The sequence below is a fragment of the Thalia democratica genome, chromosome 3 (genome assembly GCF_965202585.1).
Source record: "Thalia democratica chromosome 3, ktThaDemo2.hap1.1, whole genome shotgun sequence".
Classification (NCBI taxonomy): domain Eukaryota; kingdom Metazoa; phylum Chordata; class Thaliacea; order Salpida; family Salpidae; genus Thalia; species Thalia democratica.
Genome location: NC_139167.1, coordinates 58,671,671 through 58,815,849, shown reverse-complemented (window position 1 = coordinate 58,815,849; position 144,179 = coordinate 58,671,671). Strand labels below are relative to the sequence as shown.

The 144,179-nt window shown below is 24.7% G+C and overlaps 5 protein-coding genes across 5 annotated transcripts; 1 reads left to right on the top strand and 4 right to left on the bottom strand.

The window, feature by feature from the left end:
• Positions 1-7,426: 7,426 nt before the first annotated feature.
• Positions 7,427-20,354, bottom strand: LOC145831200 (cell division control protein 42 homolog). Its single transcript, XM_082938336.1, has 4 exons — positions 20,210-20,354; positions 15,450-15,661; positions 11,789-11,942; positions 7,427-7,654 (listed from the first exon to the last, which is right to left on the bottom strand). Exons 1-4 carry the CDS (start codon positions 20,337-20,339, stop codon positions 7,563-7,565), a joined length of 588 nt encoding a protein of 195 aa, XP_082794462.1. The 5' UTR covers positions 20,340-20,354; the 3' UTR covers positions 7,427-7,562.
• Positions 20,355-32,495: 12,141 nt separating this feature from the next.
• On the bottom strand, positions 32,496-43,993 carry LOC145832458 (zinc transporter ZIP1-like). Its single transcript, XM_082939774.1, has 10 exons — positions 43,777-43,993; positions 43,386-43,521; positions 42,993-43,081; positions 42,609-42,699; positions 39,371-39,474; positions 34,681-34,799; positions 34,063-34,230; positions 33,474-33,637; positions 33,052-33,063; positions 32,496-32,700 (listed from the first exon to the last, which is right to left on the bottom strand). Exons 1-10 carry the CDS (start codon positions 43,991-43,993, stop codon positions 32,496-32,498), a joined length of 1,305 nt encoding a protein of 434 aa, XP_082795900.1.
• A 7,465-nt stretch (positions 43,994-51,458) lies between these two features.
• Positions 51,459-74,802, bottom strand: LOC145832457 (uncharacterized). The gene is made up of 24 exons (XM_082939772.1): positions 74,759-74,802; positions 72,909-72,995; positions 72,473-72,588; positions 71,803-71,875; positions 71,674-71,743; positions 70,713-70,829; positions 66,905-67,073; positions 63,795-63,871; positions 63,309-63,453; positions 62,469-62,613; positions 61,614-61,698; positions 61,320-61,451; positions 60,691-60,873; positions 60,008-60,140; positions 59,250-59,545; positions 58,780-58,980; positions 57,406-57,479; positions 56,943-57,032; positions 56,501-56,631; positions 55,679-55,785; positions 52,909-55,448; positions 52,658-52,765; positions 52,252-52,394; positions 51,459-51,913 (listed from the first exon to the last, which is right to left on the bottom strand). Exons 1-24 carry the CDS (start codon positions 74,800-74,802, stop codon positions 51,459-51,461), a joined length of 5,721 nt encoding a protein of 1,906 aa, XP_082795898.1.
• Positions 74,803-85,859: 11,057 nt separating this feature from the next.
• Positions 85,860-89,347, top strand: LOC145832456 (lactadherin-like). Its single transcript, XM_082939771.1, has 4 exons — positions 85,860-85,989; positions 86,579-86,740; positions 88,497-88,681; positions 89,210-89,347. Exons 1-4 carry the CDS (start codon positions 85,860-85,862, stop codon positions 89,345-89,347), a joined length of 615 nt encoding a protein of 204 aa, XP_082795897.1.
• Positions 89,348-90,985: 1,638 nt separating this feature from the next.
• Positions 90,986-92,874, bottom strand: LOC145832455 (ras-related protein Rab-10-like). Its single transcript, XM_082939770.1, has 5 exons — positions 92,754-92,874; positions 92,063-92,123; positions 91,608-91,746; positions 91,266-91,355; positions 90,986-91,114 (listed from the first exon to the last, which is right to left on the bottom strand). Exons 1-5 carry the CDS (start codon positions 92,872-92,874, stop codon positions 90,986-90,988), a joined length of 540 nt encoding a protein of 179 aa, XP_082795896.1.
• Positions 92,875-144,179: the final 51,305 nt, after the last annotated feature.

Below are 144,179 nucleotides of genomic sequence, written 5' to 3'. Positions count from 1 at the left end.
GTGATGTAATTGAAGTAAGATGATTGAGTTCAGCAAAAAAAAAAGTTGTTTTAACCTGTAAAAAAATAAAATCGAAAGCTTTACATAGATCCAAATTTCATGTGTTTAATTATATATTTTAGAATAAGTTAAAATTAAGATTTTCATTTACAAATATCAGGAAAATTTTAGTTAAAAGTCAGGAAATTTGTCTCAGCTTGATCTGTGGCAACCCAACAGGCTAATGTTTTAATATTTATTAATCTTTAAAATTTACTTTTGCACACTTGCTGTAAGTAAAAATAGGAACAAGTTTCTTTTGATGTTTATATTAAAAATCAAAGTCACCCTGATTTTTTTTTGCAAAGAGTGGCAATCTTGTATCAGTCTAATTTTTATCTTAGCGCTAATTAGTTTTAGACATTAAAAACTTTTTTAAACAATTATAAGAAATATTCATCCAGTTTTACATTAACTTTGAGGAATAGTTTACTTGAAATTATATTTTTCTACAAGTCCGTTCAAAATAGAAAATAACTGTGAAAACTGAACATTAAATAACTAAAATGAGTCATAAAGTCATTTTATCAATTATGAAATGTTTTTGTACATTTTTTGACAATAATGTTGCGATCTTGTAATGTTTAGCTCAGAGGGTTGACAAACTTGTCTTCAGGACCCCTACGTCATCCAGCCATACAACTATTGTAATGCCAAAATGGTTTATGTTTATTATAAAATAAATGCTATTAGTTAATGTATATTTATTTTTACATAAAAACTTGTTCAAATGAAAAAAAAAGAAATTAATCTTACCTTATGACTATGTATATAAATATAATAGTTTTCATTAATGTTAATAAAATACTTTAAAACTTCTGTGTATTTATTTCATTATCATGTTAAATTATATTGCAATCATCAACTTTTGTTTTGTTCTTACTAGGATTACCACATACTTTAAAATAACCCTGGCTAGTTTGATTTTTTTGTATTGAGAATCTATCTAGTTTCTGAATGTCTTACAAACAATACATGTTTTTTTTTACACTTGTTAAGTTAAACATGAAAATTGTAAACTAGATTTTTTGACCCATCGAACTTGCATATTTGATAACCCATTATAGTAAAATTAATTTTAAAAGTATTTCATAACTTTTCTCCTTGTATTTTATAGGTGTAAAAAAGAAGTTTACATTGTTTGCATTAATTTACTTGTTGTAGTTGTCATTAAAGTTTTTTGCAAATTACAATTTTTAAACCTAAATATGTTTTAATTGAACTATTTTATATTTGGTACAGATTTACTCTGAAGCATAAGTTCAATTGTTAGTTGGATATAAAATTTTGCTTTTCACTTTATTCTAAATTCACTTAAGCGCTGTCGTATAAGTTTATAATTTGTATGAATACATCACTGGTCAAGACAGACATTAAGAAAATATACCAAGGTTAATAGTGTTTTATTTTTTGATTAGAGTTTTCAAATTAAGGAATAAATGAAAAGCCAATAGATAATAACTTAACTATTCACAACATAACTTGACTACTTAAATCATTAAGCATTTGAAACACAGGACTCGTATGTTATAAACAAAAATTTTCAAAGTTGTTTTTAAACAGGCTTAATGAGTTTAAAACACAACTTATTTTCAAAGATTTTACAACAATTTTTTTGTTTATGAGATGGTTATTTTAATTGCAGAAGAACAAAACATAAGTAGATGTTACATAACAAAAAATCCTTAAGCTTTATACTGTTAATATTTTAAACAGTATGGATTTAAAATAGAATTACTAACTATGATTTTGTTTATTTTATATGTTTTTCAACTAAAAACTGTTATATTGGTTTCATTACTTAATAGTGCCTTGTTGACAAATAACTGCTGCTGTATAAAATTTTGGTTACTTTTTATACACCAGTAACCAGACCCTTACACCTTACACCAAATGTTCATATTACTATTGTTAGTTTAAATACTGCAGTTTGTGCAAAGATCTGTTAAAAACGTCTAACAAAAGAATACATTTTATAGCCATGAAAACTTTGATTCTTATCAGTTTCCACACTGTCTATAATTAAAAGCTGTACAAACTATATATATAGAGTTTGTTCTACAAAACTTTAGCGAATTATCAACAAGTATTCTTATTTCTTGAGTCTAGAGTGTTTAATAAAATGTAAATATACAGAGCACTAACTGTTTTTTTGAACGAAGTGCAAGTAAACCTTTTTAAACTTGCCTAAAATAAAACAGCTGCACAAGTGTTTTTTAAATGAATTAAGTAAAAAAATAATCATAAACAGTATTTCTTGTATCAGCTGTGTTTGAGTAGGTGAAAATAGTAGGTGAAAATCTTATCAAAAATAAAGTTATAGTCTTAGTAATATAAAATTAAAATCTTCTTAACTAATCAAAGTAGATAAGCTCAGATAATAGTGTTATCTTATCGTAGCTTAGCTAATAGTGTTATCTGTATATATATCGTAAACAAATTTGTTAGGAAGTTTAATAGTAACGAACTTATATTTAAGTACAAAAATAAGTCTACTAATATAAAAGTATATGGCCACAGAATTTATATTCAAAACTATGAAATAGTGAATAAACAAAGTACAAATACATTATTTTAAAGTTGTTGCATTGAGTAAGATACCTTTACAAAAGTTTTGTATGATGTATGATCTCTTAATTTAACTTGTACGATATAATGTATATTATTTACTTTTAAACTACATAAAAATAGAAATAGTATTGTATCTTATTATAAATGTATTCGTTTATCTGATAACATATAAAACATACTTTTTTTTATGTTTTAAAATCCTTTCAGTAAACTTAGTTTGTTTAAATTCCTCGACAAGACATCAAACTTTATCCGTGGACTATGACTCGATAACCGGAAGATTTATTCGTGCACCAGATCTTTGAACCAAACTCTTTTAGCGCTTTATTGTGGTTCTACATACAGTTAAAACGAGAAACGTTTTTTTTTGGTGAACATAATTTAAAATAATCTAGCATTCAAACTTATAATTCGAGTTATATTTTAAAAACAATTTAGTATTTACAAGAACTTACAGCATTATTGTATATAACTACTAAAAAAAATTTAAAGCTAGATTTTTTAGATTTTGAGTTTATCATTAGTGTGCAGTATTTCTCAAAACTTACTGTGCGTGTTTTAAGAAGAAACATTTTATTAAACATTAACAAAAACTTGAAACAATTATACAACGAATGTAAGTTCTTAAATTCAGTTTTAGGAAAATTTATGCTGCTAAAATTTTTTTATAAATCAAACTCTACAATTATAAAAAAAGACCTTTTTCAAAAAGGATAAATAGCTAACTATCCATATAACAGTAGAGTACGTAAAAAATGTAATTCTTGTCCTAGCTTTATATAAAATTCATTAAGTAAATTGTAAAAAATTACGATATGAATAAGTATCATTAAAACCACAAAAAATTTAATGACGTACTAATTGAATTTTGTACTGAAGTCTTCTGGATTAAAGTTTTTGTATCTCTCGAATTGCTGATAACAGCTAGTTATATAGTTTTCTACAAACTGTTGTTTGGTCAAAGTCGATATTTTGTAGCTATATCTAGTAACTTAAATTTTAACTTAAACTGTTTATCATTACTTTTTAGGCAAAGTTTATTTAAGGTATGTAACTTTGTGGCTAGCTTTAACTTCGGAACTAAAAAACTGTAAAATCTCTCTAAAAAAAGTTAACTAGTTTAAGTTATACATTTCATGAGATTCTTAGACAAAAAATGTTTTCTTAGAAAAGTAAAAATTGACTATTTAGATAAACATTAGTTTTGACAACTTGTTTTTTAAAGAAAGTTAATCTATACCGTACAAAACTTCTATCTTTAGTAAGTTTTTTTACATTTAAACAACTGACTGGTTTACGAACAAATATTAACATAAAAAAAAAGATGCTTTGAAAAGATTGTGATGCTTTGCCTTAGTCTGTTATTTTAGTTTTATCAATCTGAAAACTTTATATATACAAGATTGATTTTCTTTCAATCTAGTATATATTGCAGTTACAGAAAAAAAAAAAAGCTTTGTGTAAAGCTATTGTTTTGTATCCAGAAAAGTTGTAAATACGAAGTTTCTTTGTATACCTGTTAGTAATTTGTGAAGTATTTAAATTAAAAAATTTCAAAAAAAATTTAAAGCCCATACTTGATAAACCAAAATTATACTAAAGCAAGTGAAAAAATTGTGAAGATATCAATTATGTTTTCTAATTTTTTAAGTTTTTTTTGCTCAAAAGTAATTGAAGTATAAAACCAAAAAAAAACAATATAAGTTATTATATTACTTATTGCTGAAGCTGTTTTTTGAAACTGTGCAGTGTTGAATTTATTTACCTTAGCAATATGAGTTACAAGTTAAAAGAAATATCTAGCAATACAGTTTTCTCAATAAAACAAAGAAAGTTGACAAGACTAGGTTTTTTGGGCTTAGATATTTATTTTAGAACATACAATTTAAAATGCAAAGGAAAGCGAAAAATTTTTTAATATTTTTGTATGCGACTTATTTTATAAGTACAGACTTTTAAAAACAAGTTTAATTTATTAATTCAACTGTTAAATTTTAGTTGTGATTGCTTTGTATTTTATTATTATTGATTTTATTTATCCTCTAGTTTACACATGTCTCAATATTTTATTACTAAGTCATTACTTGAAGATTAGCTTAACAAAACTACTAATTTAGTTTTTGTTAGACCCTAAGACTATGCTATACTCTTTATTTATAAAAGTAAAATGCTTTAAAATAAATTAAACCTACTAAAATTATGACATTGTTCTTGAATTTATGCTTGTTTTCAGTAATAATTAAAACATTTAGAATTTAAACATAAAGCTATAGTAAATGGTAGCAATAAAATACTACAAAACTTCTAAAGACCAAGCTATTTTCGTTGATGTTAGCTTAATCTTATTTTTTAGTTTCAAGCATTGCAGAATTTAATTGTGAGATCTTTACTAAAAAAATGTTAAGTTAAGTCACTTTGCAACTTTCTAAGCAGATCTCAACTACTAGACATTTCAAGACTACTTGATTTTATGTTTTGTTTGTTTAAATTAAAAAAGAAAAACAAGTTAGCTGTTAAGTAGAAGTAAAGAAAAAGCAAAATATTTTTAAATACTTAGTAATATTTATAAATTACAAAAAAAAAGCTTCTTCATATAACACGTTCTTGTATCATTTAAGTTTGAATGATATACAATTAAACAAAAAAAGTTATAAAGATACCTAATTTTTAAGCATTAAAAGTTTAACCATTTTTGTAATCATAAACAAAAAGAGGCTAATAATGTTTTAGTTTTGAAGTATCTATAGTTTGAAATGAAATTATAACCTGTCTAAGTCGGAATGAGTTGTTTTAAAAACAAAAGAAGGACAGAAAAAACTTTTTAAGATTAGCATTTAAGCACGTAGTATATAAGGAGAGTATACATACAAATGTAATAAAAAACTGTCACTTAAAGCTGTATTTCTATTGTATTACTGTGTATTGAACAACAAAAAAAAAAAAAACGATCAAAATAATTGGTCCTGGGACCTGGTGCACGAAGAACCACGGATACCTTTTAACGCCTTGTCCAGGACTTTATCTAACTTTTAAACAAATTATTCGAGTGTTAAACTAAAATAATATTTGTTTAAAATAATTCAGTTATAAAAGGGCATACGTTTTAAATTAAACTTTATAAATATTCATTAAAATCTAACTTAAGTTAATTTTTTTATTGACTATGACTTTATATAATTGTTACTACACACAAAAGAAACTCAGAATAGTTAAAAGTATAATTGTAAACTAGAAAATAGTATTTATTTTGTTTGTAAGTAAATAGACTACCTTTGTATATATTTACCAAACAAAAAATAAATGTTTTGTTAAGCTTGTAAGTTATCAACTAAATTATGAACATAATAACATTTGGCTTAAATCATTACTTTACAAAGTCATTTTTTTGGTTTGGATTTGTTTGTAGAGTTGAAAATTTAGGATTTTTCAATCATTAAAGTATAAATAAACAAAAAATTAAACAAAAGTTTGTGTAAGGGTTAATTTATATCAAAACTATATTTTTGCTGACACAGTTAACCATTTAAGTTTTTTTTTTTTAAATCAGCTCTTTAGCCTTTCGGGTAAAAACTTACATACTAAGCTTAAAAGGTGTTAGAATAAAAACTATTTTATTTCAAAATTGGACTTTTAATGAGATTTTCAAGTAATTATTGATTTATACATAAACTAGCTTATACAATTTAAGTTACTTCACTAAAAACAGTTTAGTTAAATATGCAAAAAGCTGTATAGAAAGTTTATATTCGATAATATGGGAATATTTGGATAATCTTTAAACGAGGTTTTAAATTCAAAATGTAAATTAAATTGTCAACTACTAATAATAAATGAATTTCTATATATTAAGATAAACATTAAAAAGCAATAAAAGCAAATAAAATTTTATGCACCTAAAAAAAAAACAATAAAAAAACGATTAAAAATTGCAACGAAAAAAGAAAAAGCAGCAAAAAAAAACAATAGCAATTGAATAGAATTAATTATTGAAAACATTCAATTTTCTTTGTTGTAAAGTAAATGTCGTGAAAAAACGTAATGTTTTCAAAGTTTACTCATTTAAACGTAACTTACAAGTTTAAATATAATTATAGATACATAATTTTAGATAAAACAGAAAAAGGCAGTTTTTTTTATTCAAGAAATTGCCTTTAAAACTAAAATGGCTTGAGAATAGTTTGTAGAATCAAGTCAGGAAAAAAACTAATCAAAAATAAGTGTATTAATAAAAGTTTATTTAGTTTTAAGAAACCATTAAACCAATGGTTAAAAATAATGTATTAAAAGACAAGTAATTTTAATTTTTAGTCAAAAAGTAATTAACAACTTAAGAAAATTTAAAAATATTCACTTATATTTAAAACTATATAATTACTGTAGTCAAAACTAAACCTAAAACAACTTTAAACTTACGGTTTTTTTAAGTTTTAAATATTTATGATGCAATAGCGTTTTAAAAGCTCATTAGAAATATTGTTTAGTTTTAGTAATTTTCTAATTATGTGTTTTAGTTTTGAGTTTGTTTTGATATACATGTATTAAAAAAGTAGCTGAAACTAAATTTATGAATTACTTTCTATAAATAAGAAATTACACAGATAATTTAGTTGTACTATAGAAAAGTTTTAAAAAATTGAAGAAGTTAAACTTTTAAACTGGTTACACCTTTTATATAGCTTATGAAACTTATTTATTTTCAGTGAAACCTATTTTTAAAAGCTTTGAATATTTTTCTTTTAGACACAACTATTTATTCGAAAATAAATAGAACAAAATAAACTGTTAAGCAAAAAGTCTTCAAAAAAACTTTCGGGTAATTAAAAAAAAATATCAAAAAAATTGCAATTTTTATTGCCAGCAAATTCCCTAATAAATAATTTGTACCTCTGAAACATTCCGATCTCGTAGTTATTACGTCACAATACACTTATGTCATACTAATTGTTGTGACGTCACATTATGCAGCATTTCTTTCCGCTCGACTGATTACTGGAGTCAGGATCAAGGATTTGCTGGATGGCTTCGTCAAATACCTCTTTAACTCCTGAAAAATATTATACATTGTAAAAAGAGTTGAATATAAATAATTGAAATTAAACTTTACAGTTTTCATAAAGTCTAAAGACATCTTTACTTCTTCAATTTACAGAATTTTAAGTAAAATTTATTAACCCCTAAAGTTTATTAGATTCTAATTTTAAAATATCAAGCTTAAAAATGAATATAGCTTTATTAAGTTAAGACAGGAACTTTATATGGTTATCAAATAAGTTATCTTTTTATTAAAAAAACCTTTATTTAGTCTACACTTAGGATTTTACAATAATCTCTAAAAAAATTAAATAAACTAAATTAATTTCACTGTTTTTATGAAACCGCACATTACAAGAATAAATTAAACTAGTAATAACAAACGAATTGGAAACAATGTACAGATGGAAATTTTGAGACTAACAAAACAAGACCAGACTATAGCACTCACTTTATGATCAATACTAGAGACTTCTGTATCGTTTTAAAACAAGTTATTCTTTATTGTATTACACTGAGAAAATATGGATAAAGGAAACATAAGATAAAGGGGAATAATGATTTGATTAGATAAAACTGCTACAAAAAATTTGGAAGCTAAAACTGCTTTCAAATTTTTCTTTTAAATTTATAATAGTTATGATTTACTAGCTGCTAAATCTTAATATATTTGTTTTATTAATTTGGAAGAAAATATGAATTTAACAGTTAAATTATAGATTAGAAATATATCTGTCATAAAATAATAAATATTTAGATATCCTTTTTTTAATACTTTCATACAACTTGTTAACACTTTAAAACACAAAATGCTATTATAAGGTTAATTGTTTATAAGTGGAATAAAAAGAACTTTATTAATGTTTTCACATTTACTAACTTAGCAATAAAAATTATATTACTTAAATAATTTATTATATTTAACGTGTTAAAAATTCAAGATATTAAATATAATTCAATAAAAATAAAATAAAAAAGTTTGTAAGTTTTTTCAAAGTCATTTTAATTAAAGTAAAAACGGAAAAAGGAAGAAATTGCTAATAAAAATAAATTGCAGAAACTTTTATTTATCGTTTTTTGTTTGAGAAAATAAATCACCTTAAAAGTAGAGCCAGAGTTGTATAAATTTGTTAACAACTAGTGGTAATTTCTTAAACAAAAGACAAAACTGTATAATGAGAAACAAACAATTTATTTGTAAATTCAAAATTCCCAGAACTTAAAATAGTATTATTTATCAAATAAGTCGCTAAATCGATTTTTCATTTAACTCCATTATATTACTAGGAAATCAATAAGACAAATTGTGTGAAAGCTAGTATTACTGTAAGTTTCAAATACTAGCATTTTTACCAGTGCTTTTTGAATACTGTGATATTTTCAAAAAAATTTTACAAAGTTTTATGAGTGCTAATTATATTATAAACTAAGAAAATATTTAATTTTAAATTTAAGAAAGCCACATTTTATAAGTAAAATAAAATATATATTATGCACTTAAATTATAATAGTTGTAGGTTTATTGAAAAAACTTTTAACAGAATTTTCTCTTAAGTGATAAAATGTTTTTTGAACAAAAAATAGTTTGATGAAAAATACTTCTAAAATGAAAAGAGTGAAATTTCGTGCAACTTGTTTACACATGTGAGAAAATACACCTTTTTTATTTGTTTATCATCATTTAAAAAATCATGTTTATGTCTTGTTCCTTACAGGTCTTGTGATGTCTTTCATGTGAGTCAAAATAATTCTATAAATAGTTTGATCCAAACTGCATAAACTTGCAATAAATTTGTATAACTTTGTTGTATAACTTTGATTTAATCTTTACAAGCATTTAATATATAATATACATGTTACATCGAGTTTCTGTAACTTTTATTGCCTTCGCCGTTGTTAAGTTTATTAAATTTTATTGATTCACTAACTAATGGTTGATGTTTTATTTTGTTAAAAATAGATTACAAACATAAAAACTAAATTAACAAACTTTGCAATACGAATTAAACAGTTGAAATAACTTCATTTATATTGTGACGTAATTATTAGATGTAATGAATGTATTTAGTTCATTGATTAACAACAGTAAATTTGAATCAGTTATCTTTTCCATTAACGTGAGTGCTTTGTTTATATTATGATTTGTTGTTTTGTTGTGTATTTTAGTTTACTTTACTTGTTTTAGACATAATATTTACAAATATTATATAGTTTTATAACAGTCGGATTTAATATTAAGTATTTTACCTATTATTAACTATTATCTGTAGAAATTATTTTATCTTAATGAAAAACATTTATACACGTACTTTATTCTATGCTTCAATTTTTTCATTACAGTAGTTATTTTTTACAGAACCCAGTTGAAGTGTGTTGATTCGTTAACACACAGAAACATATGTTGGTACAATAAAAGAAGATTACTGTACAATTTGTTTTTATTCTATAAAATTGCAATATAAATAAAGAAAATAGGAAACCTATATGGTTTAAATTTAATAGATTAAAAACAGTTTTTACAAAGCTTAGAAACAACGCTTTGAGCTTTAAAATAAATTATATAAGTAAAATTAGAAGACAAAAATGGTTTGTATCAAAAAAAAAAGTTTAAACTAATTAAATTCATATGTTTTTTAAACGTATTTTAAAAACATTGTATATGTTTATAAAAAGAAATTCTAGTTGATTTTAGTAACAATTATTGAAATATCAATATTGTTTTATAATGTATATAAACATAAAACAACTTTATACAACTTATAAGTTTCAAACTTTTGAAGTTTCTCAAATCATTTTAAACATAGTTGATGGGCATAAAGTAAAAAACTGTTTTATCTCAGAATATCTAATAAAATTTTCTCAGCTGTTAAGAATTCTAAGCTTTTTACTTAATATAGTAGTAATCGAATATTACAAAGTTGCAAACAATTTCAAATCAGTTGAAAAAGTCAAAACATATGAAAAATGCTTTTGTTATAAAAAAGTTTTTCGTGAAAGCTTCATAAATTTTAACTTGAGTTTTATAATTGCTTTTTTTTATAACTTGTTGTATAAGTTGCCATTAGTTTAAATTAGTAAAGTTAGTGTTTTTTAAAGTACAGTGTTAGTTTTTGTAAACTGATTTACATTATAAAAAATGTTTGTTGTTTTTAAAGCTTCATAAAAATCACCAATAAAACAATGTTTCAAATGATACTACAATTTTTACAATATTTTATACAAAAACAGATTTTTTCTGTAGTGCAAGTACTATATAGTTTGTATACTTTAGGGAATTTAAAACTTGGCTTAATATAGAAAAATATAGAATTTTTCGTACTGTATGTCAGATAATGGACATTGATAAAGGTCATTTTTAAAATGAGTCGAATTTTCACATAACATTATAGTAAAAGGAAACTGCAAAGAATAAAGAAATGTTTTGACTGAAAAACATCCTCTTGAAGTTTTTTCGTTTATCTAATGTACTATTCTTAGCACTTTTAGATTCATAGTGAAAGTTAATTTTAATCAAGTTTTATACAGCTTCTCATAGAAGTTACCAATATAAACTAAAATTCTTTCGGATTAACTGTATAAGATTTAGTAGTATATTGTTTATTGAACAATAAAAAAACGCTCAAAAAGTTTGGTCTAAAGACCTGGTGTACAAAGAAACCTTTCGGTTATCGAGTCGTACACCACTTACATGTAATACATAAAAAATTTCTATATTATTATACACAGTATGGTACGCAGCTGTAAATAATTAAAGTCAAACATTGATTCTAAAAAATCTACTTTTATTTTAGTTGTAAATAGTGTATTAACTTATACAACAATACACTCAAACAACAATAAATAGCAAATATAACTTCCATACACTCAATATGTCTTATTGCAACCAGTTTAGTATAAATTATATAATAATAAAAAAAAAAAGTAATACCTTCCATGGTAACAGAACTACACTCCGTATGCCTAATAGCACCCAGTTTATTATAAATGATATAATAATTAAAAAAACAATATAATCAAAATAATACCTTATTAACATAATATAATATCCCATATTAACAGCACTGCACTCTTTATGCCTAATAGCACCCAATTAATAGTAAGTTATATAATAATAAATAATAATAAACTAATATAAAAAAACTAATACCTTCCATAGTAACAGCACTGCACTCCATATGCCTTATAGCACCAAGTTTATTCGCTCGTTTTTCTCCCTGTTTACTGCTTATGCAGTTGAGTTTGTTGCTCGCTAGTTCCTGCAGTTTCCTTGCATCTTGCTTCAAATCTATCTGCGTCGCCACCTGTTACGTAATGATATTGTTTTGTGACGTCATAATGTTACTATTATTTACATAACTTATAAAAAAGTAACTGTAATTTTGAACCATATAAATTAACTTTCTTATCTTTTTAAAGAAAGTATTAGATTGCTTTGGACAGTTAAAACTTTCAAAGGTTATAAATTAGTAAACAACAGTAAAAGATGTTAACAAGAAACTTTAATGAGAAACATAAACACTTAAGCTGTCGTTGCCAGAAGGTAGTCGTTATTTTTTCTAAACAAATAGGAAAAAGCTAAAAGTTTTTCATAATAAATATTTCTCATTCTAAAATTTTTTTCAACATTTAGACTATTTCGAACTACTTATATTACTTTTAAAATAAAAAAATAATAATATAAAAATTTTCGTTGTAAAAAACAATTAAGGTTTGTCTTAGCTTATGTTGAGTATACCGAAAACTAAAACTTTAGCAGCATGTATAACATTCTTTTCAAACATTAGAATAAATCAAAATATGTTTGAAATCAGAAGCGTAAACAGTAATCTTGTTGAAGAAGTGACGCACTAAAAAAGATTAAAATACGAACAAAAAATAATAAAAGACCACTAAAGTATACGACATGTGTGGATAGTAATTAGAGGATCAATACCATTTTCTTAAAACTGAAAATATTTTAATTCTATTACATTTGTATAAGTACGGAGAAAAGTTAAAAGAAAATATTTGAGTTATTTATGGTTTAAAAAGTTATACAATAAGTTATATAATAAGTCGTTGAACTAATGAAAATTTTTTTAAATTCTGTAAGTTACACTAAAAAAGGAAATGATTTAATTAAAAAGCTAAAGGTTTTAAGTTACAACTCTTAGAGAAATATTTAAAGTGTAAAAATGTTTTAGTAATCATTAATATGTAAAAAAACATTGTACAAAAAACAAACCAAGGGTTTAAAATTTAAGTTTAAAAAAACATTTGTTCTAATTAAAAAAAAATTAAATGTAGAAAAATAGTGTTAAAATAATAACTTAAATGTTTTTTTTTTCTACATATAAAACTTAAGTTAAAAAAAAATAAATTGGCTAATAAAATAAATTATTTATAGAAATAGATTACTTGTCTAGTTTATATCATATAAAGTAATACACGTAGACTAATTAGTTTCCTAGTAAACAAAAATAGTAACTTAGAACCATTTTTTTTAATAATATTTTTAATTATATTAGTATAAGCTATATATAAATATAATCGTAAGCGGAAAAAGTAAACAAAATCTAAATGATATTTTCGTAAATCATGATATTTTAATTTTCATTAACTTTTTGGCACGTATACGTTTTTGTTTATCTACCAGCTAAAGTTTAAAAAGTTTAAACTTTAAAAATAAATAGTCAATTAATGGAAAAGGTTATACTATATAAAAAGCTAAACAAAACTAAACAACTACTTTAATAATTCTATGAAATGAAGATTATAGAAACTGTTCTTAAACTAGCTCTATACAAAATTTCAAACTAATTCAATAATGTTTTAAGATTGTATACTTACTATTTATTAAGAGTATATTAGATTTTTTTTTCAAAACGAAAGCTTAGTGTTAACTACAACAACAGAACAAAAAAGGCATAAAATAAATTCAACAAAAATTAAAAATAGTGAATCAGTAAACTAATTTATGCAACCAATAAATTAAAGGTTTCTTTTTTTTGTGGTTTACTAATGACTATTAAACTTAGACTCCAACAAAACTTGTAAAAAAAAAGCTATAAAAAACATTAGTCTTAGGTCAAATTTACTACAGACTAATTAATATGGTTTCTACAAAACTTGACTAATCTTTTATAAAAACTTAAAAGCAAAAACAAACATAGACTTATTGATTTATAGAATAAAACCAGACGTTTTTATAAAGTTAACTTTTCACATTTGCATTTATTAGGTTATAAAAAAGTTAAACTTATTAAAGTTTTTACTTGTTTAAGAAAAAATGTTCTAAAGGTTTTTAAAGTAGCTTAGCTTCAGTTTAATTAAAAAATTAACAATCACATATTTTTAAGGACTAATATTCACAATGGTATAGAAGACTAAGTAAATATGATAAATACAGTTTAGACAAATTTATATACAAATACAAAATGATTACAAATAGTTTTTATTTTTAACATTTTACTGTAAATACTTTCATAGAAAGTTATTAATAGTATTTATAACATCTAAAAACATCTACTAATTTTGTTAAGCATTTAAAACTTTACTGTTTAATTTTTTGATATTTACAACATACAACTATAAACAATTAGGTTATTTTAAGATAAATTGACGCTAAATTTAATTATTAAATTCATGTGAATATTTAGCTAATTTTGTATAGAAAAACTAAAAAGTTTTAAAACTATCTAAACTTTTTGATTAATAATTTTTTTACTTTAAAAAATAGTAGTATTAAAAATGTTATTACAAAATATTACTTTACTGAAAATTAATCTATTATCAGAGTATAATTATATTTATAAAACATGTCAAAGTAGTGTTATTCTCAAGAATTTATCCAAAAAAAAAGTTAAAGAAACTTAAATTCTAACTTATTTTTTATTATATATCAGTGAGTCATAAACTTTAAAAAATATGTAAACATATGTAAAAATATTGTAGTTAATAAGAAATTTTATATTATTAGAATTAAGGTTAAACAAGCAATAATACTACTTAAGATGTTTTTTACAAGTTATTAGATAACAAAAGTTAAATAAAATTCAAATTTTGAAGTCATATAAAGAACAACAAAAAAAAGTGCATGTAAGGTTATTTGTGTGCATATTCTACATAAGAAAGCTAAAAAGTATTAAGAAAAGTGTACTGAAAATTTTATTATCATTTTCAGTTTTAATACACAGCAAATTGTAATAAACTTTTTTAAATCACAAAATTGAAACTTAGCTTATGATAAATAAAAAAAAAAAATCATGCATAAATATCTACAATTAAACGTTACACGTTTAAAAAAAAATATAGCAAAATTATTTTATCCTAAAACTCTTAAAATCAAAAGTCTAATAAAAGTTACAACTTTAGTTTTTAATAATGTTTTAGTTAAAAGGCAATAATTTCTGGTTGTTTACTTCAAAAACAAAGTATTATGAAGTAACTCTTGTTTTTTAAGTGTAAAAAGTATTTTAAAATTTTTTTACCAAAAATTAAAACAGAAATAATCAAACCGTTTTAACATAAAATATAATTTTGGAATCTATTATTTATGTTCCTTATGTGTAACTATAAGTATTTAAGTATTTAAGTAAGAAACACATCAAAAAACAACTAACAAGAATAGTTATCCTTCCAAAAATAAAAAGGAAATATTGTTTTTAAACTTAAGCATTTTATTTTTGATTTAAAACGATTCAAAACTTACTAAAATAAATAGAAGCTTTCAATTAACTAAACTTTATTTGTATTTTTTGTTTTAATTCTCAGTTTAATTTTCTGTTTTAACTACTTAAACAAACTACTTATAGAAAATACAAACTAACAAGAATGAAGGGAACGTTGGGAGCCTTCTCCTTCAGCTCGGGTATCCAGTTCTCCTTGACGTTGGTGAACGACGAGGGTATGACCGGGGAGTAGCACACTATGAACATGTCGGCCTTGTTGTACGATAGGGGGCGCAGTTTGTCGTAATCCTCCTGGCCCGCCGTGTCCACCAGTTCCAACAGGTACGGTTTGCCGTCCACTGTTACTGTGGCTGTTTGGAAATTAAAATTGTAAATTTAAATAAATATAAGTAGTACAAAAAGTGATTGTTTAAATTTTATTCAGTTATAAGAGGTACAATTTACCATCCACTATTAAGTATATAATAATATATAAAGTAAATGTGTTTTAAGAAATAGAAGTCTTACTTGCTTGCATGCTATCATAATTGGTTTGCTGTAAAAGATAAAAATTGCCAACATAAAAGGCTTTAAAGCAAGTATGCGGAAAAAGAACTAACTAAATTTTTATATAAATTTCTAACGATGTTTAAAGATTACAAGGTTGAGTATAAATAAAAGTGGAGTCTGAGTGTAATGGTACTTAAAGATAAAAAATACTATTCAAAAAAAAATATATATTTGATAAACTTATTCTTGCCTATTAAAACCGGCAATTATACGATTTTTGCTGTAAAACCTACATAAAACCAATTTTGCATAAATATTAGTATAAAAAACAAGTTTAATAAGGAAAATTTTGTTTACTTATTAGGTTTAGTATTACCAAAAACGTAAAAATACGCTACTGAACTATAAATTTAAACATTACATCAGTTTTATGTTCTAAAATTTACTAGCTAACAGACATAACTGAAAGCTGTAATAATCTATCTCGAAAGTGCTACAAAAGAATAAATATTTCATACTTTCCAAAACATAACAAGCTTATAACTGTCAAAAACTTACTTTACAAAAAAACAAAAACTGTTCTTTGTCACAAAGTATAACGAGATTAAAAAGCTTTCATAATTCATACAAAGTCTATACAAGTTGAGTATAAGAGAAAATGCTAGTTTGAATAGAAAAAAAATATGCAGATTTGTAAGTAAGAAGTAAAAAAGAAAACAGTATAGAAACTAGACGATTTAAAAAACAACTTGTTAATGAAGTTATTTCTAAACAAAATAAAGAAACATGAAAATATTTTACTAAACATATAAATTTAGATTGTAAATTAGAAACTTTCTTTTTCCTATACATATAGTTAAGTTTTATTTAACAACCTTATGGCTAGTTAACTTGACAAATAATGATTTTATATTTGGGTGATTAAAATTAAAGTGCTCTAAATTTAAGTTTTTATATAAACCAAAACTTAATTTTTTATTTTTTAAATATTATTTCAATAAAGTAACTTAAATTTTCTCTTTTAATTAAACATATAGTTAGGTTTTTATAACATATTAATGGCTAATTAATTTCATAAAATTATTTTAAACTTGAGTAATTTAAACTAAAAACCTTGAAATCTAAACTTAATATAAACCATTTTTTTAATTTTCAGTCTGTTTAAACATGTTTTTACACAAAGTACTTTTAAAGTTTTCAAACTTATTATGAGAGTAATTTATTTCGAAGCTTATTAGTTTCTTCTTGGAACATAAGTTTTAATAAGCGAATACTTCCTAAATTCAAATCAAATTAACCAAACCAAAAACATCTGTTATAAAAAAAGTTTCTAAACACCTGTTCAGTCTGTTTAAAATAAATTTCATAAACATTATTAACAGTAAAAGTGAACTAAAAACAAGTTAACAAAAAAATCTTTCTTAAGATACACTTCCAATTAAGGTAAACAAAATGTTTATCTATAAATAATAGTTTTAAGTTAAAATTAAAAGTTTATTATAAATAAAAAGTAAGTTAATTGCTACTCCGAAAAATTAGGTTTGACCTTTTCATAAACTATTTACTTTGTAATTGATTATACTAAACAAAAACTACATAAATTAAAAAGATTTAACAAACAATAAAAATTATAAAAATGTATTTTTTTACCAAATATCAATTATGGGAAACATTGCTTAAGGTCAATACTTTTTAAATATATTTTTTTTAAAGCAAATATCTTAATACAATTAGCTGTTCACAAAATACGTTGCAAAAGCACATCAGAAAATAATACTGCAAAAAGTGCGATTAATAATTCATACGTGCCGTTATTTTTCCTGGACAAAATTTGGTTTTATTTACTTTCAAATGCCTGTCTTGTTTCCTTGTAAACTTCATTTAAAAAAATTTTCTATTTTTTCAACGTTTATAAAGAACTAACTTAACAACTATATACAATATTTATGTTTCCAACTTAAAACAAGCTTCATTAATTTTCAGTTTTTGATAAAGTAACTTTGAATTGTCAAAGTTATAAAACAAAACACAGCATTTTAAAAATTACTTAACTTTATTAATTAAAAAAGTATATTTACATAAATATAGTTTTTTTTTCAAAAGTAATAAATACCTTATCAATAGACAAGTTCATTTATACTTTGTTGGATTTACTTGTGACTAGCAAGATTTAAAAGCAAAACTAATCAATCAAAGAAAATATTTGTTTTAAAAACAGAAAAACTCATTGGATTTTTAAACAGTTTATATAATCTATTTATGCCTAATTTTTCAATTATTATAAAATAAATTAGTGCTATATAACTTAATAAAACTTTAGGTAAACAATTTTTGTATAACTAAATTAAATGCCCGTTAACCTAACTTTTTTAATTGACTTTATTTGTTTTAAATGTTTAAATTATTAAACTGATAGAGTTTAAATTTATTTACTTTACAACAAATGAAATCATCAGGCAATAAAACTGTTTAAATTAAAGTAAAATAATAATTTTATAAAAACAAAGTTAAAAAAATCAATAATAAATATTCATGAGAAAACAAAATAAACTATTAAAAAATTCTAGTACTTAATAACAAATTTATCAGAAAAATATGCTCGAGCTAAAAGCTTTTAGTAAATTCAACATTTTAAAACCAGTCATTAGTTCAATTTATCATTTAATTTAGTTTTGCTATGCATTAAATTTTCATGTAAGTAGCAGATGCGAATCGCAATGTTTGATTGATTGTTTTAAGTGCAAAAGTTTACAGTTGTGTTGCTATTTTTAACCGAAACGCATTTAAGACCTCCGACAAGCTAGTTAAAAGTATATTAGATAATTAAAAAAGAATTTTGTTAAACCCAATTGATTTTTTATGTCGTAAAACTTTTTTAACAATATTTGTAAGTAGTTGTATTTGCAATTTTTAGAAATGTTTTTCTACTTAATCACAATTTAATCAAAATTTTGTGTTTAAAGTGGTTTTGTTTAATTTAGTTGCTTTTTTTAATGTCTTTTTTTTAGAAATCTCAACAAAAGAACATTAAAATTTGTTTTATCTTAAAGCCCATGTAAAGTCTTAAAAACTAATAATCTGGAATTTTGGTAAAATATTTTGTAACGTGTTTCACAATTCTTTGTTTAAAAAATTCTAATTGAAAAATACAAATTCACATCAAATAATGTAATTCTTTTATATTTAGAAACTAATAACTTCACATGTTTTCAATCACCCTAAATAAAAAGGCCTTTATACTCTGAACACGAAGCTTATTGACAGTCAATTTAAATGACACTTAAAAATCACGAACAATCAAATCACGCACCTAAAGTCACAGCTAATCGTGCAGCAGGGTCACACACCTGGATTAGCATGAATATTTTAAACAGGAACACGAAAACTGAAAATGCTGTCTGGTGAAAAAAGTTGATATAATTTTGCATATTAGCTCATGCCAAAAAGTTTAATTTTAAAAGGCTTGGTTTTGCTACTGAAATATTTGTGTTTAAAACTTCAAAAGCCTTCGTACTAATATCACTTAACCTAGAATTATATAATTTCTAGTCACTCCTTTTTTAGGAAGTCTCTAATATGGTAAAAGTAGTTTTACAAACAAACAAAAAATAAGCCAAAGTTGTGTTTGGCACGAAATTTTTGAATATTAAAGGCAAAAGTTTTACAACATTCAGTTGTGTAATCGGATTGTAAAGTTTTGAATTTTTTAAAATTAATAGCCGACAGTCAGTTAGATTTTTTACCATCGGCAAAACAAAGTTCTTTCTAAAAAAATTGTTCAAGGACTTCAATTTTCTATGAATGTATGCTTACATACTTAAACTAAAAACTCGAATGTTAACTTTAATTGTCATTAAAAATTTTTAAATGCTAAGCTTTTTTTAGAAGTTGTGAAGAATATTTTGTATGTTTTACTTAATATTTGATTAATGTTTCTTACTACTTTTATTGTTGCTTAAATTTAGTTATCTGTACAAACATTAGCTACTTTAATTCTTATTGTAAAACATTATAAATAGGTTTATTATAAGAAAACATTAAAAAATTTTAATTTTAAAGTATTAGTACAAAACAAAAACCGGTTTAAGTATATTTAAACAATTTTTTTAGTTATTTTCAACCTGTAAGTAGCACTAATTTTAAGAATTAGAATTTAAGTTAATTCAATTATGTTTTTTTCTTTCAAAACTGTTAAAAATATACATAAAATGTACATCCTAAAGCGGTAGTTGTTGTTTGTTTTTAATTTTAAAAACAAAAGTGGGCATAATCATCTGTTTGAAGCATATAAAAAAAATCTTGACACATCAAAAGACTTTATACGAAAATACACAAAGCAATTGAAATATTATAAAACATAAATAAAGAAAAAAAAAACTAAACTTAATACATAAAATAGTTTTACATACCTGCATACTGATCGAGTATTGTGGGTACATATTCGTCGGGAAAATCCCCTTTACTGTAACTGATTAGCATGGAAGTTTTACCAACAGCCCCATCTCCTACTACCACACATCTTATTAATTGTTGTGACATTTTATTAAATATATGTGTTCTAAAATAAATACAAAGAAAATAGTACAATACAACTTAAAAGTTGCTGTAATTTTTTATTATGTATATATTTACTAAAAATAGATACCAATTAATAGATACAAAATATTTTATTAATTATGTATATTCTAAAAGTAAAATAAAAATAAATTTTATCAACTATAATATATCTTTTCAATTGATGTAACACTGATATTTGTTTAAATATTATTCTGTAAAACAAATAAAAAGGTATCAATTACCACACGTCTTACTAGTTGTTGATAGATTACTAATTTTTGTTTGTTATATAAGTAAACCAAGTCAAGTACCAACAGTTTTATAACTTGCTAATGCGCTTAAGTTGCATAAAATAAAAATAATAAAAAACAAATTTAAAATTTGAGGCATTAACAAGTTAAAAACTAAAAATTTGTTACTTAAAGTAGTATGATTTAACAACTATTTTGCCATACACGATAACTTAAATTATTTGTTAAGCTATTTTAGGAGTAAAATACATTAACAAACAGTTTCTAACGTGATTTAAAAAAAAACTTTAACATTTTGTTCAGTTAACAAAATCATTAAAAAAAGGCTTCAACAAAAGTTGCAAAAGCAACATTATACTAGCTACACCCTTTAACTAAAAACCTAGCATAAAGTTACTGTAACATCAAACTTCTTCAGTTACACTACTTTCGATGCTCTTTAAATAAAAATTTACTTATGTAAACTTTTAGTTTTGCTTCTTGACCTATTAACTGAATGTAATATAAAACTTTTTACCAAAAAAAAACACTATTAATAATAAAAATTGTTGGTAAAAATGACAAGCAAAAATTGTTATGACAGCCACTAACTTTGACCTGATAGATAAGAAAAAGTAATACAAAACCATTTTTAAAACCAATATAGTATTTTTTGACAAGTACACGCTATGCTCTAATTTTTATAATTCATGAACTTTCCAAAAAAGCTAAAATTAGATAAAGTACATGGTATATAGTTTGTATGGTTTAAGAATTATGACAACTTTTGAACTTAAATAGACGTCTAATAAAAAAAAAAAGCTAAGTATTTAGAAACCAACTCTAATTAATAAATTTAAGATAAGAAACAGTAGACTATTTTTAAACTTGGACAAACAAGACAACTAAAAAAAATTGGAAATAGAAAATTAACTATATTAAATTAAAAAGTAAAATTTCAATATAAACCAAATCTATTAAACTAACATCACTTATTAAGTCAATGTGCTAATTAAAAATATAATTATCAGACAAAAAAAATGTTGATTTATAATGATTTGTTTTCCACTTTTATGTCAAACAGGATTAAGCAGAATATTTGAAAAATGTTAATCCCGAGCACAAAATCAAAAGGCCTTGAATGCAGCAAACTTCTGCAAATAGATAAAAGCCACAAGATTTTAATTACTGAAGTTTAAGATGCTAATATAATGTTATACTTCCTAAATATTTATTTTGAAAACAAGTAGTTTGGTCAGATTTTTGAAAATTTATATTGAAAAAAAATTAACAAAAATAAAATTAAAACCATAAAACCATCTTAAAAGTTTTTTTAAGACAATGATTGATGCATAGCAATTAAGGTGAAACAAAAAAGATTAATTTGATCTATTTTCAGTCAATATAGATACTTAAATACGAAAATAACCTTTAACGCTTTGTTTAAAAACAAATTAAAACAAGTTTTTCTTGAAAACACAACACAAAAGTAGTATTTCACAACTTAAACTGTAAAGAGAAATAACAACTTAAAAGCAATAATAAATGTTGAAATGTTTTGCAACATAACAAGTATCAATTTTAGTTTAACAAAAACATTCAAACAAACAATAACAATAAAAAATAATAAAAACCTTCTTAAAGTAAAAACTGTTAACAAAAAAAAACATTAAATGTTTGTTTTTAAAACAGTGAAACAAGTTTTTAATCATTTAAAACTTAAAGTAACGTGCACGAGTTATAACATGTGTGAATACAAAAGCAATAAAAAAGCTGACAAAAAGCTGCAATGCTTTGTGTTTAGCATAAAAACAATAGCACACCATATATGGAAAGCGTTTTTGCACCTAATTGCTTCAAATTTAATTAAGCACAAATGGTAAATTAGATGGGAAATGCTAACTTATTATATTTGCTACTTACAATGAAAATTAACACATTATGTTAAACACAAGTTAAACTTTTATTTCTATTTTTTTAGCACAAAACTTGTAAGTAAAATTAGCACATAAAAAACTTATTTAAAACTACTACAAGTAAGCTTTTGCTACTAGTAAACCAGTTTAGAACAAAATGCAGATTATTAACTTTACTGTCTAGTGATTTTAAAGTCTATTAGTTATTGTTAAAAAGATTATAATACTAGTATTATTAAAACAACAACTTTTTAAAACATATTATGAAGAAAATATTTGATCAAAAATGACTTTTAAAACTTCATACTGTTTTAAAACTAAAAAAAAACCTGCAGATTAAAGTATATAATCATGATATGAGTAACTTATAAACTTTTTAATTTTAGCTTTATTATACTGCACATTTATAACACACACTTGTATAAGTAAAAATAAAAGCACACATATTTTTTAATCTAAACTTCTTTTTAAATAACATAACACAGAAAATCAGAAATATAATAATTTACATTTAACTCAAATTCAACTTACCAAATATAAGCTTGTATATTTTTAATAACTTTAAAAGAATAGCTTAGTTTAAAAACTTTTTTATAACTAGAAATCTTCTAGCAAAAACAACATTTAAACATAAAAAAGAGCATGTTGTAAACCAATTGTAGTAAACTTATAGCACAATTTGCTTTAAACTTCAAAAGAATAAAACAAAAAAATTGAACAAAAGTTTTATTAAGCATGTTAAAAAGCTAAATAAAAACTTATATAAACACACTTAATGCTATGTAAAACTAATTTTTAATTAAGTAAGTGATAATGCAACGGAAATTACGTTCGATACGGTTGATTGCACACATGCAAAAGTTATGAGAAACAATTTGTTGCTTACATTGACAAAATTTGTTATAGGTTGCTTGACTCAAGGTTTAACTCTTATTAAAATTTTTAATTCCTTAAACATTTATTTCACTTATTAATAAAAGTAAAAGTTTGCTAACAAATTTGGAATAGATTAAAATCTTAGCTTTATTAAAAGTAGTACAGCCTAATATAAACTTACAAATATTAAAAAGCAATTAAGTTATCTTACTAGTAAAAACACATTTCATAGATGTTTTTGCTGTTTTTATGTTAAGGGTAATTATTCATACAAAACTTAACAGTCTGTATGAATAAATAATAATACTTCCAGTTGCTTAAAATATCAAAAATAAAATGGTAAAAGTACAGCTTTTGTGGTAGTTAAACAATCAAATAAAAATTAGTTTACATTTATTGTACTAAACAACTAAACTAGCTTCTTGTAACTTTCAAATTAGTTTTAAAAAAGAAAACAGTCTTCATTATAATCAAAGAAGCTTTTTTGTCCCAAAACAATCTCTTAATGCTTTAAACAGTTGGAAAAGAAGCATACAAACAAACTTAATAGGCTTATAAATTTGTTTTCTCATTTTGTTGAAATGTCATCTGGTATTGAACATACGAAAGGTAGCATCTTGTTTTGAATAATTCATTTTGCAGAAAACTGTTGTGTGCAAGCAAGAAGGCAACTGTGTAATTTGATATCTGCTTGGGTTTTGTTCAATTATTTCTCAGCCAACAATTACAGACCATTTGAAAGTACATGAAAGAAATATAGCTGAAATTTTTAAAAATCATTAAATTTTTTGATGTAGAAAAAAAAATTACTTTACTACACATTGAGGTGTAGTTTATAAGTATTAAAACACATTATTTGTTACTCTGAATAAAACACATAAAATGTTCAAAAGCATACTAAACAGTCTATGACTTATCCATTTTAAAACAACTATTACTCTAATCAAAAAATACCGAAATACCCTACAAACATTTAACTTGATGCTAATAAATTAACTTTTTCCTAAATATTATAGTTTAAAGATTTAACAAACAGAAACAAAACTTGTTTAGTATTAAACACATGACTTGAAAAATAAACAAATAAATCCATACAACTTTGCTATCGACTTATAAAGAAACATGCAAAATAAAAACCAGACATTATTTGTTTGTTGCTTTGCATCAGTTTATAATATGACTGTCTGCAAAAAGCTTCAGTAGTAAAGCGAGAGAATTGTAAAAAAAAGTTTAAATTCTCTCACTTCAAAAGATGCTAACCAAGAAAAATTTTATGGCACACCAAACTTAATTACTATTTTGTGTTTCGATTTTAATGGCTTTTTAAGTGAACCTTGAGTAAACTTTAAACAAAAACATACAAGTTGATGTGGACGAAATCAAACTATGGGAAATGTTATGTTAGTAAAACTTTTATAGTACTAAAAATAGTTCAATGTTTATAACACCAAGGTTTTTTTTTGGTCATAGCTGTTAAACTTTTTTGATTAATAAAAGCTTTATTAGTTTTACATGCAAAATTTAAACCATAAAAAAAATTTAACTGTTGTTTTATTGAGTGTATACACTTTACTAATAAATATAAACAATTGACAAAAATAAATTAAAAAAAGGAACAATAACAAAGTATTGACAAAAACACTGTCTATACATTTTTATTTGACTGTTTTAAAACTTTGTAAATACTTAAAAATAAGACAACAAAAATATATACACTAATAAAAAAATTAAACATAAGATCTACCTTTAACTATTACAACACACAATGTAATAAAAACTTAAAGTTTAAAATTATTTCTAACAATAGTCAACACAAATGCTTCAAGGTAATATTCGCACAGTCAATTTACTAGTTAAGCAGTCTTAATTACTTAACAAATACTATACATGGCCTCAATAACAGTATAATTAGCAATTTGTATTGTAGTATTAGTAATCATGTTGTTTACTGGTATGCAAAGTTTTTGTAATATAAAACTAAACTTGTACAATAAAACATTAAGTTTAACTTAATCTAAACCATTAAAAAAATAGTTTATACTAAATAATAGCCACTTTTGTTTTGTTTAAAGCACATTTGTGTTTACTATTTGTATAAAAACTATATATGAGTTCATACATAAATGTAAAAACAAAGTTTTTCTAACTACAAAATGCAAATAAGAAACGACTATTTTAGTGTTAATTTTTTACCAGCAAAGTTTAAAGCCAATAAGCTTTTTATAAACAACAAATTGTGATACCAAATATAGTTTACAACTCAGCAGAATAAACTATATTTCCATTAAAGTTTTATTTATACAAATATAAAAAAGATGCATCATGCTTAACTTATTAGAAATTAGTTTAAGACGATAAAGGTTGTAGCTTGCTAAATAATAAATACTTTTAAGGGCATAGGGAGATTAAAACACTTTTTTTTACAATTTGATCTTATTTTATATAGTTTTTACTAAGCTACAAGATGCTTTTTACAGATTTAAAAAATTCAAAATAAACTTTGAGATATAGCCGGTCAAAGTTGGAGGCAATAATAGGTTTCTTTTGGGAGGCGTAAACTAGGGCAAAAATAGACTATTTAATTAAAAGTCTATCTTCTCCTATATTTTTTGAGATTACTACCTAAAATTTTCAGGAAGTGTTCCTTGATAAATTTTAAAAATTCTGTCGGAAAGAATTTAAAAAAAAACTCAAAAATTTAAACTTTATCTCAAAAATTAACAAAAAAAACATTTTTTTTTGTTTGAACTTATTAACTTATTGCACATATTAATAGAGGTTCTGCAATGACATCTGTCTAACTCTTCCCTCTGTAACAAAGAAATTTTTTAACTAAATAAAAATTTTGTGAGCTATTTTAGTTTTAGTAAATTTAGGCACCAACTTGCATGGTAAACTTGAGCAATTTTCACATTTTTGGGTTTATAAAGTAGGAATTTTAATTTTTTCCAAATTTTTAGAGTTTGTCAAATGATTTTGCAGTAGGGTTTTTTTTACTTGAAAGGACAAACTTTAGTTTTATTAATGAATATTTTGTAATCAAACATTTTTTGAAATATTTGTAAACTACCAGGTTTTGATCTTGAAACTTTAACTCAGAAAGGTATCAAATTTGCCGATAGGACCAGTACACCCCTACGTCACACAATATTTTACATAAAAAGGGAAGTTGAAATCAAAAAAGTAATTTTTTGCTAAGTAGAAAACATTTACTGTTGTAAAAAGAAGAATGATTGAGGTAGTTATCATTAATTTGATTAATGGATAATTTTTCACTTAATTTTCAATTAATTAAAACACCTACATAAATACTAACAAGTACCATAATAAATGAATTTATTGATAAAGTGCTAAAATATCTGGTTTGCACTTATTTGTTCTTAAGTTATCTACTTTTCAAGAAATTTTAAAAGTTGAGAGCTAATGCTCTTACCACCTCACTCTAAATATATTGTAGTTTAACACCATGCTACAGACTAATGGTCAACATATATTCAATTTATGATGTTTAGTTTATTTAAAATAGGGCTCAACTACACAAATTTGCATTCAATAGTTTAAATTTAAGTTCAAATAGATGTGAACAAAAAACTTTTCTCCATTCATTTAAGTTTGTGAAACCATGTGTTTTGAACTGTAACCACTAGGGCATGTAGAAGTCAAAAGTTCAACATGTGAACCTGTTTGATTCATTAGTACTAATATAATAATTAGTAGTAATGTGCTTTTTTAAGCAGCAAAAACAATCTCACTTTTTCTTGTGCAAATATAAACCTTTTTTTAAGTTTAACAATTAGGTTAAATCAATTCTGCTAATCAAAATAATTTAAGTAGTTATACCTGCTTAAAGTTAACTTCGATTAATTTTAATGTTTAGTTTGTTGAAAGTTCGTTGACGAAATTTGTAACTTACATTATTATAGTTTATTGACGGACAAAAAAAACGCTCAAAATATTTAGTCTTTGGACCTGGTGCACAAAGAACCTTTCGATTATCGAGTTGCACACCACGGATACCTTTTAACGTCTTATCCAGGACATGTAAGTGTTCAGTTCACTTTTTTGTTTTACATTTTTATTTGATTATGAACTTAAACTTAAATTGTGTGTAAACTTTATTTACGAAAAAGTATTTATGTTTTAACTTCCTTAATCAATAAAATTTGACATTTATTTTTTACTTTATGAGGATTAAAAATGTTTCTTAACTTAAAAAAAGATGAATTGATTTGTAAGGTTTGTAAAATTGTAAGATGATTTCATTTTGTATGTTATTTTTAACTCAGTTGTTAGTATTTAAAATTGACCCTCGAAACTGTTTAACAAACATAATATTCATGATAGTATAGATATTTTAGTTACCTTATTTAATTCAATATTATCTAGCATTGTTAGATTTTTTAATCTAATTTACCTTTTTGATTTTAAGCAAAACATAAAATTTTATTACTAACAAAAAAAAAAAATTTAACGAAGTTAAATATTGAAAATTAATTTAAGACTTTGAAAAGACATATTCTTACTTAAGATGTAACGTTAAAAGGCGTTAAATCCTGGAGATCCTGATAAGCTAAGCTTATCGGAATATATACCACAGATGTTCTTGTGCTAAAACTTTATTTCAACTAACGGCGTTTCACTGCTCTCAATTAAATTTAAGAACAGATCTACGGAGGCTCAGAATTCTTAGAGCTTTTTGAAACTCCGTAGATCTTTTCTTAAATTTATTTGAGAGCAGTGAAACGCCGTTAGTTGAAGTAAAGTTTTAGCACAAGAACATCTGTGGTATTCTTACTTAACATAAGTTTTACAATTTAATCTATTAACAACTTGTTTATTCTTTGTATTTTATTTTAATTATAATTGCTCCTCTGAACCTTAATAAATAAACCCAAAAAGTTTTATTAAAAAAACTTCAGTAAATATTGTGCGTGGTTAGTTGGACTAACAATTCGACAAAAGCATCCTAAACCGAACACACGTACAAATATACAAACTTTTAAAGTTAAAAATCTGTTAATACTTATTTTGAATTGACTTTTGTTTTAGTTAAGCACTTTTAAAATTAATCTAAAAAAAGAAAATTTAAGATGCTTAAAAAGTTCTTAACAGAACGATTCTAAAGTCTTATAATACAAAGATCAAAATGCTTACATTTGTTGTTTGTGATAATAGAAAAAGTGAATAGAACATTTATTCTTGTCAAAGTACTCTGCATGTACATAAAACTTCTTAAATATTTATATTATTTATTTTAGTAGGTAAAGTAAGATTTCAGAGACAGACGTTTTTTTACAATTAAATTAAGCACATAACGATTTAGTCTGATGGGTTGTTTTTGCTGTAAAAAGCATGAAGGCTATTTAGATTATATTCTTAAAACTTGTTATTTTGAATACAGCACAAAATTTTATGTGTAGATACAATGTATTGTAGCACATGGTGTTAAGTTAAGTTCGAGCATTACAAACTCCTCTCTTTATAATTAAAACAAATAATCTAATTTTATTCTTTTAAGACTTTATTATGCAAATTAAGTTTCGGTCAAAGACTTCGTCAGTGCTTAAGTAAAAAATATTTAAGCACTGACGAGGTCTTTTGACCGAAACTTAGTTTGCATAATAAAGTCTTGAAAGAATCAATATGTTATTTTTTTCTCTAGTAGTTGTGATCTCTTTTTTTTCTAAAAATTAAAAAGTATAAGAAATAATATATAATAAGACTGTTTTTATAGTTACATTGTCTTCCAAGTAAAGTGTTCGTAAAATTTTTTAATAGAAATGGTTTTGCAAAAAAAATCAATAGAAACCAAATAAGAGTTTGGAAATTTTCTGAAACTTACAAATATGCATTCTTCACGAATTCGCCAGTCAAAGTTTTGTTTTTTACTTGAAGATAAAGTGTTGAATTCTACACTGTGTTTGCTTTTTAAAATTCTTAGCATTTTATCGCAGCACTAAAAAACTAAAGTACAACTGAGGTACAATACTTTTGTAGAACAGTTTGCTCTTCAGTTTTAGTTCTAAAGAAGATAATTTGGATGTACTGGTGTAATTATAAGCTATTTTAGTTACCTGCTTTTTAAAAAACTTTTAACCTTTATTTTTTAAGTACTATCAAATTACAAGTTTTTCACTTAAAACGTCGACTTAAAAGGTGTTTAAGTTAGTACACTATAACATTTATTCATGTAAAAACTTTAGTTTTAATAAAAATTTTACATTTTCAACCATAATAATTTAAATCTTTTTTAAATGATCGAAATATAAAACACATTTTTAAGCACAAATCGACAAAGTTTAAAAAAAAAGTAAATATAGTGATAGATTAAGTAGTACTACAACTTAGGTAGTTAAACAACTTATATTTAAAAAAAAAACTGCGATCTCAATAATTTATATGTGACTGTTCATTATTGTATAAGTTAAACTAAAGAAACTCTTATTTTTGCCCAAAAGGTTTTTACGTAAAAGATAATTAGAAATATAACCATAGGGTATATACAATCTAAAATATTATTTTTGAAAAGCTACTTAATACATTAATAGCTATAATAAATTAAATATGACTAAGTTTAAAAATACCTAAGTAAAAACTGTTTATACATTTAACTTTTTTTTAAACCACTAACACTGCACAATATATGTTTAAGGTGAGTTATTTATTTTGTAATATGTAAGTAATATGTACTTAATTAAGTTTAGCGACTACGAATGTTTAGCGAATTACTAATTATTAAATTGTTTAAAACACTATTTCTTCACTAGTTGTTCAAACGACCTTTGTGTTTTACTATATTTGGAAATTGTTTAACATGTGATATGTTAAACTTGGTTAAATGACTTAAAGTCTTATGCTAGTATTATTTTTTAGTTAAAATAAACATTTTATACTTTTTTGTCCACGTACTAATAAGATTGAACAATTCTATTAGTTTTCTGTTTAAGTTTTGATTAATTTAGTTTTCTAAAAAGATAAGTTTAAATAATCAACTCTTATGTTTTTTTTTTGAAGTTTGATTATGATATAAGTATAACGTGTCATTAATAAAAATTTTAGAGTGTGAATTAAAATATATGTACTAATTTACTAACAAATACTTGCTTGCAAAATAAATAGAAAATATGTTATAAAGCGTTATATTATACTTTATACGATGCTGTAAATATTTTGTTTGCGGCTGTGAGTTATAAATATAGTGAAATAGGCTGTAGTTTTGTTAACTAACAAATTTACATGTCAAAACTATCTTAAAAATATTTGTTTGAAGTATTTCTAACGTTAAATAAACTCATTGAAAATATATACTATGATTTTCTTAATAACACCAAATAATATAACTGTGTTTTAATTACATGTCAATGAAAGTTTATAAAAAAAACAAAAACAGTGTTTTTATTGTTTGTGTTAAAATCTACTGACCAAAACAAGTTTGAGCAAAAATAAAAATTAAGCAGAAATAAAAAATTACGTTTTAGACTAAGAAAGTTAATCAATGATCTATCAAAACTGTTAAAAACATTTAAAAATCTAAAATTTAACGAAAAAAAGAAACAAAATGCGAAAGTATATACAACATTTAATAAACCAACATAACGATAATTATTTATATTTTTCTGAAGTAAAAACTTTTCTACTACAATTACAAACTGTACGCTGTACAACTTAAACTTAATTGAAATACTTACTATAAAACTATTAAATTAACATTTAAATCTTAATTCAGAGTAAAATAAAAAAAAAGAAAATTTAGCGTTAGAGCAAGAATAAGTATGTATAAAATAAAACAATTAAATTGAAAATGTGAATTTGTTCCTAACCATTAACACAAGTTTTAGTTTACGTTAAAACATCAAAATTTACGTGTATCATTAAAATGTTTTTAACAGTACACAGCAAAAATTTGTGAAAAAAGTAAAATTTAAAAAAAACATAGTCGGCTAGTAAATACCTTTGAAAGACTACATTTAAGTTCTAAAATATTATACAACAAGCTTTTTAACTTGAGAAAAAATTCAGGTCGAAGAAAATTAAATTTCACTTAAAAAATGAACCAAAACGATTAATCTACATTCATGTGATTTGTGCGAAAATCAGTACTGAAACTAGTTATACACGTAAATATTTGGTCCTGGACAAGACGTTAAAAGGTATCCAAGTAGTGTGCGACTCGATAACCGAAATGTTTTCCGTGCATCAGGTCCTAGGACCAAATATTTGGAGCGCCTTTTATTTCTCTCAGTCAACAAAAACATACTTAAAGTATTTTATATTTACATTGACTTATATTTAGACCATGTGAATATAAAAAAATGTTGAGGTTCTGACCTTAAAAACGTTTTAAAACGAATTAAACTGGAATTTTAATAAAATCAATCATGAGATAAATGATTAGCTTTACATACTTTTTAAAACATCATGAATCAAAAGCATGAAAACAGTTGATGTATACAGTTGTCTTATATTTGAAAAATATACAAAAAAAAATATTTGAAAAAGTTATAAATTTGTAGTTTGCCCAATAAACTTTATGGCTACAACTGAAGAGCTTTGTTTATGTAAGTTATAAAAATAATTAAAATATTTTGCGAAACTTGTTAAGTTTTTCAGTAAAGATTATTGAAATCAAGTAGTGATTAGAATTAGAAAAAAATCTTGAACCAGTTAAAAGGGTACAAACTGTGTATATTTATTCACATTAATTTAAAAACTTTTAAAAGATCTGAGTTAAATCGGTTAACTTTTTATGACAGACTTAACATAGAATATTAAACAAGTACAGGCGGAAGCAAGGTTTAAGATTTATATTTTTATTTGATTTTGTAAGTTCGTTTAAACTATCAAGGACCGACGAAGCCTTGTCCATAAAAAAAACTTATAAAATTATAAACTTTCAAGTTTTTCAATAAAGATGTGTTTTTATTCAAATCGTATAAACATAAATGAAAAGCAATTAATATTTTTATAAAGATTGAAAAATAATAATTTGATAATAATTGATCAATCTTTTAATGTTGATTTATTCAAGCATAACTGGTGAAAACCTTATACAGCTAAAAACGTCGATAGTTTTTTCCTTGAAACGTTCAGTTGTTTTTTCAATTAAAACATTACATTCAAACGTGATGTGCGTATATGGTCAACGATACGCACGTGAACCCGAACACCAAGCTGAAAAGTTTCAGCAACCTGTCCGACCTTCCCTCGAATTCCCTGACTAAAACCTCGAAGAAGGTGATGTACAGGAACGTTCCAGTTGCTATGGCAGTGGCCACCGCGTTGCCAACGGATTCCGAGGGGTCGGGTGATTCCCCATGGGAGGTCGAGTTGTTTGTTGATGAGAGGAGCTCGTCGTCTTGCTGTGCTTCTATAATCAACCCTGTTTGAAATGTTTTAGGTATTTTATTTAATTGCTTTATGGTGTTAAATGATAATAAAATAAAAAGTTATAAGAATATGTTTAATACTTTACTTTGTAACACTTTTCATAAAATACGTTTAATAAACTTTATGGTTAATTTTCTTTAACTGTTTAAAATAGTGTTGTCACAGTATGGATATAAGTAAGGTATGCACTTTAAGTGGTACACACCCGCATATCTGTAAATCAGTGGAATCAAAAGTTTTGTCACAAAAAAGTACTTCATGATAAAAGTACTTCTCAACTATTATTTTTTTAATGTACTTTTTATTTAAATTTGTTAAAGGTAAAATTTCTACTATATTAAATGTTTTTGTTTTAGCAGTTTTGTTTTACAAGCAACTTCAAGTCAGCTAAGTATAGTTCAACTATAATTTAAACATTTAAAACATACTTTTATAGTTTATGACGTAACAATTTTTAGCTATGTATTTCAAAATTACTGTTTATAACTAAATTTAGGTTATATTATTATCAGTTTTTAGCAAGTTTACTCTGATAAGAGCTAAACGAAGTTAATTAATAAACCTTCTTTAAAATGAGTGACTTATGTTCAAGCTTTTTGGTTAAAAACAGTACCAAAACCAAACTATTCAAAAATTTCAAGTTAAAAAAACAGAATATTAAATCATTAGGATTAAATTAGCTTTGTGACACGCAAATATGACGTCACATACCGGTCATCATTCCGCATGGTGACATCATAGCGAATATGCACGCGGCAAGTATGACCCTCTTGTGGGGTTGCTTGCTTCTCACCAGGTTAGTTCCCAGGCTGAACCCCATCAGTGACTTGTGGAACAACACTGCTACGAAGATCGCCGTCAGTGATGCCACCTGGCGGATATAATGTTTGATAGAAGAGTTGAAATGTATATTAAAAATGTTTTTTTATTAGATTAGTAGGAAAGTAAAAAGTAAAAAAAAATGTTTTATCAAAATGTAAACATCTAAGTTAAATGGCATACAGGCGATTTGCAAGGAGATGAGAACTTTTTTTCTAAAATTTGTTATGCTTGAATACAAAGAAAACTTAAGTTATAGTTTAATAAACATTTGCTTTAAAAAGTTGACAAGTATTTAATAAAAACTATTACAAAATACTTTTGATTTTTTTGTACTAGCTGAATTAGTTAAAGCTGATATCACTAAAAGTAAAAGAACTTTTTAAGTTATCAATTTTTTTATATATTTTATAATTATTTTTATAAAGGATTCGTAGGTGTAAAAAAAAATACAGTAGCAAATGAACAAAATAAAACCTGCTTAGCGAGCCCCATGGCGATTCCCTCAAGGAACCCGTGGATGCTCAGAGATGCCACCAACATCAATGATCTTATCTCGTGATGGTCGTGCAATTGGTCGTCCTTGTGGTGTTCTGTTGGCGCCATACTAGTTTCATCACTCATTAAACGTTCGTGCTTACCTTGCTGTGATAGATTTAGTGGGAAGTGAAAAAAAATATCAAAAAGTTTTGAAAAACAAAAGAGTGCACTTGTTTGCCTTGCTGTTCGACTAGTTGTTCTAGTGTTAATAGAAGTTTTGACAGTTTTATAAGATGTTGTTTTAACCTTATTAATAGAATTTTTAGCAACAATTTAATTTGTTGTGAAAAAATCAGAAAAAAAGTAATTGGTATAAAGATTTCAATTTTTTTTTTTACTTAAAAAGTCTGTATGCTAATATCTAAAATTTTCATAATTCTAAAATACAACTAATAAGTAATAATCATATAATAAGTAAAACAAAACTAGAGTTCTCTATTTAATCTCAAGGAGAAAAATTTTTTTTGAACTATATTAAATATATCTAAACTCGTATCAACCTATAAAAGTTCAAGTTTTATGTCTATAATATCAATCAGATAAAATATTTTTTACCTGCGACCCTGCAGCGTCATCGTGTGGTGAGAAATTTACCATGAGCGAGCTTCCGTTCGAAGCATTGTGACGTAACAGGCTCTTCATGCGCCAGTGATTCACCACGTGTGCCATTTGCTCTGTGACGTCATAAAGATCACGTGATTTAAACTACGTAAATGAATGTATTTTGTAAAAAGTTTAGTTTGAAGACAAATGCTTGATAGAATTTTAAATTTTTATGTCATGGTAGATAATTTGCTTTAGTTGATTAAAATGCTCATGTCACAAAATTTAGTTTTGTTTTTAGTTCAAGGTACTCAAAGCATCTTCGCTTTTTTATCAATATAAGATCAATAAAAGTTTGTAAGCTGACAGATTTGTTTTTACTTAAAACTTCAGTCAAATTCAATGAAAAAGTTACATTAAATTATAAAAAAGACCAAAGTTTTGTGCTGTTGTCTACGTAGTAAAAAGTCAATCTTAAAAATTTCGTTGCATGCTTTCAAATTTCATTGATTTAAGTGCAGACAAATGTTGCTAGCACATGAAGTTAATGAAACACTTTTTTTATTTTGTCGGCAGCCATTCATAAAGAACCGGCCAGATTTACTGAAAAAGTGTTGTTCGCGGGCTTCAGAGCTTTCAAAACAAGTTACTTAAAAAAGTAAAGGAGCAAATCTGCAATAAAAAACACAACAAAGGATAGCAGTATACGCAAAAGCAAAAAACGAGCGTATTTGTAAACTTTTAATATACAAAAGCTTGAACTTTCTTGTAGGATCATTACGTAAAAAGAACGTCGCTGGCCAAATATATTTTCATTGCTAGCCAAATTTGACTTGCGGGCCGCAGTTTGCTGACCCTTACATTAATGCATAAGTGATTTTCGTACTTTATTTAGCTACAAATAGTCTGTTCTCTGTTTTATTAAGAATACAACTATGTATAGTTATAGCGTTAAGTGTTTAAAATACTAAACTACAAGCAAGAGTCGCATTTATAAAACTAAACGTTTTTCGGTTAATTCTTATAAAAAAAATTAAACTAAATATGTGTAAACTATTTCAAAAAAAACATTTATATTGACTTACTCGACTTTACAAAGTTTGCTTATTTGCCTTCCAAACGTTAAATTAGGCTTAAACTACAATAAATAGCATAAACTTCAAATAGAGAAACTGGTATATTTATAATAAAATAAAACATTTGAAATGTTTCGTGGACAGACTAAAGATTGTAAACTTAGAATTAAAATAAAAAATACACTTGTAAGCACTACAGAAATCAAAAGTTTACAATGAAAAAGACTTTGACATTTGTTTAAATTTGGAAATCCAATTAATTACCATGCCAGGTACGAAACCTAAACAAAATTCGCTACGTTCTCATTGCGGAAAAATTTTCCCACCTAAAGCTTTTTGTTAGTAAACACATACCGCCTTTGAAGCGCGGAAGATATCAGATGTTTGTAATTATTACGTCACTCGCAATATACACGCGCGCATTTTTTTTGTACGATTTTCAGTCTTCATGTGATTTATTTAAGATCAGACTCTGTTTCTTGCCCGCCACTGGAATCAAACATGATGCTTTGTCGCTAATAAGGAAGTTTTTGGAAAGCTTAATACGAAACTGAAAAAATAGTTTTTATTTTGCGCTCTGATTTCAACTTTGACTTTTATGCGCTGAAGTAACATGGAAGCTGTTTTAAAACTAAAAACAGTTTCTAAAAAAACTTGTAAGTTTTAACTTTAATGTTTAAGAACATTTATATTGATAAATAAAAAGCTATTGAGTTTAAGTAAAATTTCAATTTTATAAGTCTTAATTTTTTTGATTCCAAATGTTAATTTATTAATGCTTTTTTTTTGGAGCATAAAACGAGTTAAAAACTTTACAAAACAATTCAATTGCAAATTCTTAAGTGTTTGTTATTTACTTTATTTGGACTTTTTTATTCGACTTAAAAAAAAAAGTAAAAATGAAAAACTAAACCGTTGATTACAAAGTAACTAGTAAGGTACAACTAAAAAAAAAACAAGATATAAACTTCACTACATTTCATGCTTAACTAATTCTAAACCACAAACTTGAATACATTTTAAATATCTATATGATTATATTACGTGAAATTCAATGAAATGAAGGAGAATAGCTAGCTGAAAACCATTCTTACAAAACCTTCTTATGAAATATTAATAATTTTTATATAAGAGCGTACCCCTTGATCATGTAAACAAAAATGTTCCTATTGCGAGTTATCAGTTATCAAAACAGCGTAAAACACACCACTGTGGATGAATGTATCGATTTTAAACTTGTACTTTCTTACATACGAGACCTCAGTTGGGATTCATTTGAAAAGGTCGACTTGTGTTCAAGCGTAGAAAAGTGTTGAAAATTTGAGAAAAACTTGTGAAGAAAATCAGTTGCAAAGTTCAAAGTGAATTTTTAAGGCAAAATGTTACGCATAATCATGACAACTGTATATATATATATCTATATATAGTTTGAAGTAAAAAAGGTTTCCTGTTATTGCACAAAGTTCAGTAACTTAACTTTAAAAATAATTTTAAAATAGAATCAAAACTTCTATTAAATTTTAAATAGTAATTTCAAATTGAACTTATTAAGTCATTTATTTACAAAAAGAATTCATTTGACATGCTTAACAAATTAAATGTTTTTACTTGTAATCAATGTTCAATTCAATTTTTAAGTTCTTGTCCCGGACGAGACGTTAAAAAGTATCGATAACCGAAAGGTTTTTTCGTGCAACAGGTCCTAGGACCAAATATTTTGAGCACATTTTTGTCGTTCATTAAACAATATAATGAACTATAAAACTTTAAAGCACCTTAATCAGTTAAATTATTCGATCGAATGTATTAACGTTCAGATAATTAGTTTTGTGTTTAAACCATAGAATTTACTTGAATAACTAAATTAAACTTGCTACAAAGAGAAATGATAAGTAAAATATTAAAATTTATATTCAGATTAAATACATTTCGCACATTATACTTCTATCTTAAAATGTGGTTGCTTTGTTTTAACATAGCTTCTGTTTAAAAAAAATGTTTTACTGAAAACTCATATTAATTAGTAGATATTTGAATAAATGATGTTGCTTACAACCTATTCAAAAACAGTCTTAAAACCAAGTATTTTTTCCATACAAAGTTCAAGGCTAATTCAATAAGAAAGGTTTCCAAAGTAAATTCTATTAGTAGATGGCAATTAGAACAATTAATACAAAAGTGTAAGGATCATCTTTCATCGGGAGTTTTCAATTTAATTTAAAGAGATTTGCTCTCAGCTACACAAATACAGCATATGTCTGTGAGCAGAAAAAAAAATCAATAACTGATCTTTTGATCAGTTTCCGCTGAATTTCGTAGTTTTTTGATACAACAATGCTTTGATTTAAGCAAAAAAAAGTGTTTTGTCTAAAATTTAAAACTTTTTATTTTTTCCTTGTATAACCCTCAAAACCTTTGTTTTTAGATATAATATTGGAATAAAACTTCAGCTTAGCACAATATTTTAATTTTAATTGTTCAAAAACATTAAATTCTGACTAAAACAAAAATCTCTTGAACTGATCTAACTGTTTAAAAACGCTTTGTTTTGAGTCCCTAGGCATGTCAGTTTAGTTATTGTAAAAGAGTCAAGTTACACCCTAATGATGCAACACTGTTTTTAAATTAAGTTACTAAAATTTGAGCTGTTTTTATATAGAAAAAATAAATATATATAAACAAAACTATCGTTTTTTGCAAAAGTTTTATAACTTTAAGTCTGATTAAAATAACTTCAAAATAGAACATGTTTTATGGTTCACCTTTAAAAAGTTTTGGTAGTAACTGTATTAAAGAACTAGCCTATTTGTAATTTAAATTTCTAAAATAACGTGAATTATTTCGTAGTCACTTACCTAATATGTTTCTATATAAGTATTACAAAACATGCTTATAAATTTAAAATTATAATTTAAAATTCTAACTCGGAACATACAAAAGGTCAAGAGTAAAATAAATGAGCTTATTTTATAAAGCACTAAATTTTTCTGAACTTAACGTATGTCGTTTTAAAGCAGAAAATTTTGGTTATTTAAAGAAAAATCTTTTATCACATTCAATTAAGGAAGGAACTTTAGGAGGTTTATTAATATTTACAAAATGTTAAATAATTACTTCAACTTTTAATTACCATATCTAATGTCTACCATCGTTAGCATTTTAAAACCTTTTTACCATGAAAATAAGTTTAAAACTTAAAGTAATTTGTAAAATAACTTATATAACTTTGTTTTTTTTTACAAATCAAATCAACATGTCAAAATTCAAACTTTTTGTCTGACAAACACAACATTTTAGCTATTATTATGTTTTATTATCTTTACACTCTAAACTACGTAAAATAATACACATTGACTCAAGTTTTTAAATTTATAACTCAAAACAAACAAATATGAAAAATTCTTAGTTTTTATTGCTTTAATGATAGATGCTTAAAATACTTAACCGATGGAAAGTATAAAAAAAAATATTCAACTTTTAAAAAAGCTTACAAATAGATATACATATATGTTTACTATATAATACAATATATTTATTTATATATTAATTTGTTCTACTTAAATTTTTAATTCTTAGATAGTTAAATTGAACAAAGCTTGAATAATAATTATAGTAACATAACAAACCGATTGAAAGTATGAAGAAAAGGCCTCCCGCGGTGACAAGTTCCGCTAGTGGCAGCATATTTCCTCCGTGACCTCCCTCCTCCCCTTCTGATGACGTCACGTTTCTGTGACGTCATAACAAAACTTGATTATACTAAATTAATTCCATGTATGCTACATTAAAATATGCAATTTTTAGACTTAATACATTTAGATAGTTTCAATAAAGAAAAAAAAAAACTAATGCTATTTCATTTCAATGCTATTAAAAAGCTATTTCAAAAAACTACGGTCCTTTTTCATGGTAGTTTTTTCTGCATAGATATACATTTTTTTAGTTTATAGGTGTTTCTATTTTAGCATTAAGTATTTTTCAGTTTCGAAGAATCGATAAAATCAACTTAAAAGTAATCTTTTGCATACTATATGTAACGTAAACAAATTTGAATGTAGCTTCTATCTAACACAATCTTTAAGTTTATAAAATTAAAACGGTTATATAAAAACAGCATATGTCATTTAAAAAGACACAAAGTATACGTTTTAAAATAGTATTTTTATCTTTTTTTGCATCGAACTTGATAACAAAATAAAAAAAGTGAACTTTAAAAAATTTTAAACTTGGTAAATTGTAATAAATTTTATAGTAAAATAAACTTAATTTATAAGTTCGTACTATACTTTTGAGAGTTTTTCCAAAATATATTTATTTAAATCATTGAAAAACTCAAGTTTTAAATGGTACAGCATGATTTAAAAGAAAAAAAATGTTAAAAATTTAAAGAGAAGGAAAAAAAAACTAATTGCATATAGTTTTGTTAATTAAATCACATTGTGTGGCTATAAAAAATAACTACTTTTACATCTGTATTAATAAAAAGTAGTTAAGTTGCCTTAAAGTGTGTTTAAAAAACAACTATTTTTTTCAAAAATACCAAGTAAAACTATCAGTTTGTCTTTGTAAATGTTTTTTTTTTGGGAAGTTACATGAGGTGAAAAAAAAAAACAAACAATCAAAAAATAAACAAAACTTGACTTCAATTATCTATGAGTTAAGTAAAAAATTAATCAATTTGTAAAAAGGTATTTAAATTTAAAAAATGTCGAAAACAGTGTTTTTTAAAACTAGCTTTAATTAATTTATTACCTTAGTAATTAATCTTTGTTCAATACTCACTTAAAGTATGCTTACACTTTAAAACTTCTTTTTTAACTTTAATTGATATATCACATGGTAATATCATAATGTTCATGAAATTTTACTTTTAAAGTGGACAGCACTTTGATTCATTCTATCAAATAGTAGTTTTTCTTTGTATGTAAACGAAACGGTTTGTCAACAACTTAGCCGGCTTTTCAACAACTTAAAAGTTTACTTATGATTTACAAAAGTTTCCATTCAAATTTAAACTGAATTTAATCTATCACGCTTATATGACTAAAATAGTATAAACAATAGAAACTTATAAAAAACTTTTTAATTTTGATTTCCTTTGTTGCCAGTAAACAATGAAAAACTCAATGGAATTCTGCGGCGATATGTTTTGTGATTTTCATTGATTTTAACTTTTCCGAAGCGTTAAAATTTACTGCAATATTGCCGCAAAGCTTTTGTTCGCTTTTGTATGAGAAAGTGATGTTTTTATATAAAAAAATATGAAAACTTGAGTAAAAAAATGGAGTTTTGCAAGAATTTTTTATATAAAGAAATATATTCTTAATTAAATTTAAATAAATAAAATAACTTTTTGACTTTAAAGTTAAATAGTAGTAGGTATAGTACGTTTTAGTTTAAAAACCAAATGTCTATCCGTTTTTTATACAAAAACAATACTAAAAGTTTTAGAAACACCATAAACTTAAACAACCTTCAAAAATTTTTTCTGTTAATTTCAAAGAAGTCAAAAAGACTTAGTGCAATTTAAACGCTTTGTGTATAAACTTTAAACTTATCTATTTCTATGAATTTTACTTTCAATCAACTAAGAGGTAATTACTTCCGTAAAACTAAACAAATTACAAAAGTAAATGTTATAAATAATTAAACAAGTCAAGTCTACCTGCACCTCCCTCAATAAATGATACTAATGAAATTAGCTGTAACTTTATAAAATATTCAGATGCTTTTATATAAAGGTTTTTGTAATCCTATTAGAACGTATTTGCTATTAAAAGTTGAACTTGAAAACCTTTATTAAGCAAAAATTAACTTTAACTGCTTTTTTACTTAAAGCATATCATTTTCATACGAAAAGAACTAATTAAAAACTATTTAGATAAATCATTATTTTAATACAGCATATCCTAAAGTATAGAAAGTTTGTACTTTGTAGTTAAGATTTAAGAATCGAGCTGTCTACATTTAATAATCTTACAATGATCAAAAACTTGTAAATAATCAAAAAGGCAGATATGAAAAAAGAATTTGGATCATTTTAAATTGTCTTTTTTATAAGTTATTAACTATTATGACAGATATTATTCTTGTTAAAAAAAGTAAAACAGTTTTTTATCAATAAAAAACAAAGTTTAAACTCAATAAAGGAAAAAATAGTTTAAAAATTGGTATCCTGGAAAAGTTAACTCTTGCTAATAATATTTACTATTTTTATATTGATCAGATCATAAATCAAGTTTTTTGACAGTTTAATACATCTTAATTAAAAAAGTGTTCTATTAAAGTTCAAAACTGTTCAAGGTGATTTATTTTTATGACTAGATAAGAATTTATAACTTATTAAATTTAATATTTAAATAAGTTATCAATCATAATTTTGACAGGCAAGCTAGAAAGTCTTAGAGACTAAAATTCTTTACCGAACTTAGCATAAATAAACAAATATGTAAACTTTTAATTGTTTAAAAACATACCTAAAAGTAAAAGATAATTTTAGTTATTTAAAAAATAATAAAAAGAGGAATATCATATAAAACTAACTATTTAAACATATTTAGCAAATGTATTTAATAAAAACATATTGTAACTTTAAACCAGTAAAACAAAACAAGCTTACTGTGTTTTAAATTTAAGTTAAATAGAAGCCTAAGACTATGACTGTAAATAGTTCATCAAACAAACGTAGTCATGTAAATAACGTTTGAATCATTATTGTTTAAATATCTATAAGCGCTTATTTGAAGTAAGTTATATGGTGTACATAAATTAAATACTTTTTATATATAGTATTAAAGCTTTTAAATATTCATAATTAAGTTTTTCTTGTAGTTACTTGTTGAATAAAAAGTATTTTTAACTAACATATAACCATTCCATCCGATATTTTGTTGGTTGAATATTTCCCTTACTTCTGGTAACATACCTACCAAAGATGCACCCAAAAATATTCCACCTAAAAGTATTATAACACTATTTAATAAATAATATAACCTTATGTCTCATTATGTAATGTAAAAGTATTTAGGATTTGTTAGTTTAGGAAACTTAAATACTCGTATAATTTTTTCAAATTTAAAAGACAGTACAACAAATGAACATGATATTTTTTATTTTGTTATTGTTTTTAAATTTTTAGAAACTCATATGTGCTTTATTTGTCAAGTTAAATCTATAAAAGTTTTTGAGAAAAAAGTTCAGTTATAAAATGTGTTGTAATTGTTCATTTTAGTAACTAAATGTTTGTACCTGAGAAACAGTTCAGAGATGAGATAAGTTTTTTTGATTGTCTCTTGTTTATTCTTATAGAAGACATTCGTTTTTTGAAACTTCTTGTTCTAGAATGATTTTGTTAACAATAAAACTATTTATAGACTTGATCGCTTGATTGCATATTTAATAATTGAAATAGTTTTTTTGTTTGGGTCAAGTATTGTAGTGCTTGTTTAAAATATGTATTTGTTAAAAAAATCTATGTTTTTAACATATTAATGCTGAACATTAGTTAAAAATTAATACCGTTTTTACAAGAAATTTTCAAGATCTAAAGTATCAGATAATTCGTTTATTTTTACATACTATTAGGCACAACTTATCTTTGATAAAATTGCAATAAAATAAAATTTATAAAGAACTTACAACCTGGATTCAGTCCTTACAATTTTGTTGTTATTAGAATTGTCGTTACAGTAAGTCCTTGAGCAGGTCGACACTTCACAGTCATTGCCTGAAGACTTTGATGACATTTCAACTGCGAACGATTTTGGTGACATACCTCCTGGTGAACAAATTACTTATCAATAGATACAAAACTAGTTTTAGTCTTTCAAGTTACCTGTCAAGTGATGTAGACTACTGGTTTGGCATTTTTAGATTCAAAATACGCTCATAATTAGCAAAAAAAAAAAGTTTTAAATGCCAAACTAAATTCTAGTATGAAAAAGTCAGTTCCATGCAAAGTTTTCGAATGCTTAAACTACAACTAGATTTTTGAAACTTGTTTTATTAAAAAATTTAAATTAATAACACCAACCGTTGAAAGGTTTCGACGACAGGTACTCCTGTCTACCATCCTGCATACCACCTGATTCCAGGTACTCCTCGGGATTTTTCAGGTAGTTCATGCTCAAAGATTTCTTCTTCCTCTTGCTGTTCTGCCACACGCAAAACAGTGGCAGCAGAGCGGCCAGCAAGGTCAGCACGAGCAGGCCGAACAAAATGCCAATCTTCGCTTGCAACACTCCGTCCATTGTGTTTGGTATTATAATGCTGTGTTGGTGGAAAGAATTTATTGACTGAGCGAGTAAGTTGAAAAAAATTAAAGTTTAAATGCAGATAAAAATGTTTTGGTTGTATTAAATAAATGTTAATTATTGAAAGCTAGTATTTAGTAATATGATGCTGAGTTGGTTGTAAGTGTTATTAAAACGAGTGAAACATTGTTTGTTAATAAAACTAAAAAGTTTAAATTGATCATTTTCTTGTCATTAAGTTGAGAACTTTTTTTGTGATCTACAAAGTAAAAAGTACACAAAAGTATTTATTGACTAAAAAGAACAAGTTTAAACACATGAACGTTTAAAAGTAGATAAAAAATATGTTGGTTATATAAAATTAATGTTAAGTATTTAAAATTGTAGTTTCTGGTTTCATTACAATTGCAGGATAAGAACCGTTAGTAAGTTATACTAACTATTTTTAGTTTAAATAAGGTGTGAAATAGTGTTTAATGACCTAGTATAATTAAAAATACAAAAACAAGCTTTTTATTTATTTTTTTCCATTTAAATAATTTCATGATATTTGTATAAGCATTATATCATATTCATACTAAGATTTTTTTTATTCTGTTGACAAATTATGCAGTTTTGTTTATAACAAATAGTGACAGTTTTATTTTGGTTGCACATTAAGTAATAAAGAAGTTTAAGTAACACTAAAGTGTATATACAAATCGTGAAATTTTTGCAAGTTAGTTTCATCTGTTTTGTTATAACTTTATTTGTTTAATTATTTATAAAACCATCTTGATAAAATACGTTCTTATGATCATTTTGTTTCTTGTAAAACAAGTTGTAATAAATTATTAAAACTTTTAGCAATAAAGTTGCATGAAATACAAAACAATACCTTACTTTCGCTTTTTATTAACCTTTGCGTATATTTGTATTCCAAACTATACCACTGAAAATTTTATATTATATACTTTAATAATTAAGTGGTAACTCTAGTATGTTTTCAACTAATTAGTCCTTAAAAAATAACAATAATCTAATAGACAATGAATTATTGAAAACTTTTAAATATCTAATAAACTTGTACATCAAAAGTTTTATTTAATATCTGAACAACCTGCAAGTAGTATTTGTACAATAGATAAAACTTGAAAAAGTTTAATTAAGTGTAAAATAATTCTTTCGCTGAATGTTATGTAATATAGCTCGACGTAGTAAACTTCAAATTTGTAAAAAAACTATATAAAAATAATTATTTCAGACAACTGGCCAAATCTTTTTGAAAAATACGGCAAATTTTGGCGTAAATTTCCTCATGCTAAAATTAAACTGTCGAAAACAACACTTATTTTTAGGCATAGAAAACTTATCAAATATATTCTCGCACTATGCTACTGATTTACACTATTGAAAACCGAAAAAAAATCATCCATAAAAATACTTTAAAATAACTTTGCAAGTTAACTTTTGTTTATGTATTTTGTAAAATGTTCTCTTCATTTATATTAATCTGTTTGAAGAATATGGTTTTACTTTTTGTTTAATTGTCCTTAAACTAATTTTGAAAACTAAAAGAACACCAAGGTTTTAAAAGATTTATAATTTCTAAAGAAAAATACAAAAGTAACTCTTTTTTACATAACAAAAATAAAAACTTGTTTCTGAAAACTGCTGTTTCCACACCAAATAATCAAGAAGGTGGCTGTGACTAGCTAAATCAATTACTTGAAACAGAATAATTGATTTAAACGGAACTGCTAGTTTCCAATTCCAACAAGCAACAGTATTTTCCTCTAACGAACTTAGATGGTTTTTAGCATTGATTCTTAAACTTATTTAAACCTGTTTCTATAGAAAACAAAAAATGGTTAGTAAAAGATAAAATCTGTTAGAAATTAAAAATGTGTTAGAAGCTTCATGTTTATAACACTATTACTAGTATTTAGACTTTTTCAACTTGCTATAAAAAATTAAGGAAAAAAAAAGTTATATACTTTAATACTTTAACTAGTTTCATTTTAATTACAAGATTTTTTAAATTTTAGAAGTAAATATTTCAGAGCAGTTATCAAGATTTTTTTTAAATAACAAATTTAGTATGGCCAGAATCATTCATAATTTGGAGTTTCTACATTGGAAATATAAAAGTAAAAAAAGTACTTCAAAGGATTTATGAATCGATTTATTGAGTACATAGGTAAACACAAAGTTTTTCTCATGTGTCAACTATGAATAAAATAAATAAATAAGATTTACTTGCAAATAAGCTGTTTATCAGCTTTGTAGTTACTTTTAAAAAGAAAATATTTTTTTTTGTAAAATGTCTTTGTAAATTTATGTTTATTTACTTGTTGTAAAACTTAAGTTTTTGGTGGCGTATTTTGTCATTTAGTAAACATTAAAAAAATGGGTGGTAGAAGTATTTTATTACACCTTCATTTTAATTATACTAAATGAAAATAACATAAAATCTGCAACAAAGAAGTTAAACTAACTTCTTAGATTGTGCTAAGACTAAAATTTGTTTTGAAAGAATTGTGCGCTTTTTATAGAAAAAATAGTTATAGCTTGTAATGTAATAAATTTCATTTTTAATCGAAAGCTAAAAGTTTCTTCATTTTACTTTTTTAAACATATATAACAAAAAAATGTAAACTTTATTTAAAATTAAAAAATTTAAAATACCTATTATACATAATAAATACTGTCAAGTCTGATAAATTCTTTAATAATTGATAAGATATTATCGAAGCTCACTATCAAAGTTGTAAAATGTCACAACTTATTAGAGTTAAGAAATCGTAAAAAATGCTTCATTTCTTATCCAAGCGGTAAAGTTTTCAAGTAAGGGACTTTTTATTAAAGGATCTAATCTCTGTACTGCTATTCAACGGATAACTTTTGCTAGTTTTGATACAAATAAGTTTAGCTTATAGTTTTTTTGTATTCGAAGTTAAGTTGGTTATTACTCTTCGATTTGAAAATCTAAAAACTTTGCCAAAGTTTAGTTTAATATGCCGTTGAGTAGAGGTTTAATTTAATATGCTTTAAATATAAAAAATTTTTTTTTTAACAGTTTGCTAAAAATCTGTGAAAAGTTTTGCTTAAATTTATACAAAAACTAATTAAAAACATATTTATAATTTTTTTTTAAATAACATTTTGCTCTTAATACAACAATGAAAACAGATAGTTTTTGAATAAAACTACTTTATTTGTTAAATAATAACAATAAGGCTTTATAGCTTTAGTTGCGTGTTTTATTAATAACTTTAATTCCATTTAATAATTAGAATTGAAACTGGTTTAGAAGATATTTTTAAATAAAAAAAAACAAATAAAACAACTCTCATAGCGGTTAAGGTATATAAAAAATGTTCTATAACTTATTCAGTTAACTATAGATCTCTTATATAAATATTTTCACTGTTAAAATCAGCTCAATTAAAGAAAAAACATCAAAATTTTACTACAATTTTACTCAACTAAATCATTCAATACAAACGGTTGTTTAAAATATAATGATACTACTACTTTTCTCTCAATATGCTATATACGATTTTTTTCCTGTATCGTGCGCACATTTAAGCCTTAATTTAATTTAACTGTCTTTACTAGACGGCACTATATTTTTGTTAAAACGTTAAATAGATTTAACTTAAATTTTTCTTTCTTTGTTCAAATAAGATATGTTTTAAAATTTAATGGTTTTTATAAGATTTAAGTCTGAGTGATAGTTTTTTTTCTTAAAACATCCTAAAGTTTTTATATTTTATATTGAGTTCTAACAAAAATAATAAAATCCTTTTTATAATAGCAATTCTTTAGGTTGTTTGTAATTTTACGTAGTTCGAAAGATTAAGATATCGTTTTTCATATTATTAAGTAGCTAATAATATTTTATTATAGTTATAAACTTTAGAAAAAACTTGTAAACGACTTTAAGTAATTGAATTAGACAAAAACATAAAAAGTTTTACAATATACCTGGGGCGTGCCTATAACTTTTTCAGTATAATTGATTAATTTTTTATTCTATAATTTAGTATTTTCTGTAGAAGCTTTTATTTATACACGTTAAAACATTACATAGCTGTCTAAATTATCTTAGGTACAAAATACGTTTAATCTTTAAACAATTTGAAAGTACCTGTAAAACAGAATGCTAAATTTTGATAACTATACCAGTTTTTTCAACTTTTAGTAAAAATTATTTAAGTATAAACCTAAGTCCTGTTATGAAGTATGAAAATTTTTCCATACATTGTGAAGCTAAGATGTATAGCGAGTTTATTTATACATAATAAACTAAAAATGAAGTTCTAATCAGAGTTTGTGATAAATGTTATTATTAAATTAATCACAATAAATAATTAATGTTAATAAATTAAATTATTAAACTTTTTCTAGTTATTAAAAAAACATATTTAATAATGTGTAAATATTATATGTTTTGGTTTTAAGAAAACAAATAAAGAGATCTTAACTACTGGAGGAGAAATAATGAATTTGTTCTTTCAAGAATTTATTTTACAAACTAAGTTTCGGTCAAAGACCTCGTCAGTGCTTAAATAAGTTTTATTCAAACAGAATGTGTAAATATAATATTTAGTCAAACAGTTCCAGTTAAATAAATTTAGCTAAAAATGAAATTTAAGTCAAAAACTAACTATATTTTTGAAAATAAACTGAAAGCAGACGTAAAAAGATATTTTATAACTTGATGAAAATAATATATTGTAGAATTGTAGTTTTCCTATTGTGGTAAATATTAAAACAATACGTTATTTGGTCAAAAGTACCCCAGTCGAAATTGAAACCTTTGGAGTTGTATAATCTTTCAAAAATATTTCCTTAAAACACTTTTGACTGGCTAACTTTAAATGAAAAGTTTGCTTTTTCAAGTGTGCTCATTTCTTAATCACAAAACTTTTATGTAGTTGTAAAATCTTTCAAAAATACTTCCTTAAAACACTTTTTACTGGCTAACTTTAAATGAAAAGTTTGCTTTTTCAAATTTGCTCGTTTCTTAATCACAAAACTTTTATGTAGTATTTTTCTTTCAACAAAAAACAAAAAAACTAATTAATTAATTTTTTGGATAAGACTAAACTAAATTTTACTTAATGTTGAAAAAATCAATAAATTTATGTATGAACTTTTATGAAACAATTCTAAAAGAAAACTATATTCAACTTCATATTTTACGCTTATTCCAGTTTTTTTCAGGGTAGCACAGGAAAGAGGAAACGAGACAAAATAATAAACAGATACAACAACCAGACAAAATAATATACAGATACAACAACCAGACAAAATAATAAACAGATACCACAACCAGACAAAATAATATACAGATACAACAACCAGACAAAATAATAAACATATACCACAACCAGACAAAATAATATACAGATACAACAACCAGACAAAATAATATACAGATACAACAACCAGACAAAATAATATACAGATACAACAACCAGACAAAATAATAAACAGATACAACAACCAGACAAAATAATAAACAGATACAACAACCAGAGAAAATAATAAACAGATACAACAACCAGACAAAATAATATACAGATACAACAACCAGACAAAATAATAAACAGATACAACAACCAGACAAAATAACAAACATATACAACAACCAGACAAAACACGCAACATAAAGTGTTGGTAATCTATCGAGTGTTTTTTTTAAATTCTACTTAGAGTCAAAAATGCAAAAAAAAAAACTTACATATAAGCTATTATAATGTTTAACTTTGTTTAATTTAGCACTTGTTTATTAAATGTTTTTTGTTTAACAAGTTAAATTAAGATTAGTTGCTACTTACGTATACATATTTTATTGATATTTAATTGTTACTGTGATAATCATGACATGTTACAGTTTACTTTTGTACTATATTTTTTATTCATTTTAGTTGCTAATGCGTCGTATTAAAAATTATTAGCTGAAATATTATACAATGATTTTACATAAAATTTTTTTTAATGCTCTGTGCCACAAGTCTATGTAAAAAAACTACAATCTAAGTTGTTTTCTATGTTCTAACTAAAAATTAAGGTGATAAAAATTAATTGCATCTACCAACATAAAACGTGTAAAAATAAACACTTAATTAGAAATGTTTTTACTTCTTGAATAAAACTTTTTTAACACTCAAAAACTTGCAAAAAACTAATGTGTATATCTTAAACTTATTTTAGATTATTTTATTAGATTAAAAAAAGGTACTTTCTTACAACTCCTATCTTAACAAGTTATTGTTTATACCTTGTTAATATTTTCATTTGTATACTTTTAACTGTCCTAAAAAATTTTTTTCAAACTTTGTTAACTTAAAGTTCTAGTAATTTGAACTAAATATATACCGTCTTATTAGAATTAAGCACTAAGGTTCTTAAAAACTTAGGCATATGCCGTTGAATACTATAAATTGGAAGTAATGAAATTCACATATGCCTATATTTAATTTAAAGTCTACGTCAAGTATTTACGTTTTATAGAAAAATTTGATTCCTGTTGATTGGGCAACTGTCATACTAATCTCTTAATAACCTTTTAGTTTAGGTATAAAAATAAACTGCTTTACATGGAAATATGTATCTAAAATTGTTTATAATATCAACAAACAAAAATTGTTACAAATTACGTTTGAAAAAAGGTAAAAGACAATTATGATTGTTTTTCAAATTCTGTAAAGGCAAATTCTATCGGAAAAAGTTTATGTTTATTCTTTATATAAAACTTATTTTGAAGTTTTGAAAAGTCCATTGAATAAAAGTAAAGCACGTCTGTATAAATTTTTTATTAAATAAATTTACAAACTCAAAAATAACAATATGAAAATTTTGGGTGAAAAAGTAGCTTAAATAATGTCAAATGCAATATTCAAAAACATAAATTACAAAAAAATGTTTATTACTTGTTTGAGTTTTACTCTAGACAAAATATTTAACTTAATTTTAACAAAGCTTAAAAACAGTAAAAAATAATATATTGTTTGAAATTTTCAAAAACATTATAGAGTATTAGTTTATAAAATAATAAAACAGTGAATGCACAATAAATAATTTCTTTTTACATCGTTGCTAAATCAATTTAAAATTAATGTTGTTACAAGTGTTAATTTTTTAACCAAAATTTAAGTTTAAGGTAAAATATTTTAAAATAATTTGATGAAAACGTAAGCAACTTTTAACAGCATATTTCGACTCACCAAAATAATGTTTCAAATATTCTAAATAAAAAGTAAACAAATGAAAGAAAAAAACTATTAATCCAAAGTATTTTTAGAATTATACTTAAACAAGCTAGAAATAAAGAACAATATCACAACATCAAAATCATGTTTTTTCTTCTGTTGATTTAAACTCATATATTTTGATACAATATATTTAGTGTTAAACAAAATCCAAAAAAAATCTCAAGTAAAATCAAAACTTAAAGTAAAAGTTATTCTAATTACCACTTTGGCGGGGTAATTTTGGAGAAAGTTTTCGATTTGCTCTGTTGCTGTCCGAACAGCCTGGGAGTTACAAAGTTGCTGTAGTATTTCCCCTCCTTGGGCTGAGGAGAAACCACCCTCGGCAGGGTGCTGGAGTACTCTTTAGGAGGAGAAAGGAACTTTGAAGAGGAACTTTCCTGAGGAGTTTCGGAGTTGTTTGAACTGCTTGAAGAGGAGGAAACGCTTCTGACTGATTCCGTTTTGCTTACGGGAACATCTGAACTTTTGTTTTCTGTTTTATTCTCTGAAGTTTTGTATTTTTTGTTTTCGGTTAAGATATTTTTATCGCTAGTTGGCGTGCTGGGTGATATGAGGTGACCTGCTGCGATTCTCCTCAGTTCTTCTTCGCTCAGCTCCTCCGAAGACGTAGACTCTTGTTTGGGCAGATTCGTTTTCTTTGTTTCCAAGTTGCCTATTTGAATGAGTATGTTGATATTATTAAAAAGATTAAAAAGACAGTTATAATGTAACACCCAATTTACATTTTAAAAACTGAACTATTTTTTGTCTGATTAATATCCATTTTTTGTACTACATAACGTTGATATACTTATCTAATAGATAATAAAAATAAACAACAAGATTTATATATATTAAAATCATTTGATAAGGTCTACAAACTTCTAGATAACATAATTGTTTTGAAGTTTTTCTCTTAATTCATTTTAAACATAATCCATCAACACTGAATAATCTGGTATAAAAAGTTTTGTCCTGTTCAAATAAAGAAAAACTGTTTAGAAAACTAACTCGGTCTAGGTAACGTAGCAGCTCTCATGTAATCAATATTTTTCTTTGTAGCTTCACCTTTACTAATACTAGTAGAAAGCTGAGTGGCGTGGAAACCTGAACTTTCTATACTTTTCTGCAACTCAGATAACCTTGATCCGTATCTGTAGATAATACTTAGTATTAGTTCAAGTTTAGATGTGAACAACATGAACTAAGAATTTATGAGACGTCAAGCTTACATATCTTGTGATCGTTCCATAACTTAAGTTGAGTAAAACCATACAAATGTTTTAAATACCTCAAAGACTTAATGATTTTTTCTCAGAACGAAGTAAAATAACTAAAATAGATTGAATATTGCTAATATAGTACTGCATCTAAAAGAGTTCGTAAGCAAGTTCAAAACGAAGGAAATATTATTTACCTTGGTGAGTTTTCTTCTCTTATTGATTCAGTTGATTTCTTCATCTCAACACTGCTAATCTGATCCATCTGCAAACTCCTGTTGAGCTTGTGTAGTAAACTTCCGTACCTAATTGTATATAAATACATACTCAACAGCTTTAGATAGTTTTCAAACTGTTTTGGGATATATAAAAAAAGAACTATTATAAAAGCCAAAGCTTTATCTACTATATGAAAAAAATTAAATAATTTTTCGATAAATTCCCCTACCTCTTGCCACTTGTAGCGCCCTTCACTTCCTTCTTCTCTTGATAATCCTGATAATTTCTCGTTGTTGTCGGCTCCCTGCTCACAATTATCTCATCCCTCTTCTTCACGCTCTTCAAGTTGGCTGTGATCTCTTGCAAATTGATTTGCTCCTCAGAGTACTTCTTTTCAATTGAATTTGTTGTCTGTTCTACCTTTAACGTCTCTTCGACTTCTTTTGTTTCTTTTTTGCTTTCAATTTCTACTTTTACGTCATCTAGAACTTTTGCGGGGACTTCCGGCGAAGATACGTTCAAGCTGCTCATCGAGCTGATTTCCGGAGATTCAGCAGATTTAAACTTAAATTTGTCGTCATTAAAAGTTATTTTCTCATTTGTCACACTTATTTCTTCAACTCCCTCCGGTAATTCAGGCATAGGCTGGGGAATACTGAGATCAATAGAATCCTGATCGCTCAAAACGCTTTGGGGCGGAGTGGGGAAATTTTTATCCGCTTGGGTGAGCTGCTGCTTTACAGGGTACTCCACAGAATCCCTCAAATCGTTCCTGGCGAACATCTCCACCAACGATTGCGTGTTCCTCGTTGGGAACTCATCTGCTGAACTTGAAGATGAGGACGATGACGAAGTATCTGCTAGTTCGCTTATTTTGAGCGGTAAAGCGAGCTTCTTTTTTATTGAATCCGTTTCTGTTTGTGTTGCAGTATCAGCGTCTTTTTCTGTATTAGATGTTTCAGTTGTTTTTTCCATGGCTTCCGAACGAGATTTTTCCGGCACAGACAAGTTGGAGTTGTTTCTCGATTCGTTTTTGACTTTAGTTACTCGGCTTTTAATTTCCTCAACTTTTTTTGAAGTTGTATCTTCATCATAACTCAGAGACACCATGGTTTTTACTTTCACTTCAACAGCATCTTGATGATGTAGTTTAGGTTTTTCACTACTGTCTGTTTCTGCTACTTTGTTATTACTCACATATGTATTTTCATCAATCTTTTTACTTTTATCGGAAAAGTTGTCAAGTAGGCTTTCCGTATCACTCACTACTTCATCGCTAACATTTTCGAGAGAGTCTTGGAGTATTTCTTCAGGTATTTCAATCTTCTTCAAAGGTTTCAAAAGGTCATCTTCCACTGGAAGCACTTTCTTTAAAACCTTATTTTGATCCTCTGCTGATACTTCTGGTGAACTTTCTCGAAACTCTTCTTTAGTTTTTGGTTGTTCATTTTGTACTTCTTCTGTCAAAATTGTCTCTTCTAAAGCAGGGGGTTCCGGCATATCTTCTACAACTGCATCATCCACAGATGAATGGCTCACAAGATCAGCCGGAGGTGGTGGAAGATCTTCGTCTTCACTGCTTGAAGAATCATCTTCTTTTACACCTTTTTTAGGTTCTTCTACGGGAGCTGGGGTAGAAGGTTCATCGTATATGACGTCATCATTTGGAACAGACTTAACTTGATCTTCTGCTTTGCTTTTTTCTTCCTCTTTTTGCGAATTTTTCATGTAAGCAGGAGTAGAAGGTGTATCGTAAACAACGTCTTCAACGAAAGATGAAGAGTTTGACAAGTTTTTGGAATTATTGTTGTTGGCGGATGATTCAGCTGCGGAACTGGAGTTTTCCATGCTTGATCTGCTTGCGCTCTTCTTTATCGTGTACATGTCCTTTTCGATTTCCTTCAACAGGTTGTACACTTGGTTCTTTTCCGCAATCAGCTCTTTTTCTTCTGTTTTTATTTCAACTGCTGTCTCTTTGACTTCTTCGACTTGCCTAGTTGAATCACTGACTTTATCTGCTTCAACCTCTTTATCATTAGTTGTTTTCTCTTCTAATTTTTCATCAACAGAAAAATCACTACTGCTGTCTTTTATAGTTTCATCATTGTTACCAGCAGTAGTATCGGAAATGTTTTTGTCAACTTCTTTTGATTTGTCTACTTGTATAGTTTCTTCTTCATTAGAGTCACCTGCCGCTGGTGGTGGCAGCAAATTTTTACTTACTTCATCAGCTGTTTCCTCTTTCAAATCTTCACCTGCAACCACTTCATTATCTTTTTCCACTACATCTTCTGTTACCGTTTGTTCGATGGATTTTAATACTGCTTCCTGCTCTCCACTTTCTACTTTTTTACTATCTTCTTCATCTTTCGCCGATTCCTTTTCACCTTTGCTCACTTCTTCTGCCACCACAACTTCTTCCTCGCCTTCAGAAGCTGAGTGCCCTTCCACGTGCCTGACGTAACTCGGCTCGATTGTGACGTCATCATGTTCAGCTTCTGTGACGTCATCAGATTTTTCAACTTTCTCTGAAGCTTCAACTGCATCCTCAGATTCCTTACTTTCTTTTACTTTTACACTCTCTTTTTTCTCAGCAACTTCTTCTACGTCATCACCGCTTTCTTCACTCCCACTCTCTGAAGAAGTTTCTCCGTCGATTTGTATTTTGGTGACAACCTTTACCACCACTTCTCCGTTTTCGTCTTCTTCTTCGGCGACCACTTTGGTTTCAACCTGGATTCCTTCCTCTGGTAGTGTGACAGTTGACACCTGCAGGATTGAAAATTAACAGAAATAAATTTGAAGAAAAATTAGTTTATATAAATTATGTTATTTTTATAAATTAAATTTTTTAATTTGCTTTACAAACCTTGCTAATAGTTTAATTTTTTGAGCTCTACCGATATAAACCAAAATTTTAAAGTTGTAATATAAGTATGAACTTTCTTAGTAAATGTTGAAAATTTAGTTTTTTAAGTAGTAGCAAAATAGTTTCTTACTTTAGGGTCAACTTTCACATTGGGGACTTTTGGAGGAACCGGTGCTTTCCCTTTTTTACGGCTTCCATCGCTCGACGCTGAAATCTTTGCTTTATCTCGAGAACCTCCTGAATAATAATACTTGTTTTTTTTTTTAATATTTTAATTTTTTGGTAAATGTTATAACATGTATAGTCCGAGCTTAATTAATAAAATAGTTTGTACAACAGATGGAAAACAATTGTTTTAAAATTAAAGCTTTTTAGTTTTTTGTACTATTAACTTTTCATATAAAAACTATTTATTGTAATACTAGTGTTTATAAGTCGTGCAGCATAAACAACAGTTGACCTATAAAAAATTTCACCTTATTGCTCTAAGTCAGGGTTTCCCAAAGTGGGCAATAAGCTGCAAAGATGCTACAGGTAGCCATGAGCAAACAGTTTAATATTTATACTAGATATTTTAACGTCTACGGTGAAAAGCAAAAAAAAGACTTTAAGCGTACTTTAGGGTAGTAGTAAAACTTGTACTAGATTTTCTAGAGTTGGTGGTAAAGAGCAAAAAATATAAAGGTCTTAGGCTTTTTTAACTTTAGCTGCTTTTTGAGAGAGTGGCCGATAGCTTTTTAAATTTCTTCAAAGGGGCCTTTATAAACAAAAGTTTAAAAAGCACTAGGTTGAAGAAATAATACTCGAAATTGAAAAATAAATATAATAGTTTAAGTAAGCAATGTGCAATCGGCAGTCTTTATAAGCAGTGAAAAATTTATTCACAGTTAAACTTTAGAAGTTTAAGCATTAAAGAATAAACGAAGTAATAAACAAGTTTTATTACACCTACCAGCAGTTTTTCTTGGTAAAGTATCTCCGTCGGCAAGATCAAGATCGCCATCTAGCGAATAAAATTTCGGCTGATTTCCGAAATCGTAACTCTTCTGTTCCTTTGGCTTTCTTTTCATCTTTCCGAAGAACCTGAATGGTGATATCAAATCGTAACAGCTTATTGATTTTCAATATATATTAACAATTTTTATATCAATTTTGTCTTTTAATAAATCTTGGCGAGAAAGTTAGGGTATATGATGATAAATTTTGAGAATTTTGTTTCTTATGTTTATAATAGTGTTGAAGAAGGTTCTATAATGACTAACAAAATACTTGACATTAGTTAAAACGAGTAATTTACTCAAGATTAGAAAAGCATTGTGATATTCTTTTTATGATTGAATTATACTTGAAACTACAACACGGGGATATAAAAAAAACACTGTTAAAAATCATACCTGGATATCTTTTTCATAGGTCGGAACTTTTTCTTCTTTTTATTCGATGTTTCTTTGTTGCCATCAATATCATTAATACTATAGCTTCTCCTAGTGATCAAAAAAATTAAAATATTTATTGGAACAGTTTAAATGTTATTGAAACAAACTTTAGGTACATATGAATTTTTATTTTTTTTATTTTAAGTTTAAATTCTAGATCAAAAAATTAGTTTTAATCCATAAATACTTAAAAGTTTTGTTAAATGATATAAATTCCACCATATAAATTTTGTTAATACAAATTATTTGAGTTACTTTATTTTTTTTAGATACGACTAAAAATAGACTGTTTGTATTGTATAAAATTTTTTACGAAAAGATTAAGCACCTAAATTTACTAGACTTTGTTAATCAGTTTTCCTAATTAAGAAATATAAGTATTCACTAAGGTATTCTGTAAAACAATTTAATCATGAAGTACCTTGTAGATGTTCTCTTTAGTGAGAAGAACTTTGAAGAGGATCTTTTTATGGATCCACCTTCGTCTGAAGAATCCTGAAAATTCGCAAAAAAAAAAAATTTTTTACAAAAATTAAAAAATGTTAAAAAATCTGATTAAATTTAAGTATAGATTTTTATGTAAATTAATATAAATAAAAACTACACATTTACTGAATTAAAAAAAAGGCTTGCGACAGTTAAACTACGATTTAAATAAAGATAAAGTGCTTCTAAAATTTTTTCAAAAGTTTAACAACTGTAACTGATCACATAAAATTTGTAGTTCAGAAGTATATTTAAGTATAAATGCTTTCAAGTATAAGGTGTAACCAACTTTAAGTATAAAAGTATCTTTATAAAAAGTTTATTTTTAGAGTGTTCATGCCAAACTAAAACTTCTATAAACTACAAAATAAAATTGACTGAGTAGAAGTTGTTACTTTGGTGAAAAACATAAAACTAATATTTCAAATCAAACCAACTTAAATATTTTCGTGCATATCAAATAAGCAATGTGAATATGATAAAATAAAGATTTTGGAAACAAAAAATTAAAGTAAAAGGGGTACTGAACTTACTTTTGTTCTTGCTAAACTCATCTAAATATAAAAAATTAATTTAGGGTTTTGTTTTATTACACGTTAAATATGTTAGTATACTAAAGATTTTAATACAAAAAACTATATTTGAGTTTCAATAACATCAAATATATAAGTTGCCTAGACAAAGTTGAAACTACGGATTGTTAGTGCTAAACATTTAAAAGTACTAGACAATATAAAAATGAACGTATAGCAAAAAAATGAAGTAACTTACAAAATAAAACTTTTCGAACTGTAAATATAAAAGAAAAAGTTTAAATTGTCTACATATATAATTAAGGCAAATACGTATAAGTAAAAGTAGAAGAGTTTTAGTTGTTGTTTTCGTCAGATACAAGATTTTCCGTCGATAAAACCTACACAACGCTTCGTTTGCTCGTAAACTCGTTGTATTTAAAAAATTTTGTTAAATAAGTTTTGTATAAAAATTCAATTAGTTGCGCCTACTTGGTTGTGCAAAAAAAAAATTAAAGAGAAAAAAACTTCAAAACATAACTACAACCTGTACGTACTAAATAAAGCAGTAAAAAACAAGTTTATCCAAAAAACTAAAAAAATTTACAACAACTTAAAAATACATAAAACACTATTTACTTTAAACACAATAAAAATACTAGCTTAAAACTATTTATAAGCAAAAATTAAACAGTTAATTACAACCCAAACGAATTTCATAATGCTTAATACTTAGTAAATGAGTAGTAATTTAAAAATTTAATTAAGTACACCAAATAGAACTTAATATGTCAAACCTCATAATCATTGTCCCACGTCATCACGGTGTTCCTCTGCATCGTGTTCGGATTGCTGACGTCATAATCAAGGGGGGTTTTCCCAGGTTTGAAAGTCGATGTCCTGTCCTCAATGGCTGATATATTTCTCTCCTTGGAACGCATCTTAACTGGTTTCAATTCGGCAGCCTTTCCTGATTTGTTTTTGTTTTCTTCTTGAGTCTGTTAGATTGATATATTGCGCTAAATTTCTTTTACTTAAAGTAAGGTTAAAACTTATAAAAAAAACTTATAATGAAGCTTGTTTGTTTTTGTTTACTAGTTTTATAACCAAAAAAAAAATTGCTTGTAGATGACAAAGTAATTACTATTAATTTTTTTTAAACCCTAAATAACAAAAAAAAAACTTGGTCTACCATTAAGATAAAAACGTTAAAAAATATTAAAAATTCCTTTTAAAAAATTTTCATATTGTCACACAAAATATATACCTCGTTAACATCTTCATAATTTTTATCTTTTCTGTTGTCTTCCTCTACAACCCCAACGTCATCTGAACCGCTATTACTATTTGATTCGCTGTCAACAGATTTAGATCTGCCCACCTTCAATTCATTTTCTTTCAAGCTCTCTTGCGCCGCACTGACCACGATCTCAGGTAGTTTCCCAGAAGGAAGAAGATCGAGATCAGATGAGAATTTGTAGAAGGATATTGGAGGTTCATCCACCGAAGGGTTGTTCCAAGATGTGGAGAAGACCTGGTGAACGTCGTTAAAACGAGGTAATCCTGCAAAAAATAAAATTACTAACAATAAAATAAGTAAGTCTATAAATGTAATGAAATTATCAATACAACATTCATTGTAACGAGGTAATCCTGTGAAAACAAAAGACTATCAACAAAGTTGGTCAGTTAATGTAATGATATTATCAATACAATAATCATTGTAACGATATAATCCTGTGAACAATGTAAGATTAAATTAATGTAGTTTATCTTATTTATTAGATTGTTTGATGAATAATAAAGCACTTATTAGACTACAAATAAAAGTTTAAGATCCATACAAAATTTTAAATTAAACATAGAATAGCAGCTATACAAAGCAAAGTTTATTGTTATAAACTTTGAAAAAATCAAGATTGAAAACATTTTTTTACCTTTTTAAAATTTCGATAATCAACAATTTGCTTGTACTTTAAAAATACTTGAAACCTGTTTTTTAAACACTAGTTTAATGAAACAAACCAGGCACTAAGTTTTGGAAATGTCCCACAGGCATGACGAGCATCATCTTTTTATCAGACAGCAACCTGCAGTATCCGAATATAAATTGGGAAAACTTCCAAGCTTGCTCTCTGTCCATTTCAAGTATCAGCGGCTGCGAGAAAAAAAAATATTTAGGGTTTTTTATAGTTTTATAACAATGATATACTCTGTTAGATAAAATAAGAAATATTTTACGATCATAAAACAAACTCGTAAGAGAAAAAAAAAAACAGTCCAGTAAAAGTAACAAATTAACAAAATTTTCTTTAAAAAATTATGAATATTGATTAAGTTCAAATGTAGGTCAATATTTATTTTAATTAAAAGTTTCAGAAAATAGTTTTGGAAAGTATAGTTGTTGTTAAGTATATAAATTTGTTAAACTTGTCCACAATTTTTAACAATTGAGATACTTCATTAAATTATACTTAGAAATAATTGACTTAACTTTCCTTTTAAAATATGTTGTGCTTTGAAGATAATAGGGTATTATAGAACGACGTAATTAATTTTAAGATAAGTATAAAACGTTAAGAAAAATTTTATTTGAAATATAATTATCACAAATAGATTTTAAAAAATAAAGCTGAATGTTTAAATATTTGTACGTTATGTTTTTACAAAATTTTCATAAAATAGAATTTTTTAAACAGTAAACTCACTGCAATTCCCTCCATCTCGACTTTTATGTTCATTTTATTTTCACTGTTAGGTGGCGCCACATCCACGGTGATAATTTTGTCAAATTTTGAAAACTTTTTGATCACCTGAGTCTTGGGGCTTATCAGCTGACTCAACCCGTAGTGGCGACTCACCACTATTGTGACGTAATAAGTTGACTTTGACTGCAAATATAAAGTAATATCTTATTTAGCTGCTTACAATTAAAGAAATGTTGTGAAGCGTTTAACACTTTGTGAATTGAAAAGTAAGGACTGAAAACTTTAAGATTAAAAAAAAAGTAAATTCTTTACTTTTTATAATGATGTTTTTTTCAGTACCAATCTTTAAAGTGGTTGATGTTAACTATTTCATTTTAATAATAAACTACTGTTTTAGTCCAAAAAGTGAGACTTGTATATTTTAATATAACGCTTTAAACTCAGTAAAAAACTTAATGCATTTGACAGTTTAAACTTTAAAAAATGTTTAGGCTTAAAAACTAAGTCTATACTTTTTTACACATATTAAACAAGTTTGAAAATTTTTAAGCTGTAAAAACAAACTGTATACTTTAGGTTTGTTACGGTTGTTAAAAACTTAAGATCCAAAATGGTTTTAAATAACCAACCTGAATAACAGAGTCAAAACAGCTCCCTCCTAAATGGATGCAGTGAGCCACCACTTTTAAATAATTCATTTTTAACCTCATCAACTTGTCTTCTAACGAAGCCGGATTTTCAAATAATTCGTCCATCACTGCCTGATAATAAATATTTAACTTTTGAAAATAACTAATTTTTAGTTTTGTAAGTTGATGCGTTTTCAAAATTGTTTATTTGTTTTTATTTCAGACACAAAATGTTGAGCTTAGGACTTTGGTAGCAAACGTAGTTCAAATACATTAACAAAAAACAGAACCTACTTTAGACTTTTTGCTGAGGTTTTTTCTCAATGTTTGCATGTCAGTTGTTGAGTGAGGCATAAAAGTCACATCTGATGAGTTTTGCCTGTAAAATATGTGATAAACTAAAACAAGTTGGTACAAATAATCACGTTTAAGTAAAGTTCTGTCATTTTATAACAAAACGTATATAGTACACTTGGATGAAGATTTAGTAATGTTCAGCTGAAATAATTTCTTTGAACAAGTACTGTTTTCAAGTTATGAAAAAATTATTTATTATGTTAGACAACAACATACAAATTTATGAAATGATAACTTCTTTGCTAATAAAGTTTTGTGGTAGCTAGACAATAGTTTAAAGACAATATTGATGTCGTTCACAGCTAATAATTATTATGGTTTTCAGATCAATAATGATGATTTTCAAAGGCACGTAGCAAAAAATCGTCATGCATAAAAAAGAAAAATCAATAAGAGAAGACTGTAATGCAATTTTGATTCTAAGCATTTATAAACAAACTATGAGATTAAAAGACATATATATATACATATAGACATAAAAGATAAATAAAGACATTAAAAGATTTTAAAACATATATACAAATTTTTTTAAACCATGTGTAAGGATATTATAAATCTTTTTGGTAATAAAATAAACATACCAAAATTCGTTAAAACTAAAGTAAGTTTTATGATAAATGTTTTCGTCACTAATATTTTCGAATTTAAAGATTATTAGTCAATTAAAAACCTTAAATTTAAAATTATTGAAAATCTACACGTACTCTATGCCTTTAAAAGTAATAATTATTCTTTAGGCAAAAAAGTTTAAAAAAACATGTGTTACATACTAATTTTAACCAACAAACTCACTCAATGAACTTGATGATATTCTTTCTTATTTCAACCAGTTTCTTATTATCATCGCTAACTTGTTCCTGCAAAGACTGTTCCACCAGTTGAATTGACCTCAGGTCTAATAACTGAGACTCGGCAAGCTCCCCTTGAAGCTCAGGGCCTGATATTTGTGTTTAAATATTATTTAGATTAAAATAAACTTGAATCTAATATTCTTTAAAACGATGAATAATTTATTACCATAAAGTTTAAAATAGTATACAAATTTTTTTGTTTTGAATTTTTGTTCACTTTCAACTGTTGGTTGGACTAGTTATGAAAGTTTTGTACAATTAAACTTCAAAAATATCAAAAACAAGTTAAGGTTATTTGATTACTTTCTTTTAAAAACTTGTTAGATGACTTTTATTAAACTTGCGTACGCAATTCTCTAATACATTTTTTTTGAGTAAAAGTACTTCAAAACGTTTAGGGTGTGTTTGAAGCTAGAAGTACTTAAAATGAAATAGATGTTTGACAAGCATTTTGATTTATTAGTTATATGGGTTAGTTTCTCAATATTTCATAACTAAGTTGTTGTAGTTGTTAAATGTTTTACGATCACTTTGTAGCGATAAGTTGAAAATGACATATTGCTTTAATAGAGTAAAAAAGAAAAACAATTTACGGTCACATTTAGCTTTAAAATAAAATTAGAATTTTTTTAGTGGTTATTTTTAGCTACTCTAATATCTGGCAGAAACCTTAAGTAGTTTATCTGTTTAAAAGTTACAGTTTTGAATGTTTTTAATACTTAAAAACTTTAAAGTAAACAAGTGCCAGTTTTCTAAAAGCTTTTTAAATAAAAATACTAACTGTTTATGACATCATGGCAAGTCTGTTTGTACAAATAATCAAAAGACTCAGGACTGTCTTCCGCCATGTCGTAGAAGTCTTTGGGAAGAAAACTTATTCTCAGTTTGCAATAGTGACTTTCATGGTATTTATCTGAAGTTGCTACCTTCGTGAAAAAGTTCATATGTTTATAAGTTCTAGATATAATGTAAAAAAAAAGTTAGAACAAAAGCTACAGAATTCATTTTTCTATTTTAGCATGACTATAGCAATAGTAAAACATCAAAAAGTGCAATTTTTGCTTTATTATTTTGTTTGCCACAAGTTTATTTGAAGAAAATAAAGTTTTGTAAAGATTCAACAACATTTTTAAGTTTATAAAAAACAAAAAATACTTTTAAGTATACTTTTAAGCAACTTATCCAAGTATAGACACTTTCGTGAAACTTAATTTATGTTTAGAACTTTGCTATGTAAAAAAAAAAACTAATACAAATAGTTTCTCACTTCTGCAATAATATCCCACGGTGCTATTATTACGTCATTATCATTTGTCGAAACTTTTCCAAAACTTTTGTCTGCATCTGTAACAATGATTTTTGATTAAAAATTACTTTACACTGAGTATTTTTGAACATAAATGTTTTATCTAAAATCATACTTTAATATATTAACTCTAAAACTAGCTTTCAGGTCGAAATACTTAAAAACATTTTTCCTACTACCTAAATATTATTGTGCTTATTATAATTGCAAGTGTAAAGTTGGTTTACTATAAAAATATCCAATACTAACCATAATTCTTCTAAGAATTTAAGCATTTGAAGTCGAAGTTAATTTTAAACAGTGTACAAAAGACACTCAGTCAAAAATCCAAATATATTTTACGCTATTTTCAAATGTTTTAACAATAATTACTAAATATATATCCTTGGGTTTCATGTACATACAAAAGACTAAAGAAAAAAAAAAGCAAAGTTATTTTAAATTGTGCATTGTAAATATATTTCAAGTTTAACAGTAAAGTATTGAGTACGTAGAAATGCTTTAAACCACATAAATATTTAGAAAGCTTTTTGATATAGTATTGTTTGCTCTATAACGTAAATAAGTTAATCATTTTTTAATAATTAACTTTTATCTCTTTTATTTATGTTTGTTCAAAAATTTAAAAAAGAGATTTGCATCGTAAAATTATTAATAACAAATTTATTTAAAAATTGTTGTATTTTATATCAAAAAAACTTTTAAAACAAGTTAAAACAAAACTCTCTTATTCAAAATGTTTTAAACAGCATAATTAACCATTAAGAATAATCAGCAAATATAGATTAATTCTTTTTGCAAGTATTGATTCATAAACTTAGCTTTCTGATCGAAACAATGTTTATGAAAAATTTAATAAAGTTTTAAAGGAATTTGAGTTAAATAAAAACGGTTTATAAAAAGAGACATTTTGCGTTCGAATCGAGCCTCACAGACAGTTTTATCGATCGTGTAAAAAATCGAAACTTTTAACCACATGAGGACAGCAGAGCAAACTTGTAAACATTCAAATTTTCTACTTGGGAGTTTCTTTGTTCTAAACAATAACAAAAGAAAGGCACTATCATTTTATCATAATCACTAGCATTGTGCTTTTGTGTTGAAATAACTTTCTTATGTAATAAGAATGTACAAAATATTTCTCTGTTTTTTGTTCAGTATTAAAAAAACACTGATAGTTATGTAATAAAGTTTTTTTTAAAGAAATCGATACAAGTTGCACATACTAAAAACAACATAAATAAACGTTTTCAAATGTTGACGATTGATTCTAAAATTGCCTTAGTTATTTTTCACGAGTACTTTTGTCAGTACAGTCACGAAATATGACTATTTGAAACAGAACAACTTGTTTAAACAACGTGCTAGAAATCATTAAAAATATGTGTAGTTGTAGCATAACGCATTTTATATCAAGTTAATTCAACCACTAAAAGTTTTATTATTTTTAATTTAAAACATTCACTACTATTCATACAACTGTTCAAACAACAAAAATTGTTTAAATGCCGATTTTTAAACTCACAATGATTTTGCACTAAATTTTGTTTACCTAAACAGTTTACCGAATAAGTTATTTATAAAAAGAGAGATAAAACTTTAAATATAAACTTTTAAAACATTCATATAACAATGTATAAACGGTCGTCATTAAAAGTTTAGATAAAATAATTATAAAGTTACCTAGACAGTTTATAAAGAAAGGTTTTTTATAGAATCAATATTTTCACAACTACATTTTATAAGCTTTTTATATTGTTGCTCATATTTTGTTTAAAAATTTTTAAAACTAGTTACTTAAAAAGTAAAAGTCATTTTTTTATACTTTTAATTTAATTTGAAAATCTTTAAAATTACCTAGACTTAACATTCTTATAATTTGATTATAACAGTTTAAAGCGATTTATCATAAATCAAGCACAAGAGATTAAAATCACAACTACAAAGTTTTGCTAACTAAAATTACAATTATTATACGGAATTCAATCAAAAACATATCCTAGTGTTAATGTGTTACTACTAATAACAAACCGTTAATAAAGCTCTCCAGACTTTTGCTAAGTTTTCTTGTTTCTGATAAGTTTTAAGCCTTTAACTATGCATTTAATTATTCATTGGATTTCAAGAATATTTACTGTATATTTTTGCAAGTCGCTTTTAAGATAATCAATAAAGTTACAAGCAATACAGCCATATAGGTTTTATTTATGTTCGTAACTTAAAAGCTTTTAAAATCGATCTTTCAAGTAATTTGTAAGTATTATTTATTTATAAACGTTAAGTAACTCAAGAATTACTTATTTTGTTTAAATTTTGTTCTATAAATATTATAATTTAGATGTCTTTTAGTGTTTTCCTAAAAAGAACTTACAAAAAAAACTATGTAAACTTTGTTTTTTATAGAATTTATTGTTCATTTAACCAACTACAAATATTATTTTACTTTTCGTATACTAGTCCTACAATCAGTATGATAACAAAAGATTGTAACTTTATGTTTACTGTATTTTTAAAGTAAACTTAAAACAAGCCTTTAACATTTTATATGTTCAGTAGCTTTGAAATTTAAATTATGTGCAAAATACGTAAAATTTACATTATACGTATACAAAAAAGTCATTTACGCAAACTCTTCTCTATTTGTAGAAAATGTGAATTAAAACAAAACGATTACGTGTGATAAAACCGCGATAAAGAATCAACTAGAAATCCTACTATATAGTATGTTTGATTTAAAAAAGATATAAACCTAACTTATTTTTTAGTAACTGGATTTTTTTACAAAGTTTTTAGTTCAACCATTATCTTAATGCCGCAAAACAAGTACTAGTATATAATTTGTCTATAGTTAAAATGTTAAATAGTTAAGTATTATTTTACTTAAAAGCAGGGTAAAAACTAAATTTATATAGTAAATTTTTGTTTATACATATAATTTAAAACTTTAATTTCTTTATAAAGAAATTAAAAAAATAATATTTAAATTAACTAATTTTGTACTTATAATTAAAAATAATATTTAACGTGAACTGTTATGAACTTCGTTATGACGTCATAATATAAACAATAACCTTTTTGCGACGTCACCATAACCAGTGAGAAGTAGTTAGCGTGAAAGTTCTTCTGATGGCACACGTCATCGAGCAGTTGCGAGGCTGTTGTGACGTCATAGTACACAAATTTCAGCGTTTCGTCACCGAACAAATTGACGACGAACGTTCCTAGTACTTCATCTGACGTCTGGAATAAACAAAAATCTGTTATAAAAAGTGCTAAAATCATGTTTAAAAAATTTTTAGTATGCTTTATTTTGTCGTGTAGTTAGACTTATTATATATTTTTACAAATAATTTGTCTAGAGAAATTTCTAAAATACTATTAATCAAAGACGTTTAAATTACTCGTTGTAACAAAAAGGATGTTTTGTAATTGTGAAATGTACTTTGACGTAGCTGATTTATTATAGTTTTAGACTTAATAATTCATTATTTTCTGAAATTTATTTGTTTCGTTTCAATTCAATTTAGGCTCTAAAAAATAGCTCGTTATAAAAATTAAATTATTTTTTTGCTCTTTTTAAGTGACTTTTGTTTATTTTAGCTTGAAAGTGTTTAATAATTTTCTCACACTATCAAATGTACGTCACTAGTAAATTGATTGACGCTTAAAATTTCGAAACTATACGTCGGTATTTCAACTTAATGTAAAATCTATTAACCAGTATTTACTTTCAACTTTCTGAAAAATATTTTATTAGAGAGACAAAAACGTAAATTGTTTATAAACAAGATTATGAAAAAAAGAAAGCATCTTGGAGAAATACTAGGTCATAAGATATTAGAAAGTTCATTTTAAGAAATAATTTTTAATAATACAAAATGCTTAAAACTGAAGTTGTTTACAAAATTATTAGACAATTTAGACATTAATAAAGTTTACAACTTAAAGTTCATTAACTATTTTTATTTAACCTTTAACAATAAAAAACCACAATAAAACTAATCATGCCTGCTATAAAACAATCTTAAATTTTAACTAGTTCTGCTTTGGTAAGTTCAATGTTTTATAAGCTGATATCTTTACATCAAACAAAAGAAAACATCTCGTTTGTTTGAACAGAGTACAGGTATATCAAATTTCAAAAGGCGGTTTGTAAAAGCAAACTTGTAATGATAATGATTGAATCGTTTAAACTAAATTTACTTTTTGTATTGTTTCGAAACAGCAAAAGTCAGTTTTACTTTAATATTCATCTTAACATTCTTTAACTATTTAAAGGTTACTATATTTAAAATAATAAGAATAAGATCTTCTGAGTAAAAAAAAATAACTTGATAGACTGGTAACTTTTTATTTATTTTGAAATATTCTTTTTTAAAGGTATTTAGTGTTTTTGAATAATCTAACATGTTTGTTTTAAAAGATTTATTAAGCTTTTACAAAAAAAACATTGTTTTAAAAGTAACTTATTATTTACATATGCTACTTATTATATTATTGTAAAAAATTAGATACAATAAAACAATTTAAACGTGAAAAAAATTTGAACTGTTCATTATTTGTAATAACATATCACTATTAAATTTCTAACATGTAATTTGAACTATCAATTTCAAAATTCATGCACCAAGACCGTTTTGCTGTGAATAGAAGCAAAAACAAACAAATTGTTTTCGACTTATCAGTATTTGAAATACATTCTCACAAATATATGATAAACTCAAGGCCACGGAATAGTTCAAAACATCTTGGCAAATAAAATTGACAAAACTTTATTTGCACAGATACGTAGTAAATCAACAAGTACTTTTACGAAATAAAGCTTTGACTTAAGACTTATTTTTAGTAAAAAAAGTTTAAATCTAAGCACATGTTGTTTTAAGTAAAGATATAAAAATAATTAAAAATGTATTTAAATTTTTTCAACTAAGACAAACTACTTTACTAAAATTTTAAACTAGTTTAGTTTATCGTCAAGGTATGATTAAATCAAATATGTAAATTCATCAGAAATTATCTTGGATTTTTTCTAAAAATTGACCTGAAATTAATACTATAAAATTAATTACACGTGCTGTCAAACTTTTGAATAACTAAAAAAAGATTCTAATTATAAGAAATACATGTTTACGTGCAGTTTTATGTATTTATTTACTGCAATAATAATAATAAAAAGCTTGAATTCTTTGTACAATCGTGCTGTATGCGTTGATTATTTATTAACTAGTAAATTATTACACATCATATACTTTCAAGTATGTATTAGTGACGCATATATATTGTTTACAGAAAGGCTTTTGCAAATAAATGAAAATTTAAAGTTTAAAAAAATCCTTTTTAAACAATTAAAACTTTTTTCTTGAAAGACAAAAACATTAACTTTTTATCATTTTTTTAAGTTTGATTTATTAAATTACTTTAAAATTTTTATATGAACTAACTTTATTTACTTAAAGTTAAACATTTTAAATGAGATAAGACATCAGCATATGTACTAAATTAAAGCATCAGTAATATTATTGATATTTTGTTGTATGTAACTTAATGTTTTACGTGAAAAAAAAAACTAACTTAAAAATTTAGTTTTTACTTTTCTATTTAAAAAAAGAACTTGTAAGCTAAAACTTGGAACTTTATTATTTATGTATTGCTAAACACTTTGACGATTTAAAAATTATAACTAAAAGCAAGTTTTTTTATCCGAAAAAATACAACAATAAAGTTATATTTCCTTAAAAAGTATAGTTATTGAAAGTACTATATTATTGTTGAAAAATATAACATTAATAAAAATCTGTTTTTTTCATGTGTACCAAAGATAATGTTTCGAATATATATCTGAAACAATTGGTTTTTTAACTTATTGTAAAGATTTTGAAACACCTTACTGTTTAATTGCCATACTATTTTACTTGTGCTTTATTTAAAAATATAATCAACACCGAATACTATGATTCTAAAATAAAAATTTAATTGTTGTTAATACTATATTTCGCTCTAAATATTAGAAAAAAAGTGTTGTTTTACAATAATTTAATACAAATCTTTTTAAAATTAAGTTTTATTAAACTCTGAAGGTTAAAAAAACAAAGTAGTAGTTTTTCATACAAAGTTGTCATTAACTTGAATTAATTATTTAAACAAATATCGAAAATCAATTTTTTGACTTTGCAAGCTAGCTTCAAGCTTTGTGTAAAATGCAGAGTTAGCAAAATCTTAACATTTTGTTAAAAGCTTTAATATATAAAGATAACTTAAAAAACTTAAACTAACTTAAAAGAGTCCATGCTTAACAAAAAAGTAATACTATGTACTATATTTAAAAAAAATTAATAAAAAGAAAATCTATTTGGTTTTATATTTAATTTACAAAAGAAAACTAAAGCAAACAGTGCTTAAATCTAATTGAAAGACTTGAACTAAGTAAATTCAAAACTTTTGCTAAATTGAACTATTCTATATCAACTAAGGTCGTGAGAAAAACACAAGGCGTCGGTACAACAAACAAACGACCATTAATGATGTTCAATAAGTTACTTATACAGTTCAACTTAGCTATATGAACTGTTTCATTCGTAACAATTGTTTAATTAAAAAATAAAAATAAAAGAAACATAATCAAAAAATAAAAAATAAAATATAAAAACAACTTAAATAAATTAAAACAAAACTACTTCTAAACTTAATAGTATAACAACTATACTGAATACTCTTATAAACAAAAAGGTTAATATTATCAACTCAATAAGTTCATTTGTCACTTTTCAAAGATAAATAATAATACTGCTTTTTTGTTAATCTTAAATATTTATTACTTATTTTAAACTAATGATTTTTTTTTAATTTTTATTTGTTTAATTAATAATGTCAAATTCTTACTTCGTCATCAGGGGTGGGCATCTTAGGTGCGATTCTCTTTTTAGGTTTTTCCCCTAATATGTTAGGCAAACTTGCAGACGTTGATTGTACTAGTCCTCCGTTTTGTTGAGGAGGAGTCTTTAGTAAATTATAAGTGAAAAATCTAAATAAAAAATAATTTAAATAATGAGTAAAAAGATGTAGTTTTAATCAATTAAATACAGGTAATGCAAAGATGTTACGTTTTGCTTATTTGCATAGTTTACGTTTTCAGGGAACATATTAATTTAATAAAAATACTTATTCTTGTACTATAATTAAAAAAAAAAGGAATATTGTCTGTTTTTACTCTTTATTTAAAAAGCTAAAAGCATACCATAAAAAAAATATGTTAAAGAATATATGCTGGTACAAAAACTAGAAACTTTTGAATAAAAATCATTAAAACAACTTTAAACCAGTTATAGTTTTACTTTAATTTTTAACAAATAAAATACAAAAAAACATATTTTCTAATAAAAAGCTAAAAAAAATTTGCAAAACAAACCAACAGCACTTAAATGCAAAATATTAACAGTGATTTAACACAGCAGCCCAAGTTAAACTTTAAACCAGTCTTTTTATAAACAAACAAAAATGCCATTGTGCTGGTATGTGTTTTTGTTTACTCTTAACTTTTACTACCCCTCTTTGTTGCATTGTGATTATTTATTGTTGAATTTTTAAATTCAAAAAATATTCTTTTGTTTAAAACACACTTGGTTTGTATAATTTGAAATAGTTATATAAATTTTGTAAATTTAAAACAACGTAACTAAATTCCAAAGTAAAACTACTTAAATGAGAATTTACGACATTTTATTCTACTTTTAATTGAACCAATTCAAATTTTATAAAAAAGTTTTGACTATACAAAAAAGCTTCGAAATTAATATCTAGAATTTTAATTGAAAAACTGTATATTTTTGATACAAAAGCTTACTCTGTTCTCCTGTACATTTTCCGTGTTTGTAGCAGGTGTCTTTTTTCTCCAAAACTTCGGAAAGACAAACCTAAAAACAAAAAAAAAGTACTAAACTATTTGATGCTTTTACAATCTACAGCAACAAACCATTTTTTCGTAGTTTTTGGTTTTGTAGATTCTTTCATCTGAATACTTTGTTGTTTTTCCTTTTTTGTTGTCCCTAAAAAACAAAAAAAATGTTTACTTTTGTATTCTTTTAAGTGAAAAAGAATTGTATAATTAAAAACAATAAATAAGTTTAACTAAAAAAAAATGCATTATTTTCAAAAAAAAAGGAGTTTAAAAAATTAATACAATAAACTTACATACACAAAATTATAACACTTGTAATACTTATAGAACAAAATTTACAATTATGTTACTATATTGGTAGCAATACCACTTAGCTTAAAAAAAAGGTCTAGTTTAGTATAAAAATTACAGTTATGACACTAAAAGTAGTAACAAACTATATGTTTTGATTTTTAGAAAACAAATAAAGAGATCTCAACTACTCGAGGAGAAATAATGAATTTATTTTATTCAAGACTTTATTTTACAAACTAAGTTTCGGTCAAAGACCTCGTCAGTGCTTAAATAAATTTTATTCAATATATTTTAACGAGTAATAAAAAAACTAATCGACTAAAACTACCGTTAAAAGTATAAACAAAATTGTTTGTTTTTAGAAAAAGAGGTTTTAATATTAAAAATGATAAAAACAGTTCTATTTTTATAAAAAAGGAACAGTTTTCCTATTAAAAACGTCAAAACTTACCAATATATAGTTGTGTATTATTGCCTGCTAACTTTAACGTTGGTACGGCGCAGTGTTCGTAACTTTTTAGTTTCTTATCTGGGGGTTTTACCCAAGTCACTTGTCTTTTGACTTGACTGCGTAAACATAAACTTGATTTAAGGTAAGTAAGCGGTAATAACGTCACATATGTAGTTTATATTGGTATTTACTGAAATTTAAACAAAAATTAAACTGTTAAATACATAAATTTTATTATTAGAAAATTAAGTTTTAAAAGCTTAAAACTGTTTAATCGTACTGCCTACATTTAGACATTTAAATGTTATTGATCAAAAGTTTAGAAAGTTTGTTTTACTTTTTGAATCTTTGAAATTTTTACCAAAATAAGGTTTACAAATTTACACCTCACAGCGTAAGGAGTTTTAAGTCAGGTATATTTGACAGTAATACAAACTTTAGATAGTAGACCCTTCCTGTAGGGTGGAGACACATTTGCCAACCGAAAGGTAATACATCTCTGTTGTTTTTTGTTTCTATTCGTCTGAAAAAAAAAAACTTTGATCCTGAAGTGTAAAGAACTATTTTCAAATACTTGTATTACTGCATTGTTTAAAAAGTGAGCAATTGAATCCAGAGTAGTTTTATAAAAAAGTTCAAAACATAAAATATGTTTATTGATACGGAACGACTAATCTCTATTTGATATTTTACTGACCATAAGTTTTTTACAGAACAATATAGTTTTTGACAAGCAAGGTTATTATAAACAGTATGTTAAAAGTTTTAGTTTTTATCTTATAATTTTGCAAAGAACATAATATATTTTAGACTAAAAACATATAAAAGTACGGAAAGAATACTAAACTAGTATAAAGTAAGTTGAACTAAAAGTAGTAAGTTTGCATACAAGTAAAACAAAAGTAAGCTTCTGTGTACATAATTATACAAACAATATATCTATACAAGACTTATTAACTTTTTGACTTGTACAGTAATATTCGATAGTTTTAAGGTTGACCCATGAATAAAAGCTTAATTTTTTAACAATTTTAAAATTTTCATATAACAAAAACAAATATTATACAAACTTTAGATAGATTTTAACAAAATATTGATTTTTTCTACTTTCATTAAAAGTTTAAAACTTCAAAAAAAAGTTTTACTTCTCAAACAATGTATAATTGAGTTTATAATTAAAGTACTTAGCTACACAGTAGTTTCATACTTAAAGACTTTATGATCCTAAAAAAGCTATGCTACCAAAATTTAATACATTATAAAATGATTAAAGTTACAATAAACACTGGCGATAAAAACTTTTTTGAAGTAAAAAGAACATCTTTTTCTTAGTGACACGCGCCAAGCTAATGTATTTTTCATGAGTACTTTCTACATGAACTAAGAAATAAGCTAAATTTATTTTACACTTGTGAAGATAATAAAAGTTATAAAATATTTATATAAAGTAAGCTACTGTAAACAGAAGGACTTTATACTTGTTGTATTTTGATTTTTATTAAAAAAACCTAAACCTCTGTTACATACAAAAACTCAAATTAAGCTTATACTAATTTAGTTGAGTTTATTTGTATAAAAGTTGTTTTTAGATAGAGTGAGACCTTTAAAACGATAAAACAAAGCGTTTATAAATATGCTAGAATTTTACGGCACTTTTCATAAGCACTTTTTTCAACTAAAAAACTCTGTAAATATAAAGAATAAGTAAACTTATTTTACAACTGATTTGTAAATCATTCATGTATGAATATTAATCTACCGCTAAGACAACACACAAGGGAAGTAAAAGTATAAAACAAGTCTAAACAACACATAGCGACCTTGTCAGCTAAATAAAGCACAACTTCTGTGTTTTTATTACACTTCAAACAGCTTAATTAAAGTAAAAATATTCTCTAAAACTACTCTTATAACTTATCATTACAAAAGTTTTTACAAAGTACAAATAATTGTGTAACCTGTAATGATGAACATTAAAAATTGATGTTACTAAGATAACGTTTTTATACTTATTGTTCTTTCTAAACTATATACGAAAATTTCATTTGTCTATACATCTAAGTACCTACAAACAAAAGTATAAACCGTAAAGTTGAACAAGTGTTGTACATTAATAAATAAATTACAGCTTTAAAGCTAAACTGAAACAACACATTTACAAATCCAAGTATACATAAACAACTGAACATTTAATATATACATACAAACATAGAAAAGTATAAAAAACAAATATTTAAAACCTTACATAAAACTTCTTATTTTTAATACATATATGTACGGACTAACCTTGCAAAGTAAGAGTATTGAGAGTTTGAAATTTTACCGTTCATCTTCAAGTTTGTTTGTAGAGAAAACAATGTTTATTTACATTTCACAATTCAGTTTGAAACATTTCTTTTCAACTTGTATTCGTTTCTAAATAATATGCTATCAAACAGCTGTTGAAAAAATCTTTCAGTATAAATTAGAACCAAAAAAAAAAACAGTATTTTAATCCATGTATTTATCTACAACAAAAGTTATTCAAGTCTCGTTATTTACTTGATTAGTGATATTGAGTTAATAAATTTTCTTGATTAATCTTATTAAGATTTAAAATAAAATATGTTTTTTTTTCTAGTGCTTCTTAATACTTAACAAAACATTTAACTAGGGTTACTTACACTTTGCATATAAAGCTCAACAGCTATTTTGGTATTTAGAAATTGGCAAAATACAGTTTTAAAACTAAATATATTTTAGTTTTTTATAATTAATTGTATCCTTATCAACTAGAAAATTACTCAGCTAATGCTTTATAACTGGTATTATCAAACAAATAAAGCAAACTAATGTACAGTATAAACAAATTAAGTAAAATAAAAAGATATGTAAAAAAAAGGTTGTGTGTCACTAAATTACTAATTTTTTTTTGTTGTAACATAACATTTATTGTGATGACTTAAAATGCTGCCTCTTACTTTTGTTAATTTTTAGAAAGAAAAAGCATTTATGTTTATTCTAATAGTTGCTTTTTTAAGTAGTTATACCAGTTCTAAATTTTTTAACGCTTAACATTTTTGTGTTAGAAATTAATTTTACAAGTCGTTTTTAAATAAGTTTATAAATGTAATATTTAAGTTGTTTAAATCAGTCTAAAGTAAAACTCTAAAGCTGAACATAAACTTCTACAAAACCAGCAAGTTAATCTTATCTGCAAATCTTTAAAATCCGTCTACTATTCTACTTCTTTATCACGAAACTTTTTGCCAAAAGCACTTTTAACAATTGCTAACTAGAAGTAGCTTGTGGAGTTTTTGTATGGAGAAACGCGTTTGACTTACTACACATAAATTATTCTTTACGCTTTTGTGCTGTTGTTTTAAAACTTGACTACTTTTGAGTTGCAACAGAAACTTGCAGGTAAAATAGTTTTTATATCTATCGTTTGAGTAAAAAATTGTGCAAAAATTATTTTTAAATAAAAATTAAAGCTTACGATTAAGGTAAAAATAAATCTTAATAATAGTATAATAAATGTATAACTTAACTATTGATAAAAATAGCTGTGTAATTTTTGAAGATAAGGGTAATCATAAATGTGATTATGTTACAACTAAGAAAGTTTAAGTAAAATGTTTAAACTAATGCTCTTTAGCTTTTTATAATATCTAACCTTACTGTTAATTTGTAATTAGTTACCATTTTAAATCCTACAAAACTTATGTCTGTAATACTTTAAGTACTTAAAATTAATAATAAAAACGATAATAAGTAAGCATTAGATTGTTACCTACTGTACTATTATTATAATTTAGTATAAAAAACAAACATTCAAATAAAATCTAAAAACAAATAAACAATTCCCTACAGTTTTTAAAGCTTGCACTGACTTTATTTCGGTAAACAAAATAGATTTAAACAATGAAAACGTTAAACAAAAACAACAAACATGTAGGTTAAGATTTGTGCATTATGAGCCAAAATCAATTTTTACTGCGAACATTTTTTTCTTTTTTTCTCAAAACAGCTGCAAAACGTTTAAATTTTTCTGCTTTTTCTGGCCGACTTCTCTTGAAAAGAACATTTCAACTACTTGAGCAAATGGGTGACAAAAGAAATAGTTTCGTAAATATTTCGAATACATCCTCAAAAATTTTCGGGAAAGTGTATGAATATAAAAGTGATAAACAACATTTGATGTAAACAACGAAAATTATGTAGGTTAAAATAAACACCTTTTGTATTTTTAAAAACATTTCAAATTTTGATTTAGTTTTAAACTAAATCATAAATAATTTTAAAATTAATTATGCATGGTTTCTAGAAGCTTTTATATATACTTAATAAATACTATTAATTACCAAAATTAAAGTTACAACCTTATATTTTTTATTAAATTTTTTAAACTTGCATATTTAACACATAATTGTTGTAATTAAAAATGCTTATTTAGAAAAACAGTAGTCGTAAAAAGTTTGTTTCCCAATAAACTTTTGCATATATATTTAAATTAAAACTAAACGTATTTAAAAATAAAACAGTATTTTTTTTCACAATAAAAACCTTATATTATTAAGTATTTTGAATACGCAACTAAACAAATACATTTCTGCAATACCTAACAATTTTTCTTTTTTTTTTTGAGAAAAAATTTACAAATAATAATAATAGTGACTTTACTTTAATTATGATATTTTTTAAATAACTTAAACATTAACTAGCTATTGTAAATAATTGGCTTATACGTTATTACATTTTAGTGTAAGTTTCTTACGTATTTACAATATATTTTATGTTTGTTTATATTTTGACTTGAAAAAAAAACTTACCGCGTATTTTTTTATATTTATAGTAGGTTTTATGTTTGTTTGTATTTTGACTTCAAAAAAATGTATAATAACAAAAATATTCACCGTTAGAGAATTTAACACAAAGAACACTTGAAACGCTCACAATGTTTATTTTTTTAAAACTTTCAAACAAAATATAAATCTTATAAAATGAGTTTTAAAGAAAGTAAACAGTAATAAAAGTATAACGGTATTTTTATAGTAAATTTGAGTAGTAGAAAAAAATCAAACGGATAATATTTTAGTAACATATCTTTAGGTTTATTGTGAAAAAAATATGTACATAAAGTTTTTAACTAAAGAACTAGTGTTTTTTTTTCCAATTAAAGATTAAAGAAAATAATTGGTTGGTAATTACTACAGAAAACTATTTATCGTCTTAATGTTTACCAAATCTTAATAGTTAAGATTTGTATGCATTTTAAATATAATTAATGTGAAGTTAAGAAAATCTAAAGTTTTGTTTGTGTTCTTTTTCAAAATTTGTAAAACAAAAGTTACTTTTTTCACTATCTTAACTTAGTATATTTAATAAATAAATTTACCTGCTGAATAAAATAATTTACTTTAGTTATTTTAGACTTAGAATCAGATGAAACAACAAATAGAATGAATCTAGCAAACTGTTTAATCTACATTATAGAGCACGTACAATTTGATTATTTAATAATTTATAATTTGCTAATAATACGTAATATTAAGCATTATCAAGTTGTAATTAAAACAATGAATGTAAAAGTGATTATAACAATCTCTTATGTAGGCACTAGCAATCTTTTGAACCTATATTTAAGAGGTTATCTTTTTTCTGGTCAGTAGTACAATTTATAGACCATAGAAATATAAAAACGTTACAGAAATAGACTATGGACAAATAAAAACTTCGTTTACGGCATTGCTTAAAAACGTTGTTGGTAAAGTTATAATTATTCGAATTTTTTTTTATTCTGGTAGCTTTACACAAGTTGTTTTACCTAATAAAACTATTCACAGGCCGGTAGCTTCTGCTTAATGGGCATCGGGCTGTCAGTTTAAAGCGAACTACAATGTCCTTTCCCTACAGCAACATTATTTCCATTAACCTTATTTATTTTGGGTGTCGTCATTTTTTATCTTTTACCTTTGTTAAGACACATTTAATTTTAGGTCCAATCATTTAGCTTATTATTTTGAAAACTAAATTGGCTAAATGTTATTGCTATTTTGCAAAAGGAGCAATATTCTTTATTTTTGAAGAAAAGTTTACTGATTTCTAAACATTTTTAACTGTTATATAAGAAATAAACTTTAATAACTTTAACACTTCTTTTTTTTGCTTTTACAGCTAAATTATTTAAATTAAGCAGCAATGATGATATAAATATATATATTTTTTTATATTTTTTTAATTAATTTTTTTTAATTTAACAGTTGTCTCTAAATGTTACAATTTACTTAGTATTCGACAAGGTTTATGATTTTGAGTGTTTTTTACTTAAAACTCACAAAATAATAAATTATTTAGAAATTCTTGTTATACACAAGTTAAATGTCAGTTTAGAAAAAAAAAAACTAATACTTATAAAAATGGAGAAACTTAATAAGTTAAAAAAAGTGACTTATAAATTTTAGTGGGTTCTTTGATTTTAAAGTTTACTGAAAGAATCTTAAGAATTTTTAATCACAAGTTGCAGGTGTTTTTGTGTAAATTATAACATTAGACAAATAGAAAAGTTTAAATTAAATATATTTAATGAAAAATGTAAATTTTAAGGCAATGTTCTTTTAACTCATAGTAAAAGTGAACTATTTGTAACAACTATAAAAGAAACAAATGATTTGTGTACTTCCTAGTTTACTTTTGAATATTTAATAGTGGTCGTAAGTTTTTTTTGCTATCTAAAACAGCTACCGGCAAGCTTTAAAAACTAAATTACACTAGAAATAGTTTTATTTTTAGTCAAAATATTTGTTTTATTTTCAATCATTTTGAGTTTTTTTTTCACACAGTAATGTATTTAAAGGTATACTCCGATTTTTTGTAAACATTTTACCATTTTGATAGTATTCTTATTCCCTAATTAACTCCTTAACACTTTTAAATAAACTTTGTTTTAACGACCTAGCAGTTTAAATTTTATTTAACTAACTAGCTTTGAAAAATAAGTTGTTTTAATATTTTTTTAACAATCAAAAGCTTTTGTCAAACCAATTTGTTATACTTAGAAATATTTTTTTTTTACGGTTCAATAGATTAAAATTTCATCAACATAAACTATTTTAAGTACTAAAACTTTGTTGTGATAAATAACTAATTATTAAATGTGTACTAAAATGATGTTTTATAGTCTACTAAATGATTAATTTGATTTATAACAAGTTAATCTGTTAGAATAACTTTAAGTTAGGTGCTAACTAAATGAACAAGGTGTTAATACTAATTTAAGTTATTAGTAAATATGTACTTATTTTGTTGAGATTAAAAAGACAAACCAGTATAGTCACCTGGAAATGCAATAAAGGGTCTAGGACTTGACAACATTAAATGTTTTTTTAGTTAGTCTTGTTACAGATTTAAAAACATGTTAAAAAAATTAGTTTTTAAAAACATTACGTTGATTACTTTTATGTTGTTGGTGTAGTAAATGAAAAAAGGTCTCTATAGTAGATAATTAGTAACCGTACTTTGTTGTTTGCAATATTGTTTGTTGTTAGTTTTGCGTCCTACACAACGGTTACCTTTTAACATCTTGTCCAGGTGAATATTAAATTGAACAAAAAAGGCAGCAAAAAATAAAGTTGAATAGAAACTAACAAAAAAAAATTTATTGCGGTTTACAGAACTTTCTTTGTTGGTCTTTTTACATAATTCTTTCTTTCACGTAGTAATAGTCTAATGCTAATACTTTTAAAGTCCTTTACTTGAGTCCTGGCTACGTTCAACAACTGAGATAACATAAAAGTAAAGTAATAAATTGCAAAATTACTATCAACTAGTGTTATCATTCACAAAAACACAAACAACAGCTTGATATTCTTATATGTGTAAATATATTAATAGTTTTTTTTTTACGTTTTTGTAAATTATACTTGACAAATTAAGTTGAGGCTAAATGATTATTTAACTAAGCCAAGCTAAATTATTTAACTAACTATTTAACTGCTCTTTTAACAACCAATGTCTAGTTTCTAACATAGTCTAACAAGCAATGTTCTCAAGCTTTACTTTAAAAGACCCCTTTAAAAGAATTTAAAAAAATATGTTACTATTTAAATTATAACCATTTGCAACTCCAGAATATCTAACGTAAGTTTCAAATTATGACCAAATGACACCTTTGGCCCTTTAATCCTATACCTATTGCCCTATAATCCCCTGAGTATCTGTCATGGCCCACTTTGGGAAATCCTGCAATAAAGCAAACGTTTCTAATAAAGCAACCAAACAGTACATTTGATATACAGGAAATAGTTTTAAACGAGGAAATTACAAATCTTCATTCAACAAAACTAACAAAAGACTTACAACAGAACTGGCAAACTATAATCGGAATTTAAAAGATAACAACACAGATTATAGAATTAAATGGGAAATACAAAACAGTTTATTACTAAACTCGGCTGCAGACTTTGTAACTCAGAAATGATCGAAATATTTAAATTAGACAAGACCAAACACTTTACAAAAAAGCGAAATACAAAATATATGCATTCATTACTAAAAACCTTTTTCCTCGAATAAGCAACATTTTCTTTCTATACTTTACAAAATCTTTTTCAAAATGCACTGACTCTTAATTCAGTACAAAACTAAGATCAGCGTAGTTTTCAAATTTACCTTACTGCTTAGAAGCCTTCATTATAACTACGTCAGAATACTTATAAAAACTTTAAGATTGTTAATTTTTCAAAACATGTTTGATAAACTCTAGCTTTACTTATGATTATATAAAATAGAAATGTCTCATATACGAAACAGCTTTATAAAACTGTTGCTTATTATGTAGCAAAAAAATATGTATACAAACTGTTTTAAGTTGTAAAACTGGTTTTATACAAAATTTTGGTTTAAGCTACTAGTCTTTTATACTATGCTCAAGTATAGTTTTTATAACTGAGTTAAGTTGTACAGATAAACAATAATCAATGTTTGTTTAAATATTGATCTTCTAATGATATGCTCTTTTGATGCTAGAAAATATTTTTTAAACTTAAAAGTTTTCTAATTTGTTTTCATTTGTTTCGCTAGGTAATTTGATGATGAAACAAAAGTGTTTCTTTTATACTTATGTTTTACTATTTTAAAAACGCTTTAGGTAAATGTATGACAAGTGTTTTAAGGAAAAGATAATCAGAACCATAGTTGAAATATTGTTTTTTTTTACTATGAAGTGTATTTAAAAACGACTTAAAATTATTCTCTTTTAAAAAATAACGGTAATTCAGTTGCTTTATGCATTAAACCTATTAAAAAAAATCTAAAAATAAGCTAGCTAAAAGTTATTATCATCTTGGCAGAAAAATAAAACATAATATGTTTAAACAAGGAATTTTTTTGTTTTCTTAAAAAATACATTTTTTGTTACTAGAAATGTACTTGAAAAAGTTTGCATCTATTTCTCTGTTTTTACAGTTTAAATCTTAAAGTTAGGCGGAAATAAAGCCTAATGAAAAACAAAACTTTTAATCTAAAGTTAATTGTAAAATTTATGTTATTTTGATATTTGTGCCTAAGATACAATTAATAAATTCTTGTATTTATATTTTTTTCTTTAACATCTTTTTGAATTACTACTGACTAAATAGCTAATTTTCTATATTTGTTTTACCTATGTAAAAGTTAATGATAATTTGACAATGTTAAGCGTATTAAAAAAAAGTTAAGTTAAAACTTAGTATATGATTTTATAAAATTAAGTAGTTTGTTGTTTTAAATTTAATTTAAGACATCCTGATGTTTTACAGAATTTTTCAATATATTTATTTAACTGTTATTAACTGTGAACTAGTTATTCAAAAAAAAAAAAGTAAAAAAAACTAGTAAATTAAAACAAACTAAAACATTTTATGTAATTCCTAACATATTTTTGTTTTACCACAACGTAAAAGCGGTATACAGAAATTTAGAACGAGTGGCAAAATTTTAGAACGTTAATGTTGAAACATTTTAGTCACACTTATAATTTTAGTCTGTTGCAGTTTTAGTTTGATGATATATTTAAAAGTTATTTCGTGTTTTTTGTTAAAAAAGTAATACTTGCTTGTATACTTATGACTAATAAACTTTTTATCACTAGCTACAAATAATTTTATTAGACACACTAATAATTTTAGTTTTTAAAATTACCATTGCTTTGCAAAAAACAAGCTTAAAATAGGTTATAGAACAGCTTTATACTATTTTTTGATACAAATAGCTTTTCTTACTAAATTATTGTATTAGTTTTCATACTTGAAATTAAACCTGTTAAATGTATTACACAAAAATCTAAAATATTATAAAACTATTTTAGTTCTAATCAGTAAACTGACTTAAACTTATTTATACTTGTAACTTAAAAATTGTTAGATGGTTTTTAAGGTAAACAATGCTTTACTATTTTATAAAATACTTTTCTAAGAAGTTTTCTAGAAGCGCAGTTTCACATTTGTGTATGTACGAAAATGTTAAGTAAAATATTATATGAAGTATTGTGAAAATATTAATTACATTTACTTATTTGTTTGCGATAAGGGTTAACCAGTTTAACTAGCAACATAAAATACTTAATTAGTTTAAGAATTGAAGATTATTATACAATAAGTTAGTGTTTTACAAAAAAAGCGTACAGTACAGTAGTAAGAATGAAAATCATTTTACTTTACAAAGAAAAATTATCATTAAGTGAAAACCTGTTAATTTAAAATAAGTTTTTTAAGAAAACTATCCAAATTTCCAAATTTTCAGTCCAAGCAGTGACTTTTTTTTCTAAAATTTTTAAACTGTTATTCAATTAGTATTTTAACTTAAACATAAATTAATAAAACTACATAACTTATCGACAACAACCATTTTGAATAAAACTTTTTTCATATTTACAAATTAACGGATACAATTTGCCGACCACTGCAATAGTATGTTTTAATAATAAAAGGCAAATAAGTAACTTAAAATTCTTACAATTTTTTAACTTTCCTAAAATATATTTTAAATTTACTTTAAATCTTCTTTTTACTTTACTTTATTTGCTTATTTAAAGTTCGTCATGTTAGATTCTACACTATAGCAACTTGATTTTGAGTAAACTTTTTCTAACAATTAATGTTTTTATTTTACTAAAAATATTCAAAACTTAATTATATTATTTTGATATTGTTCTTTAATATATTTTTGAAGTTTTTGTTATAATTTTTTTAGTTTTGTTTGAAAAACATTGTGCACAACAAGTATACGGTTTAACAGTTTTAGTACTTAGATTTTTTGAACATAATAAACATATATGTTTATTTTAATTAAATAATTTTTTTAGAAAATTATTTTTCAAAAACGTATCCACTGTAAACATAAGTAAAGTTTTTTAACGAAGTGCAAAAAAAAAGAAATACTATCATACAAGTGTACTTAACTTAATTTATAGTGATTTACTAGTTGCAAAATAGTTTTTACATATTTTACATAATCCTAAAACTAATTTAGTTGATAAATGAGATAAAATATACATAACTTTATATTTAACATTGTTTTAAGAATAAATAAAAAACAAATAAACATTTAATCTTAAACCAAATTTTAATCAATTAAAGGATAAACATTTAGTTTATCTATTTAGAAAACAAACATGTTTACCTATACTTAAAAAAAAAATAGTATTAACAACGAATTTAAAAATGTATAGTTACTTAAGTTAAAAATTTACCTAAAAAGTAATTTATTTACTGTTGGAAACTTAAAAAAAGCATATGCGTTAAATTATTATAATTTACGACCAAATAAAAAGTAAACTGAAGTTTAATTATTAAATCCAAATAGCTAAGAAAAATTGCAAGTTATAAACAAAACATAATTAAAACTATACCAAGTATAAGTCAAACTAATAAGGTTATTTTTCAATATATATTTGCAGAATATTTATTATTAAACATTTTTTTACTACACTTAGCTGTTATTAAACAAACACTCATAATTTTTTAATAAAAACCTCAAGGCTTGGATTGGTAGCTCTTTTTTTTTAAATGTTAAAAATACAATAAAATAATTTTTGTTCAACAACTACTATTAAAAATAGAAAGGCCATTTTTAACAAAGCTTAAAATTTCCTGAAGTTGTTTAATAACAATTGTCAATAAGTGTTTTCATTTATAAGAGCTGTTTTAAAATATTCATTTTTGAAATTTATATTAAAAAATATTAAAAAAGGCGCAGTTTTAATTTACTTCAACAAGTACCATTTTAAAAGTTTCACGTATCAAAATTGAAGTATATAAACGGTTAGCAAGCGTTATTTACATTGTTTTAGTTGATATATGTATCTAGAAAATTTTGTAAAACTACTCAATAGTGTTCTACAAGCAGTTAGATCAACATTCGTTTTTAATACATTAGTGATTAAAAAATATACAGAGAATTAACTTATGTAGTACAGTCTTCTTTTAGTAAAAAAATAACACATTAAGTAAAAAAAAATCGAAAACAATTACTTTATAAGAACTAAATTTTTGCAAACAACCTTCAAAATTTTTATACTTATAACTCAACAAATGGGTAAATATTATTTTTAAAGTATTAGTAAGAAAACTTTTTTTTCATTAACAGTGTTAATGTTTACTGTTTTATGTTGCAATTTAAAGTTATTATATGTGTATGTAGTGTTTATGTTCCGTAAATAGAGTATAAATATTTGTAAGGCTTTATGGACAAATAAAAAGCTTGTATACATGTTGTTAAGTGTCTTAAAAAATATACTTTTGACCATTTGGTGACCTAGGTTGTCTTCATTACATCTTACCGGTTTACATTAATGTACATACAAAGTACTTTACATTCCGCAGATAATTTGGTAAGGTGAAAATATTTAAAAAAGAAACTAGTTTACCTTATACAGAAAATTTTGTAAGGTGATAACCATCTTTTAAATGAAATTAGTTTTATTTTTCCAATAAGAATGAGCTAACTACAACAAATTATTGTGAAATTATATCTAATACCTTACCTTTATATTAAGAAGACAATCTAAATATAAATACTGAGTTTTTTTTGATAATGTTGTCTAATTCTAAAATCTAAGTTGCAGAATATTTTTTCAGTAATTAACTGTGCAAAGTATTAAAAAGGTTGAAGAGTATTGTTTAAGAAAATTTTCAAGTACACTAGAAATAAAATATTTAGTTATTAATGTGTTTTCTCGTTCACCATGTAGTTAGACTTAAGTTTTCTAACACTTTTATTTTTTCTTTTAATAAACAATATAAATATATTAAAATTTCAGATTTTTAGGAAATATTATTTAAGTTTAAAGAAGTTAAAACTGTAATGAGACTTTAGTTTATAAATTTATTAACGTAACTTTTTCTACAGTTGTATAAAAAGTTATTCAAAAATGATCGGATCAGTTTTCATTTTGCTGAGTTTTGTTGCCACTTTCGCGAAAAGCCAAAACTGTGCTGACTCGTGCAGGGTTGTTTGTGACGAAAATCCCCTAATAAGACACCCAAATCACTACCCACACGGTAAGAAGGGTTAAAAAGGTGAAAAAGGTGAAAGAGGGCGAGATGGGCCCCAAGGAACAACGTCACCTAGCAACATAGAGTTTATGAAAAATATTGAGGAAAGAGTAGTCAAACTGGAAAATATTGTAACAAATTTACCAATGAAATATAAAAGTTAGAGATAAAAATGTTTCATTATTAATTGTACCCTTACTACTTAGAGTTATAATTATTTATTAAATATAAATTTCATTTTGAGAGTTACTTATGTATATAATTTTTTTCCAAGTATTTTATTTTCTATTTTAAAATCTTATAGTTTTAAAATAAAAAATATACTTGTTTACTACTATTAGGTAAAAACAAACTTTAACCAACAAAATATGACACTGAATTTAATACAATAATTATAGCTTTTTAGACAGTTAAAATCCCGAATATACCAGAATACATATATTCAATAATATCTGGCCAACAACTAGACGCTAGAAGCAACAACTAAATTATAACAGCGTTGTTTAATTTAAATAAAAATATGATTAAATCAAAATAGTTGGATACCTATTATATATAAATTTTATTGCATGCTTTAGATTGTTTTTACTTATAGTTGCAGTTTGTGGGTCTGGTATTCAAGACAGAAGCGTTGTCAGCGACGATCAGTTAAGCTCTCCTTCGTATTGGAGTAACAATGAAATTTTTCTTCCTAAAAATGCAAGACTGCTTGATACTTCAAACCCTGGCTGGTGCCCATATGGTACAAGAGATCCAGGTGAGTTTTTAAAATTAACGTTGATATATCAAAATACTAATACTAACATCTGTATACTTTTAAAAACCACGTTTTAAAGATTTCTTGATGCTTAAACAGCTAGAAAAAAAAAGTTAAAGTGGGAACAGGTCGAAATTGCACAAAGATAATTTTGAAAAAAGACAAATTTTCACGAGGAGACAAAAATGCACGAAGACAATTCTGCACCAAGGGTCAATTTTGCACGAGTTATAATTTTTTCACGGTGGGTAATTTTTGCACGAGAGTAAAAACAAAACTGTAAAAAAAATCAGAAAAAAAACTAAAAAAAAAGTTAATAAATAAAAAAGATAAAACAAAGTTACTGACCGAGGGTGAGGGGTAAGGTTAACAGTGACAGTAAAAATAAATACAAATGAAAATTATAAAAAAAAGAATGATCAAATAAAAAGAAAATAATTAAAACAAAAAAGCTACCGACCGACCGAGGGTAAGGGTTAGGGGTAACAATGATAGTTAAAAAAAAAATCAATTTTGTGCAAAAATGTCTCCGTGAAAAATTGTCTGCTCGTGCAAAAGTGACTCTTTGTGCAATTTTATCTACGTGCAGTTTTATCACCTCTTGCAAAAGTGTTTTCGTGCAAAAGTATCTTCGCGCAATTTTGTGCCCTCGTTCAATTTTGTACGCTCGTGCAAATTTGACAGCTACCCTGTTTAAGTATAAATTGTTAGTTTATTAATTTTATTTGAAATAAAGCTTTTTATAAACCTTTAATCATCGAACCATGAACAATCATTGGATATATAGTTTATTTTCAATCTTTTTTAGAACTTATAAGTTTATTAATTATTTTGATCTTAAATATGTTTAAAATATTTATATTTAAACAAACTTTTTAACTATCGCATCTGTTAAGATAGTTCTTGCTTTTAGCAATTAATTATTTATCAAATTACATGTAAGTGTTAATACACATGTTTAATATTATTCATTATAATTTTAATTTATACAAGAATGTAACAAAACAAAATTTTTACTCAAGTTTTAATGTTAAAAACATTAATGATTTGATAAAAAAAGCAAACGAAAAAGTGAAAAAGGAGAGTAATTTTGAATTTAAAAAATATCAGACGTAATAAGAAAAATTGCTAGATTCAAAAACTAATTTATTATTACATTTTATGGTAAAGCAAACGTTTATATAATATTTAGATAGGGTTTCAAAAACTAGACCAAGTGGCTCCCTCAGGAGGCCGTTAAAGAAATTAAGGAAACTATGGGGTCATTAATTAAAACTTACACTAGATATTCTTGAGTTGATGATGAGGAGCAAAAAACGAGTCATAGGCGTGTTAAAGAGTAGCTTGAAACTTGTAATAGATATTATTAAAAAAAATAGAAAATTTAGGGGGCCACAAGCCGTCAAAGGGGGAGCCACGAAGCTATAATTTTAAACTTACACTAGATATTCTAGAGTTGATGATAAAAAGCGAAAAAAAATGGTCTAGGCGATTTTACAAGTAGTTTTGAAGCTTATACTAGATATTTTGAAAAACAATTAGGAAAGTTAGGAGGCTACAAGCCGTAAAAGGGGGAGTCACAAGGCATAATTTGTTCTTACACCACTTTACAAGACTAGAACGTACACCACATATTCTTAAAATGATGATGAAGAGCAAAAAAAGGTCTTAGGGGTTTTTGATAATAGTTTTAAAACTTATGCTCAGTATTGTTGAAAAAAAAGTATAATAAATGTGTAAATAACATATTATAAAGGTCAATTGTACAGCAATGTATGGATCCAAGTAGATTATAAGAAACTGATGACGCTGCACGGAGTTGCGACGCAGGGAAGTTCAGCAAACGTTAAAGAATGGATGACGTCATACCGGGTAATGTACGCGAACGAAAGTGAAGAAAATTTTACTGCTGTGATGGACAGCACAGGACTTAATCCTAAAGTAAGTATGTTGTTTGACTTGGTGACTAAATTATCAAGTGTTAAAAACTATGATTTACCATGTCATTTGTTACTTAAAAGTATTTTCGCAAAAAAAAAATTATACTGTTATAAACTTTTATTAGTAAAGACGAAAAATAAGAGTTTTAATTAACAGTTAAACTGTAGTTTAAATAAAGTTTTAACTTTATTTTTATATTTTGATTGCAATAACCTTAACTAATTAACCAAAAGATAATTTCAAAACTTTTACACATTTTTTACTAGCATTAAGATGAATAATATTCAGATTTTTTTGTATTTTATCAAAGAAAGATGCTTACCTTTAAGCTTTTTATTTTCTTTTATCTTAGTTTAGTTTGTGACATCACAGAACGTTACACTAAAGATACGTACATGAATGTTAAATATGAAACTATATATAATTTAAACCTAGAATATCATTTACTAACTTTGCAAAAAATTAGTTTAACTAGAGTATTAAATATTAACTAAACTAAAAAGTATTAGGTTATCAAAAATATTTTAGACATTCCAAGGTAATATCGACTCTTCAACACCGAATATGAATAAGTTCGACCAGCCAATCACAGGACAGATATTCAGAATTTATCCAATCACTTGGCATAATTATTCAACAATGAGATTTGATTTTCTTACTTGTTAAAATTCAAAAAGTTAATCGACGTGTATTGTACTTGAATAAAATCTTTAGTTTGGTTATAAAAAAAGTGTTTAAAGCTTTTAAAACTTTTGTTTGTTTGTTAAAGGTGTAAATGAAAATACATATTTATACATTTGTGTTCGTAGATATATGTACTGTAAACTTATAAAAAGTGCTTCTAAATATATAACTAATTTTAGTTTTAATATTTTAATTTTAATTAAACAAGTAAATGATACACTACAAAAAATCTTCATTAAATGTTTTAAATAATATCAAAAACATCGCATTAAATTTTAACTAGTAAAGATATTACATTTAACTTTGAGTTTGATATTTTCACTACAACCACTTTTAAAATTATTATTGTTACTAAATTTTTTGAATTTTCTGCAAAGATTCAAAAGTTTATTTTCTACAAGTTTATAAACAAATGTCTATTTAATATACACAAATCTAAAGTCATTGAACTTCTTTTAATGCTGTTTCAACGTAGTATAAGATATATTATTGTCATAATGCATATTTTTATGTGAAAAGTGCTACAAAAACACTTAAGTTTTATAAACTTAAGATTCTTTTAAGTAACTATTTTTGTTATTGAAAGATGTTTTCATTATGACCTTTACACATTAAACATAAAACTGTTACTAATCTTTTTGCTTATTTCTAAATATATGTAAATTATGGTACATTATATACGTTTTAAGCTTTAAATAAAGATAGCTTGCAGTAAAAAACTAAACGTACTTAATTTTCTTAGTTTCAACTGAAGTACATATCTTTACGACTAAAAAATGGTGGTTAAGAATAAAAATACTAGAACTTTTAAATTTAGGCTTGTTTAAAAAGTTTTCAATTAAAGGCTTTAAAGATTGGCTAGTCAAATCGTATGTGTTTCGCTTGATTAAACATTTGCTACTATATTTATCAGCAACGAACTTATTTTTAAAACAGTTGCAGTATGAATACATAACATACTCAATCATATTTCGTCAGTAATTAAGATATTTGTTTTGTTGTTTTAGAAATAGTAAAAAACAATTGCGACAACATTTATTTATGGTTATTATATTAAGGTTGAAAAGAAAACATGTATTAAACTTAGGAAAGTAACCATATATAAAGTGTTTTTTACTAAAAATATAATCCATCACTAACAGTTTAGTATAAAGTCAAGCAATTAAAATGAAAAATATAAGTATCAAAGTTTCTAACTACAACACATTTTATTTAATTTTGTCAATTTTACACTTTAACATAACAATTTTTTTTTGTGTACCGTTTTTTAATAAGAACTTTAGAACAGATAAAGAAAAAAACAAAAGTAGCTGCAACTAACTTTTTTTTTCTACAACTTAAATCTAATAAAGTATTTAAAAAAAAATTTGAGTATTGAACACTTTTATTTCCCCTTTTAATTAAAGTTAGATTGCTAACAGCAGCCATTACTATAGTTTCTTCTACTGGAAGTAATTCTAATACCTTTTTTTGTACCGGAATTTTTTGATGGTTTCTGTAAAGTTTTATAAACAATAACTTAAAGTTGAAAATTCTTACTATAATAGTTATAAAACAGACTAATAGTTCACTACAGTTAAAACGGATGTATGTATAAACTTCAGAATTCTTGATTAAAAATTACAGTTCAACAGAATTATAAACTACCTTGTTCAAAATATCAGTAGCAAGAGCTTGAAAAGCTTCTTCTATATTGATGTCACACTTGGCTGAGGTTTCTAAAAACTTCATTCCGTGTTTTTTAGCAGTCTGTCAATAAAATAATACCTTTATAACTGTTTAGTAATGTGGTTAATAAACTATATATCACCAAATTTTTTATGTGTATGGTTAGTTGTTTTTACTTATTCTTAATTTTAAACAACTTATTTATAAACATTTAGTAAAAATAACAACTAACAGATTGTCCTTTTTGTTTAGAAATGACTCTCTCATCATACAAGTCACATTTGTTACCGATCAGTATTTTTTCCACATTTTCTCCAGAATGCTGATAATGATAAAATGTTATTAATTGTTTTCTATGTTTTATGCTTCAACGTACTTATAAAGTATATTGTATATATATGGCAATACTTAAGAAAACTGTCTTTAAAAAAATAGAAATAAATTAAAGTTTATAAGTATCAATAATAAGCATTTATATACAACTGAGATAAAAAGCACCTTTAAATTTTAAAGTTAAAATGTTTCACAGACAGTAAGTGACCTTATTATTAATTCAGTTTTTTTATATACTTACCCATTTGATTTTATCCAGCCATCTTGATATATTATCAAAGCTTTTTTTCTTAGTTACGTCATACACAATTATTACACCATCAGCTCCTCTGTAGTAAGAAGTTGAAATCGTGTTAAATCGCTCTTGACCCGCAGTATCCCTGTGAAAAATCTTTAAGTAACATTTTTTCTTGTTTTGATCTCCGCACCAGGCTTGCTGTTTTTATTATTTAAAAGTATACTCGAATGTGTCATTTTAATAGAAAAGTAACAAAAGTTTATTGAGTATTAAATGTTCAGTTTGTATAGCAATATAAGTGTTCTGGCAATTCTGCTACGAAACAGAACTTTTTCTTCATTAAATTTGGCACAAAATAATTTTACTAATACGCATTTTTTATTACTTTAATAAAATAATAAAATATTTCACTTAAAGTTTTTATTACAAGTTTTACTTAAAATTTACAAAAAACTTACCAAATTTGAAGGGTTACGCTCGTTTTATTTAACTCTATGTTGGTTAATCTGTAGTCGATACCTAAAAAAATTTAGTTAAATTAACAAATGAAATTATAATTGGCTAAACTATAAAGTTTAAAGAGCTTTTACTGAGATTTTTTGTTTTTTACGGAAAATAGTTTCAGAGAGTTTAATAAATAATTTGTACATATTAAGATTGTTATATAAAATATTAGGTATACTCTAGAAAATAGTTTTAATAACGTTATTAAAATTCACTAAATTATTTTTACTAACACAATAAATAAATTTAAAAAATAAACAACTGTAGTTAAAACATTATACTTCTATTTTTTATTAATGTTTTATCTTTACTGTTTTTTTGTTTTAATTTGAACATAAAGTTACACACAAACCTTAAAAACATTATTTGTAGAACAATTATTAAGTATTTTTGTAAGATTTTTAAAGGTAGAAAAAGTTATTGAAACATTAATTAAAATTTGTTATACTTTAAAAAATGTCGTTATACACTAAAATTCCTTTTTTAAATATTTGCAAACTATTGTTTTCAGCTTTATTAAAAAACATTATGTTTTATAATTTATATTTAGTGGAAACATACTAATGTTTCAATAATTGAAATAGCTGTTAATAAAACTTAAGCAGTATATTATAAAAAAAAATCTAATAACTAAACTATCCTTACCTATTGTAGGTTTTTGAGACGTGTTAAAAGTACCATTAGCAAATCTGCACATCATACAAGTCTTTCCAACATATGAGTCTCCGATCAGTAAAAGTTTAAATTTTAAAGCGTTGTAAGCCATGTTTATTAACTATTTTGTGGTAATTTTTGTAAAATAAATTAACTTACCCTATATAAAGTTTCAAACTTTGATTATTATTTTTAAAACAGTTTTGTTGCTGAGTTAAGTATTTTGTTCTGTGACAAAACTTAGACTAATGTGTTACTTTTTTGAATGTTATAAAAAGGAACATCGTCTAAATATAAATTTGCTTAAACATTTTTAAAGAAAAACAAATTATAAATAACAAGGTTAGTAACAAAAAATATTTATTTATAAGTGTACTAAAAAAATCGTGCAATAATGAAACAAATTAAAAGAATAATAATATTTAACAGTAAAAAATAACTTAAAAAAAATTATAATAAAATAAAATGATCTATGCCAAAACTTTATTTTTACTAAGAATAACTCATAAAACTGCAATTAGATCAATTTGACATTTACGCTTTGTTGTAACTTTTTAAACTACTTGTCAAAGTACTTGCTGATTAAAAACTTTTTTTTTTGATTTGTTGTTAAGATTATTCATTATATGAAGATTATAAAGTTAAGAAAATTTTCGAAATTTAGCATGCAATACTACATTTTAGAATGAAAATTATTTCACGTTCCTTTAATCTTAAATCAAATAAAATACAAAATTCACATATAGTATGTACGTTTAAAAACAGTAAAATAAAAGTAAATCTTTAAACATTCTAAAAGTTTTAAACAGAAAAAATTGTTGTTCAAAATAATCTTAAACACGTATTAAAAATAACTAACTGTACTATTTATAAGAAGGAGACTTATCAAAGGTTTAACATATTTAAAAATATCAAGCTATCTATCTTTTATTTTTGAGCTTGTAATGAAAAAATATTTTTTAGAAAATTTTAGTTATACCTTCTTAAAACTTGTGCAAATATATGTTTTAAGTGGGGTAGGATAACTTTTAATTGCTATTTTAACAAGTACATATACTTTTATAAAACCTTTTATAAAAAAAAATAAGTATTATTTTGTTAGTAATAATGTAAACATAACTAAACTATGGTTTTCATGCATATATAAACTTTCAACATCACTATAGAAAAAAAAACTCTTAATTTCTTTTATTGTTAAAAAAAAATACAGAAAGTTTTTCTGTAAATAAAGCAAAATTTGTTTGATTATCATCCAAGTCGAGTAGTTAAATTATCTCGGTAAAAACTATCAAGCTTTGGAAAAACAAAAAATAATAACTGTCAAAATTAAAATATCATGCCAAAGTTGTACGAGAAACTGATTTAATCTACCCTGACTTTTAAAAGCAATTATTTTAAAATAGAAAAAAGTTTGCTTCATATGAATGTTTTTTCAAATTAACTTATGAAACTAAATTTTAATAACATGGTGTCTACAATTGATTTGTTTTTTAAATAACTTATATGAGTATACTCTGACATTTTATGACATCACAATGAATGTATAGTTCAAAAGTTCAGCTATTCAAAAACATTCAGATAACTGTTGCTTTAATTTCAAACCTAACTTTTACAATTTTATTTCAAAGTCAAAAAAGGGGTAAAAAAATCACAAGAAAAGCTTTAAACTATTTTATAAAAGTATAACTCGGCTCACAAAATTATATAAGTTAAAATAAATAAATTCAATAAAGCACTAAATCTAATTAAAATTTTTATAGATAAAAAAAAAAATTGTTGTTTATAAATAAAATGTCAGCATGAATAATACAATAGGATGAACATTTAAGAAAGTAGATAAAGAATATAAGAAGTATCTTTACTTGTGTAAATATAATAAACCTTACTAAAAAATAAATTTATTTTGTATGACCTAATAAAAATTAATAAAGTTTGAAAATAATTTGCTCAATTTTATTAAAATTAGAAATCAATATAGTTTGTTTCTTATTAAACTAAAAGTAAATTTAAAAATTAAAACATTTAAATACTTTACACCTAAAGTTTAGGTCCTAAACCATAAAAAGCAAAATAAGGGAAATAAGGGAAATGACAAATAATACAAAATATCTGTAACTTATTCATTGAAAGAATTGAACTAATAAGCAATTTACTAAAACTTCAAATTTACCATTTATAAGTACTTAAGCAAAAAATCCAAAACATTTTTTTCCAATTTCTTTTTAGAATTTTTTGGCTTTCTAAAAGGCTAAAATGGCTTTAATATCGCACATCAGTGCAGATATATGCTATTTAGCATTACAAAATATAATTTTCGCCTTACATTGTCGTTTTAACTTCATATAGTTATTAGTTGATCGGCTGCAATTGTAAAATTTTGATTTTTTTTGATATAAATTTTTGCTTGATATTATAATTTTGACAGTTGTTTTTTTTTCAAACCTTAATAGTTTTCTAAAAAACTTACCGAGTCATTTTAACTACTCGACTTGGATGATAATAAAACACTATAAAAATGAGGTAAAGTGATTATACAGCAGTATATTACTAACATCTAGCCATTTTGCCTAATTATTTTTGTATACTCTTACCACTTGTCAACCTTATTCAAAAACCAAAAAAAAATTTTGAACTGAAATAAAACAATTTAAAAATATATATAGTAAAATATTAATAAAAATTATAATAGTATTCAGAAGCGCCTTAGATTTGAAGTTTATACATTATTTTTTTTTAATAACTAGGCAAAGCTGGGTAATACCCTTTTTATCATAACAAAAGTTGTATTATGTAGACAATCTCAAACTAAGTGATCCTTCTTTAACTGTAATTATTTTTCTTTTGAAACACCTGGTTCATATCTGGTCTATTGAAATACTTTAATTTATAATAGTTTATAAATTTTTTTTAGTATTATCTTTAATATAACACTACAGTAAAATAACACCTCTAGTACATAAATAAGTGCAAGTCGATGAAGAAAAAAAGTTTGTTATTCTTTAAACTTGAAGAAACCTTTATTGCTTTATTACTATTGTAGCAAAATATTGACAAATATACATTGCTCGAAGTTAAAAAAAAGAATAAGTTGATTTTTTTAAGAAGTTTTACTATTAACAGGGTTGGTACATGGTCAGGAAAAATCAGGAAAAAATATATAAAAATGACAAAAGTCAGGAAAAAAAGGGGGGTTTTTAAAAAAAAGTCAGGAAAAGTCAGGAAATTTAATAAAACTAAAACAAAAGTCATATTTGTTAGTTTAAGTTTATTTTCGAAAGCCTTCAAATGGTAAAGTTTATTTATAAATTATTTAAAGTCAGAAAAAAATTCCAAAATTTTCCTAGAAATTTACAAAATTATTTGATTTTCAATGCCTTCATCTAGTATAAATTAGTAAAATATTCTTTATAAAACTGCAAAATTTTTCTATTAAATATTAAACAAATACCCAACTTGAACAATCAGATTTTGTAAGCTTTTTAGTAATGATGATCTGTAGCAAGGACACTTCCATAGTGAAACTATGATATATACCCAAAAGTTTAAATGAAAGTGGTGTTCATGTACTCTGTAACTGTCAAATATGGGAAGAATAGCACCACTGTACATATGAATGGAGCTGGACATAGAAATAAAAGGCCAGGATTTCACCAAATCCAATAGTTTTTCTATAATGCTGGATCAAGCTCTAGTGAAGTAGGTGGTGAGAGCAGCGGCAGAGTAACAAGTTGTGAGAGCAGTGGTGTAAGCCCATCAATAGGATTGGTAAGTAAGTCACAAACCACAACCGCTGGAATTTTATGGGCATTACACACTGTCAAGCACAATTACTCAGCCAATTCATGTAACAAACTGGCAGAGCTGAACAAAAAAATGTTTCCTGACAGTGCAATAGCAAATTCATGTCAGATGGCCTGAACAAAATTATCATACATGATAAATTTTGACCTTGAACAACATTTCAAAAACATCTTGTTGGAATAATAATGGACAAGCTGTGTTTATAAGGTAAAATATAAGTATGTTTTAGATAGAGCTGTTTATTACAAACACATCAATCATACACAGATGGTTCAAATGATTTAATGAAAGTTTAATGATTGAATTAAGCAAACAAAACTGTTGTTTTAACCTGTACAAAAATTAAAGTGAAAGCTTTATTTAGTTTAAAGTGTTAGATTATGTATTTTAGAATAAGTTTAAATTAAGATTTTGATTTTGAAAAGTCAGGAAAATGTTGGTAAAAAGTCAGGAAAAGTCAGAAAATTTTTCCCAGCTTGATCTTTGGCAACCATGTATTAGGACAGTTTGTAAAAACAATACTATAATCAATGTAATTAATTTACTTAACTACAGTAGTTTGTCATCAAGATAGACATCATTCATATCTTTTACTACTATGAGCTACATTAGAAAACATAAATGATAAAAATTATTTACTCTAAACATAGCTTCTAACAAAAGAAATCATATATTTTAAATCAAACCATGTAGGTTTAGTGTTTAAAAACAGTGAAATAAATTTTAAAAGCTAATTTATCTTTTTTAGTTTAAATTTAAACCTCAAAAATGTCCAGTATAAGTTAGTTTTATCATATTTTTCTATTTTTTTAACATTTTGGAGTCAACATCTTACTTGTTATTATCCCTACTTATTAAAATCACCAAAAGTTAACAAGCGTTTCCATCTTTACAGGGCTGCCACACTCTCAGGGTAGTTAGGGACTTGGGTATCTCAAGACTTCTTAAATCTCCAAAATCCTCAGGATGACTCAGAAAAGTTTGTTTATTTAATTGAAAATCTCAAAATAGTTTTAGTTTTTCTTTAAGAATTCACAGTAATCAGGGTTGCCACACACTCAGGGAATTTCCAAGTTATAGATTATCTCAGGGAAACTCAGAAAATTTTGGTACTTTTTTTTTAACTCAGGGCAGTTTTGGTTTTTTCTAAAAATTTTAATATTTTTTAAAAAATATCAGGGAAATTTTTTTTTAGAACTAGAACGAGATTTAATTAATCCAGTTTTAATATTTTGTTCAAAAAATTAATGTTAATTATCTCTATGTGCTTATTTAGAAATAGTTTTTTAGTCTTGCAGCTACTTCTTCAATATTGTTAAAATTAACATTGTAATTTTTTAATAAATAATAAAATTTTTAAGGAGTTGAAAAAATTCAGGGAAATTCAGGGAAGTTTAAGGTTACTCAGTGAAGTTTTTTGTCACTCAGGGAAGAATTTTTGACTCAAAGAGTGGCAACCTAACATGTTAAAAAGCACTGCTTTGTTTACTCGAGCGTGAAATTACTAACTTAAAACAAACTAAAGTTTATACGCTTCATTGCTGAATTACCATAGTAACTTCTAGCATTTTAACATGTCAGGTGGCAACCCTGTTGTAAAGTTATTTTAGATCTTGAATGAGATTTATTTGTTCTTGTATGAATACTATTATATTTTATTATCAACTTTGTTGAAAGACTTGGATTATTTGATTTAAAAAAAATTATTTAATTATTTTTTTTTTAATTTGTAAATTTTCTAATTGAAGTCAGGATGGCCTAGGACAGGTTAAGGTCACTTAGAAGTTTTTTTTGACTCAAAGAATGGCAACCTTACTTTTTGGTAAAACTGTTTTATTCAATTAAGTCTAAGAAAAAATAGAATATATATAATCTTATACTTCTTGTTTTAAAGTGTTAATGCTTAAATTTTAATCTATGTATACTTTTTATTTATTTATTTTATATGAATTGCTTTCACCAATTACTACTAAAAAACTATTAATAAAGCAAAATTATTGTTTATTGAACCACAAAAAAAAAAACTTAGTCTTGTTCCCTAGTGTACTAAAAATAGCATTCTTATGTCTTGTCCAAGACAAAAACTAAAATTTAAGTATTTAAATTAAGTATTAAAAACAAATATTTTTCTAATTCTTAAAGAAAGACTACTAACAAACAATATAGGAAAACCATCATATTGTGTAATTTTATTTTCTCAATAATTTTAATAACTGATTTAATCAAAAAATAGGAAAAAACCTTATACAATGAATATACGATAATAAACCACATGTGTATCATTTGAAATTTTTTATAGTTTTAAATTTAAAAGTCTTTAAAGACAAATGATAAAGCCTAAGTATTATAACACTATACTTTCTTAATGTTTTTTTCAAAAAAAAAAAAACTTCAAAAACATTTTTTTACTGAATGAGATTTAATTTTTCTTGTATCAATGTTATGATATTTTACCAACTTTGTCAACGACTTGGTTTTTATTTGTTTTAAAAAGTTTATTTTATTTTTATTAATTTTATAGATTTTTATTCAAATCAGGATGATCTACAACAGTTTTTGGTCATTCAGAATAGTTTGTTTGACTTAAAGAATGGCAACCTTGCTTTTTGGAAAAACTGTTTTATTCAATTAAGTCTAAATAAAATAGAATCTATGAAATCTTATACTTTTTGTTTTGAAGCGAGAAGGGTTAATTTTTAGCTTGTGTATATTATTTTTATTATAATTTTTTTCAAGTGCTTTCACCCATTGCTACCATAAATCTACCTATTAAAAAAAGGTAATTGTTTATTGAACCACTAGGTCTTTGGCCCTAGTGTAAAAAAAAGCATTTTTAATGTATGTCCAAGACAAAAACTACTTTTTTAGTATTTTTTAGTTCTTAAAGAACTATTATTAACAAACAATATAGAAAAAGAATGATTGTGTCACTTTTGTTTTCAATAATTTTAATAACTGATAATTAATAAATAAGAAAATGCTGATACAAAGAATAAATGGTAATAAACAATGGTAATAAATAGGTATATTTGAAAAATAATTACCTTTTCTAGTTTTAAATCAAAAAACTTCAAAATCAAACGTTAAAGCCCAAATATTATAACACAGCACTTATTATATACAATAAATAATAAATTTTATACTGATTTCAATATTTATTTGCCTTAACTAAAAAAGAATGCTTAAAGTTAGATAGTTTTAGATGCTTCTTAATTCAACTTAGATAAATTTTTAGATTTTTTTAGATAGTTCTTAAATCCGTTTAATTTTGTTATTTTAACTGTTATGACTGTTATGTTAACTTAACACAAATTAGATTTTTAAATATTCAGCAACTTTGAGTTTTATAAATGTTTAGTTGACTCTTGGCTTAAAATCACAATTTAAGATAATTTTTAATTTCATTTAGATAAATTTCAAGGTATAATTATTAAAAAAAAGCTCTGAATTCAGTTGTTTTCTTTGACTAATTATAATAATATTAATTCAATTCGTTTTTAATAAAAACTAGTACCAATTTCACCTAAATATAGTCTGGTATGCTTGAGTTTTCAAATATGCAACATTTTAGTTTATGTTTTTGTTTATATTCTTCACGCATAAATAAGTTTTAAATAAAGGTATAAATAACTAACATTGTTATATGCAGTTTAATATTTTATTTTTTGCTTAAAAAGGTCGCAATCTCTTGCCACTAAAACCGGTCGCGAATAAAATTTTTAATTTGAATAGATATATTTTATACTGATTTCTATAAATATTAAAAAAATATTGCAGTGTACTGGTGTAATATGAACACCTTGGGGGCCAAAAACAGCAAGGAAGGGCATGAGTAGTAAAGGCATCACAAGGGGATCATGAGGCAATAGTTTGAAGTTTAGACTAGATATTATGAATTTGATTGTAAAAAATAAAATAAAAGATCTCACGTGTATATAAAGGTAGTTTTTTGAGAACTATACCGGAGAGGTCCATAGCTTTTCTTATTTTTTAAAGGGCCTTACGAAAAAAGCTTTTTAAAGGGCCTTACAAAACCCTGCTCTATATATTTGGGTCTTTGAGTGACCCTTTACTGCCCACTCCTGCTCTACAATGATAATGCTTTTTGAAGGTCAAGCAAGTAATTTCTATCACTGTTATTCTACCAGCTCCGTTAAAGTAACATTAAACTAACCAAAAAAATGTGTTTTATTTGAAAAAATCCTTTGGTAACAAACCTTTTAGAGAACACTCACTTAGTTATAATCTCAACACAAAAAACCACAAAGTGTTGGAAAAATAAAAAGCCCAAATCTCAAAGCAGTTATCTGCCTTGCAATAAAAAAAAACTTGAAAAAATTAATTTTATGATCACTGCCACAAAAATGAACTCAGGATCAGCTGATGCAAAATTTAATAAACCAATGCTTAACAAAATGTACTAAGATCTATAATAATATTAAATTTAAAAAAACAACAAAAAAAGAGTGTTTTAAAAATATGCCTGTAAAAACTTATCATATTAGTTTAAAAAAGAAGTAGATTAGTTTAAACTAAACCTTTACTCATACTAATTACTTTTAATAAAAAAATATTAAAATATAAGTTATCTTAAATTATAGTACAGTAAAAAACAAGTGTTTAGATTTGCATAATATATAAACACTATATACATATATACAGTTTACTCACATTAACGCATAAAAAAATAAAATAGAATTAATATTATATAAAATATTTTATATAATATATAAAAGTCACCCCTTAGTTAGCCAAACAATCTTAAAATAAAAGATACTTAATGCAATCTAATGTACATATAGAAGCTACTAATTATTGTTCCATATTTAAAACATTTAAGTAGATATATTATTATTTTTTTATTTTTCTCTCAAGTTATCAAACAATTCTCTTTTATTTTTGTTAGACACATATTTATTACAGTAATCATATCTTTTCTTACATAATTCAATTATATAAGCTTAGATATAGCAAAATTAGTGTATAATTGAAATAGGTAACATTTTTATGCCGAATACTAATAAATATTAGCTGTATAAATGTCTTATGCTAGTTATATTTGAAACAAAGTTTTGCTTTTTGTATTCACTTTATTTCTTTATCTGTCACTTTGAAAAAATCTTCTTTCAATATTTTGATAAAGGTATTTATTTTCTACCATATAAAATTGTAATGGAAGCTACAACCAAAACTTCACTTATACAAGAAAGTAAGTTGATTATTAAATAATTAGTTTTTAAGCTTGTTATATTGTATTTGTTAAAAATGTGTTTTATTCTTTTTGAATAGTGAATTCTCAGCAGCTATTAAAAATCTAAGAATCTGAAATGTTGAAATATAGAAAAAAATAAAAGTTTTTAAAGTTAAAAAATTTTGTAAAATAATGTTTAGGCTGTAATAAGTTGGAAGCTCAAAATAGAAAATTGCTAAAAGTTAATGAAGAAGTTGATGTCTTGTTTAGATCTTATAGTGAGTTTAAACTTTTTTTTAATAAAAACAAATATAATTTTCTATAATCTTCTTTGAAAACTCCACTAATTTAATAAAACAATACTAATGTGGTTTTTACTTACTGAAATTAAAAGTATAATTTATGAGTATAAGTCTTTAGTAATTATTAAATTTTAGATAACTTTTTTCTACTATTAGAATGTACAAGTCGTCTATGTAAACTTTCTAAAAAACTTTATTTTTCAGTCCTAAATTTAAAAGATTTTAATGATGCAACTGAAGTAATGTTAATATTTCAGTTTTAAAAGTAATCCTCAAACTTTCAAAATAAAAGAAAATGTGAATTTTTAATGTATATATGATGTAACCATGTACATACGAACTTCTGAAAGTGGGCGATTTTAGAAATTTAGGGGCCTTAAGCTGCAAAGGAGACCCATAGCGTCTTAATTTTAAACTTACATTAAATATTCTTTAGTTGTTAGTGATGAGCAAATAAATGGTCTTTGGTAGATTTTAATATTATATTTTATATTTTGAAGTTGATGTTGTAGAGCAAAAAAAAACATAGGCGTTTTAAAGAGTAGTTTTAAAACTTAACTTTTTAAACTTCTTCAAGGGGTCTTAATGAAAGAAAAGTCGGAAACCCTTATGTAATACACAATATTGGAAATTTGAAATTATATAGATTATTTATTTGAAAACTTTTAAACTGTGATGTTAAACTTTGAATAATTTTCTAAGCTTTTAAGAATAAGAGTAGAGTTATAAAACAAAACTAACTATGAATTACTTCTGTACATTAAAATGATCAAATAAAAAAAAAACTTTGAAATATTTTCAGAAAAAAGGTTTGATTGCCAGCTCTGTGATGAAAGCTATACAAACAAGTATACTCTCAAAAGACACATGAATATTCATGACTATTCAAAAGCATTTATATGTGATGTTTGCTGGAAAACTTTTGAAAGCAGATCAAAGCTTAAACTTCATTATAGAACTCACACAGGAGAAAAACCTTTTGCTTGTCAAATTTGTGATAGAAAGTTTGCACGGAAATGTCACTTAGTTCGACATCAAGCAACTCACAGTGATGCTAGACCTTTCAAATGTTCTATTTGTCCTGATGGTAGATGTTTTAAAACTAAAGATGGATTGAACAACCATTTGAAATTTCATTACAAACCAAAACTTTCTTGTAATTATTGTGATCACAAGAGTTACAGTAAAGGTGGTTTGAATAGGCATCTAAAAACACATTTCAAAAATTAATTAGGTTTGTATAGACTACTTTATTTTTTGAGTTAAAAAGTATTAATTTTTTTAGCAAGTTACTCAATAGAATTTTATTATTTAGCAGAACTTACTTATTTTTTCTTTATATTCGTTGTACTTAAGATTATTATTTATATTTTCTTTCATAAATTTTCATATTCTAAGCTTTCTAGAACAAAAAACTATGTATTTACTTACAATACAAAAGCCAAATCTTACAATAATTTTAGATTTTATTGTTTTACAAATTGTTTAGTAAATTGAGAAATATATACTACAAATAAGTACTTGTACAATTTTGAGTACAGTAATAGATTTGATAAGTGCAAATTTTTATTCGTTTCAGTTAACTTAATGCCATAAAGCAAGTTGAATTAATTCGAGTAAAATTTAATTTTATGTTTTTTTTTAAGTTTTTGTTTAACCAAACATAAAAGTCTTAGTAGCATAGTAAATATTTTCTTTTCACAAATAGTCTTATTTTTGAAGTAGGTACGACATTGTTAGGTAATTTTAATATGTTTTTTAAAATATTCCTATTTTATACAAGTAAAATGGAAATTTATTAAAGTAAAGTTTACAAAAATAAAATACCTAAACTGTACTATTTTAATATTTAAGTAAAGTTATGATCTTTTAAATCATTTAATTCAATTAAGAAATCTTAAAATATACACAAAAATGTTTTTACGCTTATTTATAGGTGGTTATACTTGTTTATCTTGAATGTAAATTCTTTAAAAAAATTTTTGATTCATTTTTAGTCCTCATTTATTCTTTCAATAAATTTTGTAATAAACAAATGAAAATGTTTAAACGTTTGGTTTCTACTCACAGATAGTTAATACAAATAGTTAGCATGTTCAGACATATGTTTTATATTATAAGTATCAAACATTCTGATGAAGCTAAATTGACTTCATAGATCTAGTTTCAACTACTTTTTGTTTACAAAAATTTTAAGAGTAACTTTTGTATGATTAGTTAATGTATAGTAAAAATAATATAAGACAGAACTCTATTTATTAAATGTTTTATGTATTATTTATGAGAGGGTAGAGCAAAACTTTTAGGCTATAATAATTTAAAAAAAAAAGTAATTAAGACAAGTTTATATTTTATGTGTAGTACGAAAAAGATAAAAAATTATGATTTTGTTCTTGTTAAATTTGAGGAAATTATTTGAAACTTTTGTTTTTCATTCCCTGCTTTGTTTATAATTGACTAGTTTTACTGATTTTTATTAGGTACAATATTTCGCCTTTAAGATAAGAAAATTATAAATGTTTTATATTTTCTTCAGAATTAAAAACTTGTTTGTATAATTAACTGCAACGATACAAATTGCTATAAATTGTTTTTATTGTGTTAAAAGGATAGATATTATTAGAAGAAAATTAACTAGCTTACATATTAATAGAGAAATTCTCTGTGACGTTTCAATGTTAAAGTAAAGGTGTAAACAAATTTTATTTTATTTTTCGACTTATTGTTAGATTAGCTAACGATTTCTTAAATTAAAGTTTTAAGATAAATACAGTTGTTAAAAAATAATTTACATGCTTTTTGAAAACTCAATATTTACTATTTTATTGTGTTGTGAATAGTGAACTACAAGATACGTTTTTTTTGTCAAGAGTCGGCTGCTAATTATATCTGATTGAACGTAAAAAAAATAGAGCGCTCAAAATATTTATTTTTAGGACCTGGTGCAAAAAAACTTTTCGGTTATCGAGTCGTTCGACCACTTGGGTACCTGTTAATGATTTCCCAGGACGGACATAAGACCCTATTTTTAATAAATATATCATTTCACCTAGATCTTGAACTGAAGAATATATCTTATTATATAATCTTAAATAAACACAGTTTTAACTAGGGCTGGGTAATTTATTAAGTTAATGGACGAGTTCAACCGTCGGTTGGACTTGAAAAAAATCTTGGTGGGTTGTGAAATGTACTGTAAAAGAGTTTATAAAATAAAATATAAAATTATGTTTTTAAGATGCATAAATTAATACTTAATTTTAATAGTTTACACTATTTCAAAACTATTTAAGATATTTTTTTTACGCCACATGTTTTCAAGCTAAAATATACGTAACGCTCCGGAGCAGACATAGTAAAAAGTAGTGTCAATATTAATCCCCGGCAGTAGAATTTAAGTCAATTAAAATTATATTCTTGCTGATAGTGTTTACTTAGTTTTTTTACAGACAATTTTTAACCCAAATAATTGAAAGTCCAACCCATAAGAATGGTAACATTCTCGATCTCATAATTTGCAATCATTTTGGTCTAGATAGAATCATATCACACTCAACTAATTTTCCATTAACAAACACTTGTGACCATAACTTGATTTCACTAAAAATTAAAATTAGTGATGTACCGGACTCACTATCCGGGTCCGGCCGGATATTGCCATTTTTGTCTGATATCCGGTTCCGACCGGATTCTAATTTGAAAAAAAAGTCCGGATCCTAACAGAGATTCGGCCGGACCCGGATCTAGTTAGTAAAAAAGTGCATACTGAAAAGTATTTTTTTCAAAAACAAACCCTGTCTAAATTAGTAAGAGTCATTTTTTTCAGTTAAAATAAAACACCTACCGTGATTGGCTCATTTTGTACACGTGATTAAGTTACATTTAATTACATTTAAACTATGAAATAAACATTTCAGAAATGCACATATTTACATATGTTGTAAAATTGAAAACTTTGGAATGAATACTTGCATTATTAGTTGTTTAAAGATAAGCTCAGAGAATATTTAGAGTTAATACGGTTGAATGTACGAGCCAATGAGAATCATATGACGAAATGTTTCAAACTAAATACTGATGCAGCAAAACATCAGAACATGACAGGCAGTTTATATGTAAGCACTTAGTTAGTTTGGTGTGCAGCTTGAAGCAACAAAATATCTTGAACTTTTTTGTGAATGCTTATTGTAAGTAGTGTTTTGTTTTTAAAAGTGATTATTTCAACTGGTGTTTAATTGTTTAAATATTTAAGCCAGGTTTATAGTTTAATAGTTTCTTAAAAGTTTTACAGTTTCTTATTTACTAAAAGTTTTATTCAATTTTTAGTTTTTTGTTTTAAGTCTTTTGATAATGATTTAAGTAGCTTCCAGTTTTTAAAGTATTACCAAAGTAATTAATAATTTTGTATATGCTAGTATTTCTTGTTGTGTTTTATATAAAAGATTCATCACTCAAAACTGCCGTGTCTGATTATAGAAAGTAGTGTCAGTTAGAATTTAATATTTTTTAGATATTAATTAAATAAGGTAGGATTCAATTATGATGGGTAGTACTAATAAGTTAAGTATACCACAATCAATCCACAACTTTACTACCAAATTGTCAACCTTTGCTAGCTGTTCTACTGATTATTACAGGGTTCGTGCGCGAAATTCCTTTTCATTTAGCCTGACAGAGACCAATTTAGCCTGACAGAGACCAATTTAGCCTGACATTTTTTCAAAGTAGAAAAAATCACCTTCAGAAGGCATTTTGGGTATCGGGGGGTCTCAATTAGCAAATTAACACAATAAAAGTATTCACAAAACTACTTTTAAAGAAAATAAAAATATAAATGAATTATTTTTCAACATCTATCAATCGCTTACCCAGCAACTTGAATATTTTTAACTGGTCATTGTAATTTCTGCTTCAATGAATTCATACCTTTATTAAGTTTTGGGGCTTAGTTACATCCACCTATTATCACCCATATACATGGTTCGTGTCAATTAGTACTTGAATTTGTCAATTATAAGTTACATGACTGGACCAGAAGCTTTTATTAAAACAGAAATGTGAATAAGTCTGTAAAAGAAAAACAAAATGTAATTAAACACATCTCTCAAAAACTTTATGTTATCATTAAAGCATCTTAATTTTTAAAATAACTAATTAAGCTAATCATGATATTACATAAGTTATTTCAAAGAATCTTTTTAAACGAATACATAAAGGTAAGTATTAAACACATGATCTGGACTCTAAAACTTATCTTTTCATTAACAACATAATTTTGAAAACAATAAGTTTATCATATACCTGTTTTTAAAATACATGCTTTTATCACTTAATTTGAACTTTTTAAATAAAAAAACTAAATTTTAAAATAAGCTTCATTTTGCTAAGTAAAATTATCTAAGCGTTATAATAAACGGAAACATTTTAAAAGAGTAAAATAAAAGTTACTATCAACTCATTAACTTGCAAAATATGATTCTACTACTTATGAAACTTATATATTTAAGCTAAGTTTTAGTCTTGTGAATATCTCTAATAACTTTGAATGAACAGAAAATAAAATATATGAACAAACTGCTAAGAGTATTAATCTATAAAGTATTTGGTATAAAGCCTTTATATTAGAAATTAAAACAGTTTAACCAACTAAGCTCTGAAAAACAAAGCTCATGTAAACAAATTCAAACAAACAGTCAAATTGTTGAACTAAACTGTAATGTTTAAACTGTACTTTTTTATGAATTTTTATAATTATGACGTATATAATCTACTAAAAACAAAATAATGAACATTCTTAAAATTATTTTAGAGATTCAACAAAAGGCTTTAAGCACTTATTTTTACAAATACTGACTGATTTTGTCTTTAATAACTGAATCTTTATTTAGAAATAAATTCACATCTCAATTTATTCTTAATTAAAAAAATTTCATGCATTTGAACTGACAAAAACTGAGATTCTCAAATTTTTAAACATAAAAACTGATTTAGCCTGACGTTTTTCAACTTTTATCAAAAAAACTGATTTAGCCTGATTTAGCCTGACTTAGCCTGACGCGCACGAACCCTGTTATTAGATTAAAGTTCTTTTTTTTCAGTTTTTAAAAACTTCATTATGACTCAGGCTAGTTTTTACTAGTGATGTACCGGACTCACTATCCGGTTCCGGCCGGATTCTAATTTGAAAAAAAAGTCCGGATCCGGGTCCGGCCGGACCCGAAATTTAGGATCCGGTACATCACTAATTAAAATTGAGAATAAAATAGTACCTATTGCTAAAAAAATCTCATATGACTATAAAAAAGCAGATTTTAAAAGCATCAATGACTTCCTGTCAAAAAGTAATTGGACCTCTTTATTTAAAAACTTCAACTTCAGCATTTCTATGATCAAGTCATTAGCCTAATCCAAATCTCAATTAAACGTTTTGTTCCAATTTATTCTAAAAATTACAAAAGTAAAACATATCTATCTCATATTAAAAAGTTATTTAAAGAAAAAGCGAATCTATACAAAAAAAGTAAGACAGTTAATAACTTTTGATAAAATACAAAAACAATTCTAAAGAATATCAATTATCTGTTAAAAAATACAACTTTGAATATAAAAACAAATTCTGCAAAAACCCAAATTTAAAAAAGTTTTATAGCTACGTGAAATCTCAACTTCAGTTGAATAATTCCATACATCTCTTATATGATAATGATAAAAACTAAACAGTAACCTCAGATTTTGAAATAGCCACACTTTTCAAGATAAATTTTCAAAAAGTTTTAAAAAAAAGATGAGAGTTACCAGTTTTTTAAGCTACTCCAAAAGAATTGTAGTAAATTCAAATTTTTTTCATAACCTATGAAGACATTAAAAGTTCAATTAACCACCTAAAAGATAAAATCATTAGAACGCCAGAAAACATTCCACCCTATTATATCAAGCATGTTATCCAATCAATAACTTTTCCACTATGATTAATATTTAATTGCTCTCTAGAACTATCTGATGTTCCAAAACAATGGAAAATATATTTTATTATTCCTGTGCACAAGAAAGGTAATATACACGATGCGTTGAATTACAGACCAATATCTCTAATAAGTGGCTTTTCAAGAATTTATGAACATATTGTATCAAATTCTCAATCACCTCTTTGATAACAAATTATTAACTAACTAACAGTTTGGTTTTGTCCCAAACCGCTCATCAACCACTCAACTGTTAACATGCTTACATTTTTGGTAAGTTCCTTATCTCAAAAATGAACTTCCTAAAGTAGTTTATACGGATATTCAAAAAGCCTTTGTTTCAGTATAACACGAAGGATTATTGAAATTTTTAAATCAGTATGGGCTACATGAAAGCTTAATAGATTGGTTTGATAATTTTTTAAATAATAGATCACAAAGAGTACTGATCAACAATACGCTTTCAGACTCTTTAGAAATCTACATTGGAGTACCATAAGGTGGTGTAGTTGGTCCCCTTCTCTTTTTAATTCATATTAATGATATTTGTTCTAACATTGATATTAAAAGTGAGTTAAGCTTATTTGCAGATAATGCTAAAATCTTTAGTCAGTCAAATACTTCATTACAACTATCTTTAGATAATATTTACATATGTTTAAAAACAAAAAAGCTAAACTTAAATCCTAGCAAATGTAAAATTCTAACCATTAATAAAAGAAAATCTTCTCCAACTGACCTCTCAATCAATAACATCAAGTTACCATTTTTAAAGATATAGGAATTTATATTTCCAAAGATTTAAAATGGAATGAACATATCAACTATTTATATAAGGTTGCACAAACTACATGTTATCAAATATCAAAAAGTTTTAAAACTAACTCTGCTTCAACTCTGACTAAACTATTTAAAACATACGTTCGCCCTAAACTTGAGTTTAGTACCCAAATTTGGTCCCCCCAATTCAAAAAGGATATTAATAAAATTGAATCTGTGCAAAGGAGTTTTACCCGTCATATTTGTAGTCGTTGCAATATATCTTACTCATCATATAATGAGAGAATGATTAAATTTGGCTTGGAATCACTGGAATATAGAAGATGGGAATTTGATCTATAAACCCTTTACAAAATTATTAATGGCAAATATAAATATTTTTTCAACCAGTTTTTTAGTTTTTCCTAAAATGAATATCAACTAAGAGGAAATAATTTGAAAACAAAATATAAACATAACTTTCAAAACAGTCAGTGGCTAGGCGCATTTTTTCACAGAGCAAAAGCTATATGGAACAGACTACCTCAGGATATAGTATCTTGTGATGGGGTTGAACAATTTCGTTTAAAGCTAAAAATATTTGATTTACATACAATAAATACCAGTAAAATTCACTAATTTTCCACCATAAACAAAAGAAAAAAAATCTTTTCCTTACGCCTCCCCCCCCTACAAACTATTATTTTACTTTCATTTATTTTGTAAATATGAATTTTTTTTTATAATAGATGATTTCAGACAAACTTCTTTATTGTGTGAACTAAGTAATATATAAGTTTGAATTTTTTGAATTGTATTTTTTTTAAATTTAGTTCATTTATATATCATATTGTGTTTAACTTATGTTTTCATTTAAATTATGTTTTTGTATATATATATAATTTATCTTAAAGTGTTGAATATAAGTTTTTTTTTTTCTTTTTCTCTTTTTGTGTGTCCTGTTTAAGTGGCTCAGGTTTTGATGCCTGAGTCCAACATTGCACAATATAATAATAATAATGGTAATAATGCTTTTGAATCACTAATGACACTAATTTTTACCATGTCTGATCTAGATTTTATTTTTCATTGTGTCGTATTTTGCACGCGGCCTCTAAGTTGCTTCTCTGACGTTGAATTTAGATAAATTTTTATAGTCAATTTTCTCGCTGTACTCATAAACAACGCTACAGTGTGAAATTAGATCAGGGTTTCCCTAAACTACTTATTTAAAGGCACTTTTAGTAGGATTGTAAAAAAAGTTTGCTCTTTTCCTATGTTTTACTGATAAGTTCTATTAAAAGTTTTTGTTTTACTAATCAACTTATTTATTGTGCTAGATATTCAGTTCTGTAGTTAATGTTTAGCTTATTACGTTTGTTTATTTTCATTTATATATACGTCAACTAGTAGATTTTATTGAACGACGAAAACAAAAACGCTTAAAGTGTTTTGTCTTAGAACCTAATGCACAAAGAACCTAAATGGATTCCAAAGGCAAAAATAAAACTGTTTTTGACAAATATTCAATTCAATTTTTAAAACTCGGTGGGGCTATAGAGATAAATTTTTATTGTTTGTTATTTCAAAAACTCTTTAAAAGATTTATAGTTTAAGCTTATGAAGAAGTGTCTGGCTCGCAACTTTTTTAGATTAAGCTCGCCCACTGATCAAAAAAGTAACTCCGCTTTATACAATGTTTGCTACTAAGAAGCTGCATAACAATATCTTAAATTAAGATAACGATTGTATATACAACTTTTTAAGCTAAATTTAATTTTAATTGCTCAAGTTTAAAACTTTTTAGAATTAACCTTTTTTGGTACAAAGCATTTCATTTATTAATAACAATTTTCAAGCATAGATTAAAAACACTATTAAAATATTACAACAAATTTAAAACTTTGTAAATTGAACAAAAGAAAAAAATTATATTTTTGTTTCAAAACTTATTTAAAACAACTTTAAATCAAAACAACTAAGTACAGTCATCACGACAAATTGGACAATAAACATTTGCTTTTGAACCATCATCTGGAATTGCAAACATTTGTTCAGTACAAGTTCTACAGAATAAGTGGTTGCAAGGTAAACGGCAAACTTCCTGACCTACTTCATAATATTCAAGACACACCCCACAAGACTTCTCATTAATAAACTCACTTGTTAATCCTTGCAGTCTGAAAGACAAATGATCAACTTGTTTGGGATTAATTTCTTCCTTAACATAACTCTCTTTTCTATTTGCAATGTGAGCTTTTAGTTGTTTGTAGTTACAGCATTTGCTTTTAATACGGTTTTTGTCAACTAGAAAATTGTTAGCTAAAAACAGCAGTATATCTTTATTTGAAAATGTAGATTTGCCTAGTTCACCTTTTAATTTACTAATAATTTCTTTTTCTTTTAAGAATATTGACCAATACATTTTTGGATATGTGTTAGTATCTGGTTTCATTTTTTCAAAAACTCTTGAAAAGTCTTCTAGTTTTAAAAATATTTCGAAGTTATCTAAATTGTTTATGTTTAAAGACAAAACAAAACTACCTTTTAATTTAACGGAAATTGGACTAAAATCAAAGTATTTTTTGTGGTCCACTAAAAACTCAAACAGCTCTTTTTTGACAGCCTTGAACTTTCTTTTATCTCGTCTTACATCATTTGAACCTTTTGTAATTGTACTACCAATGCTCTGTAGAAAACAAATGTAAGCTTTGATCACATCATGAACATATTCTGCCACAGGACAAAAATTTAAAAATGTTTTATAATATTTTTCAACTCTTCTATTTATGTCTGCATGTAGTTCTTTATAGGTCAGGCATTTGCGATCATTGTCATAATTTTCTGCTAAGTAATGATGATCTGTAAACTTTTTCACATCTTTCGTTGTGATTATCAATTTTCCTTTTGTAGCTCTAACTCTTTTAAGGATCTCTTTTTCTCTTACTTTAATATCGTAATGAGTTGTTCTAACCGTTTTATAACTAAAGTTTTTTACACAAAAGGCATTAAGATCTTCAAGTTTAAACATTTGGTAAAAAGAGTTTTCATAATTTATTTCAAAAGTATTTAAAACTAAATCTTCTCCCGACGTAACTATAATACTTTTCAGCAGATAAAATTTTTTATGCTCATATAAAAACTTTGAAAACTCGTTTTTGATAGTGCTAAAATGTCTTTTTTCTTTGTTGATATCGTCGATAAGTCCATTGCTAATTACATAAGCAATATCGCATAAATATTCAAAATACCTACACACCACACTTTCAAACTCACTATGTAGGCTTTCTAAACTACTTTTAGATTTTAGGAAAGACATGCTATTTCCCATTGCTGTTTTGTTTTTTTAACTTAAAATATAATCACTGAAACAAATTAGAGTGTTAGTATTTTGATAATTAAAAGAAATAATAAACTGCAGTAATATAACACCTTATGGCGATTTTTAACACAGCCCAAATGTTTATACTTATAAATTATCACTTTAAATTGAAAACATAATTTTCAACACATAAATTTTTCATAATAGTTAGATTTATCAATGATTATGTACTCAAAAACAAAATAAGTTTAAATATACTTAAAACCTGCAAAAAACCTCCCATTTTAAAGTTAAAAGTCCAACTTAATTTTTTTAGTATCAAAATAACTAGTTTTTAATCAAATTTAACTATCTTAAATTAGTATAGTAAGTTTAAATTTACACTTTAAATAAACATTTAAAAATCAAACAAAATTAAAACCACATATAAGTTCACTTTGTTAGTATTTTTTTACGAAATACTTTAAAAAGCAATGATATTAAAACTGTTGAATAGATAAACAAAATAAATAAAAACATATTGCCTCCATCAATTATAATTTCTATTCTTCAAACATGATGACTTAAATGTAAGTGTTTAAAGATAAAACTAAACATTATAATGCAAACATAAATTTAAAAACTTTTGGACAAGCAGCAGCTGTAAATTTTATTCAAAATTTTGTTTTGTATATCATATCTAAATGTAACAATTTAATTGCACTTAAGTATTGCTTTTATTTCTTCAATAAGATATAGCTAAAATAAATTTTACAGAAATTTAGTCAGGTAATCTATATTGTCCTATTTAGAAAACACTAACACTTGAAAAATAAATTTATGTACTTATAACAAAGTTTTGTTTTTTTATTTATATTAAAATAAAACATTTTTGACAATAAAATTAACTTTGCTTAATGTACATTAGATGTTTCAAAAATGTTAGATGAATAAGTGGTATGTATATTTATGATTTAAATTTTAAAAAGTCTATAAAAATTGAACTTTATATATAGTAAATTTATATTTCAACCTTTTTTTAATATAAGCCAGAACATTTTATTAATTTACTTATAACAAAGTTTTGTTTTTTTATTTATATTAAAATAAAACATTATAGACAATAAAATTGAATTTGCTTAATGTAAATTAGATGTTTCAAAAAGAATAGATGAATAAGTGGTATGTATATTTTTGATAAAAATTCTAAACAGTCTATAAAACTTGAACTTTTTATATTGTAAATTTATATTTAAGCATTTTTTTTTAATAGTCAAGAATCTTTTTTGAAAATATATAATTAATAAAATTAAACTATTTAGTTTTTAAATAGCATAGAAAACAAAATAATCCTAACACAAAACATAAATAGTGATAAATGTGCATATTTTAAATGCTTCACTAATAACAGGGTTGCCAAAAAACCAGAAATAATCTTTGAAATTTTGAAAAATAAATCCTGGAAAAAGCTGGGTTTTTTTAACAATTTCAACAAGATCATGAATAAAAATTTATTTGAAACAAAATTTTTTCCTATAGATAAAAGTTTTTTGTCATCATCAAATTTTTAAAAAATTAAAAAACACATTTAAAGTAGCTATACAACATCTTTTCAATGTTTTTATACTATTTAACACAATTTCTTACCTTAACCTCAACTTTAAATTAAAAATAGACCCAAAATGTGTACTTTTAAAAGTCTGAAGGAAATGTTGAAAACCTGGAGAAATTCTGCCAAAAACGTTTGATAGTCCTGTAATAAATTTATCCATAAAAAAAATGTTATTTTTCCCCTATCATTTTAGTACTGCACTGAAATAAAAAACACTTTCTAACAAAAAAAAAACTTGCCAGTATACCTGCTAAAAGCTTTAGTCCAAATTTTATAGTTTAACAACTTTCCTAAATTTCATCTAGTTAGTACTGAAGTTGCAATAATAATGTATTATAATTTGAACCAACATGTTTATTTTAGAACTTCATATGCTTATATTTATATGTTTTATCTTCATATGTTATTAAACGTAGATTTATTCTATATCTCTATATGTTCAGTTTTTATAACTTTGTAAGGCATGGATGTTGGTACACTGAATTTACTGGTACTACTCATCTTAATTAAATCTCAACTTGTTTAATTACTATCTTATAAAAATAAAAATCTATTTAGCACTACACTATATAAATCAAACAAGACAGTTTGAACAATTAATCTTTCATAAAAAAGAACCTTAAAACATTATTACAAAACATAAGTTACTCTTATAAGTAACTTGGAATAAATAAAACTTAATAACAGTTTAAGTTTGACTGATAAATACTTTAACTGTTATGAAATATAAAATCTTAAAGAACACTAAAACAATTAAATATTGTTTAGATAATACATTTTAAACTTGTCCTAAAAAAATACACTAATAAATTGGCATGCAGTTTTGCTAAATAATAAAGGTCTAAATTTCAGTCTTTAGGCTTATACAACAACTTTATCTCATAATATTGATAAAATTGCATGAGGTACTTGCGTTCTTGTTGACTAATTTTTGACACTCAGCATTCAAAATTAAAGCAATTGAAGAACATATGAAAGATGCATTCCTTTACAATTTACTTAATTTTTACTATATCATTAAAACTACTTACATATTTTATAAGTGACATTTTTACTTTAGTTTGTACGTTTCTGAAATTTACATCTCTTTAGTTTATTAGATTGTTTAGTTTTAAATCTAAATGATGTTTTAATAAATAAAACTTAAATTTCACTATAACAATACTTAACTTTTTAATCATCGGTATTATTGAAGTATATTAAAAATATGCTAGATCATTTATTTTCATCAAGGTACCATTATTTAGGTATAAAAAAATGTTGAAATGTCACTCTAGAAAATTCATAGTCGTGTAGTTTTATTAATAAGATCAGTTTCAGAAGAACTATTTTAATGAAAACTAGAAAATTAAAAAACAAATCTATAAAAAGTCGAGCTATTTTGTGGAGAAATTGGCTTTAATGTAATCAAACACTATATTTAATTTAACACTATATTTTTAAGATACATTTAATATCTTCATAAAAAAGAAAAAAAATTAAGACTTAATTTAATTAACCACAATACTAATAGAGTAGGGGTGGGCAACGTAAATAAATGACGGGCCGGATCCAAAAAAATAGTCCTCAGCGGGCCGGAGCATTTCGAGTTAGTGATCTACCGGATTCAGCTGGATGCTTTTTTTGATCCGGATCCTAATTTGAAAATATTATTATGACCCGGCTAAATACTAATTTTAAACAAAGATCCGGATCCGAATGGAAGCTAATTTAAAAAAGATTTCGATCTAGCTGGATGCTATTTGATCGGGTATTTCAGAACTTTGAATCAATATTTTAATTACCAAGGTTCTCAAGTATGAAATTTTATGTTAATTTTTATTAAGTATTCATAACTCTGTATTTGTTATAACTCTGGACCGATTTAATACTAGTTAGTCTTATAAAAACAATAACTTACTTTGTAAAACATACTCGAGCCTAATATTTCAAGCTAAAACATTAAAAATTGTTAACTATCCGAAATTATCTAATTTTGGCAATCCTTGGCTAGAGTCTCATTAATAATAATATTCGGGAGTTAACTATCATTACAAAATTAAACTACTAATTTTTAATTTGAACAAACTAATAAAGATTCATTAAATATTTTTGCACGTATAAAAGAAACCAAACAACAAATATTTCTGATATAATAAACAGTTTTACCACAAAAAGTGAAAATATAAAATTAAAAGATCTCGATGAAACACTTAAGGTTAACCATATATTACAGTTGTTTAAATCTAGTTGCATGACGGTTTGGGAAAATCTGCAAGTGCACTGAAATACCGATAAGGTTTGAAATTAGCTTATCATTGTTAATAATTATGGTCAGAAATGTTTGTTTTCAAATGTATGAAGTCTCGAACAAAACAACTAGTTTCATGGTCATATTTTGAAGTTGACAAACTTTGGCTCGTTTAATAATACATAAAAATCTATCCAAAAATCTACTAAAAGCAACGAAAATTATATGTTTGATTTTAACTTTCATATCAACATTTTTAAAAACAGTTAAACCTAAATAAAAAACTAATTTGGCTTAAAATTTTAGTACTTTTACTTTCAAAGTATCAAACAGTAATGATCAACTTATGAAACTTAACTAAGTTCTCTACTCTAAAAATAATATCATCAAACAATTCATCTAAAACACTTTTATAAAAGTACAACATAAAATAACGAAGTGCTAAAATAAAAAAGAGATTAGTTTATAATTAAACATGATAACCATATTAATGTAATAGACTATTAGATTAAGATCAGTTTCACTAATGAAAATAGTACTAAACGAAAAACTAACATATAAAACTGTCATATTATATTTTAAATGTAAGGTTAAAGAGTTTAGCAAGAATAATTACACAAATAGAAGTCAAAGAGACATTTGTGGATCATCAAAGTTTTTAACAAGTTGTTTAAAATCTTAAAGTATATTCGAAGTAGATATTCTTAGTAATGACTGCAGATTGGTATCAGTAAGATTTGAACGCAGCTAATTTTTGTTTATATACATGGTTGAGATTGTTTGTTCGCAAGTATATGTAGACCAAAAGAGAACAAGTAACTTCATTGCCATCTTTTTTAAATTAACAAATTTTGACTTGCTAAGTAGGTCGTAAAATCTGTCAAACTTTTAAGGTCCTTTTTAGTGTAGTGTCACATTGAAGTTTAGCAGTTCTAACTGTATATAACTAAGTGCATTTTCGGTGTCAAACGTCAACTATGGTGACACAATATCAAACTCTTCTATTAGTTGTTGAAAGTCAGCAAAACGATGACCAGCTCATTATCAAGAGAAACTATTGTCATCAATTAGTCATCACTAAACTTGGTTGGCCGGATTTCATATAAATTTTGAAAATGCTTTGCGTGCCGGATCAATTTTGTCCGCGGGCTGGATTCCATTTAAATTTAAAAAAGGTTTGGGGGCCGGTCATTTTCACTTCGCGGGCCGGATCCGGCCCGCACGTTGCTCACCCCATAATAGAGTGTATCAGTCTTAAAAGAACGCTCTCTATATTTTTAAATAATGTTATATTTTGTTTATAGTACATAAACAGCATTATTGTGCTTATTTATATATAAACTTTTTAATTAATTAATTTGAAAACTAGTCAGAAAGCATTAGAAAGTCTAATAATACACTTAAACATTTTGATTCATAATAATCAACTACTTTAAGATTTTGTTTTAAATAGGATAGAACAAGATTTAGGAAACCATGTTACAGTAAACTTTATGTTTGACATTTTTTGTTATTAATAGTACGGAATGGTTATTAATGTAAAATAGGTTATATGCAGAGTTAATAAATTTCGAAATACAAAAATTTCTGGATATTAATTATAATAAACAATGAACTTTACCGCAAGATCAACAACAACAGCATCCGAGACAATCCTACGACCGGTTTCGTCCTTATTATGACTCATCAGGCAGGAATAGTCGCGAGAAACCGCTATTGTGATCTTAAACAAGCGGGCTTAAGTACTAAGTACTGAAGCGAACGTTTGTGGGTAAAGTTGAAAAAATGACACAGCTATATCATTCACAGCTCAACGTCTCAGACATTGTCAGCTTGTTGTGAGATTGTAGTCTGCGCTCGTTTGATCAGTTTTAGCCAATATTTATTTCGGCCATCATCAACAATGTTGAGATGTTTTATGCCATCGATAATAAACAATGAACTTTACCGCAAGATCAACAACAACAGCATCCGAGACAATCCTACGACCGGTTTCGTCCTTATTAGGACTCATCAGGCAGGAATAGTCGCGAGAAACCGCTATTGATTTGTCGGAGGATTGTCGTAGGATTTATTTTTTATTCCTTCTCAAATTCAAAAATAAAATGCCCTATTCAAATAATAACTATTAAACTAATAGAGTGTTTTTTAAAGTTCACGTGCTTATAACTGTAACATAGTGGTTAGTATTATTAGAAGTAGAAACATTTTAAAACCAAATAGTTAGCTATTATTTTAAACTAATTGAATAACTTTCAGCAAAACATTTATTAACTACTATACTTATATCTGATTCTTTGTACTTTGCTGTAGTATGTCTACAAAAAAAAATATACAGAAAAAAAAACGATACTTATCTTCTTTTAACAATGGAGTTATACATTTCAAAACATTTTATAATTATACAAGTGAAATAAACAGCAAAAGAAAAAGAGTCAGCTTTTAGTCAATTACAAATAAAATTGAAGTACCTTAAGGTATTGCTCACTTTAGAAATGTAATTTTAAAAACAAATGAAATTATATAAGATTAGTTTAGAATTAAGGAAATCCTAGTAAACAATAGGTTTTAAACAAACTCAACAAAACCTTATATAAATAAGTTTTATTGTTGACTTACGTTTATTTCTGTGAATAACTCAATAAATAAAAATATAAATCTCAAAAGCATACAAAAATTTGCTCAAACAAAATAATTTTGTCAAAAACGATTTACAGCTAGCGAATGGAGCAAGAAAAATCTTATATGCAAACTAAACTTATAAAATTGTATTATTTCTGCTAATTCACAAATTTTTACAAACTAAAATATAACAATTTAGTTTTTTTCAATTTTGATTTTGAAAACAATTAATTAATTTTTCGCATAAGTTTTTTCATGCTTGTTTAAATGACTTTATCGTATGGCTTTTCTGATCAAAATGACTTTAAGTAGACTTTGGTTCATAATGATTTTGCATATGTATATTCACACTATCTTTTGTTTTGAAAAATCTACCTTCTTCGTAAATAGTACGTTAAAAACATTTAAAGATAATAAGTTACTTGATGTTCAACTAGATGTGTGAATTTTTTTCAGTAAATTTTTTGTCACAAATTTTACTAGCAAAATGGTTTTATCGTTTATGAATTCTATATTAAACTTCAAGTTTCGATTTTCTTTCAAACACTGTCAAGCAAACATCACAATTGAGAATAGTTTGTTGTAAAGATGAACTAAATTTAAAAGTCATATTAGTAACTTTGAAAATAAAATTCGTTTATAGTTGATATATTTATCTTAAACTAAAAAACAAATATCAAAGAGTATGAAATCTGTTTAAAAAGTTAAACAGATTGCAAATGCCCGTATGAAAATAATTTAGTGACCCACTAAGATTTTTAAATAATAAATATAACAAAATCTAAGTTTTTAATATAACTAAGAAAGTTATACGCTAAAAAATGTAAAAAGTACACACTTTACAAAATGGTTATATCAAAAACATTGTTTTTTCAATTTTATCATGCTTGTGAACAATAGTGTGAACAGTTTACTTATTAAAAGTTTAGTAACTAAATAATCATTTGTTTCAATTCCGTATTTGAAAAATAATAAAAAAAGTAGTTAAATTGGATTGTCAGAAAATAATTTAAAAAAGCATGTTACTGATTTTTTGCAGTAACTTCAAGCTAATGTTATGAAATAAACTAAAAAATTCAAATTTAAAATTAATAGTGCAAAAAAAATTAAACTAAGAAAAAAGATTTTTTTCTTTTCATGATTTTTTTAATGGCTACTCAAATTACATTTTGTGTGGGTTTTATAATCACAATGACTGCAAGCAAACTTTAGTTCATAATGAATTTCCATGTGGTTTCTTAAATCACCTTTAGTTTTAAAAGGTCTACTTTCTTGACATATAGAACATTTAAAAGATCTAAGGTCACTGTGAGTTGCTTGATTTCGAACGAAGTTACTTTTTACAGCAAACATTTTCTAACAAACTTGACAAGCAAAAGGTTTTCTCCTGTATGAATTCTATAATGTGTTACAAGATTAAACTTTTTTGAAAATACTTTCAAACAAACATCACATTTGAATGATTTAGATTCGTCTTGAATTTTCATGTGTTGATTAAGAATTTTGTTGCTTGAACACCTTTTGTCACAAATTCGACAAGTGTACAAATTTTCTTTAAATAATTTTTTAATAGACCTATTTATTATTTTGTATTTAAAACAAGTTACATAAGAGTAATTTGAAAAAACAACTTTTTAAGACAGTCAGTATCATTTTTAGGTTTGATAGTACAAGTAAAATATCTTGTTAATATAAGCAGGATATATTAAATGGTGCTTGAACCTGAGTTCATAAAAATATTTATAACAAAAATGATTTTGAAATTTGTTGGTGATAGTTATGTGTACATGTATTTAAATTTTAAAAATTAATAAATTAAAACAAAAAACCACTACCAGTTTTAGATGAGATACAAACTTTATTATTAAACGTCTGTAACTTTCTATTATTAGTATAAAACTTGGCAATATTTATTTTTTTTGTTTAATTTGACAATTAAATATTTTTTATTTAACTATAGTACATACCTTAGTTTTGCACTATTGAGTTTCTACTTTCATTTGAATTAATTTCATCTAAATAATTTTTTCAACTTTTGTGTCTTTCATACAATTATTATGTTGTCTGTTTTTGTCACTGACAATACTATTATGATCTGTGATGATTTATTTAACTTTTAGTTGTAGATAGCATTACAGATTTTATTCATCGAGTTATTGTCGAAATAATCCTATTTACTAATTTCATGAAAATGAAAAGCTTAAAAAATTATCAAAACTTTTAGAGAACTGTTAAGTGTTATGTTATACAAATATTAAGATCTAAATATAGCATAAGAAAATTATTTCAAATTACATATATGTATATATTGAAAACGCTTTTTGTAACATTTATATTAAAGTTATTTTTGTTAGTAAATAACGAAAGACAAATAATTTGTTTAATCTATTTATGTAAATCAACTGTTAACAAATTTTTATATCACAGAAGTAAAAATACCTACTTACTACCTTCAAAATTCACAGATTTGTTACTATTTCTTACAATTTCATCATCAGTAGATGAAGTTTTAACTTGATCTAATTTATATTAATTTTTTACTTTACTATTACTTTATAAAATACTCGTCTAAACGTTCATTAAAAAACAAAAACAGAAAAAGAAATATATAACAGCAAATTAAAGTTATTATATTAATAAAATATCGATATTTTTAATTTAACAGCCTTACTTAAAAGGTATTGTTTTATTATTATTAATTATTTACTTTATTAGAAAGCTTTTTGTTTGAAATATTAAATTGTTTATTTTCTATAGTAAATTTCAATTTAAAAGCTTAAATTCTTAGCTCGCAATTTATCAACAATTTCTTTCAAATTGATCAGAAGTAAATTTGCTTGGTTTGATACATTATCTAGGAATAAACAATTTTGTAATTATCATGATGAAGTGTAAACATTTTGAAATTAAATTACAAGATATTTTTGTATATAGTATCTATGATTGAGCATACTTTACAACATAAAAGCAGATAAAATATTAAAAAATATATATACTTATAACTATGTAATAGTAATGTTAAATAAAGTAAGTGTTACTTACCTTCATCTGTAGGTAAGACTTTAGAAATATATTCCATTATAGATTTAATTACTATAAAGAACTATCTAAACAAATAAATTTAGTCTTAAAAATTAAGACCTGTATCACTTTGTAGAAATTTTTAGCAGCATTTAGCAGTTTTACCAGTAAAAACAAATGAAAGTATAATAATAACGTATTAAAATATTTAGAAGACAAAAAGTTAAATACTTACGTTGTACTAACTGAATTTAAGTGTTCATACTAATATGATATAATAAAACTAAAAACTTTTAAAAACACAAAGTATAAGCTTTTGTTACAATGTAGACAAAACTTCAAGCATCTAAGTTATTATTAAAAATAATCTTAAGTATTATTATATTATTTATTTTAACATATTTTGTATATATAAAAAGTATTCAACTATTTATACAAGTAAAGATAGTTTGTAAAATTTTTGTAAAAACATATTTATCAACTAGTATAACCATTAAATTTTTTTATCTAATTAACAAATTCGTTTCTAACAAATCAAAACTTTTTAAAATAAGATATAATTTGATTCAATCTATATACTCACAATAAATTAGTTTAAAACGAAATATGTTTAAAAGTTTTTTAATAAAAATTGTGGATCTAGCTATTAAATGCTTAATTAGTCTAAATTTAATAAACAACTATAAAAAAATTAGAAATTTACTGCAGTAATCGATATTTTCATAATATTATGTAGTTGACACTGTAAATCAAAACAAACCAAAAAATGTTAACAAATTCAAACATAATAGAGACCATAATACTAGAAAGCTTTATTTGAAATTAAATTGCGACTAATGACCAAGCATATGTAACTTAACTTTCTGTTTATTTTATTACAACAAATAGAGCTATTATAAAATATTATTTACTTTTTATTTTTATAAGCTTTTATATGCTTATTCAAAGCAATATTTTCTGTGAATTTTATAATCACAATGACAGCAAGCAAACATTGGTTCATAATGATAAACCATGTGTCGTTTTAACCCACGTTTCGTTTTAAAGTATCTACCTTCCGGACAAGTTGATCATTTAAAATGATCTAGCATCACTGTGAGTAGCTTGATGTCGAACTAAATCAATTTCTTGAGTAAACTTTTTATTACAAACTTGACACCTAAACGGTTTTACTCCTGTATGAGTTTTATAATGCTAAATTAAATTTGATTTTTAGTTAAAAGATTTCAATCAAACATCACACATAAAAGCTTTTGATGCTTCATGAATGTTCATGTGTTGATTAAGATTTTCTTTGAGAGAAAAACTTTTGTCACAAACTTGACATTTGAACAGTTTTTCTGTAAACATTATTTTTTAGACTTTTATAGTATACATTATTTTTAACGAAAATATTCTTAAGTTTTGAAAACAATAAATTGATAACAAACATACTACTAGCTTGAAATGAGCTATCAATAGTGATAAAAAACTTCTGCAATTTTTGATCTAGAGGTTGAAGATCAAGGTCTGTAATTATTTTTTATTCATTTAAGTAACCATGTAATTTTCTAACTTAATTAAAGTCCATACATTCATCTTTCTCATTAGAGTTACTGTTTTCAGCTAAAATTGTTTCATCGCAAACATTTTCTTAAATTTTTATGTCTTTCATATAATTTTTATTTTGATTATTTTTGACACTGACAATGCTATTCAGATCTGAAATAATTTATTTTATTTAAGTTGTACATAACAAGACAAGTATTTAATCACTGAATTATTGTCAAATTCGTTTTTTAACTAGATTTTTGTTAAATAAAACATTAGTATAAAAAATAAACTTTGAATTAACATGATTATATATATTGAGAACACTTTTATAATGTTTAACTACAAGTTGAATTTTATACTTAAAAACAAAAATAATAAACTGTTCAGTCTAATTATGTAATTCAACTATTAACAAAAGTTTGTACACAGAAGTAAACAAATCTACTTACTATGTTCAAAGTTTGAAGATTTGTTACTATTTCTTACAATTTCTCCATCATCAGATGGAGTTTCAACTCGACCTAATTTATATTAGTTTTTGTCATTATTATTACTCTTATGTTTTATTAGTTTTGCTGTGTAAAATATTCGTCAAAACTTTGAAGAAAACCGAAAAGAAATATATAAAAGCAAAGTAAAGTTATGATATTAATAAAATATCGATATTTTTAATTTACAAGACTTACTTGAAACTTATTGTTTTCAAGTCTTTTTTTAAAGGATCTACTTGAAAATTGCTTATTTTCAATTGTTAACTTTTTTACTTGGTCATGAAAAGTAATATTTTTAGCTTGCAATTTATCAATAATTTCTTTCAAGTTTACCAGAAGCAAATTTGCTTGGTTTGATACATATTCTGCAAATAAATAACTTTGTAATTATTACAATGGAAAGTTAAACTTTTTGAAACTAAATAACAGTTTACATTTCTGTAAAGTATCTAATGTTGTGCAGACTTTAAAACATTAAAACAGATAAATGTTTTAAATATCTTTACTTTTAAGTTCAAAAAAATGATAGTGAATTAAAGTAAATTTTACTTACCTTCGTGTATAAGTAAGTCTTTAGAAGTAGATTCCATTATGAAATTAATTACTATAAATTATTATCTAAACATAGTCATATGTAACTTTGTAAAAGTTTTTAAGCAGTTTTAACAGTTCTACTAGTAAAAACAACAGAAAAACATAACAATAACTAATAAAAATATTAAGACGACTAAAACTTAGAAACCTACGAGCTAATAACTGAATCTAAGTATTTATATTATTGTTATATGATAAAAATAAGAAGCTTCAAAACACAAAACATCAGCTTTAATTGTAATGTTGACAAATACGTTCAGCATCGAAGCTAATAATAGAAATAAACTATGTATTAATATATTTATTTTAACGTATTTGATACATATCAAAAGTATTTAAAATTTCAAAGAAGTAAAGACGGATCGTAAAATCTATTTAAAAATGTATAGTTCAACTAATAAAGCCACTGAATATTTATAGTTGAATAACAATGTCGTTTCTATAAAACAAAACATAACTCTCTAAATAAGAACATAACTATTTATATATATATGTATATATACATTTACAATAAATTAATATAAAGCAAAATATGTTTGAAGTAACCAAAATCTTTTGAAAAAGTTTGTTGATCTAGCTATAAAGAAATTTCATTAGTCAAAACTAAATAAACAGTTAAAACTATAAAAAGTTAAATAATATTCACCCAGTAATCGATTATATGTTGTTGACATTGTAAACTAAAACAAATAAAACAAAACACAAACAATTCAAACATGAAAAAGAGCATAATACTAAAAATTTTTACTCAAAATTAAATTCCAACTATTGACCAAGCTATTTGTCATATGCTTTATATTAAAATTTTTGTTCAGTTTATTACAAGTAAAAGAATTTTAATGAATTATTATTTACTTTTTATTTTCATGAGCTTTAAAATTTATATCTAATTAATATTTTCTGTGAGTTTCATATTCACAATGACTACAGGCAAATTTTGGTTATAATGATGTACTATGTGGTTTCTAAATTGATATTTCGTTTTAAAAAATCTACTATCTGGACAAATAGAACATTTAAAAGATCTAACATCAGTGTGAGTTGCTTGATCTTTAACTAATGATATTATTTGAGCAAACTGTTTATCACAAACTTGACAAGTAAATGTTTTTTTTTTTCCTGTATGAGTTCTATAATATATTTAAGTTTTGACTTGCATGGAAATACTTTTAAGCAAACATCACATTTGAATGCTTTAGATTCGTCATAAATTTTCATGTGTTAACTAAGACTTTTATTGTTTATTTACCTTTTGTCACAAATTCCACAAATGTACATCTTTTCTGTAAATATTATCTTAATAGACCTTTTTTTTATGCAGTACTTACAACAAAAAAATGTTGAAAATAAAACTATAATTCTTAAGAGTGTTAGTAACACTTTGAAGTTTGGTAGTACAAGTAATAAATCTTAATAAGATAAACAGGATACTCTAAATAGTGTTTGATAGTAATACATTTATAATTTTAAAAAAATATTATATTAAAATAAACACTTACTATTAGTTTAGTATTTATAAAACTACTTATACAATTAAAATAAAAACATATTCTATATGTGTTGGTTTTAATTACTTACTTGTCCTATAATAAAACTTTTAATTGATAAAAACGTACTAACATTTTGAGATGAACTACTAACTTTATCATGAAAATTTTGCAGTTTTTTATCATTAGCAAGATTTGTATTTTTTGTTTACTTTGATAATTGGATATTTTTTTTACTTAATTGAAGTACATACCTTCGTTTTTTTCGTTTTGAGCTACTGTTTTCAGTTGAGTTTTTTTCATCTAAATTATTTTGTTCAACTTTTATGTCATTCAAACAAACACCATTTCGTTTGTTTTTGTCATTGACAATACTATTTAAATCTGTAATGATTTATTTTATGTTGTAAATGACATGAAAGCTATTAAGTCATTGGATTATTATCAAATTTATATTTAAATTAGATTGACGTTAAGGGCATTGGGGGTAAATCACCTTTTTCACAATTTATTCTTACTTTATTAAGTTTTAAATAAACTACGAAGTTGCTTTTTACAGACTTTTTAAACTTAAAATAATTTTTGAGATATGGCAGGTCGAAGTTGAAGGCTACAATAAGTTCCTTATGTGAGGCGCAAACTAAAACGGCGAATAACTAGAAATCACTAAAAATATATCTCCTCCTACGTCTTTGAGATAACTAACTCAAACTTTAAGGAAATGTTCCTTGCAATATGAAAATAAAATTTATAAAAAATTAAAAAATATGACAAAAAACAAAAAAAAAAGGTTTTTTTATTCACATTTTATAAAGTTGTTTTATATTTTTTTAAAATTTTAATGCGACAGAAATTTTTAATATTGCGAGGAACATTTCTTAAAATTTTAAGATATTTATTTCAAAAAACGTAGGACAAGATAGATTTTTAGTTAAATGGTTTTTTTTTGCGGTTTTAGTTAGCGAATCCCATAAGGAACACATTGCTGCCTCCGACTTAAACCTGTTATATCTCAAAATTATTTTAAATATTTTAAAATCTGTAAAAATCATTTTGTAGCTAAGTTTAAATTCTATAAAACAAGATCAAATTGAATAAAAAGTTGTTTACCTCCCCCCCTATGACCTTAATTAAAACTGTTTTGTGACAATGAATTTTTTTTTTAGATTAAAAAGTTAAACAACTAATAAGATTTTCAAAGAACTGTTAAATTTTATGTCATTCAAATATTAAGATATAATCAAAGTATATAAAATGTACTCTAGTTTACATAATTATCTATATTAAGAACGCTTTTATAATATTTAAATTAAATTTAAAGTTTCAACTTAATAAAAATATTAATTAACTATTTAGTCTAATTGTGTAAATCAACTGTTGAAAAATTTTTATAATACAGAAGTAAAATTATCTACTTATTATGTTCAAAATTTACAAATTTTGTTACGTACTTTCAAGTAGTATAGCTACTGAAAAATATTGGTTGATTAACATAGTCGTTTAAAAAAAAAAAACTCTTTAATATAACACATAATTTGATTTATTTTATATATTCAAAATGTATATACACTTTACAACAAAATATGTTTAAAAGTTAAAATATTTTAACAAAAGTTGTAGATCCAGCTATAAAAAATGTAACTTGTCAAAATTAAACAAACAGTTATAAAAAAACTAAATATCTTTTGCATTAATCGATAAGTTTATAAAGTTATGTTAAAAATCGAAACAAATTAAATAAATGTAAACAATTTAAAATGTTAGAGAGCATTATACTAAATAAATTTAATTTAAACAAAATTTCAATTTATGCAAAGAATATTTAAAATAAATTACTGTTCAGTTTAATACAACTAACCGTGTTTAAATAAAACGTTAAATATTTTTTTTTACATGTTTATTCAAACTTTGTTTTGTGTGAGTTTTATAATAACAATGACTGCAAGCAAACTTTGGTTCATAATGAAATACCATGTGTTGGTTTAATCCAAGTTTTGTTTTGAAAAATCTACCTTCCAGACAAATAGAACATTTGAAAGATCTAACATCACTGTGAGTCGCTTGATGTTGAACTAATGAATACTTATGAGCAAATTTTTCATCCCAAACTTTACAAGCAAAAGGTTTTTCTCCTGTATGAACTCTATAATGTGTTACAAGATTGAACTTTTTTGAAAAGACTTTCAAGCAAACATGAAACTTAAATGCTTTAGATTCGTCATGAATTTTAATATGTTGCTCGAGAATTTTGTTGCTTGAATACCTTTTGTCTCAAACTTGACATTTGAAGAGTTTTTCTGTAAACATTTTTTTTGACCTTTTTAGTATACATTATTTCTTTTAAAAATCATTCTGAAGTTTTGAATAACAATAAATTGATAAAAAATGTACTACTAGTTTAAAATGAGCTACCGATTTTTTCGGAAAATCCTGCATTTTTTCATCTTGAGTTTGAAGATCAAGGTCTTTAATATACTATATTCATTAAAATATACTTGTAATTTTTTAATTTTCTGAAGGTTCATACCTTTATTTTTCTCATTGGACTTACTGTTTTTAGTTGAAATTGCTACATCCAAACCATTTTGTTCAATTTTTATGCCTTTCATACAATTATCCTTTTGATTAATTTTGACACTGAAAATGCTATTTAGGTCTAAAATTATTTATTTTATTTAAGTTTTACATGACAAGACCACTATTTAGTCACTGGATTATTGTCAAATTCATTGTTTTAACTAGATTTTTATTAATTAAAACCTTTTTTTGTATATAGTGAATAAATTACAATTATTTTGTTAAAATTAAAAAGTTAGTAATTCATCGACTTTATCACAGAACTAATAAAGGTTATTTAAAAAAATATTACAACCTATATGTAGTTTAAAAAATAAATTTTGAATTATCACGATTCTACATATTGAGAAAGCTTTTATAATATTTAAATTATAGTTAAACTTTATACTTAATGACAAAAAATAATAAACTGTTTAGTCTAATTATGTAATTCAGCTGTTAACTAAATTTTATAATACAGAAGTAAAGAAATCTACTTACTACCTTAAACCTTACAGATTTCCTACTACTTCTTACAATTTCCTCATCAGTAGATGGAGTTTCAACTTGATCTGATTTATATTGGTTCTTATCTTTTTTATTACTATTGCTGCATTTAAGTATTCGTCAAAACTTTTAAGAAAAACCAAAAAGAAATATATAAAATCAAAGTAAAGTTATAATATTAATAAATAATCGACTTACTATACAGACTTACTTGAAATGTATTGCTTTAAAATCTGTTTTTAGATCATTTGTTTCATTAGAAAGCTTTTTGTTTGAAATAGTCAATTGCTTATTTTCTATAGTTAACTTTTTTACTTGATTTTGAAAGCTTATAATTTTTGCTTGTAATTTATCAATAATTTCTTTTAAATTTGTCAGAAGCAAATTTGTTTGGTTTGCTATATCTTCTAAAAATAAACAATTTTGTAATTATTATGATGAAATGTTAACGTTTTCAAATAAAATAACAAATTAGTTTTGGTGTAAAATCTCTATTGTTGAGCATACTTTACAACATAAAAGCAGATAAAATAATTTAAAATATCTATGTTTTTAACTATATAAAATCAATATTAAATAAAGTAAGTGTCACCTACCTAAATCTTCAATTAAGTATTTAGAAGATTATTCCATATCAGATTTAATTACTATAAATAATTACCTAAACGAATAAATTTAGTAACTAAAAACTGAAACCTGTATCTTTATGTAAAAGTTTTTAGCAGCATTTAGCAGTTCTACAAGTAAAAACTAAAGAAAATTTAACAATAACTTATTTAAACATTCAGACGACTAAAACTTAAATACTTACGTGCTAAAAACTGAAATATTACTGTATATAATAAAAACTAGAAGCTTCAAAACATAAAGTATCAGCTTTTGGTGCAATGTAGACAAAAACTTCCACTGTTTAATTTAATATCGGAAAATAACTCAAATAACAATATATTTATTTTAACGTATTTGGTACAAGGTAAAAGTATTTTTAAAGCCAAAGAAGTAAAGATATTTCGTAATATTCATGTAAAAACATATTTTACAATTAGTATAGCTACTGGAGATTTATAGTTGAATAACAAAGTTGTTTCTATTTAAAAAAACAAAACTCTCTAAGATAGGACATAACTTTGTTTAATCTTTAAACCATAATAAATTAATTTAAAGCAAAATAAGTTTAAAATTAACACAAATCTTGCAATAAAAAATGTGGATTCAATTAAAAATATTAAACCAGTCAAAGTTTAATAAACAGTTAAAACTATATGAACTTTAATATCTACTTCAGTAATCGATAATTTCTTAAACTTAAATTGTTGACGTTGTAAATCAAATAAATTTAAATAAAATGTAAACAAATTCAAAAATAATATAGAGCAGGGGTCGGCAAACTGCGGCCCGCGGGCCAATTGCGGCCCGCGAAGGGTAAATCTGCGGCCCGCGAGCACCTTATTTTTTTGAATTGAATGCGGCCCGCGAAAGAAAATTGTGTGGCCCGCGAGCATGTAAATGTGGCCCGCTGAGCAAAAAAATATTTCAAGTTAAATTTCTTTCAGTAATTCAATTTAATTTAATTAGTTTGGTTTTAAGTCTCTGTATTACATTTTAAAATGATTATAAGAAATTACTGCTTTTAGTTAAAATGTAAAAAAGTAGATTAGCATTTTAACAGGATATTTTTCTCATTTTCATAATAACTTCTTTTTTACAATAGCAAGTAATTATCTGAAAAAAGATTGTAAAGAGTGCTTGGATTTAATAAGTTAGTTATATAATACCTATTTATTAAAAAAACTAAATGCAAATAATTTTTTCCATTTTGTACAAAAGTAATGCAGAGTAATTAACAAAAGATTCATTTATTTATAGCTTAGATATTCTTTTTCAATATTTTTCATACCTAAGTTTCTTTTATAGATGTTTTGTTTGTAAAAATTATATTTTAGTGTAAAAACATTTAAAATAACATAGTAATAAGAAACAAGGTTGATTTGATTTTTGTTTTGACAATTTTAATTGTTTAGAAGTTTTCCTTGCCATTTAAATTAATTTCTATGCACACCAACTTTAAAAGATGCTCATATTTTAAATCTCTTTTTATTTAATACATTAGTTAGTTAAAGTTTGAATTATGCATAATTTTCTAACATTGTTGTTTCTACATGTAGTATCTAAATTTGTACAGACACATTAAAAAAAATATATATGATGTAAATTAATACAGTTTTTGTTAGGTATACATTTTTATTTTTCAAACATTGTTTTTGTCAAACTAAATTAATTTTTATGCCCTGCATATGTAAACATACTATTGCTGTTTTTCGAGCTACCTATTTAATATAAACTAGATTTAGGGATGGTGAATTTATTAAGTTTGTACATTGTTAATCAAAATAGTTCAAATTCAAGCAAATAAACAATTAAACATTGCCACACACTCAGAGTATCACTATTTGAAGACTTCAAATCTCAGGCCAACTAAGTGATTTTTTCAGTTTTTTGCTATAATTTCTTTTTGTATACAAAAATATCAGGAATGTTTTTGTTGACTCAGGCTGGCTTTTTTGCTTGAAAGAGTAGCAAATTAAACTTATGATCATGTTTTGTTTAATCCAAAGTGTTAGTTTGAGTGATATTATATGTTAAATTTCAAGTTTTGCAGCTGATATAATTCAAAATGATATTTATATTATTGTTTACATTTAAGTGTGAACAATCAGTGTTGCCAAAAAACTTGAATACCGTAAAAGCTTTGACTTTGAAAATTTGTGCATGAAAATTCTGGAAAAAAACTTGAATTTGAGAAATATTTTTAAAACCTGAAAATTCAAACAATTTTTATTTGTAAAGTAATGAAATTTCGATTTGACACAAAATATTTACCAAATAAATATTTTTTTATTAAAAAATATATTATAGTAGCTTAACAGTATTTTTTAATATTGATCTATTATTAAGACATTTTTTAACTAAAATTAAACTTTATACTAAAAATAAAGAAGGAGTGTACTTTCAAAAACTTTGTATTGGTGCATTGCACCTTTACTTATATATTTCACCGATTGTTGTGCTTCGCGATGGAACTAAACCAAAAATTCTACTAAAATGTCAAAAATAGTAAAAACATCTCTAATAAAAATTCTCAGATGAGAAATAGTTTTTCTATCAGTGCTCTCATGTTAACAGATTGATTAAAATCCTGTTTTGATTTATGCGACTCTATAAACTTAATACATTTCCTAAACACAACTTCTTGTTGTCATTGTAGAAAAAAACATAAGTTTTTTATTACCGCCAACATAAATTCTTCAAAAAAGTTTTTAATTATATCGGTATCTCATTTTAAGTAATAAATTTTGCTACTTTATAACTTGCCTTAACAATTTTTTCTGATCATTCTGTAGTTACTGAAGATAATCATGTGCTTTGTTTAAACTGACCTTGGGGATTTGTTTTATTATCGTTTCTCGCAATAACTCCTAACTAACGTTTTTTTATTCTTGTAGCTCGTCTTGTATTTTACAGTTACTATTTTTTAATGCAATATTCTTATTGCAGATAAAGAATTGTGATAATGCTTAATAAAAAATAAGTTTTTCTTCTTCGTTAATGACTCAATAAAGTTTTATAGTTTTGTTAAATTTGTTTAAGAAACTTAATTGTCCATTCCAGCTGACTTTTAATTTTTTGGCATGTAATTTATTTACTGTTAATAACCTTCGTTATTTCTTTATGTTGTGAACTTTATTTTAACTGGGTTGCTACACAAACAGGCTGTTTCAAAAGCTTGAAAAATTTAGGTGTGTGTGAAACTTTTATTTTAAAATTCTCAGAATAGTTTTTATGACTGTAGTGTAGTTTACTAATTATAACTTTTTCTTGTTTTCTTACACTTTCTTTACTTTCTGATAATGATATTATAACTAGGTATTTAAGCTTGATTAATAACTATTTATTAGCTTTTTTAACTTTTAATAAACTTAGGCTGGTATGATACAACTCAGATATTTTTGTTTTTTTTTAGCAACCTAGTAAAAGACTAATTACTAATAAGATATTATATTAAAGTATTCGAGAATTAATTATGTTAAAGAATTTGTTTTAGGTTTCTGAAATACAAACAGGTATAAATTTTACTAAGTTAACTGATTACTAGATTCTTTAATGAGTGTAAATTATTTAACACGCAAAAACTTTTTTTGAAGTAAATATTCTTAGAAATATGAAAAAAGGGTTGACAACATAACAAATATATAAAAGTAACCCATAAATTGTCTTTCAAGTTAGGTTTTTATAGAGAGTTAGGATCTAATTAAAATAAGAAAAGTATTAAGTTTAACTTATCAAGTGCTTATGAAAGTACACAATTTATTTACACTTAAGTATAGTAGTCAATGTAAATTCTATTCTAATAAATGTTAAATTAAATAGGCATTCTATGTATAGCTAAAAGTCGTTTAAAATAATAAGGTGAAAAAAATTAAAACTTTTCTCTAGTGTGACTAAAATTAAAACCAAAAGATTATTCAAATGTCACTAAAACTATAACTGCGGCCCGCGAAGACTTTGGAAACTTGAAATTTGGCCCGCTAAAGCTAATGTAATATCATAGCTAAAGTAAAGCTATGATATTAACATAACATTTTTGTACATTGTTTAACAAACTTACTAAAAATGGTTTCTTTTCAAATCTTCTTTCAAACAATTTACTTGACCACAGAGTTTTTTGTTTGAAACAATCAGTTGCTGATTTTCAATTGTTAATTTCTCTACTTGAGTTTTAAAATGAATGTTTTTACATTGTAAGTCTTCAATTATTTCTTTTAGGTTTAGCAAAAGCAAATTTGCCTGATTTAATACATCTACAAATGAACAACGTTGTAAACTAAGAGTTATTTTACAACTAAATGAACAGTATTTCAATATTAAACAACAAATGTAATTTTAAGTCTCAAAATCATTAAAATACTTTTTAACTAGGAAACGTTTAGTAAATTTCTAAAACTGTATTTTAATTTTTTTCTAATTAATAAACAAAGTAAAAAGCTTTTAAAATAATACTGACTAACCACTATTTGTAGTGAAAGCTTTAGATGCAGAGTTCATTACACAGTTTATTAGTATAAACAAAGTATCTAGACAAATATTGTTAATACTTACAATTTAACATGAGTAACATAATTAAATACAAATTTTAATATTAAAATAACTAAATAATTTATTTTAATATTCACCTTTTACACATTTAAATATGAACGAATCATCTTATACTCAAACATAAGTCCACTTCATTAATAACTATTACTAATATATTCAATAGCTAAAAATTGAATAATTGTTTTAACTTTTCCTAATAACTAAAATTGAGAATTTAGATTAGAACAACTACTTGTTAAGTAACAACTACTATTTATATTACAATATTATCATAATAGTTCAGTCGTTACAAATGCAAAGTCAATATCTTTAAAGTAAATATACTTAAAATTATAGTAAAGTTACAATGTAATTTATTTACAGAATAAAATATAGCAATATAAGATTTATAGTTAAAAATTTTAAGTCATGTTATATATATAATCATTTACTAACATATTTTTGAAGTAGATGGTTTACCAGTAATATTTAAAGAGTCAGAATTAGCAGATGAAAATTCAACTCCAACAGAATTTACTTAAATAGCTGAATTTATTCTTGTTTCTGTGGTGACTAAAGAAATTTTGAGGTTAATGAAAAGCATTTAGTTTTAATAATAACAAACATATTTAGCTGATTTCCAAAACATCTAAATATAAATTTGAAAACTACAATGAATCTTTACTTTCTAAGTCATTTTCTAACATAATGATTTTGTTTGTGAGATTTTTATTTAAAATAATAAGGTTTTTTTTCTCAATTTTTAGCTTCTTGACTTGAACTTTAAAATTGGCTTTTTCAGTTTGCAAATTATCAACTATTAATTTCAAATTGTTGAATATTAATCTAGTTTGGTTTGACACATCTAAATAAATTATAGATGTAAAATGTTTTTTACTAAATGATGTATTCTTCTTTACTTAAAATATAACTAGTTTTTTTTTACTTCAAGTTATACTCATATTATAACTTAAACAATTAAATTAAGTATAAAGAGCTATGTTTACGATATAAAAAATAAAAAATAAAAACTCATTTTTGAAAATTAGGCTTTTTTATTTTATAGTAATAAAAAGAAACTTACTAAAAACAAAATTAAGTTATTCATACACACTGAGTTTTCTATTTTCGTTTAGAAGGAAACAAAATAAAATACCAACAATACACTAATGAGAAATTATAGATTTTAAAACCCTTGTTTTTTTTTTTCTTAATTTAGTTCGGTTATGGCTGTCAAGCAAAGTTGCAAAAATGTCTTAAAACGTCAAGCTAAATATTATTTATTAAATTTTTCAGAGTAAGAGGATTTTTAAGTTATATCAAGTCTACTATTTAGTGGAAAATGTTATTTAGTTAAAATGAAAAATAAATACTTTTATGCTTTTTAATAAATAATTTGGAGTTTTTAAATTAATAGTGTAATATAGAACGTAGCATAATAGTAAATCTGTAAAAAGTGACTGACCTCGGAACTCCATTATGATAATAAATTTATAAACTAACATAAATTATTATAAATCTGTATAACGAAACGTTTTCTAATAAATTTAAACACGAAACGAAATAATTAACATTACAACAACGAACTAACAACAATACTAGTTTCATAGCATATTTTATAGCATATTGTCAGAACTTGCAACTTGTTAAAGCTTTAGATTTGGAATGTGAAACTGTTTTATTTTATATAAGTTTAACTTTATTTGATTTATAGAAACAGTAAACAAAACTAACATAAAATCAAAATAAAAAAACTTTAACTTAAACATTTACGTTCCATTTTGTAAAACTGAGTATTTATACTATTATAATTTTCAAAATTAGAAACTTTAAAATCTCAATACTTCCATTTATCATCAAAATTTAAACAAAACCTTTCATCATTCAAATAAAAATGAAGCTAATTTTAAGTGTTCGTGTCCTACTTTATTTCTCAACATTAAAAAACGTAAGTAGACAGTTAGAGTTAAAACAACAACTTGTTTGCTTAACTAGCTTAAAACAAAATTTACAACTTTAAAAATAGTTTATTTATTCTTATATATTATTTCTATTTTATTTGTACTTATTCTTGAGCTTAATTTGTAAAATAAAACAATCTTAAAGATAATTTTAACAAAACTAGACATATTACACAGCATGTTACTAAATAGGTTTACTTGAACTTGTCAAATAATTATTTAGAATCATCAATTTACAATCAAATACAAAATAACTTCAGTTCAGCTGCTATTACTACATTTTACAAAACAAACAAGTTATAAACTGTATTTCATGAACTTTAAACGAATTATTACTCTGATTTAAGATAAAAGAAATGACTAGAAGAAAGAAAGTGTTTTCATAACTGAACTTAATAAATATAGCTTCAGGTAATATTTTACTTTAGTAGTCTTATTTTAAAAACTATAATAAAATATCTTTTGTTTTAACTTTTACTTTTCATGAGTTCTTTCATGCTTTTTTAAATCACATTTCCTGTGAGTTTTATAATCACAGTGACTGCAAGCAAATTTTGGTTCATAATGATAAACCATGTGATTGCTTAACTGATGTTTCGTTTTAAAAAATCTACTTTCCGGGCAAATAGAACATTTAAAAGATCTAACTTCACTATGAGTTGCTTGATGTCGAACTAAACCACCTTTTACAGCGAATTTTCTATCACAAATTTGACAAGCAAAAGGTTTTTCTCCTGTATGAATTCTATAATGTGGTTCAAGATGTGCCTTGCATTCAAATACTTTTAAGCAAATATCACATTTAAACGCATTTGATTCGTCATGAATTTTCATGTGTTGATTGAGACTTTTATTGTTTGAATATATTTTGTCACAATTTTGACAATTGAACAACTTTTCTGTGGAATTAATTAGTTTAACTTATACTAATTTATGAAAATATATTCTGATTAAAATTAAAGTAATGCCAAATGATAAAAAACTAAGAAAGCATAATAGCTTTTACTAAAATTAAAATAACATATCAAAAAGTTAATATTGAAACTTATTATAAGTAAATATAAATAACTAAATGAATGAATCAAAACTAAATTTTCAAATTTCGAGTTGCTGTCTAAAAAGTAAAATAGCTTAGGGTTTGTTATAAGTATGGTTTAATAAAATTTGAAAAACATACTTTTTATACAAAAACGACTATATAAAAGTTTAAACATCTTTTAGACTTTAGTTTTTAAAATAAAACACTAAAAAATTTAAAAAAATAAGTAAAATAATCAGTAGAAAATAACAAACCGAAAACAAACTTACTTAATTTCAATATGATAATTTAATCTGATTATTTTCAATAACCTATAACTAAACAAATATATTAAAATATTTGTGTTATACAAAAACTAGGAAAAGTATACCAACTTAAAATACAAACAAATAAAATTTCGCTGTAAAACTTTTTCAAAGCTTCATTATGTAATATTTTGGTCATATATATATTTTTTTAAATATAATTATTAATCTTAAAGCTTGTTCTCTTAACAAAAAACTTAATTATTTTTAACTGAAGTTATAAATAGTACTAAAACAAAAGTTACAGGTAAAATAAAAATTACAGGTAAAACAATTTAAAACAACTCATTAGTAAATTTAGATGAGCTACCAATTGTATCATTTAATTTCTGCACATTTCTATCTGGAAGTTTGATACACTCTAGAGAAATTGTTGTTAATAAAATTAGTTTTTAAATCTATTACATAGTTCTTACCTTTGCTTTTCTCAAATGAGTTACTGTTTACAATTGTATTCATTTTATCCAAACTATTTTGCTTAAGTTTTATGTCATTTTCATCATTATTTGTTTGAATTCTTTTTCCTCTAACAAAACTATTCAAATCTGTATCAAGTATTTTCTCTTAGCGCATATACGTTCTACATGTTTCGTCTATTTTAACTTACTACTTAAAGAACTTAGTTGCTTTCTCAGGTTTATTTCATTGTAAAATTTAGTTCTTATATTTATACATTTTTATCGGTATGCTACCAGTAAAAGTTCTTCGTCTTTTTAGCCATCCTAATTAAATTGATTTTAATTAAGAACTTAAAATAAGATAAAAAATTATCTACTCTGTATAAAAAGTTAAAAAAAACTAGACTAAACATTATTATTAACACACTTAACATCAAATGAAATATATATAAGTACTAATTTACTTACTGCTTTCAAAAGTTACAGGTTTATTACCACTTATTACAATTTTATCACCTGTAAATGACTTTTCGGTTTGACTTGATTCATTTTGAAACTTGTTGTTTTTATTAAATTTGCTGTGTTAAAAAAGTGATACAAAATTACACTAATATCAAAAATAAAACAATATAATTTAAGTTAAAATACCTATTGATATTGAAATATAATAAGAAGAAAAAAAATTAGCTTTATAAAACTACCTAACAACTTTTCCACTTAAATTTTCTTTTAGACTATTTACTTCATTATTGAGATTTTCGTTCGAAATAATCAGTTGCTTGTTTTCAGTTGTTAATTTTGTTATTTCAATTGTTAGTTTTTCTACTTGAGTTTGAAAGTTGTTATTTTTAGCTTGTAAATCTTCAATTATTTCTTTCAAGTTTATCAGAAGCAAATTAGCTTGGTTTAATACATCTAGAAAAAAAAGATTAGTAAATAAATATCTATAAGTTTTTTTTATTTATAATTAGACACAATTTAAATAGAAGTTTAAAAACTTTATACATTTAACATAACAAAAAACAAAAGTTTACTTTTCAAAATTGACTTCAGTAAAAATCAATAAAATTTATTTAATCTTACCGGTATTTGCAAGTAAATCTTTAGATGTAGATTCCATTATAGAGTTATTAACTAATACTTAAACGAATATAACAAATATTAACAAAATAACATGTAGAACATTAAAGTAAATTTAGTAAAGTCTTTAAAATAACTACTAGAATAATAGCAAATATTTAGTACTTCTACGAAAACCTAAGACGAGTTGTTGTTTACAATTAAAAAATATTATTTTACAAATAGCTAAAGTCCACGTGCTTATAACTGTAACAAAGTAGTTTAATAATTTTAATAACAGAAAACTTTTTAAACCAGATATGTCAGTTATCATTTTAAACTATAGAATAACTTTCAACAAAACAATTATAAACTACTACCACCATTTGAATGCTTGTATTTTGCTGTAGTATGTCTACATAAAAAAATACAAGTATAAAGAAAAAAGAAATAAAACAATACTTACTTTCTTTTAACAATAGAGTTATACATTTCAAAATATTTTATAATTGGTAAAAATAAATTAAACTAGGAAAGAAGTAGAGTAAGCTTGTAACCAATTACAAAAAATATAGAATAAGCTTATGATATTTCTCACTTTACTTTGTAAATGTAAAAACAGCACAATATCATATAAAATTAGTTTAGTATTAAAAAAAAACAGTAACCAATGGGGAGGCAAGAGCAGTAAAAGGACCACAAGGGGGCCATGAGGTCAAAATTTTAAAATTATATAGGATTTTCTAGAATTAATGATGAAGAGCAAAAACAATTGTTTGAAGCGTTTTAAATGTAGTTTTGAAACTTGTACTAGATATTATAGAAATCTAAGGGGCCACAAGCGTTAAAAAGGGAGCCAAAAGGCCATAATTTAAAACTTACACTAAAATTTTGGATTTGATGATGAACAGCAAAAAAAGGTCTTGTGCGTTTTTAATGGCAGTTTTTTGAGAAATCTTGTTGGAAGGGGGCATAACTGTTAAAATTTCTTTAAAGGGGACCTTTTGAAAATAGTTTAAAAAACCCTGATTGAGATTTCTAAAACTAAATTTTTTACTTGCTGTTATTTGAAACTCAGTGTTATTGTTGTTGTTGTACAGTAAAAAATAGTCAAAACAAAAGCTTTTAGCACAAAAATTATGTAAAATATTGAAGTTTGACATTACTTTTATCTTTGAAAAACAACAAAATGTTTTTTTGTTATACAAAACTTTTTTAAATTGTATAAACATTGTAAAAAAATGGCAAATTTGTTCAGATCAGGGCTGTAAAATAAGTCATTTAGGTATTTTCTTACAATTGTTACATAAAAAAATCATAGAAAGAACAGATGTTTGTCAAAATTGCAATTTATATACATCAATTATAACTACAAAACAAATTAATAAGGAAGCATACTCTAGATATTGTAATACTAGTTATTCAGTCGAACAAGTATGTTAAGTTCAAAAACAACATTTAGTAGAAGTAAACATAAATCGAAAAATTTTTGTTATAATGCGATAATCGTTTAATTTTATTAAGTTCTGTTTACGACATTGTAAATGTAACTGTAAGAAATTTTAACAATTTTTTGTCAAAGTTATTAAGAATAAATAATAAAAGACGTTTAAACTATGTATATATATGTACATTAAACAAAAAGGATACATCAACATGCTAGTTAAATTTTTTTAATTAATATTTTTTCGCAAAATAAAAAAATTTCTGCTTTTAAAAAACCTCACTACAAATATAACTTTCAAAAATAATGCAACTTTAATATTACTTTAAAGTCTTAGCGTTCAATTTTTTAACATAAACGAATTTTGAAAAATGACAAAGTTTGTATACTCAGCTAGCTACTTAGCTAGTTTACTTTAAGTTATAACCTAAAATTGTGATATACGACTACAAAGTTTTTGTATGAATGTGAGTTTAGTTGCTTACAACTACAAGGTTTAAACTTCATAGCTAATTTAATTTCTTATCATAAACGTTTTTATGAACTATTAAGTTATACTTTTTGTGAGTTTTGTAATCACAATAATTGCAAGCAAACTTTGGTTCATAATGATATACCATGTGATTAGTTAATCCAGCTTTTGTTACGAAATGTCAACCTTCTGGACAAATAGAACATTTGAAAGATCGAACATCACTGTGAGTTACTTGATGTTGAATTAGTTGACTTCTCTGAGTAAACTTTCTTTCACAAGTTTAGCAAACATAAGGTTTTTCTCCTGTATGAGTTCTAAAATGAACTTCAAGGTCTGATTTGCTTACAAACACTTTGAAGCAAACATCACACTTGAATGCTTTTGATTTGTTCATGAATTTTCATATGTTGGTTCAGATTATATTTGTATGAATAACTTCTATTGCAAACTTGACAATTAAATAACTTTTCTGTATAACATAGACTTATTAGACCATTGTAGAATAAATTAATTCTAATAAAAACAAAACAAGTTCATTTTTTAAATTCACATTATAAAGACAGTTAGTAGCACTTTGAGGCCTTCTAACAAGTGTAAAATTTATTTAAATAAAAAGCAGGATATTTGAATTACTGCTTGAAAATAAATAAAAAACTAATAAACTGGTTGAAAAACTTACTAGGAGCTCGAGATGAACTTACAACTTTATCATAAGATTTATGAAATCTTACATCTTAGGTTTGACACTTAGTAAGATCTGTAATTATTTTTTTTAAATATCTTGAATTTATTCTTTATGTACTTTAAATTAATACCTTTACTGTTGTGAATTAAATTACTATTCTCAGTAGAAGTTTTTTGATCAAAATCATACTGTTCAACTTTTATGTCTTTCAAACAATTATCGTTTTTGTCACTAACAATATGTTTCAAATCTGAAATAATTTATATATTTTAATTTGTACATGACACTACAGCTATTTAGCCATTGTAATATTGTCGAAATCATTTTAATAAATTGATTGATTGTAATAAAGTTTTCACATAAAAGTTAAATAATATGTTATAAAAGTATTGAAATCTGAATGTAGTATATAAAATTAAATTTAAGTTACGTATATATATATATATATATATATAATTTATTAAGAAAGCATTTATATCATTTGTATTACAATTATATCTCTATGTACTAATGGAAAAAATAATAATTTGTTTAAGCGAAATATGTAAGTCAATTGTTAATAAATTTTTACTTTTACAGAGTAAAATAAATTTACTTACTACCGTCAAACTTAACAGATTTATTACCACTTCTTACAATTTCATCATCACTAGATGGAGTTTCAGCTTGATTTGCTTTAATTTGATTCCTGTCTTTTCTATTACTTTTAATGTGTTAAATATTTTAGAGATCAAAAAACCAAAAAATAATTGTATAAAATTAAAGTAAAGCTATGGTATTATAACATAACATTTTTAATCATAATTTAACAAACTTACTTAAAATGGTTTCTGTTCAAATCTTCTTTCAAACAATTTACTTGACCACAGAGTTTTTTGTTTGAAACAATCAGTTGCTGATTTTCAATTGTTAATTTATCTACTTGAGTTTTAAAATGAATGTTTTTACATTGTAAATCTTCAATTATTTCTTTTAGGTTAAGCAAAAGCAAATTTTCTTGATTTAATACATCTAGAAATGAACAACGTTGTAAACTAAGAGTTATATTACAATTAAAAAAACAGTATTTTAACACTAAATAATAAATGTTAATTTAAGTCTCCAAGAAATTTAAAATTATTTACTTAGAAAGCATTTACTAAATTCGTAAAACTATATTTTAAACTTTAAATTAGTTATCAACAAACTACAAATCATTTAAAATAATACTAACTAACCGTTATTTGTAGTGAAAGCTTTAGTTTAACCTTCCATTATACAGTTTATCAGTATAATCAAAGTATCCAGACAAATATTGTAAATACCATTATATTATTAAAAAATTGAAACTAAAACTTTGATACAAGTTTTTAGTTTTAGCAAATTGATGTCATTAAATTTTTTTTAAATTAAACTAATCATCTTATATTCCAACATAAAACAACTTTAATAATAACTAAAATTTAAACATTTACTTGCTTAAAATTAAATATGTGTTTTGTCTTTATCCTAACAACTAAAATTGAGAATTAAGATAACTAAATCGGTAAGAAAAAGCTTTAAAACAAATTAGTTTTAGCGGTTAATAAAAAAAGAAACCAGCAAAAAGTTTAATTTAAAATAACAAAATCTAAAGTTTAAACTTAAATTTAACTATAACAACTTCGTTTCTACAATATGTCACAAATTGATTTTATAAAATTAACTTTTTGTTTTTTAACTTTAGTTATTAGTAATTCAATAGCATAAGTAAGTTGTAAAATTTAAACAAAATAAAAATTTTGAAATGACGCAAATTTTATTTATTTATTTTGAAATTTCAGTTATTTTAGAAACATTGAAAAATGTTCAACCATAAAACATGTTTAATATTTTCATTCCCGAGTTAGTAAAAACTTTTAAAATTTGTATAATTTATCAAATAAGTAAATATAAATAACTATAAGTAAGGAAAAAATTGATTGTTTGCA

Bases quoted from the DNA above. Each gene is read 5' to 3' on its own strand.
- LOC145831200 (XM_082938336.1), bottom strand. From the start codon at position 20,339: ATGTCACAACAATTAATAAGATGTGTGGTAGTAGGAGATGGGGCTGTT. The intron at 15,662-20,209 runs GTATGTAAAACT...ATTTCCAAACAG, and splicing joins AATACTCGATCAGTATGCAG to CCACAGTAACAGTGGACGGC. The intron at 11,943-15,449 runs GTTAGTTTGTAT...ATTACGTAACAG, and splicing joins CCAACGTTCCCTTCATTCTT to GTGGCGACGCAGATAGATTT.
- LOC145832458 (XM_082939774.1), bottom strand. From the start codon at position 43,993: ATGGACGGAGTGTTGCAAGCGAAGATTGGCATTTTGTTCGGCCTGCTC. The intron at 43,082-43,385 runs GTTGTAAGTTCT...AAATCATTCTAG, and splicing joins ATTGTAAGGACTGAATCCAG to AACAAGAAGTTTCAAAAAAC. The intron at 34,231-34,680 runs GTAAAAAATATT...AATCTATCACAG, and splicing joins ATGACGCTGCAGGGTCGCAG to CAAGGTAAGCACGAACGTTT.
- LOC145832457 (XM_082939772.1), bottom strand. From the start codon at position 74,802: ATGAACGGTAAAATTTCAAACTCTCAATACTCTTACTTTGCAAG. The intron at 72,589-72,908 runs GTTTGTATTACT...ATGTTTACGCAG, and splicing joins GGAAGGGTCTACTATCTAAA to TCAAGTCAAAAGACAAGTGA. The intron at 61,452-61,613 runs GTAGGTTCTGTT...ATTTATTATCAG, and splicing joins ACCTCAGCAAAAAGTCTAAA to GCAGTGATGGACGAATTATT.
- LOC145832456 (XM_082939771.1), top strand. From the start codon at position 85,860: ATGATCGGATCAGTTTTCATTTTGCTGAGTTTTGTTGCCACTTTCGCG. The intron at 86,741-88,496 runs GTGAGTTTTTAA...CATATTATAAAG, and splicing joins ATATGGTACAAGAGATCCAG to GTCAATTGTACAGCAATGTA. The intron at 88,682-89,209 runs GTAAGTATGTTG...AAAATATTTTAG, and splicing joins GCACAGGACTTAATCCTAAA to ACATTCCAAGGTAATATCGA.
- LOC145832455 (XM_082939770.1), bottom strand. From the start codon at position 92,874: ATGGCTTACAACGCTTTAAAATTTAAACTTTTACTGATCGGAGACTCA. The intron at 92,124-92,753 runs GTAAGGATAGTT...AAATTTTTTTAG, and splicing joins GTCTCAAAAACCTACAATAG to GTATCGACTACAGATTAACC. The intron at 91,356-91,607 runs GTAAGTATATAA...TATCATTATCAG, and splicing joins GGCTGGATAAAATCAAATGG to CATTCTGGAGAAAATGTGGA.